This window comes from Somniosus microcephalus, chromosome 7 (assembly GCF_052327205.1).
Source record: "Somniosus microcephalus isolate GS21.2 chromosome 7, FLI_Smic_1.0, whole genome shotgun sequence".
Classification (NCBI taxonomy): Eukaryota; Metazoa; Chordata; class Chondrichthyes; order Squaliformes; family Somniosidae; genus Somniosus; species Somniosus microcephalus.
This window is the reverse complement of record NC_140993.1, coordinates 197,455,390-197,599,568: the sequence shown is the minus strand read 5'-3', so window position 1 is coordinate 197,599,568 and position 144,179 is coordinate 197,455,390. Positions and strand designations below refer to the sequence as shown.

Sequence of the window (144,179 nt, the reverse complement as noted above, 5' to 3'; positions counted from 1 at the left end):
AGCGTTCGGGTGTGCTGTCCAAGGTGGACTGGAGCGAGTGGGCCACACCCATCATTCCTGTAATGAAGAAATCATTGAGCAGCACGCCCGGGGAACCGAAGAAGGTTCGCATCTGTGGGGACTTTAAGGTAACTGTGAACCCAGTCCTTCACACAGTACAATATCCACTTCCGCGGATAGAAGATATTTTCGCCTCACTATCTGGAGGGAAACGCTTTACGAAGATTGATCTGGCCCAAGCGTATCTACAAATGGAGGTAGAAGAAGCATCTAGAAAATACCTCACGATAAACACTCACAAAGGTCTTTACCAGTACAACCGACTGGTATTCGGGGTAGCATCAGCTCCGGCTATTTGGCAGAGGGCGATGGAACAAGTCCTGCAAGGGATCCCGGGGACCCAGTGTTATTTGGACGACATCCTGGTTACGGGCGGAAATGACAGTGAACACCTTGCCAACCTGGAGCAGGTGCTCTCTAGATTACAAGAATATGGGCTACGAGCCAACCGCCCCAAATGCCAGTTTTTCAGGAAACAAATCTCGTATTGTGGCCACGTGATTGATGAAGAGGGGTTACATAAGTCCCCAGACAAGATTGAGGCAGTAGTCAAGGCTCCAGCACCGGAAAATGTGTCACAACTGAGGTCGTTCCTCGGGTTGGTGAACTACTACCATAAGTTCTTGCCAAATTTGTCTACAATTCTGCACCGCTGAATGCCCTGCTGCAAACTGGAGTAGCATGGAAATGGAGTGATGAGTGTAAGCGTGCCTTCCAGAAATATAAATGCCCAATCACTTCAAAAGAGGTATTGGCCCACTACAATCCAACACTACCGATTCGGTTGGCATGTGATGCGTCTCCCTACGGCATTGGAGCGGTGCTGTCGCACAAATTCCTTGCCGGTTCAGAGAGGCCAATAGCCTTTGCGTCACGCTCGTTAACCTCAGCCGAGCGTAACTACACCCAGATTGACAGGGAGGCCCTCAGCCTGGTGTGGGGGGGTGAAGAAGTTCAATCATTATCTGCACGGGCAGAAATTCACCTTACTGACTGATCACCAGCCTCTTGTCTCCATTTTTAACCCAAAGAAGGGCGTTCCGGTGATGACGGCGCAACGGTTGCAAAGATGGTCCCTTTTTCTAGGGGCACATCAATACGACACAGAGTATAAGTGCACGAAACAGCATGGAAACGCTGATGGGCTGTTGCGCCTGCCGCTGCCTACAGTGGAGGATGCACCTACAGTGGACCCTGTTGAGATATTCCATTCGACCATAGTCGAATGTCTACCTGTTACAAACTCAAGTATAGAGAAGGAAACCCGAAATGACCCGACAATTTCTCGGGTCTATGACTTGACGGTGAAGGGATGGCCAGCACATGGCGACTCACTGTTGCCAGCATTCTCGCCAAGGAGAGAACAGCTGTCAGTGTGCTGGGGGACCTTGATGTGTGGATCCCGAGTGGTAATTCCACCCAAGTTGAGAGAAAGAGTGCTCAATGAGCTTCATGAGGGTCATCTGGGAGGGGTAAAAATGAAGAGCCTAGCCAGGGCGTTTGTGTGGTGGCCGGAAATCGATAAAGAAATCGAGGAAATGACCAAGAGGTGCACAGGATGCCAGAAAGTACAAAACGCTCCACCACAGGCCCCGCTACACCCATGGGAGTGGCCCTCATCTCCATGGCAACGGGTACACATTGATTTTGCTGGTCCATTTATGGACTCAATGTTTTTAATCGCCGTGGATGCACATTCGAAATGGCCAGAGGTCATCAAACCACCACGGAGAAAACTATTGCAGTCCTAAGGACCATCTTCGCCAGGAATGGCTTGCCAGAACAGATTTGCTCCAACAATGGACCACAGTTTGTGTCCGAGGATTTCCAGAGGTTTTTGAGGAATAATGGGGTAAAGCATTACACATCCGCCGCATATCATCCAGCCACAAATGGATTGGCTGAGAGGTTTGTTCAAACCTTTAAAAAAGCAATAAAGGCGATGCATAACGACAACATACCACTGCAATACAAGGTGGATAACTTCCTGTTTGCTTACCGGAATGCGACACATGCAGTCACCAACCAAGCTCCAGCCATGATGTTCTTTAACCGCGGGTTAAGATGTCGCCTGGATTTGCTCAAACCAAACATAAGACGAGATGTTGAGAATAAGCAATTCCAGCACATCAATGAAAAGCCAACCAGGAGCTTCAAGATAGGGCCCGCGACTACCAAGCAGAAAAATGGCAGCCAGGAACGATATGCACACGGCAGGGACCACTAATGTACACAGTGGACGTTGGAGAGAGCATCGTGAGACGCCATGCTGACCAGATTCTAGAGTCACAGGAACAAGTCAAACCCATACCACGAGCATGCGCACCTGGTGATGAACCCAAAGTACAGATTGCGTCTACCTCAGAATCAGTGGTATTGGAAGCTGACGAACCAACCAATGACAATGAACCAGAATCGACTCCGCCGCAAGAACAGGATACTCGAGAAAGGCGCTATCCAGACAGGATCAGGAAGCCTCCTCAAAGACTGAATTTATAAATGATTACTTTCAGCTGATGTATATAATTGATGGGCCTTCAATAACCACAAAACTAGAAGTTATAGACTTAAACAAGTTGGCTTTTAATCACTAAGATCAGAGCTAACATCTCAACACGCCGACTGGTTCACAGGAATGAGTCATACAGATCCTGGGATCTTTATGTAAGAGAAGTCAGGGGCGGAGCCAAGAGCCAAGACCTGGAACCTCCCAGGTTAGTCGGGAAAGAGGAAGTGAAACTATACACAGTGGGGGAGGGTAATATACATGAGTGCAAAACGAATACAGGATCAAGACAAACAGATTTCATTACATTCACCCCTTCTATAGATTTAGTCCATCGGGGTGATGTTTCTTAAAAGTTGGTATAAGTGAGTCTGTCAGGAGGTTTTGCAGTTCTCAGTGATCGGCGCAAAGCCGGCTGGGGTGCCTCTAGGGGAGTGGATTCTGGTTCCTCCGCTGTCCGGGCCTCCGCAGTGTCTTCCAGGTTATCTGCAGTGTCCTCCAGGTTAAAGTTGGGTATTGATACCTCTGGGCGTCCTGTCTCTTTGTAGTGTTGGTCTTCATCAGGTAGTCTCCCATCGTTCTCTCCGCTCCCCGAGGGAGCGAGGTCTTTTATGGAAACAGTGTCCTCTCGCCCGTCAGAGTATTCGATATAGGCGTACTGAGGGTTTGCATGGAGGAGCTGTACCTTTTCCACAAGGGGGTCCGTTTTATGGCCTTTCACGTGCTTCCGCAATAGTACTGTCCCCGGAGACGTCAGCCACGCGGGTAGAGATATGCCCGAGGTGGATTTCTGGGGGAAAACGAACATCTTTTCGTGAGGGGTAGCGTTAGTGGCAGTACATAACAGAGACCTTATGGAGTGGAGCACGTCTGGGAGGACTTCCTGCCAGCGGGAGGTCGGAAGGCCTTTTGACTTTAAGGCTAACGTGACAGCCTTCCAAACAGTTGCATTCTCCCTTTCCACTTGCCCATTACCCCGGGGGTTGTAGCTAGTGGTTCTGCTAGTGGCTATCCCCTTCGAGAGCAAGAACTGGCGCAGCTCGTCACTCATGAATGACGTCCCCCTATCGCTGTGTATGTAGTTCGGCATGCCAAACATGCAGAATAGATTACAGAGACACTTGATGACCGTGGCACTGGTCATGTCTGGGCAGGGAATGGCGAAGGGGAAGCGGGAATATTCATCAATGATATTGAGGAAGTATACGTTACGGTCGGCAGAGGGAAGGGGTCCCTTGAAGTCCAGACTTAGGCGCTCGAATGGCCGTGTGGCTTTGATAAGGTGTGCACGGTCAGGCCTGTAGAAACGAGGCTTGCATTCCGCACAGATGCGGCAGGCTCTGGTCATTGCCCTGACCTCCTCGATGGAGTGGGGCAGATTGCGGGACTTTATAAAATGGTATAGTCGGGTGACCCCTGGGTGACAGAGGTCGTTGTGGAGACCCTGTAATTTGTCCGTATGAATGCTGGCACACATTCCCCGCGATAGGGCGTCTGGGGGTTCATTAAGGGCTCCTGGCCTGTACATAATATCATAGTCGAACGTGGATAGTTCGATCCTCCACCTGAGTATTTTGTCATTCTTGATTTTCCCCCTTTGTTTGTTATTAAACATGAAAGCCACCGACCGCTGGTCGGTGAGCAGGGTGAAACGTTTGCCGGCTAGGTAGTGTCTCCAGTGCCGCACTGCCTCCACCATAGCCTGTGCCTCCTTCTCGACAGAAGAGTGCCTGATTTCAGGTCCCTGAAGGGTTCGGGAGAAGAAGGCCACAGGTCTCCCAGCCTGATTGAGGGTCGCAGCTAAGGCAAAGTCTGGCGCATCGCTTTCGACTTGAAAGGGAATGCATTCGTCCACTGCACACACTGCAGCCCTTTCAATGTCCTGTTTAATACTGGTGAAAGCCTCCCGAGCTTCAGCTGATAGTGGGAAGGACGTCGATTTAATGAGGGGTTGGGCCTTATCAGAGTAATTGGGCACCCATTGGGCATAATACAAAAAAAATCCCAGGCATGTTTTTAAAGCTTTGGGATTGTGTGGCAGGGGCAGTTCCTTTAGGGGGCGTAATCGGTCAGGGTCCGGTCCAATTACCCCATCTTCCACCACACAGCTGAGGATACAGAGACGGGTTGTGTTGAAGACACATTTGTCTTCGTTGTAGGTTAGATTCAGATTTAGGGCAGTTTTTAAAAATCTCGCAAGATTTAGACCGTGGTCTTGCTGGTTGTGCCCGCAGATAGTGACATTGTCCAGATAGGGGTAGGTAGCTTGTAGTTTATTCTCGTCAACCATGCGGTCCATCTCACGTTGGAAGACCGAGACCCCATTTGTTACCCCGAAGGGCACTCTGAGAAAATGGTAGAGGCGCCCGTTCGCCTCGAAGGCGGTGTATGGGCGGTCCTCCATTCTAATGGGGAGCTGGTGATACGTGGATTTGAGGTCGATAGTCGAGAAGACTCGGTATTGCGCAATCTGGTTGACCATTTCTGATATGCGGGGTAAAGGGTAGGCGTCCAGCTGGGTATAAATATTAACAGTCTGGCTGTAGTCAATTACCATCCGTTTCTTTTCGCTATTTTTAACTATGACTACTTGGGCACGCCACGGGCTGGTATCACATTCAATAATGCCTTCCCGCAGGAGTCTGTCCACTTCCGCCTTGATAAAGTGTCTGTCTTCCAGACTGTACCGTCTACTTTTTGTCGCTATAGGCCTACAGTTCGGAGCGAGATTAGCGAATAAAGAGGGCGGGCTGATTTTTAAGGTTGATAGGCCACAGACTGTGAGTGGCGGCTGGGACCCGCCATATGCTAGCATGACACTTTCGTGGTGGCACTGGAAGTCCAGGCCCAAGATTACATTAACACAGAGTTCTGGCATCACGAGGAGTTTAAAATCCTTGTAGTCCGTGCCTTTTACAGTCAGTGTTACCACACAGTAGCCCAAAATGTCCGAAGTGTGGGGCTTAGCAGCCATAGCAATTCTGCTCCATGTAGGGGTTGCCGTTAATGAGTGCCGCCGTACCAGGCTAGGGTGGATAAAACTCTCGGTACTCCCACAGTCAATTAAACATTTCGTTAAATTCCCATTTACCTGTATGTCCGTCATGGATTTTGTCAACGGGTGTGGCCTGGATTGATCCACCATGATCGAAGCCACTGTTGGGCCCTGGGCGCCGTTGAGTCGGGAAAAGATGGTGGATCCCAAGATGGCGGCCCACACAGCATGCACGAGGCGGTGACGGAGTTGGAAATCGGATTCCCCCTGCAGACTTTGCTAAAATGCCCCTTTTTCTTACATTTGAAGCATGTAGCATCCTTCGCTGGGCATCGTTGTCTGGGGTGCTTGGCCTGGCCGCAGAAGTAGCATTTCGGGCCTCGAGACATTGCCGCTGTAGTAGGACTCCTGGGTGAACTTCTGTGTGGGGACTCCGGCGGCGTAGAGCTGGTCTGAGACCTGGATGGGGAAGATGGCTGATTCCAAGATGGCGGCCCCCTCGGCGCGCACAAGGCGGTGAGGGCCGCATGGCCGGAAGAATAAGAGTCAGAGTTTCTCTGGGCCACATCCAGCGATCGCGCAGTGGCCACTGCCTTTTTTAAGTCCAGGACCTCCTTCTCCAGCAGTCTCTGCCGGATATAATTCGATTTGAGGCCCGTGATGAAGGAATCGCGGACCAATTTGTCAGAGTACACGTTGGCCGTCACGGCCTTGCAGTTACAGTCCCGGACCAGGTCCTTTAGGCCCTGTAAGAAATCGTCCATTGATTCCTCTGGTCGCTGCCTGCGTGTAGCCAGCAGATGTCTGGCGTACACTTCGTTTACCGGCCTCTGGTATTGGGCCTTCAGGATAGTGATGGCCTCCGTGTAAGAGGTGGCGCCCCGGATGAACGAATAAGTCCGATGACTTAAGCGAGTAGTCAGTAGACTCAGTTTATCTACCTCGCTAGCGGATGAGGCCGCCGCGAAGAGTTCGAAGCATTTGAGCCAGTGTCCAAATTGATTTGATGCTTCAGCAGAATGTGGATCCAAGTCCAGACGCTCTGGTTTTAGGAGTCGATCCATCCTAGTATTCTTTAGTGGTTAAAATTGATGGGCCTTCAATAACCACAAAACTAGAAGTTATAGACTTAAACAAGTTGGCTTTTAATCACTAAGATCAGAGCTAACATCTCAACACGCCGACTGGTTCACAGGAATGAGTCATACAGATCCTGGGATCTTTATGTAAGAGAAGTCAGGGGCGGAGCCAAGAGCCAAGACCTGGAACCTCCCAGGTTAGTCGGGAAAGAGGAAGTGAAACTATACACAGTGGGGGAGGGTAATATACATAAGTGCAAAACGAATACAGGATCAAGACAAACAGATTTCATTACAATAGTACAAAGAAAATTGTAATTGTAATTAGTTATTATTTAATTGTTAAATGAATGTTATGTACTGTTTATCTAAAAGGGGAGGAATTGTTGTGTATGTACCTTTAAGAGAGAACTGCTTTTATACTGTAGTACCGGCAGTGACCACACCTGTATATAAAGCAGTAGCAGGCTTCTGTACTTTCAGTTCCAGCATACCTTCTGTTCAGTAAACACCTGTTATTACCGTTCTCCTGCAGTCCGTGTGTTATTGATACGTGGACACTACACAGGACAGGACAGCTTTGTTAGTGGTTATCAACGTAACAGCTATGCCAGTTATGCCATGCTTTATTTATTCTAGGAGTGTATGGTGAAGGTGTGTTCAGTGGGCTATACCCTGATGTTTCCCCTTTGTAACAGTGTATGGTCAGCAGCCATCATAAGTGAGTCTGTGGACGCACATCATGCAGGAACCTTGAGTTGGCAGCATGCCCGATGTTTGCTATTTGCCACATTTAATGTGACAAATGGCAAATGCATTGTCATGGCATCAATACAAAATACTTTTTAAAACTTGGGCATTACGATGATTCAGACAGTAGAAGAGCAGTTGCTAATGCTGAGCAACCCCCTCTGTGATGCTGCCCCAATTTTACAGGAAAGTGTTGTTAAGATGCACTGTGAGGTAACATTGTAAGATGAAGCAAAATGTGAGCAATAGTTAGCTTGGCAACCTTTCTGAGACCAGCAGATTTCTTAACCTGCTCCCAGGTTTTCATACAGTTGAGAACCCCCACAGAAATTCAGCCCCAAGGTTTTCACATTGAAATACTTGGAGGAGATCGAGTTCTCAACCATGGCACTGTTAGAGGAATGGAGGTTTTATGTACTAACGGTATGTTACCTGAAAGAATATTATTTAGAAGTGCATGATGGTACCATATCCTGTCAAAGGCTTTGGAAATGTTTGAAGCAATGATTCACCAAAGAGCTGAGTTCCAGAGGTGGATACACAGGAAACAAGATCACCAGTGGAATTGTCATGCTAAAACCCATGCTGGCAATTATGGATTAGGCTGAAATTTTCAAGGTGATAGAAAATTTGAGAGGCAGACCTAATGGGCCAGGAATGAATTGCTGCAGATCAGGACAGTTCATGGTGGGCTGGGTTGTGCTGGACTTCTCTTCGCACCAACACTAAGAGGTCATAAGGGGTGATTTTATGAGTGTGGACTCCCAGTTCGAGCATTCTCCCTGCATTTTTCCATCCATTTCACCAAAACTATGCCTGTGATCCCCCAGGGAGAGGATGCATCCATGCTAGCAGCCAGAAGTGCTGGCTGTGCCAAATTTTGTGCATCAGGCATCTCCCTTTCATTTCCCTGTGCTCCTTGTATGTGGAAAATGTGCGCAAGAAGGCAGCTGCATACTGGTTGTTTTGGAATTGACGAGCCAGCTCTTAAACGGCTGCTGATATCCATTAAAGGGGGATTCTCTGCTACTTTGGGCATCACCATGAAAGAATGTAGTAGCTGGTAGGAGGTACGCCATTATTTCGTAGGCAAAATGTGTGCAATGATGGCTGTGGGAAGACTCCCGCATTTAGTACAGATTCAGCGGATATAATATATAGGAGAGCCAGAAAAATGGATATTAGATTGGCTAAGAAGGATAATTAGGGCAATAAAAAAGGCTCTCCAAAGGCACATTAGTAATAAAAAGATAGTCAAAGTAGGGCCTGGGCCACTAAAAATATGACGGCGGCAAACTTCTAGTGGAGTGTAAAGGGAAAGCAGAAATAGTAAATAAGTTATTTACCTCAGTTTTCATAGAGGAGGTGGATATTGAGTTTGTAGAACAGTCAGAGGTGAGTGTAGAACAGTTAGTGAAGGTTATTATTCAAAGTGAAATTAAATTAAAGAGGTTACTTAAACTTAAGGTAGCCAAATCCTGATGATTTTAAATCCTAAGGGAATCTAGGAAAGAAATTTCAGAGACTCCGACTATATTTTTTCTGTCAACATCCAGGGGTCACAATTGACCAGAAGCTTAGCTGGACCAGCCATATCAACACCATAGCTACAAGAGCAGGTCAGAAGCTGGTCTTTTTGCAGCAAGCATCTCACCTACTGTCCCTCCACCATCCACAAGGCACAAGTCAGGCGTGTGATGCAATATTCACCACTTAGCATTTGCAGTGCCAGCTGGTATTCATGAGAACCAAAGTTGATTTCCAAATTGGATTTGAAAAGCCTGTGATTACATCACACTACTAACAATATTAAGTGATTTTAATTCCCAGAACCATATGAAATTAAATATGTTTTTATAAATTGGAGGCAGAGCACTATTATTCAACATCCACTTCTGATTTTCTGCATGTAATTTCTTAGAAATCTTAGGGGTAGATCTTGACTTTGTGCAATAGGTGAAACTGGTGATAGCGAGTCGGGAGCCCATGTTACATCTCTCCCGATTTGTATTTTTATTGTAGTCAATGGAAATAAAAATCGGGAGAGATTAAAACAGGCTGCCGATAAAAGGAGGAGCGAGGCGAGGCACACTAACTCAGCAGCTTGGAGAGAGGTAAAAAGTAATCAGGGTGTGACGTCACCAGGGAGCAGGTAAGTGATTGGTTGGTGAGTATTTCTCTTTTTTAAACTTTAACTCAGTGGTTTATAGTTGCTAAGGTCTTTTCTGGTGTAGCAGGGACTGTTGGTAAACCATACAAGCACCTTAGAGTTTATCTTTAATTGGTGATAGTGAATTAATTTAAATTAATTAAAGGGTAAGTCATGCCAGGCGAGCCCAGCCCCGTGTTATGCTCCTCTTGCTCTATGTGGGAATTCAGGGACACTGCCGGTGTCCCTGATGACCACGTGTGCCAGAAATGCATCCAGCTGCGGCGCTGGAGCTGCGGATGGATGGGTTTTGGAGCATTCACGATGCTGAGAGGGTCGTGGATAACACGTTTGATGAGGTGACCACACCACAGGTAAGGGCTGCAGAAGGGAAATGGGTGACCATCAGGCAGAGCAGTAGAGGCAGGCAGGTAGTGCAGGGGACCCCTGTGGCCATCCCCCTCTCAAACAGGTATACCAATTTGGATACTGCTAAGGGGGATGACTTACCAGAGGAAGGCAGCAGCAGCCAACTTCCCGGCACCAGGGGTGCTTCTGCTGCTCAGGAAGGGAGGAAAAAGAGTGGGAGAGCAATAGTGGTAGGGGATTCTATTGTAAGGGGTACAGATAGGCGTTTCTGTGGCCGTAGACGTGACTCCAGGATGGTTTGTTGCCTCCCTGGTGCCAGGGTCAAGGATGTCACTGAACGGCTGCAGGGCATTCTGAAGGGGGGGGTGAACAGTCAGAGGTCGTGGTTCACATTGGGACCAATGACATGGGTAGGAAGAGGGATGAGGTCCTGCAGCAAGAATTTAGGGAGCTAGATAGCAGATTAAAGAGCAGGACCTCAAAGGTTGTAATCTCTGGATTACTCCCGGTGCCACGTGCTAGTGAGTATAGGAATAGGAGGATAGAGCAGATGAATGCATGGCTAAAGAGTTGGTGCAGGAGGGAGGGCTTTAGTTTCCTGGATCACTGGGCCTGCTTCTGGGGAAGGTGGGACTTGTACAAGTCGGACGGGTTGCACCTGAACCAGAGCGGGACAAATATCCTTGCGGGGAGGTTTGCTAGCACTGTTTGGGGGGGTTTAAACTAAAATGGCAGGGGGTTGGGAACCTGAGCAGGGAGACAGAGGAAAGGGAAACAGGGATAAAAGCAAAAGATAGGAAGGAGAAAAACAAAAGTGGCAGTCAGAGAAATCAACGGTTTAAATCAAACGTGGCCACAGTAAATAATAATTCTAATAGGTCTAAGAGCGTTAAAAAAACAAGCCTGAAGGCTTTGTGTCTTAATGCGAGGAGCATTTGTAATAAGGTGGACGAATTGGCTGCACAAATAGAGGTAAATGAATATGATTTGGTTGGGATTACGGAAACGTGGCTCGAGTATGGCCAAGACTGGGAACTCAACATCCAGGGGTATTCGATATTCAGGAAAGATAGGCAAAAAGGAAAGGGAGGTGGGGTAGCATTACTGGTTAAAGAAGGGATTAATACAATTGTAATGAAGGATATTAGCTCTGATGATGTGGAATCTGTATGGGTAGAATTGAGAAATACTAAGGGGGAAAAAACATTAGTGGGAGTGGTATATAGACCTCCCAACAGTAAGGCGGAGGTTAGGGATGGCATTAAAAGGGAAATTAAAGAAGCATGCAATAAGGGCACAGCAGTCACATTGGGTGACTTTAATCTACATATAGATTGGGCCAACCAAATTAGTAATTATACTGTGGAGGAGGAATTCCTGGAGTGTTTACGGGATGGTTTCCTGGACCAATATGTCGAGGAACCAACCAGAGATCAGGCCATCTTAGACTGGGTATTATGTAACGAGAAAGGATTAATTAGCAATCTTGTTGTACGAGGCCCCTTGGGTCTGAGCGATCATAATATGATCGAATTCTTCATTAAGATGGAGAATGAAGTAGTTGACTCAGAGACTAGGGTCCTCAATTTAAATAAAGGAAACTACGATGGTCTGAGGAGCGAGTTGGGTAGGATTGGTTGGGGAATGGCACTCAAAGGGTTGACGGTGGATAGGCAATGACAAACATTCAAAGACCGAATGGATGAGCTATAGAATTTGTTCATCCCAGTTTGGCATAAAAATAAAACAAAAAAGGTGACTCAACCGTGGCTAACAAGGAAAATTAGGGATAGCATAAGATCCAAGGAGACGACATATAAATTGGCCAGAAAAAGCAATAATCCTGAGGATTGGGAGCAGTTTAGGATTCAACAAAGGAGGACAAAGGGATTAATTAAGAAAGGGAAAATAGAATATGAGAGTAAGCTATCAGGGAACATAAAAACTGACTGTAAAAGCTTTTATAGATATGTGAAGAGAAAAAGATTGGTGAAGTCAAGCGTAGGTCCCTTACAGTCAGAATCAGGGGAATTTATAATGGGAAACAAAGAAATGGCAGACCAACTAAATTCATACTTTGGTTCTGTCTTCACAAAGGAGGACACAAATAACCTCCCAGAGATGCCGGGGAACATAGGGCCTGATGAAAGGGTGGAACTGAAAGAAATCAGTATTTGTAGGGAAATGGTGTTAGGAAAATTGATGAGACTGAAGGCCGATAAATCCCCAGGGCCTGATAATCTACATCCCAGGGTACTTAAGGAAGTGGCCCTAGAAATAGTAGATGCATTGCTGGTCATCTTCCAGAACTCGATAGACTCTGGAACAGTACCCATGGATTGGAGGGTAGCTAATGTTACCCCACTATTCAAAAAAGGTGGTAGAGAAAAAGCGGGGAATTATAAACCGGTAAGCCTGACATCGGTAGTGGGGAAAATGCTAGAATCTATTATAAAAGATGTAATAGCAGAGCACTTGGTAAGCAGTGACAGGATCGGACAAAGTCAACATGGATTTACAAAAGGTAAATCATGCTTGACTAATCTACTAGAATTTTTTGGGGATGTAACTGGTAAAATAGATAAGGGAGAACCAGTGGATGTGGTGTATTTGGACTTTCAGAAGGCTTTCGATAAGGTCCCACATAAGAGATTAGCGTGCAAAATTAAGGCACATGGGATTGGGGGCAAGGTATTGACTTGGATAGAGAACTGGTTGGCGGACAGAAAGCAAAGAGTTGGAATAAACGGGTCGTTTTCCGAGTGGCAGGCAGTGACTAGTGGGGTACCGCAAGGATCAGTCCTAGTACCCCAGCTGTTCACAATATATATTAATGACCTGGACGAGGGAATTGGATGTAATATCTCAAAATTTGCAGACGACACAAAGCTGGGTGGGAGGGTAAGCTGTGAGGAGGGTGTCGTGAAACTCCAGTATGATTTGGACAGGTTGGGTGATTGGGCAGAAACATGGCAAATGCGGATGTGGATAAATGTCAGGTTATCCACTTTGGTGGCAAAAACAGGAAGGCAGATTATTACTTGAATGGCAATAGATTGGGAGAAGGGGAAGTGCAAAGAGACCTGGGTGTTCTTGTGCACCAGTCGCTGAAGGTAAGCATGCAGGTGCAGCAGGCGGTTAAGAAGGCAAATGGTATGTTGGCCTTCGTAGCAAGAGGGTTCGAGTACAGGAACAAGGATGTCTTGCTACAGTTGTACAGGGCCTTGGTGAGACCGCACCTTGAGTATTGTGTGCAGTTTTGGTCGCCTTACCTGAGGAAGGACGTTCTTGCCATGGAAGGAGTGCAGCGAAGATTCACCAGGCTGATACCTGGGATGGCAGGAATGACGTATGAGGAGAGATTGTGTCGATTGGGCTTATACTCACTGGAGTTTAGAAGATTGAGAGGGGATCTCATCAAAACCTATAAAATTCTGTCAGGCCTGGACAGACTAGATGCAGGAAGGATGTTTATGATGGCCGGGGAGTCCAGAACCAGGGGTCATAGTCTAAGGATAAGGGGTAAGCAATTTAGGACTGAAATGAGGAGGAATTTCTTCGCCCAGAGAGTGGTGAACCTGTGGAATTCTCTGCCACAGAGGGCGGTGGAGGCCAGTTCATTAAATATATTCAAAAAAGAGTTGGATATATTTCTTAAGGCTAAATGGATCAAGGGATATGGGGAGAAGGCAGGGACAGGGTACTGAATTTGGATGATCAGCCATGATCTCATTGAATGGCGGAGCAGGCTCGAAGGGCCGAATGGCCTACTCCTGCTCCTATCGTCTATGTTTCTATGTTTCACTATCAACTGTTTTACACTGCCGCACAAAGTCAAGATCTATCCATTAAGGTCCACTTATACTTCCAATTTTGTGTCATTGCAAAGCATTTTTCTAACTTTGGAGAGCGGTGATGGAAGACCCCTGGAGGAGACTGTCTCATGCCACATCAGCTTGACATCACAGAGATTATAACATCCATTATAACCACGTCAAAACTAGTTTAAAAAATGCTCAGCCCCTCCTGGATACTTTGTAAATTGAGGCTGAACTGATCTAAATGTTTAGAGTATGTGTGCACTCCAGCCACCCCCGCCCCACCCCCACTCTCAGTGCTCTTTACCAGCCAGGAGGAAAGCTGTGTGATTTATAGCTACAGTATAGCTGCAGCCTTAAGGTCAGCCCTATTACCTCTCCAAGCACTTACAATTTTCTTTTCCTTTGTTTTGAAACTTCCACCATTCCCTCCTTCTGAGTCAGAAGGTTGTGGGTTCAAGTCCCACTCCAGGGACTAAAGCACATAAATCTAGGCTGACACTCCAATGCAGTACTGAGGGAGTGCTGCACTGTCGGAGAAGCCGTCTTTTGGATGAGACGTTAAACTGAGGCCCCGTCTGCTCTCTCAGGTAGACATGAAAGATCCCATGGCACTATTTTGAAGAAGAGCAGGGGAGTTATCCCTGGTGTCCTGGCCAATATTTATCCCTCAATCAACATAACAAAAACAGATTATCTGGTCAATATCACATTGCTGTTTGTGGGAGCTTGCTGTGTGCAAATTGGCTGCTGGGCATCCCACATTACAACAGTGACTACACTCCAAAAGTACTTCATTGGCTGTAAACTGCTTTGAGACATCTGGTGGTCGTGAATGGCGCTATATAAATGTAAGTCTTTCTTTCTTGTTTCTAAAAAGTGGCTACAATGTTTTCTTTGTCCTCAGTGAGGCAGGATTCATAATTGTATGCATCCTATAAATTGTTTCTAATTTAAAATTCTTTACAACAGTTTGCGTTACTCCACCAAACCCTGAATAAATATTTAGGTGGCAACTGATTGATCCCCAATCTCTTGACAGCCCTCACTTTAGTAGGTCATGTCTGCAAATATGGGGTTTTAAGGCTGCCTGGATCTAGTTTCTCCCTGAGAGTACCAGTCTATGTTCTTTATTCTGGCTGGGCTCCAACAGGTTTACAGGTTGCCCTTTGCAGGTGACTATCAGGAAGAAGAAAAAAAATGAGAAAGTTCCACTTTAAATCTCCCAAAAAGGAGAAGCCTGCGAGAAGAATCAATTTACTGGAAGACAAACATTTATCAGTGGTGTGGTCAATCACCTAGGCTACCAGGCAAACAACGTTCTGAAATGTATTGCTAAATTTAATGGTTGATCTCCCCCACAGAAAACGAATTACCTTCTGTGATCGAGAACAGTGCATAGTATCCAGAAAACGGAATCCCAGCAACCAATAATGCCACATTGTAAAGTAGCCAGATATTATGTATATAAATAGAAGTCTCAAGATATAGACTTTACAATCAGAATTCAGCTTAATTCAAAGAACGTCTGTCTTAAATTTTTCATTTTTAAAAAGACAATGATAGTCTAGTTGGTGTCTGAAGTCCAACAAAAGATTGTTATGAATTTCTTTGTTATTTGATACTTATATAAGAATCAAAGTATTTCAACAAAAAGATAAAAAGAGAAAAAAAACAGCTAATGCTGGAAATCCAAAAAAACCAAAAAATGCTCGAAACACACAGCAGCATCCGAAAAAAGATAGGTTAACATTTCGGGTATAAACTCTTTGTCAAAACTGGAAAGAAATCAACAAAGAAACTGAAAAGAAAACCTTATTCTATTGAAATTATTCTGTAGTATCTTCTAACCCTCTACAGTTCTCACAGAATCTTGTCCTGTAGGACTCCCATCTTGTATTGAATTCACTCATTGTGTTCTGCCCTGCCCTGCTGGAGCCTCAGGGCACTTCTAACACATATAAAAATGATCAATATGAAAACTTTCAACAATCATCAGCAACTCCATTAGATCTACTAACGCACCTGCCTACAAGCCAGCGAGTAGAAAAAGTAATGACTTTTCATTCCCAAATAAACATTTTTCTGCCAAAAATGTGCAGAGTTTCTTCTAAACTCTGATTGCTCTGGCTTATACATGTACCAGACAGTGGGGGAAACAAACTATGTTGTTGATTGTAGTAACATTATTTTCTGAGGATATCACTGTGGTGTATGTGCCTTTAAGAGCAATTATGGTGTATGTGCCTTTAAGAGCCCCAGGTGTGCGTAATGCCGGTAATTGCCACTTGGGCTATATAAGCCTGTGTATTGTGTATATCCTTTAGAAACCCCCCTCCCCAGACTTGCTTAGTAAATACCTATGAACCAACTCCTGTCTTCAGTGTCTTTATTTACACACGGACACTACAGTGGCGACGAAGTGGAAACGGACTTACCTGCAATTCGGCAGCACCTCAAGGACATCGATTCCTCCAGCGTCCAGAAGACTCAAGGAAGTAAGAGAAACTGTGGTTTCACCAGCTGGCCAAGCTGGTGACAGGTACTGCGCTAATCCTTCCTGGGCGTCAGGCTGGAGCTCCAGCGGCGGGCTCTACAGCTGAGACAGGCAGCGAAATCGGAGGCAAGCAATAACGGACTGGGAGGGTGCACTCGAGAGACGGCCGGCGCGGCAAGCAGGTCAGCGTTTAGACCTCCGTCGGGAACGAGTCTCCAACAGTGAATAAATGGAAACCACAGTAAAACAGCGTTGTTATCGGTAGCAGCGGCGGGAAAGCGCGGGAAGCGCCATATCGTTGCTACAGAAAAAAAAAAGCGCGGGAAGCGCCATATCTTTTCTGAAATGCCTAAATCTGGTAATATTGAGGCTTTTGATGGCGAAATAGAAGATTGGACCACATACGTGGAAAGAGTAGAGGTTTATTGCACTGCAAATGGAATAACAGATGAAAAAAAAGCTTCAGTACTTCTGAACTTAATGGGCGCGAAGACATACGGGCTGTTACGAAATTTAATCACTCCAGCCAAACCAAAGGACAAGACTTTTAAAGAAATTGTTGATACCCTGCAGGAGCATTTAAACCCAACACCGCTGCTGATAGCGGAACGATTCAAGTTCTTCAAGAGAAATCAACACAAGAATGAAAGTAACGCTGATTACCTAAACGAATTAAGAAAGCTATCAAAGTACTGCCAATTCGGAGCAGGACTATCGGATTATCTTCGAGACAAATTTGTTTGCGGTCTCTTAAGTGAAGGAACACAAAAAAGACTGCTTTCTGAAAAAGATTTAACATTGGACAAAGCTTTCAGTATGGCTGTATCATACGAAGCAGCAGCAAAAGGAGCTGCAGAGATACAACAAGAGACACAGGACTTCGGCACCCATAAAATGACACAGGAGTTCAGAAGATGTTATCGCTGCGGCAGATCCACCCATAACCAGAGGGACTGCTGGTTCAAGGGCAAAGCATGCAGGCAATGTGGTAAGATTGGACACATTGCACGGGTATGCCAATCTGGACAAAATAAATCCACTGACAGAAAACAAAAAATCAATAAAGAAAAGTACAGGAAGGTACAAATGATGACGGACAATAGCTCCGAAGACCAGAATAGCGATAGCGACTCCGGAAACAAGAGACTAAGCTGTCTCAAATTACATAATGTACTTGCCAAAGAGGATTACCAAACCATTTGGGTTACCCTCACAATAGCAGGGTCCCCAGTTAAAATGGAGCTAGATACAGGATCAGCTCTAACCGTAATAATTCGATAAGATTACGAGAGGCTATTTTCGCATATACCTCTAAAAGACACATCCATTATCTTAAAAACATATACAGGGCAGAAAGTCTACCCCAAAGGAAAAATAAGGGTGCCTGTGGTATACAACGGCAAAGAAATACAAAAGTTGTATTTATACATTTTACAAGATGGTGGTCCACCGTTGTTGGGACGTAAATGGATAAGGAAGATACGTTTAGACTGGCACTCCATTCAGGCACTGACGGTGACCAGTAAGGAAAAAAACAATGATGACATCATACCTGAACGATTAAAAGACATCTTGGCCAACGCCAAAGAAGTGTTTCAAGAGAAACTAGGAACCTTGAAAGGCATCACCGCCTCAATAAAAGTGGAAGATACAGCAATTCCAAAAATTTTTAAGGCAAGACCGGTGCCATACGCAATACGTCCGGCAGTCGAGGCAGAGCTGAAGAATTTGGAAAAGGCAGGCGTATTATCCAAAATAGATTGGAGCGAATGGGCAACACCCATCGTTCCAGTCATGAAAAAAACATTGAAAAATAACTCTGAGGAACAGAAAAAAATTCGCATCTGTGGGGACTTTAAGGTGACTGTAAACCCAGTCCTTCACACGGTACAGTATCCTCTTCCGAGGATAGAAGATATTTTCGCCTCACTATCCGGAGGGAAACGTTTCACCCAAATTGACTTGGCACAGGCATATCTACAGATGGAGGTTGAGGAGACCTCTAAAAAGTATCTCACAATAAACACACACAAAGGCCTGTACCAGTACAATCGACTGGTTTTTGGAATAGCATCAGCTCCAGCTATCTGGCAAAGAGCTATGGAGCAAGTCCTGCAAGGGATTCCGGGGACTCAATGCTACCTAGACGACATCCTTATAACAGGAGAAAACGACAATGAGCACCTTGCCAATTTGGAGCAGGTGCTCACTAGGCTGAAAGAACGGGGCCTACGAGCAAATCGCCCCAAGTGCGAATTTTTCCAAAATCAGATATCATATTGTGGCCACATAATTAATAAGGAAGGGTTGCATAAGTCACCTGAAAAAATTGAAGCAGTTATAAAAGCCCCAGCACCTGAAAATGTTTCACAATTAAGGTCATTCCTGGGATTAATAAATTACTATCATAAATTTTTACCGAACTTATCAACTATTCTACACCCTCTTAATGATCTTCTACAGACAGGAGTGATTTGGAAATGGAACGAAGACTGTAAACGTGCCTTCCATAAATGTAAAGACTTAATCACATCCGAGAAAATTTTGGCTCATTACAACCCATCACTACCAATCAGACTGGCATGCGATGCATCCCCTTACGGCATAGGAGCGGTATTGTCCCATAGATTCCCTGATGGCTCGGAACGGCCGGTAGCTTTTGCGTCACGCTCATTGAACTCAGCTGAGCGTAACTATGCCCAGATAGACAGGGAAGCACTCAGCCTGGTATGGGGAGCGAAGAAATTCAACCATTACCTACACGGACAAAAATTTACCTTGCTGACTGACCATCAACCCCTCATCTCCATATTCAACCCTAAAAAAGGTGTCCCCATTATGACGGCACAAAGACTACAGAGGTGGTCCCTTTTTCTAGGGGCACACCAATACAACATTGAATACAAAGGGTCAAAACAGCATGGGAATGCTGACGGTTTATCACGCCTACCGTTGTCAACGATAGAAGAGGCACCTACGGTAGACCCAGTAGAGATATTCCACTCTACCATAGTGGAATGTCTACCGGTAACAAATTCTGCCATTGAAAGGGAGACAAGAAATGACCCTACTCTCTCACGGATCTACGATTTAACAGTGAAGGGATGGCCAGCACATGGCGAACCACTGTTGCCAGCATTCTCGCAAAGAAGAGAACAGCTGTCAGTGTGCCGAGGAACCTTGATGTGTGGATCCAGAGTGGTGATTCCACCCAAACTCCAGGATAAAGTGCTAAAGGAGCTTCACGAGGGGCATCTGGGTGGAGTGAAAATGAAGAACCTATCTAGGGCGTTTGTATGGTGGCCAGGTATCGATGGAGACATCGAAGACATGACCAAGAGCTGCCTAGGATGCCAGAAGGTCCAAAATGCTCCGCCACAGGCCCCTCTACATCCATGGGAGTGGCCCTCATCTCCCTGGCAAAGGGTGCACATCGACTTTGCTGGTCCATTTATGGACTCAATGTTCTTAATCGCAGTTGATGCACACTCCAAGTGGCCGGAGGTAATAAAGGTGTTCTCCACCACCACGGAAAAAACCATCACAGTATTAAGGACCATATTTGCCAGGAATGGGCTGCCGGAGCAGATATGTTCTGATAATGGACCGCAATTTGTGTCCGAAGAATTCAGAAAGTTCTTAAAGAACAATGGGGTAAAGCACTACACGTCCGCCCCATACCATCCCGCCACCAATGGATTGGCTGAAAGGTTTGTCCAGACCTTCAAGAAGGCCATCAAGGCCATGGGTAATGAAGACATAAAACTTCAGCACAAGGTGGATAACTTCTTATTTGCATATAGGAATGCAACGCATATGGTTACTAACCAAACTCCCGCCATGATGTTCTACAATAGAAACCTAAGATGCCGGCTGGATTTGGTCAAGCCCAACATCCGAAGGGACGTGGAGAACCGGCAGTTTCAGGGCATGAATGAAAGGCCAACTAGGGCCTTCCAGATAGGCCAACCGGTTTTGGCCCGGGACTACCGTACCGAGAAATGGCAGCCTGGAACTATCTGCACACGATTAGGACCACTGATGTATACCGTGGACATCGGAGACAGCATAATAAGGCGCCATGCTGACCAAATCATCAAGTCATCCGAAAAGGGACAACCTACACCACCACTCTATACATCTAACGATGAAGTAGAGATACCCATATCTACCTCCGATCCGGTGATACTGGAGCCCGATGAACCCGACACTGGCCTTCAAGCCGAATCAGCCTTGCCAGAAGAACCTACTACACCACCAGAAACTACTACACCCCCAAGGCGTTATCCGGACTGAGTCAGGAAGCCTCCTGAGAGACTAACTTATAATTAATTAATACAGCAATGTATATTATTTTGCATATAACATGTAATTAATAATTACTTAAAATATGATGTATTAGTTAGCTAGAAGGGGAGGAATTGTGGTGTATGTGCCTTTAAGAGCAATTATGGTGTATGTGCCTTTAAGAGCCCCAGGTGTGCGTAATGCCGGTAATTGCCACTTGGGCTATATAAGCCTGTGTATTGTGTATATCCTTTAGAAACCACCCCCCCCCCCAGACTTGCTTAGTAAATACCTATGAACCAACTCCTGTCTTCAGTGTCTTTATCTACACACGGACACTACAATCACACTATAGAGTATTGTGGCAGCTTTCAGGATAAAGTTGGCCTATTCGCCATGAGTGCCACACAAGAGGTTATTACATAAGATTAGGGCTCATGGGATTGGGGTGATATATTAGCACGGACTGAGGATTGGTTAAGGACAGAAAGCAGACAGTAGGAATAAATGGGTCATTTTCGGGATGGCAGGGTGTAGCTAGTGGAGTGCCGCAAGGATCAGTGCTGGGACCTCAGCTATTTACAATCTATATCAATGGCTTGGATGAGGGGACCGAGTGTAATGTACCCAAGTTTGCTGATGATACAAAGCTAGGTGGGAAAGTAAGCTGTGAGGAGGATGCAAAGAGCCTACAAAGGGATATAGACAGGTTAAGTGATTGGGCAAAAAGGTGGTAGATGGAATATAATGTGGGGAAATGTGAAATTATGCACTTTGGTAGGAAGAATGGAAAAGCAGAATATTCTTTAAAAGGTGAGAGACTAGTAAATATTGGTATTCAGAGGGATTTGCGGGTCCTGCACATGAATCACAGAAAGTTAACATGTCTGTACCAAAAATGCTCCAGTGGCTGGAGTCATACCTGACACAAAGGAAAATGGTTGTGGTTGTGGAAAGTGCATCATCACAACCCCAGTACATTACTACAGGCGTTCCTCAGGGAAGTGGAGCCATCTTCAGCTGCTTCCCTCCTTCCCTCCGTCATAATTTCAGGATTGGAGCTGTTCACTGATGTTTCCAGTATTTAGCTCCATTCACAACTCCCCAAATACTGAAGCAGCCCATGACAGTTTACAGGAGCCATGGTGTGGAGATGCCGGTGTTGGACTGGGGTGGACAAATGTAAGAAATCACACAACACCAGGTTATAGTCCAACAGCTTTATTTGAAATCACAAGCTTTCGGAGCGCTGCTCCTTCGTCAGGTGAAGTGGAGAGATGCATAAAAACACAGCTTATATAGTCAGAGAATAATGTCAGATATTTACAGGTAATCTTTCCAACTGCCATTTATCACACCTCGGCAGAGAGATAATCACAGCAATCAAAGGTGTATAAGGTGTCCAAACAGGTCAGTCAGGAAAAAATTACATCAAAGAACAAAGAGGTGGGGTCACAAGGGGTCAAATGTTGCAGGTGCTGGGGTCTGTATGAAAAACAAAAAAACATTTTTTTTGCTGGAAATCACAGCAGGTCTGGCCGCATCTGTGTGGAGAGATCAAGCCAATGACGACTCGAGTCTGGATGACCCTACGTCAGGTGGGGTTACATGTAGCGTGACATGAACCCAAGATCCCGGTTGAGGCCATCCTCATGGGTGTGGAACTTGGCTATCAGTTTCTGCTCGACGATTTTGCGTTGTCGTGTGTCTTGAAGGCCGCCTTAGAGAATGCTTACCCGAAGATCGGAGGCTGAATGTCCTTGACTGCTGAAGTGTTCCCCGACTGGGAGGGAACACTCCTGCCTGGTGATTGTTGCGCGGTGTCCGTTCATCCGTTGTTGCAGTGTCTGCATGGTCTCGCCGATGTACCATGCTCCGGGGCATCCTTTCCTGCAATGTATGAGGTAGACAACGTTGGCCGAGTCACATGAGTATGTACCATGTACCTGGTGGGTGGTGTCCTCACGTGTGATGATGGTATCTGTGTTGATGATCTGGCATGTCTTGCAGAGGTTGCTGTGGCAGGGTTGTGTGGTGTCGTGGTTGCTGTTCTCCTGAAAGCTGGGTAATTTGCTGCGAACGATGGTCTGTTTGAGGTTAGGCGGCTGTTTGAAGGTGAGTAGTGGAGGCGTGGGGATGGCCTTAGCGAGGTGTTCGTCGTCATCGATGACATGTTGAAGGCTGCGAAGAACATGGCGTAGTTTCTCCACTCCGGGGAAGTACTGGACGACGAAGGGTACTCTGTTGGTTGTGTCCCGTGTTTGTCTTCTGAGGAGGTCTATGCGATTTTTCGCTGTGGCCCGTCGGAACTGTCGATCGACAAGTCGAGCGTCATATCCCGTTCTTACGAGGGCATCTTTCAGCGTCTGTAGGTGTCCATCGCGTTCCTCCTCGTCTGAGCAGATCCTGTGTATTCGCAGGGCTTGTCCATAGGGGATGGCTTCTTTAACGTGGTTAGGGTGGAAGCTGGAGAAGTGGAGCATCGTGAGGTTGTCCGTGGGCTTGCGGTAGAGCGAAGTGCTGAGGTGTCCGTCTTTGATGGAGATTCGTGTGTCCAAGAGTGAAACCGATTCTGAGGAGTAGTCCATGGTGAGTTTGATGGTGGGATGGAACTTGTTGATGTTATTGTGTAGTCTTTTCAGTGATTCTTCGCCATGGGTCCATAGGAAGAAAATGTCATCGATGTATCTGGTGTATAGCGTTGGTTGGAGGTCCTGTGCAACGAAGAAGTCTTGCTCGAACTTGTGCATGAAGATGTTGGTGTATTGGGGTGCGAATTTGGTCCCCATGGCTGTTCCGTGTGTTTGGGTAAAGAACTGTTTGTCGAAGGTGAAGACATTGTGGTCAAGGATGAAGCGGATGAGTTGTACGATGACGTCTGGAGATTGGCTGTTGTTGGTGTTGAGTACTGAGGCTGTCGCAGCGATGCCATCATCATGGGGGATACTGGTGTAGAGTGCCAAGACGTCCATCGTGGCGAGGAGTGTTCCTGGCTCGACTGGTCCATGGGTGCTGAGTTTCTGTAAGAAGTCTGTAGTGTCACGACAGAAGCTGGGGGCTCCCTGTACGATGGGTTTCAGGATGCCCTCGACGTATCCAGAGAGGTTCTCACACAGGGTTCCGTTGCCTGATACAATAGGACGTCCAGGTGTGTTGGCTTTGTGTATCTTTGGGAGGCAGTAGGAGTCTCCCACGCGGGGAGTACGTGGGATGAGAGCACGTAGGATGCTTTGAAGGTCTGGATCAAAGGCCTTGATCAGTCTGTTGAGTTGGCGGGTGTGTTCTTTGGTCGGATCTGCGGGTAACTGTCTGTAGTGTTCCTGGTTGTCCAGTTGTCGGTATGCTTCTTTGCAATAGTCATCAAACCAGCAGACAAAGGAGGAGCCATCGTCATACAGAACAGAACGGACTATTGCAAAGAAGCACAGACCCAATTCACGTATGCACCGGGGTCAAGCAAGGCTGTGTCATCAAACCAACGCTCTCCTCGATCTTCCTTGCTCCAATGCTCCATCTCACCCTCAATAAGCTGGAGTGGAGCTAATTTACAGAACAAACAGGAAACTGTTCAATCTCCGTTGCCTCCAGTCCAGATCCAAGGTCGTCCCATCCTCTGTCATCGAATTACAGTATGCAGATGATGCTTGTGTCTGCGCTCACTCGGAGGTCGAACTCCAAGCCATCGTCAACACCTTCACCGAAGCGTACGAGAGCATGGGCCTTACACTAACCGTCCATAAGACAAAGGTCCTCTACCAACCTGCCCCCGCCACACAGTACTGCCCCCCGATTATCAAAATCCACGACAAGGCCTTGGACAACGTGGACCACATTCCATACCTCAGGAGCCTACTGTCAACAAGGGCAGACCTCGATGACGAAGTCCAACACTGCCTTCAGTGTGCCAGTGCAGCCTTCGGTCACCTGAGGAAGAGAGTGTTTGAAGACCAGGACCTCAAACCCGGCACTAAGATCATGGTCTACAGAGCAGCAGTGATACCCGCCCTGCTGTATGCCTCAGAGACATGGACCATGTACAGTGGGCAGCTCAAAGCACTGGAGAGGTACCACCAACGCTGCCTCCGCAAGATCCTACCAATCCATTGGCAGGATAGGTGCACCAACGTCAGTGTTCTCACACAGGCCAACATCCCCAGCATCGAAGCTTTGACCACGCTCGATCAGCTCCAATGGACAGGTCACATCGTCCGCAAGCCCAATATGAGACTCCCAAAACAAGCGCTCTACTCGGAGCTCCGATACAGCAAGAGAGCCCCAGATCGGCAGAGGAAATGCTTCAAGGACACCCTCAAGGCCTCCTTGAAAAAGTGCAACATCCCCACTGACACCTGGCAATCCCTGGCCAAGGCCACACAAAGTGGAGGAGAAGTATCCGGGAAGGCGCCAAACACCCCGAGTCTCTTCGCTGGAAGCAAGTGGAAGCCAAGCGTAAGCAGCGCAAGGAGCGCACATCAACCCAAGCACCCCACCCGCCCGCCCCTTCAACCACCGTCTGCCCCACCAGTGACAGAGACTGTAGGTCTCGCATTGGACTCTTCAGTCACCTGAGAACTAATTTTTAATGTGGAAGCAAGTCATCCTCGGTTCCGAGGGAATGCCTAAGAGAGAGATAGGAATGAACAGAATACAGTTCCTAGTTAGAGGCACCTGTTTCCTGTTGCTCATTAAAATAATAGATTGCACAAACTTTGCCCCTTTTGTGAGGGTGTCAGTCAGTTCCTTCAGTAACCCCTAGATGGCACCTTCACTTGTTTGTTTCCCTTTGTTAATTGTTACTTGTTTCTCCTGTTTATTACTTAACTGCCTTTTATCAGGTTCATTGGTTTCACCTGGTTTTGCTTGTATTTAAGTTCTGTGGTTTCTTCCCTCTGTGCTCAGTCCTGACAAGGGAGTTAGTCTTGACATGGTGCTCTGTCTTGACTAGGTGCTCAGTCTCGACAAGCCGCTCTGTTTCAGCAAGCCATTTGCCTATGTGGTAGCTTGCCTTGACAAGCCGGTTGCCTTAGTGGTTGCTTGTCTTGAGCTCCTATGTCTATAACTGTTTATCTGTGTTATGTTTTGCTTGTATTAAGTTCTGTGGTTTTTCCCTTTGTTCTCGGTCTTGACAAGGTGCTGACAAGTTGCTCAGTCTTGATAAGGTGCTCAGTTTGGACAAGCTGGTTGCCCTGTGATAGCTTGTCTTGAGCTCAGTTTTGACAAGCCGGTTGCCTCACGGTAGCTTGTCTTGAGTTCCTATCTCGACAAGCCGGTTGCCCTGTGGTAGCTTGTCTTGAGCTCAGTCTTGACAAGCCGGTTGCCTCATGGTAGCTTGTCTTGAGTTCCTATCTTGACTAGCCGTTTGCCTATGTGGTAGCTTGTCTTGAGCTCCTATATTTGTACTGTTTACCTGTGTGATTCTAGTAAAGTACTTTTATTTAAGACTGCATACCTGCTTCTCGCCTCGTCTGTCTACACTTGGGTCCAGAACCTACCTCGCCCGGATAGCACGGTCCCGTATCTACACGGCCCTGTGACAGCAACCCTGACACCTTTAATATGGGTCTACCTAACTTTTCAAATTAGCAATGCTGAACTGACTGGCATGAACTTAGGAAACCACTCTCTCTGACTGTGTAGGACTGAAACTTCTGCAGATTGTATCTTCCAGTTGAGGAAGGAAGTCAAAAGTTTAACATTCATACCTGGATCATACTATCAAGCAGCACTTAGTCACCAATAACCTGCTCACTGATGCCCAGTTTGGGTTCTGCCAGGACAACTCAGCTCCAGACCTCATTACAGCCTTGGCCCAAACATGGACAAAAGAGCTGAATTCAAGAGGTGAGGTGAGAGTGACTTCCCTTGACATTAAGGCAGCATTTGACCGAGTGTGGCATCAAGGAGCCCTAGTAAAACTGAAATCAATGGGAATCAGGGGGAAAACTCTCCACTGGCTGGAGTCATACCTAGCACAAAGGAAGATGGTTGTGGTGATTGGAGGTCAATCATCACAGCCCCAGGACATCGCTACAGGAGTTCCTCGGGGCAGTGTCCTAGGCCCTACTATCTTCAGCTGCTTCATCAATGATCTTCTCTCCATTATAAGTTCAGAAGTGGGGATGTACGCTGATGACTGCACAGTGTTCAGTGCCATTCGCAACTCCTCAAATAATGAAGCAGTGCATGCCCGCATGCAGCAAGACCTGGACGACATTCAGGCTTGGGCTGATAATTGGCAGGTAACATTTGTGCCACACAAATGCCAGACAATGACTATCTCCAACAAGCGAGCGTCTAACCACTGCCCCTTGACATTCAATGGCATTACCATCACCAAATCCTCCACCATCAGTATCCTGGGGGTCACCATTAACAAGAAACTTAACTGGGCCAGCCACATAAATACTGTGGCAACAAGAGCAGGTCAGAGGCTGGGTATTGTGTGGCGAGTGTCTCACCTGCTGACTCCCCAAAGCCTTTACACAATCTACAAGGCACAAGTAAGGAGTGTGATGGAATACTCTCCATTTGCCTGGATGAGTGCAGCTCCAACAGCACTCAAGAAGCTCGACACCATCAAAGACAAAGCAGCCCACTTGATTGGCACCCCATCCACCACCTTAAACATTTACTCCCTCCACCACCGGCGTACCGTGGCTGCAGTGTGTACCATTTACAAGATGCACTGCAGCAACTCACCAAGGCTTCTTCAGCAGCATCTCCCAAACCCACGACCTCTTCCACCTAGAAGGACAAGGGCAGCAGGCGCATGGGAACACCACCACCTCCAAGTTCCCCTCCAAGTCACACACCATCCTGACTTGGAAGTATATCGTCATGGATACGGAGTGGAGTTATAGTAGGGGGTGATGCACAGCCAAATATAGAGGAAAAAACAAGGCAGCCTGGAAGGCAGAGCAAATATGTAACGGCACACGGGAGTATGGCAAGGCTGGATGGCATTTATTTTAATGCAAGGAGTCTTGCGAGTAAGGCAGATGAATTGAAGGTGTTGATGAACACATGGGAGTATGATATTGTTGCTATCACAGAGACATGGTTGAGGGAGGGGCAGGACTGGCAGCTCAATATTCCGGGTTATAGAATCTTCAGACGAGACAGAGGGGGGTGTAAAAGAGGAGGGGGTGTCGCAATATTAATCAAGGAGTCAATTACTGCTGTAAGGAGGGATGATATCTTAGCAGGTTCCTCTAATGAGGCCATATGGGGAGAACTTAAAAACAAAAAGGGGGCAAGCACTTTGCTGGGAGTGTACTATAGGCCCCCAAACAGTCAGGGGGAGATAGAGGAACAGATATGTAGGCAAATCTCAGAAAAGTGTAGAAATAATAGAGTAATAATAGTAGGGGATTTCAACTTCCCCAATATTAACTAGGATAGTCAGAGTGTGAAAGGCTTAGAGGGTGCGGAATTCTTAAATTGCATCCAGGAGAGCTTTTTGAGCCAGAATGTAGAAAGTCTTACAAGAGAGGGGACGGTACTGGACCTAATTCTAGGGAATGTAGCCGGGCAAGTGGTAGATGTGTCAGTAGGAGAGCATTTTGGTGACAGTGACCATAATTCGGTGAGATTTAAGGTAGTCATGGAAAAGGACAAAGTTGGACTGGAAATAAAGGTTCTAAATTGGGGGAAGGCCGATTTTAATATGATAAGGCAGGATCTGGCCAAAATGGACTGGGATCAGCTACTTGTAGGAAAATCCACATCAGAGCAGTGGGAGTCTTTCAGAAAGGAAATAGAGAGAGTACAATGCCAACATGTTCCTGTAAAGGCCAAGGGTAGGACCAACAAGCTCTGGGAACCCTGGATGTCAAGGGATATACAAGAATAGATCAGGAAAAAAAGGGAGGCTTTTGGCAGATACAAAGGACTAAAAACAGTGGAAGCCCTAGAGGAGTATAGAAAGTGCAGGGGGGTAATTAAAGAAGAAATTAGGAAAGCGAAGAGGGGGCATGAAAAAACACTGGCGGGCAAAATAAAGGAAAATCCCAAGGTGTTTTATAAGTATATTAAGGGCAAGAGGATAACCAGGGAAAGAGTAGGGCCCATTAGGGACCAAAGTGGCAATCTGTGTGTAGAGCCGGAAGATGTAGGTGAGGTTTTAAATGAATATTTTGCATCTGTGTTCACTATGGAGAAAGACGATGCAGGCATAGAAATCAGGCAGGGGGATTGTGATATACTTGAACCAATTAATATTGAGAGGGAGGAGGTACTAGCGGTTTTAGCGGGCTTAAAAGTGGATAAATCCCCAGGCCCTGACAGGATGTATCCCAGGCTGCTGTGTGAGGCAAGGGAGGCGATTGCAGGGGCTCTGACATAAATTTTCAGAATCTCTCTGGCCACAGGGGAGGTGCCAGAGGACTGGAGAACAGCTAACATAGTACCATTGTTCAAGAAGGGTAGTAGGGATAAACCAGGGAATTATAGACCAGTGAGCCTAACATCAGTGGTAGGGAAATTATTGGAAAAAATTCTGAGGGACAGAATTAGTCTCCACTTGGAGAGTCAGGGTTTAATCAGGAATAGTCAGCATGGCTTTGTAGGGGGAGACCATGTCTGACCAATTTAATTGAATTTTTCAAGGGGGTGACTAGGTGTGTGGATGAGGGTAGTGCAGTTGATGTATTCTACATGGACTTCAGTAAGGCTTTTTGACAAAGTCCCACATGGGAGACTGGTCAAGAAGGTAAGAGCCCAAGGGTTCCAGGGCAATTTGGCACATTGGATCCAAGATTGGCTTAGTGGCAGGAGGCAGAGGGTGATAGTAGAAAGTTGTTTTTGTGACTGGAAGCCTGTGTCCAGTGGTGTACTGCAGGGATCGGTGCTGGGTCCTTTGCTGTTTGTAGTGTACATTAATGATTTAGATATGAATGTAGGAGGTATGGTCAGTAAGTTAGCAGATGACACGAAAATTGGTGGAGTGGTAAATAGTGAGGAGGGAAGCCTCAGGCTACAGGACGATATAGACAGGATGGTTAGTTGGGCAGAAAAGTGGCAAATGGAATTTAACCCTGAAAAGTGTGAGGTGATGCATTTTGGGAGGACAAACAAGGCAAGGGAATACACAATGAATGGTAGGATCCTAGGAAGGACAGCGGATTAGAGGGACCTTGGTGTGCATGTACATAGGTCCCTGAAGGCAGCAGGACAGGTAGATAAGGTGGTTCAAAAGGCATATGGGACACTTGCCTTCATTAGCCGAGGCATAGAATATAAGAGCAGGGAGGTTATGATGGAGCTGTACAAAACGTTAGTTAGGCTACTGCTGGAATACTGTGCAGTTCTCGTCACCACACTGATTGCATTGGAGAGGGTGCAGAGGAGATTCACCAGGATGTTACCTGGGCTGGAGCGCTTCAGCTATGAAGAAAGACTGGACAGGCTGGGGTTGTTTTCCTTAGAGCAGAGAAGGCTGAGGGGAGACCTGATTGAGGTGTACAAAATTATGAAGGGCATAGATATGGTAGATAGAAAGGAACTTTTCCCCTTAGTAGAGGGATCAATTACCAGGGGGCATAGTTTCAAGGTAAGGGGCAGGAGGTTTAGAGGGGATTTGAGGAAAAACTTTTTCACCCAGAGGGTGGTTGGAATCTGGAACTCACTGCCTGAAAGGGTGGTAGAGGCAGGAACCCTCACAGCATTCAAGAAACATTTAGATGAGCACTTGAAACACCATAGCATACAAGGCTACGGACCAAGTGCTGGTAAATGACATTAGAATAGACAGAGCTTGATGGCCAGCGTGGACACGATGGGCCGAATGGCCTCTTTCTGTGCTGTATAACTCTATGACTCTATGTTCCTTCATTGCCGCTGTGTCAAAATCCTGGAACTCCCTCCCTAACAGCACTGTGGGAGTATTTTCACCACACGGACTGCAGCGGTTGAAGAAGGCGGCTCGCCACTACCTTCTCAAGGGCATTTAGGGATGGGCAATAAATGCTGGCCTTGCCAGCGATGCCCACATCCCATGAATGAATATTAAAAATAATTGTTACCTCCCCCAGCTGGGCTCTGACAAGAATTATCTCACCAAGTTGCCAATCAAAGCTACCACTTTGAATAAGAAACCTCCCCCACCTTGGTGTAGGAACCATGGCGAGCACATAGTCTGCCAAGCTAGGCCCCAATTAGGTCCCTCTGAATGGTAACCATTCCATTCCTAGAGGTGAGAACATCCCTGGAATGCACCAACAATCTCCCCCATTTTCTCAAACTGATATGGTAGTGTGAGAGTGCACAATGTCTATTTTGTCTGTTACTTCAGCTAAAGGTCATAACTGGCATAATGGTTAACTTATGTGTTTCTGGGAATTAACCCCTTGTGAACTTAATTTAACTTCATAGCAACACATTAAATAAATTAACTCAAAATCCCCTCCTAGCCAAATATGCAAAAATCTGGAAACGTTATATGCCTTTGTTTGATCTGTTCTGCTGAAGTCTGCAAATGCTTCACTTACAGTGAGTAACAGACTGAAATGCTTAAATGAAAATTGGCCCAAAAATTATTACAATTATTGATTGCATATTACTAATGAGCATTTCAGAAATATTGAAAACATCTTTAATAAAAAGACAGTACTGTACTAAAGGTACTGTAAGCATTGCAAAACTAAACGTACAAAGCTTGTTTCCATTTAAGAGTTACATCACACATGGAACTTCCTTTGTGCCCACTCAAAATGGGATTTGAAGGTAAAAACCCAAGAAATTGCACAAGGTATTCATTTCAATATTATTGCATGCAATCCAAGGTATTAATGAAGCTATGGCATGAAATATGCTATAGCACTCTAAAAATTAAAGAGACATTAAAAACATTGTGGGTTTTTTTCATTTTCTTTGGACACTTTCATTTATTAGTTAATAAAAAATATTGGAGATGGGGAAAAAAGCTGTTTGCCTGAATGGGGTGGTTGAAAGCAGGAGGTCATGCTCATGATGAGACCTCCAAGAACAGGTCCAATCAGATTTGGCAACCCTATTCAAATATCATCTCAGTTAGGTTATGGAAAGATTTTTCTAATGCATTTTCCTTTTATACCCATATGTCCCTCCTGGGAGATATGACTGTGCCTGGAAATCCTCCATTACTAGCTGATGGTTGGTGTTTCCACTGGCCTCAAATGACTGGTGAATCAGTGAATCCTGGTGTCTGGAGCATCCATGGGCCAAAATCTCCACTGTGGGATCAGACACTGTGCGCTTCTTAGCTTCGAGACCAATATATATGCACGGTTTGTAACATTGTAGCCTGGATTTTGCAATAGAAATAACGGTGAGGCACTCATCATTATTTAAGTGGATATCAGACAGCAACTTCCGCCGACCTCACATGCACAGTTAAACATGGAAATCAGGAAGTTGCTGTCTGAGACGCCATGCTACTCCAAAAGCTGCGCAATAACAGTATCTCATCGTCTGACTCACCATTTAAATACATTCAATGGCATGAAGTTGCTGTACTTACCTCATAAATACGAACTAAACTCACCAGAAAAAGTTAGGGCTTGTCTATTCCAGTGTAAGGAACCTTTTAACGGCTGCTAAGTCTTAATTACTGCCAAACGACCTCTCTGGCACTGAAAATAAACTTCTACAAGTGTGGAATCTGATTCCTTCAGCTTTTAATTATTATTGGAGATTTTAAAAAAATAATTAAAACATTTTTTCACTTTTTCTTTCTTTCTCTTTTATCTCTCTCTTAATCCCTTCTTTGTTTCCTTTCCTTTATTTCTCTTTCTGTATCTGACCTGACATTGAATTAAATATTTTAACTGACACTTCCTGGTTTAGGGCTCGATTTTAATTCCTGAGGCGGGTTGGAGTCAGGTTGCATGGTGGGCAGGTTCGGGAGCCGCTTCCGGCGGGAATAGCTGCAGAGTTGCGATTTTTATTCAAGTACCTTGTTAATTTCATGGAGGCGCGCTGGCCAGTCCAATGAGTGGGATCAGGTCGGCTGGCCGCCTCTGATGATGTCATAATAGCAGTTCATTTTAAAGGTGCCTTCCAGCCTGAGCCTTTCCATTGTGGTTTCCTGCACTTCTTTTCAAAGCTATGACTTCTTCCAGAGGCAAGGCAGCTCCTCAGTTTAATGATGAGTCCCTCCGAGTTCTTGTCGATTCTGTCGGAGGGCGCAAGGAGATACTCTTCCCTCCTGATGGCCGGAGGAAGCCTCCTCAACAGACCAAGGCAGCCTGGCTGCGCATTGCTGAGGAGGTCAGCGCAAGGTACATTTATGCACGGTCATGGATCCAGTGCCGCAAAAGGTTTAATAATCTTGTGAGAACATCAAAAGGGAGTATTCCTTCTCACTTGCCTTCAATCTGCTTCCCTTCTCTTCTCATCACCAGCACTCTGTGTTGTCAGCCTGATCCTCTACATCCCACCTTCTCTTAATTCCCTTGTACCCTTTCCTATCTATCTCTGTCTCTGCACTGAATCACTTCAGCATTCTGCCTATGCATCCTTTAGACTTGCTCTCACTGTCATGCAGTGACAACAACTAACAACGCACAGGGAGCTACCTTCCTCTTGGCACCTTACCCATCTTCGTCTCACTCAAATCTTCTATGGTAGGGATTAATCACACTCACTCCATCACTGTGGATGAAACACCGCTTGTGTCCCTCCTTGCAGGAAAAGATAGCCCACAATAAGAGGGAGAGAGCACTGACTGGAGGAGGAACAGCTTCCCTTTCAACATTGACCAGTGCTGAGCAGGCTGCAAACGAGATTGTTGGAGGTGGCAAGGACCTGGAAGTGAGCGATGGAGAGACGGGCACACTAGAGGGAGCTGGTGACATAATAGATTTTCATCCCTCTCAGAAAGCAATGTAATACGATATTCATAGACAATTGCATTGCATCATCAGCTCAAAAGGATACATCTGCTACATCAATATCAGGGGGGAGAAATTTGGTATCGCCCCATTTGGGATGCAATTATCGGCCAGGCGCAAAGATTAGCGCCTGACGCTAATTATCGCCTTCGACTGCAAACTTGGCTTTTATCGCCCCTGGAGGTGATTGGAGCACTAAATCAGGCGCTACACAACTCTCTTAAGGCACTAAGGCCGAGAAGCGAGGCGCTACCTCAGAGGGCAGGCGCAGCGCTGGTGCTGTCAGTTAGCGATTGAACACAGACACACTGGCGCCGGTCAGTTCTTAAAGGAGAGGGTCGATCTTGCTCTGCAGCCACACCCTGCTCACTGGAGCCTTGAATCTTGGCCTGGGCAGACCTGTGGCTAAATTTAGCAGCCAGACACTATGGAAAGGGCCAGGGAACGAGCACAGCGCTTCTGCGAGCGGGCTTTGGAGGCTTTGGTTCGCGGGGTGGAGCGCAGAAGATCCATTCTGTACCCAAAGAGTGGCAGGAGGCCTTTGCCACGTGAGTACAGAAGAGTGTGGAGGGAGGTGGCTCAAAGCGTTTCCTCAAGCAGCATGGTGCCTAGGACCCATGTGCAATGTAGGAAAAAGTTCAACGACCTCACTCGGGTCGTCAGGGTGAGTGCCTTTTTTTTTCAAAACCTCTTCATCCCTCCATCTCAACCTCACTTTATGGCCAGAGGGTCTTGAAAGCCCCAATGCCCAACACTCATCCAACACCTATGGCCCTTTCATCAAACACACACGCACATTCCACACTTTGCATACAGTAAGGGCTATTCAACTATGGGAGGTACATCAGGCAAGACCATGGCTGCATACAGTAAGGGCTATTCAACTATGGAAGGCATATCAGGCAAGACCATGGCTGCATACAGTAAGGGCTATTCAACTATGGGAGGCATATCAGGCAGTCCATGGCTGCATACAGTAAGGGCTATTCCACTATGGGAGGCACATCAGGCAAGACCATGGCTGCATACAGTAAGGGCTATTCAACTATGGGAGGCACATCAGGCAAGACCATGGCTGTATATTTACTCAGACGCCGTCCTTTATCTTGCAGGCCAAGCTGTCTCATAATAGGAGACAGCAGCAATGCACTGGTGGAGAACGGCCTCAGCTTCAACCCCTCAGCGATCTTGAGGAGCGTGTCCACAGGATTGTGGCAAGCCGGGTGATTGGTCCCATCGCCACTGGAGACGCCGACCCCATTCTGGACAGCAATGGTAAGGTCATCACCTTTTTGTCCTCTCTCCTTCCACTTGTTCCTCACAACAGCAGCCTTTGACACTTTCAATCAATATCACTAAATCGCTGCAATCATGCCTCCCTTGCTGCCACCCTGTCCTCATGCTAAAGCCACTCTTGTACCTCCCTGCTTTCAGATGGTGATTCACCAGGTGAGGAGATGGGCCCTCAGGCTGCCAGTGCGAGTGAGGCTGAAGGCGAGGAGAAAGAGGAAGCCAGACCATCAGCGCCACCCTCTACCGAGGCAGCCCATGCCCATACTGGGGACACACCTTCCCTGGAGTGGAGCAGGGGGGAATGGTCTGATGAGGGTGAAGCTCCAGGATCCAGCAGGCTGCAGCAACGCAATGGGGGTAGGGAAGCTTGGGGACCTTCTCCCCGGAGGGAGAGTATGACCTCGAGTCCTGCTGCACTAGACGCAGATGAGGAGCAGGTCCTCGCTGAAATGAGCACCCAGGCGGAGCAAAGGCACACTGAGCTCATGGCTGCAGTGGCAAGGTTGCCCGAATCCACTGAATCACTGGCAAGGAGTGTGGAGCACTTCGCTGTAGCACAGGCGGCTGCCACACAAATGCTAAGTGCTGCAATGCAGTCAGTGGCTGGTCTCATGCAGACGCAGATTGAGGCCACGCGAGCACTGACTGCTGCCACCCTCGCTGGATCGGGCACATTTCCCCGGGGCTCTCACCGTGCCGCAGCAGGCCAGCCATCTGTGCCCCATCAGATTGCTCCGGATGCTGAAGTGCTGCCCCGTGGGAGTGCCAGTGTGTCGGTCGAGCAGGGAGTTGCTGTCCTCTCTCAAGATGACAGCATTCCTGCTGCCAACACTGTCACGTCTCCACTGCAGTTGCCACCACCTATAGGACAGACTGCTGCCGCCCATGCAGAGTTGGTGCAGTCAGCAGCCGGGCCCTCCAGGCCCAGAGCTGGTCCAGGCCATCCCTCAAGGGCATCTGCAGTCTCATGTTCTGACACTCAGCAGCCTTCCCCCAGCCTTGCTCCAGCCACTGGGGTCCCATTGTGGAGGAGCTGCAGGGTGGGAAGGGGGCAATTTCGCAAGGGAAGCAGATCACCCTCGAAGGGCAAAAAATAGGAGGTGTGGCAAAATGTTTTTCATTGTTTTGTTGAAGGCCGAGGTTCCTGGTCAAATTTTTGTTACTGTTTTGGACATTGTCTCCAGGTTGTGAGAGCCAGTTATGTGAATGACTGCTTTTTTTTGTGTTTCTTTCTATTACTTTGTCATGCGGAAATGAGACACACAGAGTTTGTGAAATAAAGAAGTGTCTGTATTCAAAATGTACATGTTTGGTCTTTGTACTCATTGTTGCCTTGACTGGCTTAGGAGTTGTGGGATGCTTTAATTAAGGTTGTTTGAATAGCAGAAGCCATTCCCTCAGAAGGGACCTAGAAGCGACTTGCTATGAGGCTTTGACGGACGGCCCTTCCACTTTGTGCCTCCCTCCCGCCTTGGTGCTGCTGATGATCATCCTCCTCATCTTCCTCCTTCTCCTCCTCTGGTGGTGCTCCAATGTCTGGTGGCATTGGCTGGATCCTGAGGATAGCAAGGTTAGGCAGCATGCAGCACACAACAACAAAGTGGGAGACTCGCTCAGGCGAGTACTGCAGGGCTCCTCCAGAATGGTCCAGACAGCGGAACCGTTGCTTGAGCACGCCGATTGTGTGCTCAACGATGTTCCTGGTAGCTTGATGGCTCTCGTTGTATCGCAGCTCAGCAGGGGTGCTGGGCGAACGGAGCGGTGTCATCAGCCAGGTGCACAGAGGATATCCCTTGTCCCCGAGAAGCCAACCTCCTGGGTGATGCGGTGCCTGGAAAAGGTCTGCCACAGAAGTCTGGCGCAGGATGAAGGCATCGTGGTTGCTGCCTGGAAAGTGGGCATTGACAGCGAGTATCAGCTGTCTGTGGTCACAGACCAACTGGACGTTTAAGGAATGGAAGCCCTTTCGGTTGCAGAAATCCTCGGCATTCTCTTGCGGCGCCCGCAAAGCCACACGTGTGCAGTCAATGGCGCCCTGCACCATGGGGAAGCCCACTATCCTAGCAAAGCCCTTTGCGCGTTCTTGCTGCTTGTACGGGGTCATGGGGAAAGAGATGTACTCTCGTCTCCTTTTAAAGAGGGCATTTGTTACCTGACGGATGCAGCAATGCACCGCGAACTGGGAGATATTGGCGATGTCCCCAGTAGCTGATTGAAATGAGCTGGTGGCATAAAAGTTGAGAGCCACTGTGACCTTCACTGCCACCGACAGAGACGTCCTGCTCCTCAGTTGAGGCTGCAGGTCTGGCTGAAGCAGGTGGCAGAGCTCAATGGCCACCTCTTTGCTGAATCACAGCCTTCGCAAACAGTGCTCCTCAGACATATTAATGTAGGAGAACTGTTGGCGAAAAACCCTGGGAGGGTAAGGTCTCCTGTACCGAGGCCTGTTGGCCCTCCTCCGTCTGGCCATGATTGCCACTCTCTCTCTGCGTCTCTGTGCCCTCCGAATGTGATGGAGAAGGACGACGTTCCCATCCATTGCAGCCCCCAAAATATCTGGGCAATCAAAGTTATGAAGGTCAAAAAGCAAAATACCTGCAAAGTTATGGTCAGAAGCCAAAACTACCTCAGGCAGCGCTGACTCAATGCAGAAGTCTCTCTTTCTCTCTTTGTCTCTCTGCAAATCTCTCTCTCTCTCTCAGAATGAGTGGTGCAAAAATGGCTACCACACAAAAGCCAGGAAGAGGCCCCCTTTAAATAGCACCCCCCCCAGCCCCACAGCAACTGGGATGCGTTCCAGTCAACCTGTCGTTGGTAGCGCCAGGCGGGAAGGAGGGGGGCACCACTGAATTTTCAGTCCAGGGCGCCCCAAGGGCGTTGCACTCTCGAATGACGTCAAAGATCTGCGTGCGCAGGAGATCGGGCGGTATTGTTTAGTGCCGCCACAAAATGTCCGGTCAATTTCGCGAGAGGCGCAGATATCGCCACGCCCGGGCGCTAGTTGGTTTGCGCCCCACTTAGCGCCCTCTTAAGGCACTAATGGGTGGCGCTACCAACTGAATTTTTCCCCCCAGATGTCTAATTCAAGCCTTTACTATCCCACCCCACGAACCAGGACGAAGACCCGGACATCTCCTCACAGGAACCTGAAGCCTCTGAGGGAGCAGCATCACAAGGACTCAGCGCACCCAGCACCAGCGCAGCAACACACACCTCTGCGTGGCCATCGCGAGTTAGAGTAGTGTTGCCACCTGGTCTAGCACAGCGTACAAGTGAGCATCAGCAGATGGTGGAGACAGCGACAGCAGTGGAGAGTCCTCCTCAGAGGTCACAGGACTCTCCTAGCTCTGCTGAGCTGCATACAGACACCGTGCCTCTGGGGCCATCCAGAAAAAGAGCGGTTCGTGAAATACAGGAACAAGTGCAGGAGTCTCTGGAAGCGTTTGCCTCCAGGGTTAGTGCGAGTGTGGAGAGAATGGAGGAGTCCATCTCTAACATCAGCACTGCCGTGGTGGAGGCAATGGCGCATGAACGCACCACCATGGTTAGGATGGCAACCTCCGTGGAAAGGATGGCCACCTCAGTGGAAAGGATGGCTACGGCCATGGAGAAAATAAACCACCAGAGTCAGGAAAACATGGTGACTGTTCAGAATAGACTGACATCTCTGGAGGAGCGATGGGCAGCTATTGAGCAGAGAGACCAGAGCTTCATGGATGTCCTTGTGATGAGGACTGCCAGTGTAGATGCGGGTCCTCATGGCCCCCCTGAAGTGCAGCAAGGTGCTCTCCTGCCACTTGCCAGCACTGAGGTGCGGCTGACCCATGAGAGGGATGTTGTTGGCAGAACAGAAGGAAGTGTGAGCTCCTCTCAAAGTGCTCGCACGACCATGCCACTGTGGAGCCCTCGGTCAGAGACCCACTTTGCAGAGACAACTAAGATGGCCGTTTCAGCCCCTGCACAGCCGCAGGAAGAGCAGACTGTTGAAGAGCCCGCCCAGGCTCCCAAACCCAGAGGACATCCGCCAAAGGCGTCTAAGCAGGCGCAGCATCCTAATCAGCAAGGTGCCTCTACATCTGCTCAAGCCACAGGGGAAGCACTAAGTAGAAGCACGCGTAAGCACAAGGGGACTCACTTGGGTGATGTTTCTTTTTTTTCTGGCTGTTGGTATATTTTGTCATGTGTTAAAGATAAATTATGGCAAACAGTTGATTGTGTGGCCTATGTGTTCTGGGAAATGGCAAAAGTGCATTGAGGGCTCAGGGCGACTTACATTTGTAATGCTGATGGTAACATTGATAGAAATAAGAGGGTACAGCAGAGATGAAGTATGACGTTGGACAAGTGTCACCTGCAATTACAGAGCCATATGGTGGCCACCTATGGTCGAAGAGTAAGCTTATGTTAGTGTGGCATGGCAGTGTGCATACCCTGGTTGGCAGGCAGCAGTGAACTGGAGGGATGCTGCTTTGGTCTCAACAGGGCATGCAAGGCGCCCCTTGCCCTCCTCCTACTCCTCTTCCCAGGAAGATATGTGGTGAGCCATGCGGCTTCTACTCCCCCGATTATGAGGACCAGGATGAGAGGGCAGAAATGTTTCCCATCCTCTTGCTATAGATTTCATTTGCGGTAACAAGCTTGCAAGCGCACAGTCAATGTTGCCTGAAATTATTCCATTCAGGCCACACTGCAGATGGGTGTCAGCTTGAACAGTCAGAAGGTCAGTAGATGTGCAAAATGTTATCCCAGCCATGTTTCAGGGACGCTTTTAAAGCACTCCACCAATGCATACAAATCAGATCCTCCAGCAACTCGTCTCCTTGAAACCTGGCCTGTTTCTGACTAGTTGGGAAACAGGAGCCAGTAGCCGGAAAATGGGAAGCCACTATCAAAATAGGATTAACTGCCTTAACGGCTTGTCCCACCAGTTAGAGACAGGTCAGTTTGGGAGTGGCTAAACAGACACTCAGGAAAATCGGGTGGGGGCGGGATGGAGGCAGGTTGGGTGTCTGAAGCCATTTTTCCTGATTTTCCCAACAGACCCGCCTCCAAACCCACCTCCTCAGGGCTATTAAAATCGAGCCCTAGGCTCTGCACTGCTCATTAATGATTCTTCAATCTGATTGGTTAAGGAGTTACACAGTTGCTTGCCCTGTTCACTCAGGTCTCAGATGCCCTGTAGAAGGTGCTGCATTTTTTGGCTCTCAAATTTACAGTATGTTCCTTTGCAAAGCCCCATGGAAAGTCTATGGACAAGTGCAAGTGTAATGAACAGCTAGTGCTGTTCGTTCACCGCTGAGAACCAAATCCGGCCAATTGCTCGGGCTCGGAGCACTTCGGGCTCATCTTCGCCATTTCTCTTTGAGATTGCCGACATTCAACAACTATAATTCAGCAGTAATGTCCCTTTACACCAGGCACCCTCCCCAAGGGGTATTCAATGGGACTGAGCAGAGGCACACGAAGCAGAAATTAGACATGGAAACTGCATTCGCCTGGCTAAGGAGAAAATTGGCAAGGTACAGATGGGAATTCTAACAGGGAAACGGCACATTTTCAAATTGAGCTTTTCTTAGCAGTGGTATCCGAATAGCAGTCCAGATACATATATCCTGAGTGAAACAAGAATTCCAGTGTAAAACATTATATTTTCATTCAGAACATGGAGGATGACATGAATCTTGTCATTCATGTGGAAATGACTTATGAAATAATACTGGGCGGCCTGCTGGTGGCACTGTCCAGGGAGAGTATAAATACTCGGGCATGGGCCCAGCTTGCTCAGGACATTCTTTAACAGGAACTAGTGAAGGACACAACTAGATCTCCATGTTGAAAAACAGTTGATTAAAGCCTTGTTTAATACTCAGACCAAGTGCCTAGTAGTTTTCTTACGTCAATTTAATCAACTGCAACCCGCTCCACGCTCTGAGTGATTTGGGAACAGACAGCTACGATTCAAACTGTAGAAGGGAACTCGGACGTAGTAATCAATCCATCATGGAGAAACTACTCAGACCCGCCTGTCTCGACCTGGACCCGAATTCACTTACAGCTGCTAAGGTATGGAAACACTGGTATCGTACCTTCAGCAACTTCCTCGAGGAGCATGGTGAGAATGTTTCTAATAAGTTACGAATGCTTGCCAATTATGTATCCCCTCATGTGTTTGACTATATCGAAGACTGTGTAGACTATGACTCCGTTATCCAAACACTACAGCAACCATGGCCCAGAAATTTGGGTCTCCACGGGTGAGTACACATGGGATACTCACCCGTAAGCCCAATGGAAGTGCCGGTTTCCTGCATGCACTGCGCATGCGCGGGAAATCGGCACTTCCGTTCCCCTGAAAGAAGGGGTTGAAAGGTCGAACGCGTGCGCAGGAGAGGCTGCTTGTGCGCATCGAACTTACGTTTTTTTTGCAGGTTTTCCCGGGAGGGTAGGTCTCCAGAAGTTACACATATAAAAAGCAGTCGCAAGGCCTGCTTTTTACAAGGTAAGTGGTGAATTAATTAAAATTAAAACATTTTTTCCACAGGTTTATTATTTTTAAATACTTTAAAGAAAGGTAAGTTTATTTTTAGCCCCGTTAGAAAATAAAATTATTTTTTTCAAAATTTTAAATTATTGTTTAAAATCGTTATTTCATGTAATTTATAGTTTATTTAAAAAATGTGATTTAAAAAAAAATTATTTGAAGATTTAGTGATGTTTTGGGGCTTATAGTATTTATAAGTTTGACAGCCCTTCCTGTCAAACTTATGAATGAAGCATTCCCTGCTCCGATTGGCTCCCCATGCTCCACGTGATCCCAGGGGATGCATCAAACTAACTGCGCCCCTGAGATACGTAAGCACTGTGCGCCGGCAGTTGGAGCAGGCCCAGGATCAGAATTCCACAGGGGCCCACAGCTCAACGGCTGGCACGCAAGGTAAGTGCAGGTCGGGGGCTTGCACCGGCGGGAAGCCCTCAACCCGAATTTCTGGGCCAATATGTTAAGGCCGCAAACAAAATTTTTGCTCGACACCTACTGACCACAACTCGACAACAACCCGGGGTATCACTTGACGAATTCCTTCAGGAGCTTCACAGGCTCAGCAAAGATTGTAACCTTAAAGCTATCTCAGCTGAGCAGTACTGGGAGGAATTAATTTGTGACTCTTTTATTAACAGAATTGCTTCTCCCCTCATATGCCAGCATCTGTTGGAGAATAAAACCCTCGGGTTACAAGCTGCCTATAACCAGGCATATTCTCTGGACTTAGCTCAAAAATTTCAGATGCCTATTTTTTACCATATGCACAGACTGCTGCTACCACTTTTAGTGACTCCACCGGTAAACATCAGGCGGAAGCCTTCACTGATGACGACCCTACCCTAGTGGCATCCTGGCAATTTAAAAAGAAGTGTTTCTTCTGTGGAGGTGCATTCCATTATAGGAAATTTTGTCCTGCTCGTAATGTAACCTGCAATCAATACAGTAAGAAAGGTCACTTTTCTAAAGTATGCCAGTCAAGAGCCTCTACTAGTGTTGCAGCTGCTATCTATAAAACTGCTCCTCCCCCAAGAGCCACTACTAGTGATACAGCTGCTATCTATAAAACTGCTCCTCCCCCAAGAGCCACTACTAGTGTTACAGCTGTTTTTCCCCAAAGCCTGTCCCATGCAGCCACAAGGGTTTCGGGTGAATGGACACATTTTGAGTGCATTAATCGACTCATATAGCTCTGACAGCTTCATCAGTGAGCAGGCTGTCAGTAAGTTAAAACTGCGTTTTTCCCCCTCAGACAGGGAAATTGCAATGGCTCTGGTGACACTGACCACCAACTCTTCCGGCTTTTGTCTTGCCGACCTTATTCTCAATGGCCGCACTTATTTTTCCACCCGGCTCAGGGTGCTCAAAAACCTATGCAGTGATGTGCTCCTGGGACAGGATTTCCAGAACCAACACAAAAGACTCACTTTCGAGTTTGGAGGGCCAAAGCCGGAGCTTACTATTTCCAAAGTACTGTTTTGTGCGCTTTCGGCAGCTTCGCTCGACGAGCCCTCCTTGTTTGTCAATCTTTCCCCCCGATGTAAGCCCGTAGCCATTAAATCATGACGTTTCAGCCAAGATGATCTATCCTTTATCGAGACAGAAATCTCTCGCCTTCTAGTTGACGGTATCATTGAGCGATGTTCATCTTCCTGGCGGGCTCAAGTCGTCATTGTTAAAAATCATCTGAAGCAACACAAGAAATGTCTTTGCATTGATTACTCGCAAACTATTAGCCAGTATACCGACCTGGATGGCTACCCACTACCACGCATCGATGACATGGTCAATAACCTTGCCAACTACAGGGTATTTTCAACTTTTGACTTAAAGAGCGCATACCATCAAGTACCGTTAAAGGACTCTGACAAAAAGTCTACGGCCTTTGAGGCCAATGGTCAGATTTACCAGTTTTGTTGCCTTCCATTTGGGGTCACCAATAGGGTGATCGTCTTTCAATGGGCAATGGATAGCCTAGTCAAACAGGAGAACTTAACGGACACTTTTCCATATCTAGATAATTTCACCATTGCTGGTCATGACCAGAAGGAGCATGATGCCAACCTCCAGAAATTTCTTGACGTTCTCTGTCATCGCAACTTAATCTTAAATGAGTCCAAATCTGTGAAATCAGTACCATCAGTCAACATCCTTGGCTACTGGGTAGGCAATGGTGTCATCAAACCGGATCCGGAGCGACTTCGTCCGCTTCAGGAGCTCTCTCCTCCTGCGAATCTCGGCTCTCTTCGTCGGGCCCTCAGCATGTTTGCCTATTATGCGAAGTGGATACCCCACTTTTATGACAAGCTCCAGCCCCTGCTTCACGCGAAGTCATTTCCGTTGGAGGCGATGGCTATTTCAACTTTCAACCTCCTCAAGCAACAACTGGAAAAAGCCACACTTCATTCCATCGATGAAAATCTCCCTTTCGTGGTCGAGTGCGATGCATCGGAGGTGGCGATCTCGGCTACCTTGAATCACGGCGGTCGACCCATTGCATTTCTGTCCAGAACTTTGCAGGGTAACGAGCGCCATTATCCTCCTGTTGAGAAGGAGGCTACGGCTATCTTCGAAGCAGTACGTAAATGGAGTCATTTTCTTGCTCGTCGCCATTTCACGTTCATAACTGATCAGCGCTCTGTGGCCTTTATGCTGGATAACCGGAAACGCACTAAGGTCAAGAATAACAAAATACAGCTCTGGAGGATGGAATTGGCTGCCTTTGGCTACACCATACATTATCGACCCGGCAAAGAGAATGTGGCCTCAGATACCCTCACCCGTGCATTCTGCTCTTCCATGTCAACTTCGACTCTTACGGATCTTCATACTGACTTGTGCCATCCTGGCATTACCCATATGTTGCACTTTGTGCGATCTGAATATTTCCCATTTTCTACAGAAGATGTGAAAAGAACGTGCTCCTCCTGTAGAATTTGTGCGGAATTAAAACCACAATTCTTCCGTCCATCGGTTGGCTCGCTCATACACGCTACACAGCCTATGCAGCGATTCAGCATTAACTTTAAAGGGCCATTGCCTTCCTCAACGCGAAACACCTACTTGCTTACTGCGGTGGACGAGTATTCACGCTTTCCCTTTGCTTTCCCCTGTCCCAATATGCTTACTTCCACAGTGATCAAATGCCTCGATCAGGTCTTTTCCCTTTGCGGTATGGCCAATTTCATCCACTCTGATCGGGGACCCTCCTTCATGTCAAGCGAACTCAAAAGTTATCTTTCCCAACGGGGAATCGCCACAAGTAAAACAACACCATATCATCCTATTGGAAACGGACAGGTTGAGAGATACAACGCCATCGTTTGGAATGCGGTTCATCTTGCACTGAGGTCAGACAACCGATCAGACCAGCAGTGGGAAACTATGCTCCCTGACGCATTGCATTCCATCAGGTCTCTTCTTTCTACATCCAACACTACTCCTCACGAACGATTCTTCGGGTTCCAGTGTCGCTCCACTCATGGGACGTCCCTGCCATCATGGTTGGCAGCTCCTGGCCCCGTGCTGCTCCGAAGATTCGTCCGATCCTCTAAGAGTGATCCCCTCATCGACGAAGTGGAACTGACGGATGTCAATCCCCTGTACGCATATGTGCAGTACCCTGATGGCCGGGAATCCACAGTGTCACTTCGGGACCTGGCTCCCTGTCCAACCGGTCCCACGGACCCAATCGATAGTGGGATCAGTATTAATGATGCCTATACCCTGCTCTCCTCTGAGGATGACGCCCTACCCGGGACATCAAGGGATCTACCAGCTATTCCACTGGGTCAACCCGGGAAACAGAACGCGGGATGGCCACCCGAAGCCAGGACACCGGTCAGTCACTGACTACTGAGCAGGGTGAAGCCAGCTCTGCGCCTGTGGGGGCCCACACCCGGAGCCACAATCTCCCCAGTCCCCCTCAGGTCGATCAAGCGACACAGACTCTGCCAGTACAAACCAAGCGACCCAGGGACCAAAACACAGTCCAAGGAGATGTGCTTTCCGGCCTCCAACAGAGATCCAAACGACTGCGTCTATTCTTAGTCCGGGTAGAAGGAAGCCGCAGGACTTCCAATCTTTCAGGCGGGAAGAATGACATGAATCTTGTCATTCATGTGTAAATGACTTATGAAATAATACTGGGTGGCCTGCTGGTGGCTGGAGAGTATAAATACTCGGGCATGGGCCCAGCTTGCTCAGGAAATTCCTTAACAGGAACTAGTGAAGGACACAACTAGATCTCCATTTGGAAACCAGTTGATTAAAGCCTTGTTTAATACTCAGACCAAATGCCTCGTTGTTTTCTTACATCAGAGGATAAAACTTTAATTACTGGAGGACCATAGGAATGTTCTGGCTAAAAAAAAAGTACTCTGAATTTAGCAATATCTTTTGGTTCCACCTGTTGTGTTAAATCTAGTTTGCAAAGTTTGGCATTCAAAGTACAGGGGGTAGCAGTGGGAACTTTATGGGCATTTTGGAGGATATCAAACAGACCAGGCAGGTCCCAAGTTTGATCCCCAAATCTGTGCTGAGTTAGTTGATCTCAGCCAGGCTGGCATTATTTAATTACAGTTGCCCCCAGGCTGTTGAGCTAGAGAGAGGAAAACTGGCTAGGCCTCCTGCTCCTGCTCCTGATTGGTATCCATTAATCCCTTCCAGTTGCTCTATGGTACTTCACCCCTTTCTAATCCAACAATAACCTGCATGTAACCCAGGGCGCTGTTGCCAATTATAACACCCCCACACCTGTCCTGGTTAAGATCAACCAACTCAGATCAAACCTGTGATCTTCCATGTCTTGTATAGCTCAGCTGCTCACTGACTAAACTCGTGGTGCCATTGAGGAGCTAACGCATTAGAAGCTACATTGGTTTTGTTTGGACAATAATGGCCCAAGCCTGTCAAATGTTCTGTGTTGTAGGTAGTGCTGTTTTTATGTCAAAAAGCCTGCTTCAATTTGATAAACTGTTTTACTAAGACAAGCAAAATAACCTGTTTCTTATAGAACAAAAGCAAAATACTGTGGATGCTGGAAATCTGAAATAAAAGCAGAAAATGCTGGAAATACTCAGCAGGTCAGGCAGCACCTGTGGAGAGAGAAACAGAGTTAATGTATCAGGTCGATGACCTTTCCTATAGGCTCCGGTTTGTCATTATTCTCCACCCTTTCTGGCAGAGCACAATAGCTCTTGTTTACTTACATAGATCCATTACCTCATTTCCACTGTTAAGAATAGCAAATTTGAGTAAGTTCAACTATCCTCTGAATTGATGTGTTAACTTATTGCTACAAGCAAGTTGTTATAACTACAACTTGCTTCTATACAGTGTCTCATTACATTGAAATTTCTCAAAAGTACTTCATACTATAAATTACTTTTGAATTACAATGACAGTTGTTATGTAAGCAAATGCAGAATGAATTCTGTGCCAGCAATATCCCACAGACCACAATGAGGTGAATGACCAGCGAATCATATTTTTATAGTGGTGTTGGTTCAGGGAGGAATGTTGGCCAAAACACCAGAAAAACTCCGTGGTCTTCTTCGAATACTACTAATGGAACTTTAATATTCACCTGAAATAGTTATCTGAAGGACAACACCTCTTACACTGCAGCATCTCTCAGTATTGTACTGGAATGTAAAACTAAGACACAAAAAAGCTTGGTCAAAGAGGTAGGTTTTAAGGAGCATTTTAAAGGAGGAGAGAGAGGTAGAGAAGCAAAGAGGGTTAGAGAGGGAATTCCAGAGCTTAGGGCCCAGGCAGCTGAAAGCACGGCCACCAGTGGTGGTGCAATTAAAATTGGGGATGCGCAAGATGCCAGAATTAGAAGAGCACAGAGATATCGAAGGCTTGTAGGGCTGGAGGGTGTTACAGAGATAGGGAGGGGCAAGGCCATGGAGTCATTTGAAAACAAGGATGAGGATTTTAAAATTGAGGCATTGTCAGACCGGGAGCCAGTGTAGGATAGAAAGCACAAAGGTGATGGGTGAATGGGACTTGGTGTGAGTTAAGATATGGGCAGCAGAGTTTTGGATGAGCAAAAGTTTATGGAGGGTGGAAGATGGGAGGCAAGTCAGGAGAGCATTGGAATAGTCAAGTCTAGAGATAACAAAGGCATGGATGAGGGTTTCAGCAGCAGCTGAGGCAGGGGCAGAGATATGCTATGTTATGGAGGTGGAAATAGGCGGTCTTGGTGATAGAGAGAATATGTGGTTGGAAGCTTATCCCAGGATCAAACACACACCAAGTTTGCAAATGGTCTGGTTCAGCCTCAGACTGTTTCTAGGGAAAGGGATGGAAATGGTGATCAGGGGAGGGGAACTTGGAGGAGGTGGTGTTCCCACGCGCCTGCTGCCCTTGTCCTTCTAGGTGGAAGAGGTCGCGGTTTTGGGAGGTGCTGCCAAAGAAGCCTTGGCGAGTTGCTGCAGTGCATCTTGTAGATGGTACACACTGCAGCCCCGGTGGTCTGGTGGTGGAGGGAAGAAATGTTTAAGGTGGTGGATGGGGTGTCAATCAAGTGGGCTGCTTTGTCATGGATGGTGTTGAGCTTTTTGAGGGTTGTTGGAGCTGCACTCATCCAAACATCTTCCTTTGTGGCAGGGACGATGGCTTAGGTCTTCCCATTATTTAGTTGGAAGAAATAAGTTTTCATCCAATACTGCATGTTGGACAAGCAATGTGACAAATCATATAGAGTGGATGGGTCAAGAGAGCTGGTGCCGCCAACACCGCTGCCGCCACCACCCTCTTCATCATTATTGTTGGGATGTCATCATTGTAACTGTAGGGGGTGGTGGGGTTGGCGCGTATGCCCAGTCAGTTATGCCCTGACTGTTTGTGAGTGGTTCGAATCACTCCCATGCCCCTGGGTTCTAGACACCGGACTTAGGTATAGGCGGCGATACAGAAAACTCGAGTAGACAGGTGGTTTGGATATAAGAAAACCAAGATTTTATTATAATAGAAATTAACACAATCTTATGAGAAGTTACTAGTATAAAATTACAGGCAAATACAAAATAACTATACTTATACAGGGAATGGGGAACACACGGCACATCGAGGGAAAACAACTATCTTAACAGTCCCCTTATCCTTATCCCACCCCTTATACCTAACTAGATTAAGCTATGAGGGGCCAGAATTCATGCTCACCAATCCAAAAATCTGCTGAGTTCAAACAGCGGTGGGGCTTGGGGTTCGCTCTTTGTGCTCTCTGGGGCCTGCCGTCATCACGTGGTCTCGGGGCGCTGCAAGGGCGTCATCCAGGTACAAGTACCCCAAGGTTAAAGTCTTTGCTTGGGTACTTTACCTCGCATGGATGATGGTTCCTCTTCCTCGGACGGCAGTTGGAGTTTGCATGAAGATGGTCGAAGGTCAGCTGGATTGAAGGCCCGATTATTTGAAGTGTTCTTCAATCGTCTCCCAATTCATCTCGTCTCACCACCTCGCCTCATCTCGTCCCGCCTTGCCTGGCCTGGTTTGTCCGTGTCCGCCTGGTGCAATACCGGGCGTCCCTGATGGGGTGGGGAAAGGCACGGGCAGTGGCCAGGTGGCAAGCGCGGGAGAGGGAAAGAGCAGCAGCCACGAGGGCGAGGAGCAGGAGCAGGAGCCAAGAGCAAGAGAAGAGAACGTCGGTCATCGGTGGGCCTACAATTATACTCCTTCGGATGGTCTTTATCTGCGCGCCAAATCAGGTTAGTTCATTGTCCCAATCTTGGCGGGCTAGTTTAAATAATTGTAGCAATCTAAACTAACTGTTTTTAGATGGCCGGTGATCGCACCTACTGGCCTGATGTCTGAGCTGTATTGTTATTAATGCATCTTAATCGGCCTGACCAGCCTTGATGGCTTCCTTAAGCTGTTTCCGATTATTTATGCAAACAGCTTGATGGCCTCAAGTATAGGCCTAACTGGTTTTGGTCTGTCTGCGATTTGGCTTAATGCATAATTCAGAGTCCTGCTATCTGCTTTTCAAAATACAAAAAGTCCTTCTTCACAGAAACTGCATTTTAGGTTTTGATTTCCCCAAAAGCTGGTTGTGCCACAGAGTCCAAGCTTTTAAAATCTTGCAGGCTTTCGGTCACAAGCTGCAGACGCCATCTTTGGGTACCCTTTTTAAAATGTCCATGCAGGGTCCCTTTTATTAATAATAACATTGGGGAAATGTGGAAATTTTGCAAATCTTACACTCCCCCCTGTGATACTAAAACTTGCTTGAAGTATCATTCTTACAAGGTGAGCAAAATTTTTCTGACCCTCCATAGTCAACCTTCCCCTGTAATTACCTATCTAATATACCCACGACACATGCACTTCCCATTCCACGAAAATGTAGTGTACATCAGCATACAGAGAGTAAATTACAGACTTTACACACATCCAAGCATGGAGGGGGTCCAACAACCCTGCACCACTTGGTACACATACATCTTTATTAACCGCGTCGCAACAAAACCCAGAAAAACAACAAACACAAAAAAACAACAATCTTTAATCAGAATACAAGGAAAAAGACTTAAACGGGCGTATCTCCCTCCACCTTCACATAATGTTCCTTCCAGATCTTCTGGTTTTGGAATTCTAACAACTGACCTTTTCTCTTACATTGAATGCAACACTATCCCTAACTGACAAACCACGAGAATGTGGGAAGCCAGTCTGAGCCACGAAGGGACCTCTATGTTATTGAAAATGTCCCACCAGGGTGGAATCACAATATCCAATATCTTAGTCCTTATCTCTACTGTTTTCTGCTCTGGAGTGTAAAAATGTTTCTGCGAAACTATAACGGCTTTGAGTATTTTGGTAAGGTGTTCAGGGAGAGGGGGAATTTCATAGCCAAAGTGCGCTACGTACTTTTGCAAATTCGTAAAATTCTCCTTCACAGTGAGGTGAACAGTGGAGGGTTCAGGAATGGGGACAATTCGCTCCTGGGCCACTTGAACTTCTGCCTCGGGTTTAAAACAGAAACTGCTGTCACTGACCAGACACCAGCTATGCTGTCCATGCTGGTAGTGGGAGGCGCCGGTGGTGACACAATATGTCCCACCTCCTATATATGCTACCTGCGGGGGAACATGGCCTTGTGCCATTGCTTCCATGGTACAATTTATAGGCTTCGCGCCAGCAGTTCTGAACCCACACTACGGTTTTGAATAGGCATTCAAGTGCTGGGGACACAGGATTATATGTGCTCCCTGGCTCCGGCACCCTGAGAGGTCAGTACCTGTCATAGCGTGCTCCCACTTTATGACGTAAGGCGGAACTGCTATGAAACGAATGTGTGCACCCCCTTGAATGACTCCAATGTTCTCAACCCTGTATACCGGTGTGGGTCGGGCTGTACTACCCATGACCGGCATCCTAACTACTACTCCCATGATTGTGTGGTTGGACCGCCCACAATCTACGGGGACTGGGTAGGCCTCGGAAGCTAGCCGGAGTTGGCACGGGCTCAATGCATTCTCAAACAGGTGGAGGGCTGCAAGGTGCTTGTTGCTAATCCAGGAGGGGACTAAACCCTGTTTTAAATCCTCCAGATTACTGCAGCCCACGCCCAGCAACCATGCCCCGTGTAGCACGCACATCTCATTCTGCGCCGCCTGGTCAGAAGCATTTCTGTCCTCCCTTATGAGAGCATTTACCATCTTTGCATGCTTTTCCAACTCCGCTATGATTTCTTTTAAATGGACCGTCATGGCCTGGTCCTCATGCAACTCCGAGCCCACTACCTTGTTCTCATCCAGTAATATCTTCTTTACCTGTGTTTTTAAGCCATTTATCTGGGTCTGCAGCTCTATGTCATCTAAACTATTGATGACAGAGGACCCAGTATTAAACGCTGTAAAAACATCATTCCATACTCCCCTTCTTTGTCTCCCTGTGTTACCCAAAAACTCTCGGTGTGTGGTGTACAGTTCGGTTTTGTCCACGTGGGCGAAATCGAACTCATAAAACTTCTTGAACATGTCCTTTAATAGGGCCTGGTATAGCTGCTCTGTTTCTTTGGGACACCACTCCGGTAAATGTACCTCGGTGAGATTTAAAATCACGGAGGCTACCGCGTAGTGTACCCCCTGGAACAACACCTGATCGGTGGGGACTAGTACCAACCCATTTTCTGGTCCCTTGGTGGTGGTGGGGCAACCTTCCCTGTGTAACCTCGCCGCCTGCGCCGCGGGTGGGGCACAAGCTCAGTGGCATTGACTGGGATTGGGGCGTATGGGACCGCACACACCTTCAGGCTAGTATCCCACTTCATCCCCTCCCCGGCGTCTTGCCACTGCCAGTGGAAAACGATGGATATGCCTGCGGGGCAGACTTCCTCTGACCCCCACATACAGATATAAATCCCTTGGTCCGGTTCCCACCACTTGTCCCAACACACACTTAATCCTCCGTGAGTCCCTGTAATCGTCCGGTGGGTGTTGTTCCCCAACCGTTCCCACTCGACTTCGGGGTTCCTCATATCTCTGCTCAGCTTTCTGAGCCACCACCACCTATCCAGAGGAATGTGTCCTTTGCACGTTAAACATATTCGCTTTCCAACGGTGACGCTGACCCTCGTGGTAACGACCCGTACCCTGGGGCACAGGAGGGAGGTCTCCCATACGTGAATCCGGTTTGGCTGGAGTACTGAGACGAATTGGACCCCAGTCACCCTGGCCACCTTCCCTCGTGGACATAGACAGCGGTTTCCACCGCACCCTGTTCACCGCTTCTATCGGTCGCTATAGGCGCCTTGTCTCCCGAGCACCCATAGATGTGGGAATCCTGTACGTCGCGTCGTCTCCCAACGCCCATCCCAATCAGGGCGAATAGGATCTCGATCCCCTTCATCCTGAAAGTCTTTCTGCAAAAAGATACAAAAACATGCAGCCAGGTCCCCAAGAGATTCTCTGGCTTGGTGAAGCATGGTCGGGTCCCGCGACCTCGACCCAAAATACACACTCTTAGCAGATTACTTACTTAAAACTACCCATCACCTTATTTAACTTAAATGAAAGCACCCAAACTTAAGCTAAATAATTAAACTTAACAATAAACAATAACAAAAACTTAAACTACCTAAACTATATACATCCGCCGCCTGTCTCCGGGCAGCCAGGCTAATCCCTGGTTGGACTGCAGCTCACCGCCACCCCCGGCATGACCACGCCGTCCTGCACTGTTGGTCCCTCGCAGCCCGTGGCTGCTGGCTGAGGACCTCTGTCCTTGGACCTCTCCCTGACTCAAGGGGCGGCCCTTGGTAACTGGAGGGCTGGTGACCATGGCTTTCTCAGCTGGGGCGTCTGTGGGGACCTTTTAGGGACTTTGGCGGGTGGGGCTTTCTTGGCCGCTGGGCCTTTAACCCAAACCGCTGCTCCCTCAGGCTTGACCTCTCCCGAACCTAGGCTAGGGGCAGGTAACTCTTCGCAGCCTGCTGCTGCGAGCTGAGAGTCTCCGCCCCCAGGTCCCATGGCTGGGTCCAGGGCGGGGTTTTCGACCTCAGGTCCCTCCCTCTCTACACCTGGGTTAGGGCCGGGGTTTTCACCCTCAGGTCCCTCCCCCTCGTCTGGATCCCAGAAGTGTGGGGGAGTGTCCCAAACGATGGGCAGGATGGTCCCTCCCTTCAGGCAAGCCACAGCGCCTGCCTGTGCAGTCTGTGAACTCGCTCCTGCTGCAGGCTGAGGATCTCTATCCTCAGACCTTACCCCAACTGGCTGTTTTCCCCTTTCAGCTGTAAACAGCTTACACTGGTTGATATGAAACTATTTTGTACACCGGGGCATCTTCACGGCGTATACCATGGGGCTGGCTTTATCTACAATGCTGTAGGGCCCCATGTACAATGGCTCCAAACTCCCTACTCGGGCATAGTTTCTTACCATGACCTGATCTCCTACCTCCCACTCATGGTGCTTTCTCGGTTCGAGCATCAATCGGTTACTCCGATGCTGCCTTCCCATGTTCCCAGCCACCTGCTCGTGGACCTGCTTCAGGTGCTCAAAGAGGTTTCGGGCGAACCTGTCCCGGTTTACCTCCCTGAGCTGACCCTCTGTGAGCACCAGGGCTAGTACATGGGTGGGGTCCGCATAACCCTACCAGTCATTAGCTCGTACGGGGAGTACCCCGTGCTTTTAGGCTGGCTGGCCCGGATCCCCATCAAAACCAATGGTAGGACTTCGGCCCATTTACGGGGCGAGTCCAACGTCTCCTTCCTCAACCTTTCCTTTAGGGTCCGGTTCATACGTTCCACAATCCCAGATGACTGGGGGTTGTGGGCCACGTGCCATTTCCCTTCGATGCCTAACAGCATAAGGGTGTTCTGCATCAGCTGTCCGGTGAAGTGACTCCCTTGGTCGGACTCCACATATTGTGGTAGTCCCCACCTCGAGAACACTTCCCGGACCAGGATCCTGGCAGTACCCAGAGCTGTGGCTGTTCTGCAGGGAAAGGCCTCTACCCATTTGGTAAACACGTCCACCAGGACTAGGCAGTACTTATAGCCTCCCTGGGCGGTGGGCAGGGGCTCGATGTAGTCGACCTGTATCAACTGCCATGGTCCCTCTACCCTCCGTACGTGTCCCATAGGTACCTTCCTTTTGTGGGGGTCGGGGTTATTTGCAGCGCACACAGGACAGCCTGCGCAGAACTCACGGACATCGTCCCTGAGTCCCGGCCACCATCCCGCCTGTTCCGCCCGCTGCCAGGTGGTCTCAGGCCCGGGGTGTCCCGCTCCTGGACCCTCATGGGCCAGTTGAAGGAATTCCCTCTGGTGCTGCTGCGGCACAACCCACTGTTCCCCCCGGAACAGTATACCCTCTTTAATGGAGAGGGTTGCTGTGCTGTACGGACCCTCTACTCCCTTTCCCTCAACTACAGCGCTGAGGACTGCTTTGAGGACGGGGTCTTGGGCTTGGACCGTCTTAAGGTTCGGGGCTAATGCTACCCCTACACTCCCTTGGGTTCCGTCCCTACCCCTGACCGCCGCCATGGGTCTGGACCCAAATGGGTCCCAGAAAGTGCCTGTGCGGGGCACCCTCCTTGGCGAGCAAGTCAGCCTGGTGGTTGCCTTGTCCACGGGGTTCTGTGGAGGAATGGGCTTTCACCTTGTGGATGAAAACCTCCCCTTCCTCCCCCACTGCTGCCAGGATCTTTTCCAGCAGGGGTTTTACTGTGAGGGGTCTCCCGTCGGCAGAGGTGTATCCGCGGCGGGACCAGATGGCCAAGTACTCTGTACATGAATTGCACGTAAACATGCTGTCCGAGCAAATCGTGTAGGGGGTGGGGAAGATTTCGGAGTGTGTAACAACGTACACCACCACAGACAGCTCAGCTTGCTGGGCGCTCATGGTGCTGGGGAGCTTAATCGCCAGGGCAATGTTTGCCGCTGGGTCGTAAACTCCACACCCCGTGAGACGCTCGCCAGCAGATACCATGCTGGAACCTTCTGCATAGATCTCGCGGCCTGTGGGATGCATCCCGGCCCGTAAACCTATGTTTACTTCCCAAACCCCTTCAATGGAACACCGGTGGGCTGTTCCAGGATATACCAGGTTGGCTGCGAACTTTGGCTCACAGAGACCCTTCACCTTCAGATCCATCTGCGAGAGGAGCAAGGTCCAGCAGGCAATGCGGGCACTGCTCACTGTCCCATCCTTGATCCTCCCATCCAGAAGCATCTGGGTGGGTGTGTGATGGGTGAGGAGGGTGATGGGAGAGGTGCCTGTGAAGATCAGTGATCTTTTCACAGCCCAATGTGTGGCCAAAAGATGCCGCTCACAATTGGAATAGCTCCTTTCCACATCTGTGAGTATCCTGGAGGAGTAGACCACCGGCCGCAGCCGGCCGTGCCGCTCTTGGAGCAGCACAGCACTCAGGCCGTCCCCGCTGGCTGCTACCTCCAGGAAAAACTCTTTCCCCCCATCTATGGCCCCTAGAGCTGGTGCGGTCTGCAAGTCTTTCTTGAGCCTGACAAATGCTGCCTGGCAACCCTCATCCCAAAGCCACTCCACTCCCTTGTGTAGGAGTCGGAGCAGAGGGGCTGCGGTGGCTGCATAGTCCTCAATAAAGTCTCTACAGTACCCGGTTAGCCCTAGAAACGACCTCACACCCGTTACTGTGTTAGGGACCGGTAGTTCTTGTACCGCCTCCCTCCTAGCCTTATCTATGGCCCTTTCTCCAGCGTGCATGGTCAGGCCGAGGAATTTCACCTCCTGCTGGCCGATCTGCGCTTTCTTGGGATTCACTTTGAAACCCTTCTGCCCTAGCAGCTCCAGCAGTTCGGCCAATAGCGGGCCATGCTCCTCTTTCGAATTCGTGAACAGGAGCAGTTCATCCACATATTGGACCAACTGCCTGGGCTGGCTAAAATCTTTCAAACTGTTGGCCATGCACTGATAGAAAATGCTGGGGCTGTTGTGGAAGCCCTGAGGCAAACAGTTTCATGTGTACTGTTGCCCTTTAAACGTAAAGGGAAACTTGTACTGATCCTCCCTCCTTACAGGGATGGACCAAAACCCATTGGAAATATCCAGCACCGTGAAAGTGGTCGCGGATGCTGGAATAGTCCCGATGAGGTCGGCAACTGCTGCTACTGTGGGTGCGCAGGCTGGGATGTTACTATTGAGCACCCGATAGTCCACCGTGGCCCTCCAGGAATTGTCCAGCTTTCTAACCGGCCACAATGGAGAATTCACGTGGGTAGCTATCGGTCTCAGCACTCCCTGCTGCACTAACGAGGACATGGCTGCTTCCATGTCTGGCTCTGCTTCCCTGGGGAAGTTATACTGTTTCTGTGGTCGGGCCATGGGGTCCCCGTCTACGCTGACCTCAAACCCTGTGACCCTCCCGCAGTCGTGTTAGTGAGTGGCAAATGTGGCCAGGTGGGCCTGCACAAATGCCTGGAACTCTGGTGGGGTATTGCTGACCATGAGCCCGAGGTTATAATCCTCTTTGGGCTTCATAGTGCAGAGGGTCCCCTTCCCTTCCTTTCCCGGGATTACTACGATCTCTCCGTTCTTTACTTTACCAGCCCCCCAAAGGCAGTGATTCCTCAAATCCACTAGGATCCCGTGGCCTACGATAAAGTCGTCTCCCAGGTCCCCTCCTCCACCCTCCACTTCCCATTTCATCAGGACACAGGTCCACTTGGAGCGGAGTGGTCCTAACCGAATGGCGAGCGGGATGGAAAATGAGCCAGCCTGTTCCCTACCCGTGAACCCCGACAGACTGTATGGGACCCCGCTGGAGAGAGGTGAGGTGATGGGGTTAGCTGAGTAGACCACGGTGCATGATGCCCCCGTGTCTAACAGATAGGTCCTCGTCACCTTCTCCACCTCCATCTCCAAAAGGGGTCTTTTCCACTCATCATACCGGAGAGAACACAGATAAACAGGCTGCGCTGGCTCTAGTCACGGCTGTGGGTTGGATGGGGCTGATGGGGTGAGAGCACTGGTGGCGGCTGCTACTCTCCCCTGGCCAGTCAATAAAGACCTCATGGTGTCCAAAAGTGACTCGACCTCTGCGGAAGGGATCCCTGCCCCCGCCTTTTGGGCTGCGGCTGTGGAATGCTTTCCCTTGTTATCCTTCCAAGGGTTTTTGCACTCCTTCCACCAGTGACCATCCTTCCCACACTAGTAACAATTGGTCTTTGTGTTGGGGGGGTTACTCCCTGCCTGGTGCCACTTTTTCCTACCCGGTCCGGGTTTTACCTCATGCACCGTTCCCTTGGGTGGGTGTGCATCGGCTCCCCTACCGTTTTTGTAAGCCAGAGTGAGCTGCCTAATTACCGTAAGTTCGGTGGTCTGGGGATTTTTGGGGTCGAACCAGGCTTCTGCCTTGGCCCGGACCTGTGGCAAGCTGTTCACCACCAGGCAACGGAGCCAATGGGCCAGGAGATCCCCTTTCAGGAACGCCCGGTCCGGCGTCCCCGGACAGGCCCTCCGGTACACCGGCCACAGCCGGTCCGCAAAAGCCTGCGGGGTTTCCCTTGGGAGCTGGATCGTCTTCTCCACACGGGAGAAAGGACTTCCCTCATTCACCCCCATGGCCTCCAGAGCCGCATCTCTAAGCTCCTCGTACCCGCTCTGCCCCCTTTTACACTCATCAGAGAGGGATTGGAGGAGACTGCTCTCCAGGGAGAATAGCAGCATCTTGGCCTTCTCAGCACCATCGCAGTCGTTGACGCTGGCTGTCTGCTCTACTTCCCTGAAGTGGATTGAGGGGTCTCCCTTTTCGGAGAGCCTCGGGATATGGTTGACCATAGCCCTAAGCTGTTGGGTGTTAAAGGGTAATACGAACTGGTTTTGGAGGGGTCCCTCATTGTCGCCATTGGCGGGTGGGCCGAACCTCCGATGCTGTGCGGGGCACATCGGTCCCGGTTCCGACCTCTCTGGCGGGGGTTTGCTCTACCTCTGCCTCCCCCTCTGGCTCCACCCCTGGTTCCACCCCCCTTGCTGCCAAACCTCGCTGAAACTTGGCGCTACGGGTGGTGGTCGTGAGGTCTCCTCTCTCTCAACCAGGTCGTCCCTAGGCACTACCGGTGACGTTGGAACTGTCCTCCCCTCGTTCCCCATAAAATCTGCCTGGCCTGCCTTTGGGCTTATGAGGCATACCATGCCTTTTGCCTTCCGGAGGACCCGGCTCAGATTTTCTATCCTCTCTTTACAGGGGCCGTAGTCTGCCTCCTCAAACCCCTGTTCGCTCGCTAGCTTGTATGCTGCCTTTACCTCCTATACTTTCTCTTCCTGTTCCCTAATCTGCCTTGCCAAGCGGGCATTCTTCTCCCGCAACCTTAACTCATTTCTCTTGGCCTCGGTGACTTGGCACCGTAGGTATTCCAACTGGGCATTGTGTTCTCCCATTAAATGCACTCTCTCCTGATTCAGGGCCTGCAAAGCTACTAATAATTTCTCCCCTGCCAGAGCTTTATCCTGGATCTCCAGGGCTGACTCCCTTAACTCGACTGCCTGTGCTGCAACGAGCCTGTCCAAAAGCTGGACCTGCTTTTTGAAACACATCAGCCAAATTGCTTTCTCTAAGGACTTCTTGTGTTCCTTTCACTCTGTCCACTTAGCTGCTGCATCTACCGGACGCCCAGCCTTTAACAGAGTGGTGATCCACTTCTTAGTGATATTCACCTTGCTAAACACATAATCAGAAATCCTTTCCTCCATCATGGTTTGCTCTTCCGAACCATTGTCTACTGTATCACAACCCTGTTGCCGGTGTCCTGCCGTGGTCGCCATTTCTGTAGGGGGTGGTGTGGGGTTGGCGCGTGCGCCCAGTCAGTTATGCCCCTGACTGTTTGTGAGCGGTTCGAATTGCTCCCACGCCCCTGGGTTCTAGACACCGGACTTAGGTACAGGCGGCGATACTGAAAAGACTCAAGTAGACAGGTGGTTTGGATGTAAGAAAACCAAGATTTTATTATAATAGAAATTAACACAACCTTACGAGAAGTTACTAGTATAAAATTACAGGCAAATACAAAATAACTATACTTATACAGGGAATGGGGAACACATGGCACATCGAGGGAAAATCCCCTTATCCTTATCCCACCCCTTATACCTAACTAGATTAAGCTATGAGGGGCCAGAATTCATGCTCACCAATCCAAAAATCTGCTGAGTTCAAACAGCGGTGGGGCTTGGGGTTCGCTCTTTGTGCTCTCTGGGGCCTGCTGTCGTCACATGGTCTCGGGGCGCTGTAAGGGCGTCATCCAGGTACAAGTACCCCAAGGTTAAAGTCTTTGCTTGGGTACTTTACCTCGCAGGGATGATGGTTCCTCTTCCTCGGGCGGCAGTTGGAGTTTGCATGAAGATAGTCAAAGGTCGGCTGGATTGAAGGCCCGATTATTCAAAGCGTTCTTCAATCGTCTCCCAATTCATCTCGTCTCACCACCTCGCCTCGTCTCGTCCCGCCTCGCCTGGCCTGGTTTGTCCGTGTCTGCCTGGTGCAATGCTGGGCGTCCCTGATGGGGTGGGGAAAGGCACGGGCAGTGGCCAGGCGGCAAGTGTGGGAGAGGGAAAGAGCAGCAACCACGAGGGCGAGGAGCAGGAGCCAAGAGCAAGAGAAGAGAGCGTCGGTCATCGGTGGGCCTACAATTATACTCCTTCAGATGGCCCTTATCTGCACGCCAAATCAGGTTATTTCATTGTCACAATCTTGGCTGGCTAGTTTAAATAATTGTAGCAATCTAAACTAACTGTTTTTAGATGGCCGGTGATCGCACCTACTGGCGTGAATATCGAGTTGTTTTGTTATTAATGCATCCTAATCAGCCTGACCAGCCTCGATGGCTTCCTTAAGCTGTTTCCGATTATTTATGCAAACAGCTTGATGGCCTCAAGTATAGGCCTAACTGGTTTTGGTCTGTCTGCAATTTGGCTTAATGCATAATTCAGAGTCCTGCTGTCTGCTTTTCAAAATACAAAAGTCCTTCTTCACAGAAACTGCAGCTTAGGTTTCGATTTCCCCAAAAGCTGCTTGTGCCACAGAGTCCAAGCTTTTAAAATCTTGCAGGCTTTCGGTCACGAGGTGCGGATGCCATCTTTGGGCACCCTTTATAAAATGTCCATGCAGGGTCCCTTTTATTAATAACTAGCTGAAGTGCCCAGCAGTGCCGAGGGTCTTTTGAGGGCATGTTGTTGTTGGAAGAGAGAGAGAGAGCATGACTGGGGGGGGGGGGAGAGAGAGAGCGCGACTGGGGGGGAAGAGAGAGAGCGACTGTGGGGGGGGGAAGAGAGAGAGCCTCCCCTCCCCCCACCCTCTCTCTCTCCCCTCACCCCACCCTCTCTCTCTCCCCTCCCCCCACCCTCTCTCTCTCTCCCCTCCCCCCACCCTCCCTCTCTCCCCTCCCCCCACCCTCTCTCTCTCTCCCCTCCCCCCACCCTCTCTCTCTCCCCTCCCCCGATCGCAATGCGCGATTACCCTGCGCCTATTCAATGTAATGCAGGCAGCACACCATCTTCATGCTGCCTGCTCATTATCATGATTGTGTGTGCAGCCAGTGCTAACTGCACTGTTCATTGGCTGCACTCATCAGCAGGGGGCTTAATATCGTTACTTGTGAGCACTACTTAAAGCTAGCCTGCACTGCTTAAAGGGAATGTGCATTGTGGCTGCTGGAGGTGCTGAGTTCATTCAGAATAATGCTGGGCAACAAACAGCAATGGCTGACCATGGCCGAAAGTGTGGGCTGACACTGCACTGGAGGTCTTGCTGGAGGAGGTGGAAAGGAGAAGAGATGTCCTGTATCTTCAGGGGGCAGGAGGCCCTCCAGACACATGATGAGAAGGCATTGGGACCAGATAGCTGCAGAGGTAAATGCAAGGAGTTTAGCCACGAGTACCTAGATCCAGTGCCGCAAGAAGTTTAATGACCTCACACGAGTCGTCAAGGTCAGTGAATAGATCTTCAAATGCCATATCCCACTAACTGCAACACAAGCCTCAGCAACTGATCAATTCACCACATCCCCATCACTCACCTACCACAATCTCGATCAATCAGGACTCATACCTATCGTTCATCTGCTTCTCCTCACCTTCACACATTTAGCACTGTTGCAAGCCTCACACCCACATCTCACAGCTTGCACACACTACCAGCTATTCGACCATGATAGCCACATCACCCAAACAGATTGCACAACACTCACTGACACACTTCCCTCTCTCTCTTGCAGGAGAAGGTGGCGCAGGAACTAACCGGAGAGGGAGATGTGAGACTTCATGGTCCAACCCCCATGATGGAGATGGTGCTGGCCATTACGGGCAGGGCCATTGCTGAGGCACCGGGGTTGAATCCATTTTAGATGACGGTATCCTCATACCTAACCCTCCTTCTCATATCCCATTTCCTCCTCATCCCACAATCTCTTCTGACTTACAAGCTGCTGATGGTGTAAGCACGCACTTCTTATTTTCTCCTCTGCACTCACCGCAACTCCACCCTTGTCCTTTTTCCTTTCAGCCACCCAAGAACTGCAACCTGGCAGAGGAAGAACACCAAGAAGAGAGTGATGATGAAGACACACCATCACTTGATTTCACACTCACAGCCACCAGCTCAGATACTGACACTGCACGTATCTTAGAGGATAGATTAGAGGCGGGATCGGCACCTGGTGAGACACTGGGCACAACTGCAATGCAAACATAACGAGGGGAAAAACTAAAGCAGGTACCAGCTTGCCGGACGGCGAGGTCGCACATGAATTCTGCTGCAAAGGATGAGGACTTCGATGTGCCAGGCTATAGAAGAAGGCATACACAACGAAATGCTTGGTGCATTGGGAAGTCTGCCAGAAAGCTTGCGTTCAATGTTAAGGAACATGGAGGAGTCCGGCACCAACTTGGCACAGGGCTTTGCACAGAGCTTGGAGCCCATCATTTCCAGCATGGAAGTGGTGGTCAACTCCATCAACACACTTGTGGACTCAACCATGATACGTCTGATGGCTGGTGTCACAGCTTCCATTGCAGCACAACCTGCTTCCACCAAAAGTGGAAGCTAAGGCTGCTGTCATGCAAACTCAGACTACTGCCATCATGGCTGCGGTTACCAGTATTGAAAGAGGCTTGCAGGGTGTCACAACAGTCCAGTAATCTGTCCTCCGACTGATTACTAGGATTGCTGAGGCGCCGCCCCAGGGGAGTGGCAGTGGCTCTGTGGAGCACAAACCTGCTATCTTCGCTCAGGATGACAATATTCATCCTCCCACCCCTGTCACTCAGCCAGTGCCCTTGCTGTTGCCTGCCAGCCAGCCAGCACTGACTGTTGCCGCCCATGCCGAGATAGCACACTCTATAGCCAGGCCTTCTAGACCCAGAGCTGCTCGAGGCAATCCTCCAAGGCCATCTGTAGCCTCCTCCACTTAAAGTCAGCTGCCTTCCACCATCCATGCTGCAGCCACTGGGGTAGCACTTCATAGGAGAACTAGGACAGGCAAAGGCACAAAGGAGACAGACGCTAAGGGAATGCACAAGGGTGATTAGTTTAAGTTTGTATGCAATATGACATGATTTAATTTATAAATTTGGTTTGGAATGTGTATTTTGTGTTGGCTTTTATTTTTGCATTGGGGCCAAGAGGACGATGTGATGGTCCGTGACTGAGGGAAGGTAAGGAGTGTGGGACTGTTGGTGAATGGGAAATTGGGGTTGAGGTTATTGCACTTGAATTTGTTCTTCACTTACAACCCGGGCAGAAAAGGATGTCTAGGCTGCAGCCGCCCTTCTTCTTCCTTCTCTTCTGCCTCCTCCTCTTCCTCGTTCTCCTCTTACTCCTCCTTCCTCTTCTAGCAGCTTGTCCTGCTCTGCATGGCCTCTGCTCATTCTCCCAGTCATACTCAATTCCAAGAGGAAGGCCTACTCATGCACCCATGTCTTGGAGCAACTGATTTATACAGAAACCTTGAATTCAGCAAAAAATACTTCAGCGCCTGCCACATCATCCCTGTAGACTTTTGAAACTTGAAACGACTGTGGAAAGCAATGAAAATGTGTAGAGTTGTAGCAACAGCCAGAAGAAATGAGCCAGCAACTAACCTGGAAGTAGTTGATAATAATCCTTATAAATAGCGCTGGTGGGGCATCCTTCATGCTGCTTAACGCATGCTCAGCTATGCGAGGCTAAGAGAGGCTGTCGGCTGGCACATGGAGCTCCAAAATGGCAGCGCTGGTGTCAAATCAGCGTTGCACGCTGATTGACGTCATGATCTGCCTGCTCTGCATGCTCCCAGCAGACGTTAAGTGCGCACACACTAACCCCTTTACCAGGATGGCGTCCGGTGCGCTTTGCCTCAGAAGTGTGCTCGCACCATGGATGCCATTTTGGAGTCTTAAGGGCACTCGTAGTGCCCCAAAAAGGGTGCTACTGAGCCCAATTTCAAAAGGAGTTTCACTTTGCACCAAATGCTGCAGTTACAGTAGCCTGAATCCAGAATCAGTGCTCGACCTGACACCAAACTGGAAGAGATAGGTTTGCTCCACTTTACTTCAGTGTCAGTTTGGGCCTTGACCCCCTGATTTGCACTCCACAAGTTTAGTGTTGGTGTGATTCCGAAATGACTTTGCACCAATGCTAAACTTATAGGGGGTTATTTTGGTTAAAGGGTAAAAACAGGCACTAAATGGGTGCAGTGCTAATAAGACTAGCCTGTTTGAAAGTCTGGTGGCTAGAAGTTTGGGTGTTTAGCACCGGCTGTTAAGGCCCATTTTGAAGAAAAAATGGCGCCGCCTCACTTCTGCCCGCTTCCAGCGGTTCCTGCGGCGGTCGCCATTTTGGGCAGATCGGCAGCATTGCCGTTGCCTGCGCTCACTGCAGAAATGAAAATGAGGCAGATTGTGATGTCAATGTGTATGCAATGCTCACTTGATGCACAATCTGCCATTTTCACCATCACCGATCTACTTACTGCCCTCTCTTAATCACAACCAGCTGACCAAGTGTTCAGCAGCAGGAAGGAGCCTCCAGCAGCGCTATTTAAAAGGATCATCATCAAAAAATTGCAGCTGACATGGTTTCTCAGTTTGACTGGCTCTGTCTAAGTTTCTGCAACTCTTGCAGCTTTCTAAACTTGTTTCAAGTACCTGAAGTGACAGGGAGTGTTGGTACAAGTGGTGAACACCTTCATTCTTATTTAAAGGCTTCTGCTCACACCACTTACTCACATTAATAGGGGTTCTACTTGTAATCCCCCTCACACTTGAGTACTTTGGGAGAGGGAGCGGCAGCAGTGAAGAAGAGGAGAAGATGCTTGCAGAGGGAGGAGGAGGAGGGCTAGGAGGGCACTCCACAGGAGGCTTTACCCACCTAGGGTCTTCCGGGAGCACTTCTCCTACCTTCACTTAAGTGAGGAGCAGTGTATTAGGAGGCTCTGCTTCATCAAGGAGGTGGTCACAGAACTCTGCCCCCTCCTGCAACCAGACCTGCAGCCTGAGAGCAGGGCGACCACGGCTCTCCCAGTGGCAGTCAAGGTCACCGTGGCCCTCAATTTCTTCGCCAGTGGATCCTTCCGGTCTGCAGCAGGAGACATAGCTAAGATCTTCCAGTTCGCCATCCGGGAGGTCGCAGAGGCTCTCTACTTCAGGAGAAGGGACCTCATTGTCTTCTCTCTGAACAGAGAGAAGCAGGATGAGCGCGCATGTGGCTTTGGCAGGATATCGTGCTTCCCTATGGTGCAGGGCGCCATTGGCTGCACCTACGTGGCATTGCAGGCACTGAATACCAATCCTGAGATGTTCTGTAACCGCAAACGCTACCACTCACTTAATGTGCAGTTGTTGTGCGACCACGCCCAGCGCATCATGATGGTGAATGCCCGCTATCCTAGCAGGAGTCATGATGCCTTCATCCTGCGCCAGTCTGGTGTGTCAGTAATCTTCCAGCCACCACGTCAAACCCGAGGATGGCTGCTTGGAAACAAGGGCTATCCGCTCTGCACCTGGCTAATGATTCCCCTCCACAACCCCACCCTTGTGCCCAGCATTCCTATAATGACAGCCATGCTGCCACCAGGAACATCATCGAGCAGACCATCGGTGTGCTGAAGTAATAGTTCCGCTGCCTTGACCATTCGGGAGGAGCCCTCCAAGTACTCACCGGAGTGACTGTCCCATTTCGTGGTGGTCTGCTGCATGCTTCACAACTTGGCCATCATGAAGGTGCAGCTCTTACCACCAGGGATTGTGGGACCACCTCAGGAGGAGGAGGAGGGAGAGGAGGAGGAGGAAGAGGAGGAGGAGGGAGAGGAGGAGGAGGAAGCGGAGGAGGAGGAGGAGGGAGGAGGAGGGAGAGGAGGAGGGAGAGGAGGAGGGAGAGGAGGAGGAGGAAGGAGAGGAGGAGGAGGGAGAGGAGGAGGGAGAGGAGGAGGGAGAGGAGGAGGAGGAAGAGGAGGAGTAGGAGGGAGAGGAGGAGGAGGAAGAGGTGGAGTAGGAGGGAGAGGAGGAGGGAGAGGAGGAGGAGGAAGAGGAGGAGTAGGAGGGAGAGGAGGAGGGAGAGGAGGAGGAGGAAGAGGAGGAGTAGGAGGGAGAGGAGGAGGGAGAGGAGGAGGAGGAAGAGGAGGAGGGAGAGGAGGAGGAGGAAGAGGTGGAGTAGGAGGGAGAGGAGGAGGGAGAGGAGGAGGAGGAAGAGGTGGAGTAGGAGGGAGAGGAGGAGGAGGAAGAGGTGGAGTAGGAGGGAGAGGAGGAGGGAGAGGAGGAGGAGGAAGAGGTGGAGTAGGAGGGAGAGGAGGAGGGAGAGGAGGAGGAGGAAGAGGTGGAGTAGGAGGGAGAGGAGGAGGGAGAGGAGGAGGAGGAAGAGGAGGAGTAGGAGGGAGAGGAGGAGGGAGAGGAGGAGGAGGGAGAGGAGGAGGAGGAAGAGGGAGAGGAGGAGGAGGAAGAGGAAGGGGCTTTTCCAATGTTAAACTTTGCACATGCACAAAACTATGAATGAGCCGCACAGCCCCTTAAAGGGGCCACACAACGAAAACAAACGTAGGGGGAACTTTGGATGTGACAGCCAGGATTTTCCTCTTTCTGGCAGGGTAGTGGCGGGGCAGGATTTCCACTCGCGCATCTGATTTCACCTAACCCAGACCCATTTTCCCAGAAAAAGGTTAATTAGACATACATGGTGAGCTCCCAGTGGGATACCCACCAGCAAAAGGAAGCCTGCCACTGAAACAGAGGGAAATTGTGTGGTGTTGCAGCAGGGACACAGCTGCACCACCAGAAGACCGCGACTGCAGCTTTTGAAAAGGCAGAAGAGTCATGGAGATGAAAATGGCCTCAATTTTTGCAGTGGGTGGAAAGTGCATAGATGGTGGTGGACAAAGTGGGGGCAGGGAAATGGGAATGGAGCTCGGGTGGAGAGGCAGCGATAAGCCTTGCCACCTGATTTTGGGCTGGATCTACAGTGCAACTTTAAATATTTTCAATGAATGAATAAAACGTGCTGGGAGTGAAATTCGATTAGGCCCAAAAACGGGTGTGGGGATCGCGATCCGTGATCTGCCCGTGCCCGTTGAAAGGAGTTCAGGCAGCAGGTATAATTCGTAGCACACAGATTGTAGCACACAGCTCAGCCCTGAACATGTTGCTGCAAAGCTGTGCACTCAGCAGGAGGCCAAAGTTTGCAATGTTCGCGCGATGTCAGCTTTACTCAAAGCTAGCCTGGGCCTCTTAAAGGCAGTCTGCACCTTTTAATGGTGTTCTGCCTTCTGGTGATCAAAAATGGTAAAGCTGCTTTAGCACAAACCAAAATGGCTCAACAGACCAGGGAAAGAAAACCCAGGGTCTTGGACACCGCACTCGAGGCCTTTGTGCAGAGGGTGAACATGCGACGAAAGGACCTCTACCCATGGGGGCCAGGAGGCCCTCCAGAAACACTGTAAGAAGGATGTGGGACCAGAGGTCCAGTGCTACCCCCAGGTCATGGCTCCAGTGCTCAAAGAAGTTTATTGACCTCAGATAAGTGGTAAAGGTCAGTGAATGCATCTTCAAAAGCCGTCTCCTACCAACTACACCACTAGCATCACACACTGCTCCATGCACGACCCCCATCACTCACCTACCAACAATCTCTACCAAACACAAGGCACACCTTACATTCCTAGCTTCACCTCAGCCTCACACACTTACCAATGCTGCAAGCCTCACACCCAAATCTCACGGTTTGAACACACTGTCAGTTATTCAACCATGACAGCCACATCACCCAAATACATTGCACCACATTCACTGACACATAACCCTTTCTCTTGCAGGAAAAGGTGGTGCATAACCGGTGCCAGCAGATCTTAACCGGTGGGAGACAGGCTCACCTGCATTGGTGGAGACGGTGCTGGCCATTCTTGGTGGGGCATGGCTGAGCCCATGGCGAGCAACGGGACTGTAAGAATAGAAAATGCTGGTATCCTCATACTTTATCCTCCTTCTCACATCTCACTTCCCCCTCATCCCACAATCTCCTCTGATTTACAATATCCTCATGGTGTACGCATGTAGCCCCTCCCCTCACCACAAGCCTACCCTTGTGCCTTTCTCATTTCAGACACCCAAGACATCCAACCGAGAGGAGAGAAGAAGAAGAAGGAGGAGGAGGAGGAGGAGGAGGGGAAGAAGGAGAAGAAGAAGAAGAAGAAGTAGAAACACTGTCACTCGATTTCACACTCTCAGCCAGCCCAGACTGCTGCCGGCCATGCCAAGGTAGTGCAGTCTGAAGCTGGGCCTGCTAGGCCCAGAGCTCCTCGAGTTGTCCTGCAAGGCCATCTACAGTGTACCCCACTGAAAGTCAGCAGCTCTCCACCAGCCATGCTGCAGCCACTGGGGTAGCACTTTGTAGGAGCACTGTGACAGGCTAAGGCACACTGAAGACAGTCACTAAGGGAATGCACAAGGACAATTAGTTGATTTTTTGATGTAATATTGGATGTATATATGGATAAAGTTGCATTGGGAAGTTTGCTTTGTGGTGGCTTTTATTTCAACATTGTGGCCAAGAGGACGCTGTGATGGTCAGTGACAGAGGGAAGGTAAGGTGTGTGACAAATGTTGAAAGGGGAATTGGGGTTGTGTTCACTTGTACCGCAGGCAGATGATTCAATCCTGGATATCCCAACCAGAAAGGGAGTGGCTGGGTTGCCTCCTTCCTTCTGCTTCCTCCTCCTCCTCTTCCTCCTCCTCCTTCTCCTCATCCACTTCCTGCTCTTTCGCTCCCTCCTATTCTGCTTCTTCCTCTTCTGCTTCTTCCTTTTCCTCCCTCTGCAAGCAGCTTGTCCCCTTTGCTGCCTCTGCTCCATCTCCATGTTCTACTGCAGCCCAACTGGGACTGCAACTAGAGCCCCAGGACTGGGAGCAAGTGGTGTTCTCAGAGGCCTTCCTTCAAGAGCCAAAGCCTAACAAACGTCCAGCAGCACGCCCTGCACTCCCTGGACACTTTAACAACTTTTTTAAATGTCTTACACCAACTCACTACTCAATTAAAGTGTACAGGAACCAGTACAAGAGCAAAAAGCAACTTACTGCCAAGTTGCATGTGTCCTTTAAAGTAGAGCTGGTGGGGAGTATATCACACAGTTGAACGTACGTTTAGCTGTTTGGGCTTTGGAGAGGACGTAAAGTCGAATGTCTAAAATAGCAGGTCGTGCGTTAAATCAACGTTGCACACATTTTAGGAAACTTAGCTCAGTACTTGTTAAATATGGTTATAGCGTCATTTCATTCATAGTTTTTTTTATTTGTTTATGGGACCTGGGCGTCGCTGGCAAGGCCAGCATTTATTGCCCATCCCTAGTTGTCCTTGAGAAGGTTGTAATGTCCGTGTGCAATTGAGACACGGACTGCAGAAGTTGGTTATAACAGGCGTTTACTGAATGGAGACAAAACTGGAACTACTATACAAAGTTACTACACAGGCTTATATACAGGGGTGGTCACTACTGGTACTGCAGTATACAGGGGCTGCAGAATATAGTTCCTTCTTCAAAGTACATACACTACAATTCCTCCCCTTTTAGCTAAACAGTACATAACATTCGATTAATAATTGAATAACATATTTACAATTACAGTTGCTATATACTTTAGCTGAAGTTAATCAATTATAAATTCAGTCTTTGAGGAGGCTTCCTGATTCTGTCCAGATAACGCCTCTTTGGGGTATCAGGTTCTTCTGGCAAAGTTGATTCGGGATCAACGTCGTTGTTTGGTTCGTCTGCTTCCAATATCACCGATTCTGAGGTAGATGCAATTGGTACTTCGGTTTCATCACCAGGTGTATAGGATCGTGGTGTAGATTTGACGTTTTCCAGTGACTCTAGAATCTGGTCAGCATGGCGTCTTACAATGCTCTCTCCAACGTCCACGGTATACATTAGAGGTCCTTGCCGTGTGCAAATCGTTCCTGGCTGCCATTTCTCTGTACGGTAGTCCCGGGCCAAAACTGGTTGACCTATCTTGAAACTCCTGGTTGGCCTTTCATTCATATTCTGAAACTGCCTGTTCTCCACATCTCTTCTGATGTTTGGCTTAACCAAATCCAAGCGGCATCTTAGTCTTCGATTGAAGAACATCATGGCTGGAGTTTGGTTGGTAACCGCATGTGTCGCATTCCGGTAGGCAAACAAAAAGTTATCCACCTTGTGTTGTAGGGGTATGTCTTCATTACACATTGCCTTGATAGCCTTCTTGAATGTTTGAACGAACCTCTCAGCCAATCCATTGGTGGCTGGATGATATGGGGCGGATGTGTAATGCTTAACACCATTGTTCTTTAAGAACCTCCGGAACTCTTCAGACACAAACTGTGGTCCATTGTCAGAGCAAATCTGTTCAGGCAGCCCATTTCTGGCGAATATGGTTCGTAAGACTGTGATAGTTTTTTCTGTGGTGGTTGAGGACATTTTTATTACCTCTGGCCACTTTGAATGCGCATCCACCGCAATTAAAAACATCGAGTCCATAAATGGACCAGCAAAATCAATGTGTACCCTTTGCCATGGAGATGAGGGCCACTCCCATGGATGTAGAGGGGCTTGTGGTGGGGCATTTTGGACCTTCTGGCATCCTGTACAGCTCTTGGTCATCTCTTCGATTTCTCTATCGATTCCCGGCCACCACACAAACGCTCTGGCTAAGTTCTTCATTTTTACCCCTCCCAGATGACCCTCATAAAGCTCATTGAGCACTCTATCCTTCAATTTGGGTGGAATTACTACTCTGGATCCACACATCAAGGTTCCTCGGCACACTGACAGCTGTTCTCTTCTCGGCGAGAATGCTGGCAACAGTGGTTCGCCATGTGCTGGCCAACCCTTCACCGTTAAATCATAGACCCTGGAGAGTATCGGGTCATTTCGTGTTTCCTTTTCTATGTTTGCATTTGTCACAGGTAGACATTCGACTATGGTCGAGTGGAATATCTCCACAGGATCCACTGCAGGTGCTTCTTCCACCGTCGGCAACGGTAGGCGCGACAATCCATCAGCATTCCCATGCTGTTTAGTTCCTTTGTACTCTATGTCATATTGGTGTGCCCCTAGGAAAAGGGACCACCTCTGTAGCCGTTGTGCTGTCATTATCGGGACGCCCTTCTTAGGGTTGAAAATGGAGACAAGAGGTTGATGATCAGTTAGTAGAGTAAATTTCTGTCCATGCAGGTAGTGATTGAACTTCTTCACCCCCCACACCAGGCTGAGGGCCTCTGTCAATCTGGGCGTAGTTACGCTCGGCTGAAGTTAACGAGCGTGACGCAAAAGCTATCGGCCTCTCTGAACCATCAAGGAATTTATGTGACAGTACCGCTCCAACGCCGTAGGGAGACGCATCACACGCCAGTCTTATCGGTAGTGATGGGTTGTAGTGAGCCAATACTTCTCTTGAAGTGATCAGGCCTTTACACTTCTGAAAGGCCCGCTTACATTCATCGCTCCATTTCCATGCTACTCCAGTTTGTAGCAGGGCGTTCAGTGGGTGCAGAATTGTGGACAAATTCGGCAAAAACTTATGGTAGTAATTCACCAATCCGAGGAATGACCTCAGTTGCGACACATTTTCAGGCGCTGGAGCCTTAACTACCGCTTCAATTTTGTCAGGGGACTTATGTAACCCCTCTTCATCAATCACGTGGCCACAATACGATATTTGTTTCTTAAAAAACTCACACTTGGGGTGATTGGCTCGTAGCCCATGTTCTCTTAGTCTAGTGAGCACCTGCTCTAGGTTGGCAAGGTGTTCACTGTCATTTTCACCTGTCACTAGGATGTCGTCCAAGTAACACTGAGTCCCCGGAATCCCTTGCAGGACTTGTTCCATCGCTCTTTGCCATATAGCCGGAGCTGATGCTACTCTGAATACCAGTCGATTATACTGGTAAAGACCTTTGTGAGTGTTTATCGTGAGATATTTCCTAGAGGATTCTTCAACCTCCATCTGCAAATATGCTTGCGCTAGGTCAATTTTTGTAAAACGTTTCCCTCCCGATAGTGAGGCGAAAATATCTTCTATCCTCAGAAGAGGATACTGTACTGTGTAAAGGACTGGGTTCACAGTCACCTTGAAGTCCCCACAGATGCGAACCTTCCTTGGCTCCTCAGACTTATTGTTTAACGTTTTCTTCATGACAGGAACGATGGGTGTCGCCCACTCGCTCCAGTCTACCTTAGATAACACGCCTGCATTCTCCAGATTCTCCAGCTCTGCCTCGACGGCTGGGCGAATTGCATACGGTACCGGTCTTGCTTTGAAAAACTTGGGAATTGCATTCTCTTCTATTTTTATCGAGGCGGTTATGCCTTTAAGAGTTCCCAGTCCTTGTTGAAATACCTCTTTAGCGTTAGCTAAGATTTTTGATAATCGTCCAGGTGTGACGTCGTCATCCTTTTTACCAGCCACAGTCAGTGCCTGAATGGAGTGCCAGTCTAAACTTATCTTTCTGATCCATTCACGTCCCAATAACGGTGGTCCACCATCTTGCAGTATGTACAGATACAATTTCTGTATTTCCTTGCCGTTGTATTCGACAGGCACCCTTATTTTCCCTCTGGGGTATACTTTCTGCCGCGTATATGTCTTCAAGACAATGGATGTGTCTTTCAAGGGTATGTGTGAGAATAGCCGCTCGTAGTCTCGTCGATTCATGACGGTCAGGGCTGATCCTGTATCCAATTCCATTTTGACTTGGGACCCTGCTATCGTGAGGGTGACCCAAATGGTTCAGTGATCCTCTTTTGCGATTACATTGTGTAGTTTGAGACAGCTTAGTCTCTTGTTCCCGGATTCACTATCGCTCTTCTGGTCTTCGGAACTACTGTCCGTCATCTTTTGTACTTTCCTGTACTTTTCCTTAGTAGTCTTTTTGTTGTCGTTAGTCTTCTTCCCGGACCTGCAAACTCGTGCAATGTGTCCCATCTTTCTGCATTGCCTGCATGTTTTGTCCTTGAACCAGCAGTCCTTCTGGTCATGGGTTGTTCTGCCGCAGCGATAACATTTTTCAAATCCCCGTGTCATTTCATGGGTGCCGTATTCCTGTGGCTTTTGCTGTATTTCCGCAGCTCCCCTTGCTGCTGCTTCGTACGATACTGCCACGCTGAAAGCCTTATCTAGCGTCAGCTCTTTCTCTGAGAGTAACCACTTCTGGGTTCCTTCACTCAGGAGTCCACAGACAAATTTGTCCCGTAGGGTATCTGCCAGTCCTGCTCCGAACTGGCAGTGCTTTGATAGCTTGCGTAGTTCTGTAAGGTAATCAGCATTGCTCTCATCTTTATGCTGATTTCTCTTGTGGAATTTAAATCTTTCTGCTATCAGCAGCGGTGTAGGATTTAGGTGTTCCTGTAGGATATCAACAATTTCGTTAAAACTCTTCTCCATCGGTTTGACTGGAGTGATCAGGTTCTGCAATAGGCCGTACGTTCTTGCGCCCATTAAGTTTAGTAGTACCGATGCCTTTTTCTCATCGGCTACTTCATTTGCCTTGCAATATACTTCGACTCTTTCCACATACGTGGTCCAGTCTTCTATTTCATTATCGAAGGCAGTGATATTGCCAGTCTTCGGCATCTTGGAGATCTAAGATGGTGCCTCCCGCGCTTTGCCTTCTTCCCCAATTGAACAAAATGGCGCCTCCCGCGCTTTGCCTTCTTCCCCGATTGAACAAAATGGCGCCTCCCGCGCTTTTCCTTCTTCCCCGCTGGATTAAGATGGCTCCTCCCGCGCTTTCTGTCTTTTCCGCTGCTGCCAACGCTGTTGCTGGCGTTTTTATGCATTGATGGCAACGCCCTATGGTCTTTGCGCGCTTCCCCCCGCGCTGCTGCCAACGCCGCTCTCCGCGGTCCCCGTGGCAAATTGCAGCTCCTCGCGGCTTTCTGCGCTTCTAATTTCTTTTTCTTTTATTTTAATTACTGTTCCCGTCATCAGAGCAGACCCTATGGGACACTTTTCTCCCTCTTCTCGGGTCTGTACGCTGCCCGGCTTCGTAGCACCAGCCGCGCCCTGTGTGCTCCACCCTCTCTCTCTCTCTCCTCTTCCCGACAACGCTGCTCGGCCCCTTTGAAAAGCCACCCGATCGAGCTCTAGCCCGCCGCAGCCCAGGAAGGATCAGTGTACTACCTGCCACCAGCCCAATTAGCTGGAACACCATAGACTGGAGAACCAAGCCCAGCTCTCGACAGCCTCTCCTGCAAATCTTCAAATTCGATGAATCAGAGGGCGGTTGCCCACAGTCGACGCCCGTTTCTTCTGTTTGTTTGTTTTTTCTTTTTGGATTTCTTCCTTCTGGCTTCGACCTCTAATAACTTTGCTTCAGGGATGGATCCCCGTGAGGTAGTGCAGAACTGTAGGTAAGTTCAGATCTGTTCGTTGCCAATGTAATGTCCGTGTGTAATTGAGACACGGACTGCAGAAGTTGGTTATAACAGGTGTTTACTGAATGGAGACAAAACTGGAACTACTATACAAAGTTACTCCACAGGCTTATATACAGGGGTGGTCACTACTGGTACTGCAGTATACAGGGGCTGCAGAATATAGTTCCTTCTTCAAAGTACATACACTACAAAGGTGGTGGTGAGTTGCCTTCTTGAACCGCTGCAGTCTATGTGGTGAGGGTACTCCCAAAGTGCTGTTAGGGAGGGAGTTCCAGGATTTTGACCCAGTGACGATGAAGGAACGGCGATATACTTCTAATTCAGGATGGTGTGTGACTTGGAGGGGAACTTGGAGGTGATGGTGTTCCCATGCGCCTGCTGCCCCTGTCCTTCTAGGTGGAAGAGGCCGTGGGTTTGGGAGGTGCTACTGAAGAACCCTTGGCGAGTTGCTGCAGTGCATCTAGTAGATGGTACTCACACTGCAGCCACGGTACACTGGTGGTGGAGGGAGTGAATGTTTAAGGTGGTAGATGGGGTGCCAATCAAACGGGTTGCTTTGTCCAGGATGGTGTTGAGCTTCTTGAGTGTTGTTGGAGCTGCACTCATCCAGGCAAGTGGAGAGTATTCCATCATACTCCTGACTTGTGCCTTGTAGATGGTGGAAAGGCTTTGGGGAGTCAGGAGGTGAGACACTCGCCGCAGAATTCCCAGCCTCTGACCTGCTCTTGTTGCCACAGTATTTATATGGCTGGTCCAGTTAAGTTTCTGGTCAATGGTGACCCCCCCAGGATGTTGGTGGTGGTGGATTCAGTGATGGTAATGCCATTGAATGTCAAGGGGAGGTAGTTAGACTCTCGCTTGCTGGAGATAGTCATTGCCTGGCACTTCTGTGGCGCGAATGTTACCTGCCACTTATCAGCCCAAGCCTAAACGTCATCCAGGTGTTGTTGCATGCGGGCATGGACTGCTTCATTATCTGAGGATTTGTGAATGGCACTGAACACTGTGCAGTCATCAGCGAACATCCCCATTTCTGACCTTATGTTGGAAGGAAGGTCATTGATGAAGCAGCTGAAGATGGTTGGGCCTAGGACACTGCCCTGAGGAACTCCTGCAGTGATGTCCTGGGGCTGTGATGATTGGCCTTCAATCACCACAACCATCTTCCTTTGTGCTAGGTATGACTCCAGCCAGTGGAGCATTTTCCCCCTGATTCCCATTGACTTCAGTTTTACTAGGGCTCCTTGATGCCACACTCGGTCAAATGCTGCCTTGATGTCAAAGGCAGTTACTCTCACCTCACCTCTGGCATTCAGCTCCTTTGTCCATTTTCGGACCAAGACTGTAATGAGGTTGGGAGCCGAGTGGTCCTGGTGGATCCCAATCAGTGAATAGGTTATTGGTAAGTGCCGCTTGATAGCACTGTCAATGACACCTTCCATCGCTTTGCCGATGATTGAGTGCATGGAGAGAGTTTGCTCTCAGTGAACACACAAAATGAGCCTCATTTACGACCTTTGATTTTCAATGATCTGGACTAACAGGGTGAGGGAAGGTTACATACATATTCAAAAAGGCTGTCTATTGTTTACTTAGTCACTCAGATGAATAAACATTTGTGAAGTTGGCTTATTTGGTTTGTTTGTAGCTTCTGCTGATAAAACTGTAAACTATTTCAACTTATCATTTTAAAATTTTGAAACGGTGTTGTGATTGCTTCACACTTTTAAGAAGCCTGTTGTCAAAGGCGGCCTAGCCTGGAGCAGCCTCTTATAATTGTCTTTATGTCAAGAAATAAAATGATGGTCCGCTGATTTTTATTTATTCTTACAGGTCATAGAGTTACTGCAGAGGTCATCTTTTCCCTGTTGACAACCCAATCTTCAATGGAAGATTGGCAGAAACCCTGGGGATACAGCTATTTCTGTTCTTTCTCCCTGGTTTCTGCTGAAGGTACAGCAGGAAGACTCCTGTAGAAATTCTACCACAGTGTTTATTAGCAGAAGTGCCATTCATCACGCTATTGTTGGGACTGATGTTTACAGGCAGATGAACTGTCTTTACTAGTAAACTTCATCCCAGGTTTCATTGTGTTAAATGTTTGCACAGGGAACTAGTGTAACTTTGATAGACCACAGTGTGTTATAAGCATTACCTCAGGAATTCATAAAGGAATGTAGAACTTAGTAAGAAGTGCTTATCTGCAGTGATCACTTTTGAATGCTATTTAGTCACAGACAGCTAAAGATTCAGCTCAGTAGCGACTGATTTTTGGCGCTGCGGATGCCATTTTGTGTCAAAAATGGTGTCCGCGCCTCTTGCACACACTTCTGGTGCAGGCCGCGCAGGATGCCATTTTGGTGAGGTGGTAGGGTGGGCATTAAGAGCATGTGCCGGAAGTATGTAGAGTAGGCAGATCATGACGGATTTGTCGACAGTGTTGCCATTTTCGACCTTAACGCTGGAGCTAATGCCCTGACTTAACCTCACCCAGCTGAACATGCATTCATCAGCAACAAGGACCCCCCACTAGCAATATTTAAAGGGATCAGCAACCACTCTCAGGTCAGTTGATGATTAATTTCTACTGGCTCTGTGTAAGTTTGTGGAAGTGTTTGCAGCTCTCTAGAGTTGTTTAAAGTTGGTGAGATGACAGGGAGCTGCAAGTGGAGAAGGCCTTGCTTCTGACTTCAAGGTTCTGATCAGACAGGTCATGCATGCTGTAGTTGTTATGCCCCTTAGCCTGCAACATGACAGGGAGATGAAGCAGAGACAGCACAGAAGAGGACAAGCTCTTTGAGTTCTTTGAGGAGGTAACGAGCAAGGTGGATAAAGGGGAACCAGTAGATGTAGTGTATTTGGATTTCCAAAAGGCACTCGGCAAGGTGCCACATAAAAGATTACTGCATAAGATAAGAGCTCATGGTGTTGGGGTAATATATTAGGTTGGATAGAGGATTGGCTAACTAACAGAAAACAGAGATTCGGGATAAATGGGTCATTTTCAGGATGGCAATCTGTAACTAGTGGGGTGCCACAGGGATCAATGCCGGGGCCTCAATTATTTTCTATATATATTAATGACTTGGATGAAGGAAGCGAGTGTATTGTAGCCAAATTTGCAGACGATACAAAGATAGAAACATAGAAGATAGGAGCAGGAGTAGGCCATCCGGCCCCTCGAGCCTGCTCCGCCATTTAATGAGATCATGGCTGATCATCCAAATTCAGTACCCTGTGTAGGGGGTGGTGTCTACAGTCCGCCTTGCCCCTGACTGTTTTGAGTGGTTCGAATCACTCCCACACCCCTGGGTTCTAGACACCGGACTTAGGTACAGGCGGCGATACAGAATTGGAGTAGACAACTGGTTTGGTGCAAGAAAACTGTATATTATTTAGAGTCACACTTAAAATTCCACACTTAGATTACTGGAGTAGTTACAGGCATTGAAGAGTACACTTAATTAAGAATGGGGAACACACGGCACAATGAGGGAAAATCACATTAATAATCCCCCTACCCTTGTCCCACCCCCAATACCTAACTAAATTGCACTACAAGAGCCAGGGATTATGCTCACCAACAGGGGTTTCTTGACAGTTCGAATCCTGTCAATTAAGCCGGTTGTGTTTTTGGGGTTCGCTCTTTGTGTCCTTTGGGGCCTGCCGTCGCCACATGGTCCCAGTCTTAGAATCTGCGAAGATTCTTCAGTTGGGTGGAGTCCGCAGATGCGGTAAGGGCGTGGTTGTGGATTTGTCTGAGTAAGTACCTTCTTTGCTCCGTTAGAGATAGGGAGTAAAGTCTTTGTTGGGTACTTTAGCTTGTAGAGTGGAAAACTTCAGGTTTTGTTCTTCTGGTGGTGGTCTGGTCGTCGAGTTTCATTGCGGTTGGGGTTCGGTTGGCAGTCTTCAATGTCAGCTCGGTTGCGGTGGCCTAGATCATTACCTGTGCAGTGGTAATGATCTGAAGGTATGGTTTACCTGGCCCTTTGTTACCGCGGTGCTCGTGGTTGGTCTCTGTGTAAGGCTGCGGTTGCGGCCTAGTCGTCTTCGGTCGAGCCTGCCCCACCGTGCCTCCTCGCCGCGATGTTCCATGAGCCTTCCGGTCTGCTTCTTTGAGTTTTGAGTAAGCTGGCCCCGAGCATGTGCCTGCTTGTCCCCAATGCCCCACTGTTTACTGATGGGCCTGCAATTATACTCTTTTTGAGTTTGTTATCTGCGCGCCAAATCAGGGTTAGTTCTTTGTCTGATTTTTGGCGGGCTCGTTAAGGCGATTACAGTCGTTCACCTTTACTGGTTTTTGGGCAGTTGTCCCGTTGTTAAATAGTTTTTAATGTCTTGGTGTTTGTTTATGCATAATGTAAATCGGTGTCTTCCTGGCTTGGTAGCTAGTTTGAACTGTAAGCGATTATATATGCATAGTCTTGATGGCTTTAAGTTTGTGCAAGATTAAGTCGTTTCCTGGGTTGATTTGTTTTAAAGGGAAGAATGCGTGTTCTATCTCCTTTAGCTGTCTGGTTTCAAATCACAAATCAAGCTGTCTCCCACAGGCCCAGGCATGTCAAGTTTTGAGCTTTGAACTTGACATGCTGTTTACAGGGTCCCGCTTTAACCTTGCAGGTCTTGCCATGAAGTCCATAAGCCATTTCCTTTTAGGGTACCCTTGTTAATAACTTGGGAGATGTGGGAATTTTGTGAATCCTACACACCCCACTGTGATACTTCAACTTGCTTCAAGTATCATACTTACGAAGGTTAGCAAAATTCCCGACCCTCCATAGCCAACCTTCCCTATAATTACCTATCTAAAATCTCATGACACACACATTTCCCATTCTTTAAAAATGTAGTGTACATAAGTATACATAGGCAAAATACAATTATTTACACACATCCAAGCATGGAGGGGGTCCAACACCCCTGCACCACTTGGTACACATACATCTTTATTAAAAGTAACAAATCAAAGTCTTTATTAAAAATAACAAACAAAAAAACAACAATCTTTATTCAGAAATATAAAATAAAAAGGTTCAAACAGGTGTATCTCCCTCCACCTTAACATAATGCTCCTTCCAAGTCCTTTGGTTTCAGAATTCTAGTATTTTGCCTTTTCCCTTACACTGAGTGCACAACAGATACAACACTATTCCCAGCTGGCAAACCACGAGGATGTGGGAAGCCATTCTAATCCATGAAGGGACCTCTATGTTTTCAAAAATGTCCCACCAGGGTGGAACTACAATATCCAATATCTTGGCCCTATCTCTACCGTCTTCTGCTACAACATGTAGAAATGTTTTTGTCAGGTGACTACTGCTTTTAGTAACTTGGTAAGATGTTCTGGTAGAGGGGGGGTTTCGTAGCCGAAATGTGCTACATATTTTTGCAGGTTGGTAAAATTTTCTGTTACAGTGAGATGAACAGTGGAGGGTTCAGGAATGGGGACAATCCGTTCCTGGGCCACTTGAACTTCTGCCTCGGGTTTAAAGCAGAAACTGCTGTCACTTACCGGACACCAGTTATGCTGTCCAAGCTGGTAGTGGGGTGCACTTGTGGTGACACAATATGTCCCACCTCCTATATATGCTACCTGTGGGGGAACATGGTCTTGTGCCATTACCTCCATGGTACAGTTTATAGGTCTTGCGCCAGCAGCTTTAAACCCGCACTGTGGTTTAGAGTAGGCGTTCAAGTGCTGGGGACACAGTATTATGGGTGCTCCCCGGCTCCGGCACCCTGAGAGGTCAGTACCTGTCATAGCGTGCTCCCACTTTATTATGACATAAGGTGGGACCGCTGTGAAACGGATGTGTGCACCCCCTTGAATGACTCCAATGTTCTCCACCCTGTATACCGGTGCGGGTCGGGCTGTCCCACTCATGACCGGCATCCTCACTACTATCCCCATGATAGTGTGGTTGGAAGTTTTGAAATCCCTTCTGTAAAGAGACACAAGAGCATATAGCCAGGTCCCGAGAAGATTCTCTGGCTTGGGTAAAGCATAGTCGAGTCTTGCGACCTCGACTCAATACAAACACTCTTAAAACAATAATACTTAAACTACCAATCACCTTATTTAAAATTAAACTAAACATCCAAACTTAACAATAACCAAATTATATTACGGAAACTATGTACATCCGCCGCCCGTCTCCGGGCGGCCAGCCTAATCCCTGTTTGGGCTGCAGCACACTACTCCCTTCGGTGTGGCTGCCCTGTCCTGTTCCTTTGGTCCCTCGCAGCCTGCGGCTGCTGGCTGGGAACCTCTGTCCTCAGACCGATCCCTGACTTGAGAGGCTGCCCGTTTAAACTGGGGAGCCGGTGACCACGGTTTCTTTGGCCGTGGCGTTCGTGGGGACCTTCTAGGGACTTTGGCTGGTGGGGGGTTTCTGGCTGGTGGGTCTTTAACACGAGCCACTGCCCCCTCTTGTGTGGTCTGTGAATTTTCCACTGCCGCTGGCTGGGGATTTTTATCCTCAGGCTTTTCCTCTCCTGAGCCTGTGCTAGGGGCAGGTAACTCTGCGCAGCCTGATGCTGCAGGCTGAGGGTCCTTGCCCTCACACCCCACCTCTCCTGAACCTGGGTTAGGAGCGGGCAACTCTGCGCAGCCGGATGCAGCCGGCTGCGGGTCCTCGCCCTCACATTCCACCTCTCCTAAACCTGGGTTAGGAGCGGGCAACCCTGCGCAGCCTGATGCTGCCGGCTGCGGGTCCTCACCCTCACATTCCACCTCTCCTAAACCTGGGTTAGGAGCGGGCAACCCTGCGCAGCCTGAAGCTGCTGGCTGCGGGTCCTCACCCTCACATTCCACCTCTCCTAAACCTGGGTTAGGAGCGGGCAACTCTGCGCAGCCTGATGCTGCCGGCTGCGGGTCCTCACCCTCACATTCCACCTCTCCTAAACCTGGGTTAGGAGCGGGCAACTCTGCGCAGCCTGATGCTGCTGGCTGCGGGTCCTCACCCTCACATTCCACCTCTCCTAAACCTGGGTTAGGAGCGGGCAACTCTCTGCAGCCTGATGCTGCAGGCTGAGGGTCTCCGGCCCCAGGTCCCACCTCGTCTAAGTCCCAGATGATTGGGGGAGTGTCCCAAACAGTGGGTGGGATGGTCCTCCCTTAAAACAGGCCACTGCACCTGCCTGTGCAGTCTGTGAGTTTGCTCCTGCTGCAGGCTGAGGATTTCTATCCTCAGACTTTGCCCCAACTGGCTGTTCTCTTTTCTTGGGCTTAAACAATTTGCATTGATTAATATGGAACCATTTGACGCGTTGAGGCATCTTTATGGCGTTTACCATGGGGCTTGCCTTGTCTACAATGCTGTAGGGCCCCATGTATAACGGTTCTAGACTTCCTACTTGAGCAAAACTCCAAACCATAACCTGATCCCCTACCTCCCACTCGTGGTGTGTTCGGGGTTCTAGCAGCAATCGGTTACGCTGATGCTGCCTTCCCATGTTCCCAGCCGCCTGCTCATGGACCTGTTTAAGATGCTCAACTAGGTTCCTGGCGAACCTGTCCCGGTTCACCTCCCTGAGCTGACCTTCTGGTGGCACCGGGGCTAGTACATGGGTGGGGGTCCGCATAACTCTGCTAGTCATCAGCTCATGTGGGGAATACCCCGTGCTTTTTGACTGGCTGGCTCGGATCCCCATCAGGACCAACGGTTGGACCTCCACCCATTTTCTAGGTGAGTCTACCATCTCTTTCCTCAGCCTTTCCTTCAAGGTCCTGTTCATCCTCTCCACAATCCCTGAGGACTGTGGGTTGTGTGCAACGTGCCACTTCCCCTCAATGCCGAGCACCATAAGGGTATTCTGCATGACCTGCCCGATAAAGTGACTCCCTTGGTCGGACTCCACATACTGTGGTAGCTCCCATCGCGAGAACACCTCCCTGACCAGGATCCTGGCTGTACCCAGAGCTGTGGCTGTTCGGCAGGGAAGGCTTGTATCCACTTTGTGAACACATCTACCAGGACTAGGCAGTACTTATAGCCTCCCTGGGCGGTGGGTAGGGGCCCGATGTAGTCGACCTGGATCGACTGCCATGGTCCCTCTACCCTCCTGATGTGTCCCATAGGTACCTTCCTTTTGTGGGGATCTGGGTTGTTAGCAGCACACACCAGACAGTTGGCGCAGAACTCGCGGATGTCTTCCCTGAGTCCTGGCCACCATCCCGCCTGTTCCACCCGCTGCCAGGTGGTCTCCGGCCTGGGATGCCCCGCTCCTGGAGCCCCATGGGCCAGTTGAAGGAATTCCCTCCGGTGCTGCTGTGGTACCACCCATTGTTCTCCCCTAAACAGCATGCCTTCTTTCACAGAGAGGGCTGCTGTGCCGTAAGGGCCCTCTATCCTTTTCCCCTCAGTCACTGCACTGAGGACTGCCTTGAGAATGGGGTCTTGGGTTTGGGCTGTCTTAAGGTCCGGGGTTAAAGCTACCCCTGCACTCCCTTGTGTCCCATTCCTACCCCTGACTGCTGCTATAGGACTGGACCCATATGGGTCCCAGAAAGCGCCTGTGCGGGCACCCTCCTTAGCTAGCACATCGGCCTGCTGGTTGCCCTTACTACGGGGTTCTGTGGAGGAATGGGCTTTCACCTTATGCATGAAAACCTCCCCTTCGTCCCTCACTGCTGCTAAGATTTTCTCCAGCAGGGGTTTCACTGTGAGGGGTCTCCTGTCAGCGGAGGTGTATCCGCGGCGGGACCAGCTGGCCAGGTACTCCATACACAAATTGCATGTGAACATGCTGTCCGAGCAAATCGTGTATGGGGTGGGGAAGATTTCGGGGTGTGTGACGACGTACACTACCGCGGACAGTTCAGCCTGCTGGGCACTCATGGTGCTGGGGAGCTTAATTGCCAGGGCAATGTTTGCCGCTGGGTCATAAACTCCACACCCTGTGAGTCGCTCACCAGCAGATACAGTGCTGGAGCCATCCACATAGATTTTGCGGCCTGTGGGGTGTATCCCGGCCCGTAAACCTATGTCTACTTCCCAAACCCCTTCTATGGAACATCGGTGGGCTGTTCCAAGATATACCAAGTTAGCTGCGAGCTTTGGCTCGCAGAGCCCTATTACTTTCAGGTCCATCTGTGAGAGAAGCAGGGCCCAGCGAGCAATGCGGGCACTGCTCACTGTCCCATCCTTGATTCTCCCATCCAGGAGCACCTGGGTGGGCGTGTGATGGGTGAGGAGGGTGATCGGAGAGGTGCCTGTGAAGATCAGCGATCTTTTCACAGCCCAATGTGTGGCCAAGAGGTGCCTCTCACAATTGGAGTAGCTCTTCTCCACATCCGTGAGTATCCTGGAGGAGTAGACCACCGGCCTCAGCCTGCCATGCCGCTCTTGGAGCAACACAGCACTCAGGCTGTCCCCGCTGGCTGCTACCTCCAGGAAGAACTCTTTCCCCCATCTATGGCCCCTAGAGCTGGTGCGGTCTGCAGATCTTCCTTGAGCCTGACAAATGCTGCCTGGCAACCCTCATCCCAAAGCCACTCCACCCCCTTGTGTAGGAGTCGGAGCAGAAGGGCTGCTGTGGCTGCATAGTCCTCAATAAAGTCTCTGCAGTACCCGGTTAGCCCTAGAAAAGATCGCACTCCCGTGACTGTGTTGGGGACTGGTAACTCCTGTACTGCTTCCCTTCCAGCTTTGTCTATGGCCCTTTCCCCAGCACGTACGGTCAGGCCCAGGAATTTCACCTGCTGCTGGCCGATCTGCGCTTTCTTTGGGTTCACTTTAAAACCCTCCTGCCTGAGCAACTCCAGCAGTTCGGCTAGTAGTGCGCCATGCTCCTCTCTCGAATTAGTGAATAGGAGCAGATCATCCACATACTGTACCAGCTGCCTGGGCTGGCTGAAGCCCTTTAGACTGTTTGCCATGCACTGATGGAAAATGCTGGGGCTGTTGTGGAAGACCTGAGGCAAACAGTTCCAGGTGTACTGTTGCCCTTTAAAAGTAAAGGCAAACTTGTACTGATCCTCTCTCCTTAAAGGGATGGACCAAAACCCGTTGGAAATATCCAGCACCGTGAAAGTGGTCGCGGATGCTGGGATACTTCCTATCAGGTCGGCAACTGCTGCTACTGTGGGTGCACAGGCTGGGATGTTACTGTTGAGCACCCGATAGTCCACTGTGGCCCTCCAGGAGTTGTCCAGTTTTCTAACCGGCCACAGTGGAGAGTTCACGTGGGTGGCTATCGGTCTCAGGACCCCCTGTTGCACTAAGGAGGACATGGCTGCTTCCATGTCTGGCTCCGCTTCCCTGGGGAAGTTGTACTGCTTTTGTGGTCTGGCCATGGGGTCCCCATCTACACTGACCTCGAACCCGTTGACCCTCCCACAGTCGTGCTTGTGTGTGGCAAATGTGGCTAGGTGGGCTTGTACAAATGCCTGGAACTCCCTTGCAGTATTACTGACCATGAGCTCGAGGTTATAACCCTCTTTAGGCTTCATGGTGCACAGGGTCCCCTTCCCCTGTTTCCCTGGGATGACCACTACTCTGCCTTCCTTTCCTGTATTTGCCCCCCATAGGCAATGATTCCTTAAATCCACTAGGATCCCGTGGCCTACAATAAAGTCGGCTCCCAGGATCCCTTTTGCACCCTCCACTTCCCACTTCATTAGGATACAGGTCCACTTAGAGCGGAGTGTTCCTAAACGAATGGACAGCGGGATGGAAAACGAGCCTGCCTGTTCCTTACCTGTGAATCCCGACAAACTGTATGGGGCCCCGTTAGATAGAGGCGAGGTGGTGGGGTTAGCTGAATGGATCACAGTGCATGATGCCCCCATGTCCAACAGATAGGTCCCTTTCACCTCTTCTACCTCTATCTCAACGAGGGGTCTCTTCCATAAGTCGTACTTGAGGGAACACAGGTAAACAGGCTGCGCTGGCTCTAGTCAGGGCTGTCGGTTGGATAGGGCTGATGGGGTCAGAGCACCAGTAGTGGCTGCTACCCTCCCTTGACCCATCAATAGGGACCTCATTGCGTCCAAAAATGACTTGACCATGGCAGGAGGGATTCCTGTCTCTGTCTTTTGGGCTGGGGCTGGGGAATTCTTTCCCTTGTTATCCTTCCAGGGATTTCTACACTCCTTTATCCAGTGTCCATCCTTCCCACACCCGTAACAGTTAAGCTTTGTGCTGGAAGGGTTATTCCCTTCCTGATGCCACTCCATCATATCCTGGCCGGGTTTTACCTCATGCACCTTCTCTTTAGGTGGGTGTGCATCGGTCCCTTACCATTCAGGTAAGCTACGGTCAATTGTCTGATCACTGTCAGTTCGGTAGTCAGGGGATGCTTTGGATCAAACCACATTTCTGCCTTGGCCCTGACCTGTGGCAAGCTGTTTGCCACCAGGCAACGGAGCCAGTGGGTCAGCTGATCCTGGTCCAGGTTAGCCCGGTCAGGTGCCCCTGTACAGGCGCTCCGATACACCGACCACAATCTGTCCGCGAAAGCCTGCAGGGTTTCCCCTGCGAGCTGCACTGTTTTCTCCACCCGGGAGAAAGGACTTCCCTGATTCATCCCCATGGCCTCAAGAACTTCCTCCTTGAGTTCCCCATACTCGCACTGTCCCTTCTTACACTGGTCAGAGAGGGACTGGAGGAGCTTACTTTCCAGGGAAAATAGCAGCATTTTGGCCTGTTCAGCATCATCGCACTCGTTGATGCTGGCTGCCTGCTCCACTTCCCTGAAGTGGACCGAGGGGTCCCCATTTCCCGTGAGTTTTGGTATGTGGTTTACCATAGCCCTAAGCTGTTGAGTGCCGTAGGGAACAATGAACTGGTTTTGATGGGGTCCCTCTTCTCCGTCCTCAGCGGGTGGGCCAAACCTTCGCTGCTGGGCCGGGCACATTGGTCCCAGTCCCGGCCTCTCTCGCGGGGCTTTTCCCACCTCAGCTTCTACCCCTAGCTCCACCCCCCTTGCTGCCAGACCTCGCGGAAACCTGGCGCTACGGGTGGTGGTTGTGGGACCTCCTGCTCCTCAACCGGGTCGTCCCTTGGCACTACCAGTGGTGTTTGAACCGTTCTCCCCAGGTTCCGTGTAAATTCGACCTGGGCTGCCTTCGGGCTTATGAGGCACACCATGCCCTTTGCCTTCCTTAGGGCAAGGCTCAGGTTCTCTATCTGTTCTGGGCAGGGGCCATGATCTGCATCTTCAAACCCCTGCTCGCTCGCTAACTTATAGGCTGCCTTTATGTCTTTTACTTTCTCCTCCTGCTCTCTTACTTGTCTCGCTAGGCGGGCATTCTTTTCCCACAACCTAACCCTTTAAGTAACGTTCCCCAATCCATCCTAGCCAACTCGCGCCTCATACCATCGTAGTTTCCTTTATTTAAATTCAGGACCCTAGTCTCTGAGTCAAATACTTCACTCTCCATCTTAATGAAGAATTCGATCATATTATGATCGCTCCGCCCCAAGGGGCCTCGCACAACAAGATTGCTAATTAATCCTTTCTCATTTCATAATACCCAATCTAAGATGGCCTGATCTCTAGTTGGTTCCTTGACATATTGGTCCAGGAAACCATCCCGTATACACACCAGGAATTCCTCCTCCACAGTATTGTTACTAATTTGGTTAGACAAATCTATATGTAGATTAAAGTCACCCATGATAACTGCTGTTCCCTTATTGCACACATCTCTAATTTCCCATTTAATGCCATCCCCAACCTCAGAATTACTGTTTGGGAGTCTGTATACAACTCCCACAAACGTTTTCTGCCCCTTGGTGTTCTTGGCCTCAGTGACCTGACACTGTAAATACTCCTGCCTGGCCTTATGCTCCTGCAGTAACTGCACCCTTTCCTGGTTCAGAGCCTGCAATCCTGCCAGTAACTTTTCCCCTGCTAGAGCCCTTGCTTAGGCTTCCAGGGCTGACTCCCATATCTCAGCTGCCTGTGCTTCAACGAGCCTGTCCAAAAGCTGGATCTGTTTCTTGAAGCACATCAGCCAGACTGCCTTTTCTATGGATTTCTTATGATCCTTCCCTTCTGTCCATTTAGCAGCAGCATCGACCGGACGCCCAGCTTTTAACAGATTAGTGATCCACTTCTTAGTGATATTCAGTTTACTGAAGACATAATTAGAAATCCTCTCTTGCATTACAGTTTGCTCTTCCGAGTCAGTGTCTACTGTATCGCACCCCAGTTGCCGGAGTCCTGCCGCGGTCGCCATTTCTATAGGGGGTGGTGTGTGCAGTCCGCTTTGCCCCTGACTGTTTTGAGCGGTTTGAATCACTCCCACACCCCTGGGGTCTAGACACCAGACTTAGGTACAGGTGGCGATACAGAATTGGAGTAGACAACTGGTTTGGTACAAGAAAACTGTATTTTATTAAGGGCACAATAAAATTACAATACTGAAAATTACTGGAATAGTTACAGGCATACAAAAGTACATTTAATTAGGAATGGGGAACACACGGCACAATGAGGGAAAATCACATTAATAATCCCCTTACCCTTGTCCCACCCCCAATACCTAACTAAATTGTACTACAAGAGCCAGGGATTATGCTCACCAATAAGGGTTTCTTGACAGTTCGAAACCTGTCAATTAAGCCGGTTGCGTTTTTGGGGTTCGCTCTTTGTGTCCTTTGGGGCCTGCCATCGCCACGTGGTCCCAGTCTTAGAATCTGCGAAGATTCTTCAGTTGGGTGGAGTCCGCAGATGCGGTAAGGGCGCGGTTATGGATTGTCTGAGTAAGTACCTTCTTTGCTCCATTAGAGATAGGGAGTAAAGTCTTTGTTGGGTACTTTAGCTTGTAGAGTGGAAAACTTTGGGTTTTGTTCTTCTGGTGGTGGTCTGGTCGTCGAGTTTCGTTGCGGTTGGTGTTTGGTTGGCGGTCTTCGGTGTCGGCTCGGTTGCAGTGGCCTAGATCATTACCTGTGCAGTGGTAATGATCTGAAGGTATGGTTTACCTGGCCCTTTGTTACCGCAGTGCTCATGGTCGGTCTCTGTGTAAGGCTACGGTTACGGCCTAGTCATCTTCGGTCGAGCCTGCCCCACCGTGCCTCCTCGTTGTGATGTTCCATGAGCCTTCCAGTCTGCTTCTTTGAGTTTCGAGTAACCTGGCCCTGAGCGTGTGCCTGCTTGTCCCCAATGCCCCACTGGTTACCGATGGGCCTGCAATTATACTCTTTTTGAGTTTGTTATCTGCGTGCCAAATCAGGGTTAGTTCTTTGTCTGATTTTTGGCAGGCTCGTTAAGGTGATTATAGTCATTCACCTTAACTGGTTTTTGGGCGGTTGTGCCATTGTCAAATGGTTTTTAATGTCTTGGTGTTTGTTTATGCATAATGTAAATCGGTGTCTTCCTGGCTTGGTAGCTAGTTTGAACTGTAAGCGATTATATATGCATAGTCTTGATGGCTTTAAGTTTGTGCAAGATTAAGTCATTTCCTGGGTTGATTTGTTTTAAAGGGAAGAATGCGTGTTCTGTCTCCTTTAGCTGTCTGGTTTCAAATCACAAATCAAGCTGTCTCCCACAGGCCCGGACATGTCGAGTTTTGAGCTTTGAACTTGACATGCTGTTTGCAGGGTCCCGCTTTAACCTTTCAGGTCTTGCCATGAAGTCCAAAAGCCATTTCCTTTTAGGGTACCCTTGTTAATAACTTGGGAGATGTGGGAATTTTGTGAATCCTACACCTGTCCCTCTTTTCTCCCCATATCCCTTGATCCCCTTAGCCTTAAAAAATATATCTAACTCCTTCTTTAATATATTTAATAATGAATTGGCCTCAACTGCCTTTTGTGGTAGAGAATTCCACAGGTTCGCCACTCTCTGGGTGAAGAAATTCCTCCTCATCTCTGTCCTAAATGGCTTACCCTTTAACTTTAAACTGTGACCCCTGGTTCTGGACTCCCCCGCCATCGGGAAAATCCTTCCTGCAACCAGTCTGTCTAGTCCTACTAGAATTTTATAAGTTTCAATGAGATCCCCTCTCAATCTTCTAAACTCCAGTGAGTATAAGCCCAATTGACCCAATCTCTCTTCATACTTCATTCCTGCCATCCCAGGTATCAGTCTGGTGAATCTTCGCTGCACTCCCTCCATGGCAAGAACATCCTTCCTCAGATAAGGTGACCAAAACTGCACACAATACTCAAGGTGTGGTCTCACCAAGGCCCTGTACAACTGCAGCAAGTCATCCTTGCTCCTGTACTCGAACCCTCTCGCTATGAAGGCCAACATACCATTTGCCTTCTTAACCACCTGCTGCACCTGCATGCTTACCTTCAGCGACTGGTGCACAAAGACACCCAGGTCTTGTTGCACTTCCCCTTCTCCCAATCTATTGCCATTCAGATAATAATCTGCCTTCCTGTTTTTGCCACCAAAGTGGATAACCTCGCATTTATCCACAATATACTGCATTTGCCATGCTTTTGCCTAATCACCCAACCTGTCCAAATCATACTGGAGTTTCTCGGCATCCTCCTCACAGCACACACGCCCACCCAGCTTTGTGTCATCTGCAAACTTGGAGATATTACATCTAGTTCCCTCATCTAGATCATTAATATATATTGTGAATAGCTGGGGTCCTAGCACCGATCCCTGCGGTACCCCACTAGTCACTGCCTGCCACTCGGAAAAAGGCCCGTTTATTCCAACTCTTTGCTTTCTGTCTGCCAACCAGTTCTCTATCCAAGTCAGTACCTTACCCCCAATCTCATGTGCTTTAACTTTGCACGCTAATCTCTTATGCGGGACCTTATCGAAAGCCTTCTGAAAGTCCAAATACATCACATCCACTGGTTCTCCCTTATCTATTCTACCAGTTACATCCTCAAAAAATTCCAGATTAGTCAAGCACGATTTACCTTTTGTAAATCCATGTTGACTTTGTCCGATCCTGTCACTGTTTTCCAAGTGCTCTGCTATTACATCTTTTATAATGGACTCTAGCATTTTCCCCACTACCGATGTCAGGCTTACCGGTCTATAATTCTCCGTTTGCTCTCTACCCCATTTTTTGAATAGTGGGGTTACATTAGCTACCCTCCAATCCATGGGAACTGTTCCAGAGTCTATAGAATTTTGGAAGATGACCAGCAATGCATCTACTATTTCTAGGGCCACTTCCTTAAGTACCCTAGGATGTAGATTATCAGGCCCTAGGGATTTATCGGCCTTCAATCCTGTCAATTTCCCTAACACCATTTCCCTACAAATACTGATTTCATTCAGTTCCTCCCTCTCATTAGACCCTATGTTCCCCGACATTTCTGGAAGGTTATTTGTGTCCTCCTTTGTGAAGACAGAACCAAAGTATGTAATTAATTGGTCAGCCATTTCTTTGTTCCCCATTATAAATTCCCCTGATTCTGACTGCAAGGGACCTACGCTTGACTTCACCAATCTTTTTGTCTTCACGTATCTATAGAAGCTTTTACAGTCAGTTTTTATGTTCCCTGCAAGCTTACTCTATTTTCCCCCTCTTAATTAATCCCTTTGTCCTCCTTTGCTGAATCCTAAACTGCTCCCAAACCTCAGGTTTGCTGCTTTTTCTGGCCAATTTATATGTCCTCTCCTTGGATCTTATGCTATCCCTAATTTCCCTTATTAGCCACGGTTGAGTCACGGTTTTTTTATTTTGATGCCAAACATAGATGAACAAATTCTGCAGTTCATCCGTGCGATCTTTAAATGTTTGCCATTGCCTGCCCACCATCAACCCTTTAAGTAACGTTCCCCAATCCATCCTAACCAACTGGCACCTCATTCCATCGTAGTTTCCTTTATTTAAATTCAGGACCCTAGTCTCTGAGTCAAATACTTCACTCTCCATCTTAATGAAGAATTCGATCATATTATGATCACTCCACCCCAAGGGGCCTCACAGAACAAGACTGCTAATTAATCCTTTCTCATTACATAATACCCAATCTAAGATAGCCTGATCTCTAGTTGGTTCCTCGACATATTGGTCCAGGAAACCATCCCGTATACACACCAGGAATTCCTCCTCCACAGTATTGTTACTAATTTGGTTAGACAAATCTATATGTAGATTAAAGTCACCCATGATAACTGCTGTTCCATTATTGCACGCATCTCTAATTTCCTGTTTAATGCCATCCCCAACTTCAGCATTACTGTTTGGGGGTCTGTATACAATTCCCACAAACATTTTCTGCCCCTTGGTATTTCTCAACTCTACCCATACAGATTCCACATCATCAGAACTAATATCCTTCCTTACTATTGTCTTAATCTCCTCTTTAACCAGCAATGCTACCCCACCTCCTTTTCCTTTTTGCCTGTCTTTCCTGAATATTGAATACCCCTGCATGTTGAATTCCCAGCCTTGGTCACCCTGAAGCCATGTCTCCATAATCCCAATTATACCATATCCGTTTACATCTATTTGCACAGCTAATTCATTCACCTTATTACGAAGGCTCCTCGCATTAAGACACAAAGCCTTCAGGCTTGTTTTTTTAACACTCTTAGACCTTTTAGAATTATTATTTACTGTGGCCATGTTTGATTTAAACCCTTGATTTCTCTGACTGCCACATTTGCTTTTCTCCTTCCTTTCTTTTGCTTCTATCCTTGCTTCCCTTTCCTCTGTCTCCCTGCACAGGTTCCCAACCCCCTGCCATTTTAGTTTAAACCCTCCCCAACAGCACTAGCAAACACTCCCCCTAGGACATCAGTCCTGGTCCTGCCCAGGTGCAAACCGTCCAGTTTGTACTGGTCCCACCTCCCCCAGAACCAGTTCCAATGTCCCAGGAATTTGAATCCCTCCCCCTTGCACCATTCCTCTAGCCACGTATTAATCTGAAATATCCTTCTATTTCTACTCTGACTAGCACGCGGCATTGGTAGCAATCCTGAGATTACTACCTTTGAGGTCCTATTTTTTAATTTACCTCCTAACTCCCTATATTCAGCTTTTAGGACCTCATCCCAGTTTTTACCTATATCGTTGGTACCTATATGCTCCACAACAACTGGCTGTTCACCCTCCTCCTCCAGAATGCCCTGCAGCTGCTCCGAGACATCCTTGATGCTTGCACCAGGGAGGCAACATACCATCCTGGAGTCTCGTTTGCGGCCGCAGAAACGCCTATCTATTCCCCTTACAATAGAATCCCCTATCACTATAGCTCTCCCGTTCTTTTTCCTCCCGTCCTGTGCAGCAGAATCACCCATGGTGCAAGGAAGTTGGCTGCTGCTGCCTTCCCCCGATAAGCCATCTCCCTCAACAATATCCAAATTGGTATATCTGTTTGAGAGGGGGATGGCCACAGGGGACCCCTGCACTACCTGCCTGCGCCTACTACTCTGCCTGGCAGTTACCCATTCCCTTCCTGCTTGTGCAGCCTTTACCTGTGGTATGACCAACTGATTAAATGTGATATCCACGACGTCCTCAGCATTGCGAATGCTCCAGTATGTATCCATTTGCAGCTCCAGCGCCGCAATGCAGCCTGCCAGTAGGTGCAGCATGCCATGGGGCCGAGCTGTGCTGTCATGACTTACCCTTCAATTAATCTAAATTAAATTAAATCCAAACCACCAATTACACTACAATTAAATGATATACTCAAGGGCCCTTGGTTACTAGCACTCCCCGATACACAACAGAGACCTTAGAAACTATAACCACAAAAAATTAAGACCTTCTAAACTTTATAAACTATTAACCATAACTGTCAAACTATAGAGTAGTAAAAATACTCACCTGGCCGTACTCACCCAATCAGCTGCTTCCTCTTGCCCGTGTCATTTTTTGAATCATGGCATGGCTCTGGAATGCTGCCGCCAGTCTGCGAGATTGACTGGCCTTTGAGAAAAAGCCCGTGAAAGTGAGTTTAAATACTCACTACTCTCCTGCTGCTCCCGACAACGACATCTTCCTACAGGGTAAAAATTTAGGAAAAACAAAGGCGAAGCAAGGAAGCTCCTCCTTCCACTCCTCACCTAACTCCAACTCACCCAACTTGCAGCACTCTGTTGATATCACGCTCAGTGCAAGATCATACTTCAAAGCCTGTTTTATAGGCCCTGAAACAAGATGGGAAAGCAAGTTATGAGGAGGACATAAAGAGTTTGCAATGGGTTATAGATAGGTTAAGTGAGTGGGCAAGAATTTTGCAGATGGAGTATAATGTGGGAAAATGTGAAGTTATCCACTTTGGTAGGAAGAATAGAAAAGAAAAATATTATTTAAATGGAGAAAGAATACAGAATGCGGCGGCACAGAGGGATTTGGGTATCCTCGTACATGAAACACTAAAAGTTAACATCCAGGTGCAGCAAGTAATTCGGAAGGCAAATGGAATGTTGGCCTTTATTTCAAGGGGGATAGAGTATAAAAGTGGGGAAGTCTTGCTATAACTGTACAGGGCGCTGGTGAGACCACACCTAGAGTACTGCGTACAGTTTTGGTCCCCTTATTTAAGGAGGGATATACTTGCATTGGAGGCAGTTCAGAGAAGGTTCACTAGGTTGATTTTTGGGATGGAAGGATTGTCTTATGAAGAAAGGTTGAGCAGGTTGGGCCTATACTCATTGGAGTTTAGAAGAATGAGAAGTGATCTTATTGAAATATAAAAGATTCTGAGGGGATTGGACAGGGTAGATGCTGAGAGGATGTTTCCCCTCGTCAGGGAATCTAGAACAAGGGGGCATAGCCTCAGAATAAGGGATCGCCTATTTAAGGCGGAGATGAGGAGGAATTTCTTCTCTTAGAGGGTCGTGAATCTTTGGAATTCTTTACCCCAGAGAGCTGTGGAAGCTGAGTCATTGAATATATTCAAGGCTGAGATAGACAGATGGGCAGGAAAGTGGAGTTGAGGCCAAAATCAGATCAGCCATGATCTCATTAAATGGCGGCGCAGGCTCGAAGGGCCGAATGGCCTGCTCCTGCTCCTATTTCTTATGTTCTTAAGCTGCTCACAGAGGGAGAAGTAGGGAGAGAAGGGCTCTCAGCAGGAGGCCTTACCCACCTGGGGTCTTCCGAGAGCAATTTTCTTACCTCAGCCTGAGCCAGGAGCAGTGTGTGAGGCATCTGTGCTTTACGAAGGAGATGCTCATAGAACTCTGCCACCTCTTGCAACCAGACCTGCAGCCGCACACCAGGGCAAGCACAGTGCTGCCAGTGGCTGTGAAGATGATGGTGGCCCCAAATTTCTTCGCATCGGGATCCTTCCAGGCTGGAGCAGGGAACATGAGTAACATCTCCCAGTTTGCCATCCATTGCTGCATAAGAGAGGTGACAGATGCTCTTTATGCCAAGGGAGGGGAGTTCATTGTCTTCTCTCTAGCCAGAGAGCAGCAGGCGGAGTGTGTATGTGGCTTTGCCAGGATAGCGGGCTTCCCCATGGTGCAGGGTCCCATCAACTGCACGCATGTGGCTTATTGGGCACCGCATCTAAATGCTGAGATGTACCACAACCGCAAAAGTTACCACTCGCTGAATGTGCAGTTGGTGTGCGGCCATGCTCAGCACATCATAGGGCTGAATGCCTGGTATCCCGTCAGCAGTCATGATGCTTTTATTCTGTGCCAGTCCGCTGTCCCCTCAGTCTTTGAGCCACCACGACAAACCAGAGGGTGGCTACTGGGTGACAAGGGCTATCCTTCTCTTCTTCTTAGTCAGTCCCTCGGAACCAAGGATGACTTGCTTCCAGATTAAAAATGAGTTCGCAGGTGACTGATGAGTCCAATGTGGAACCTACAGTCTCTGTCACAGGTGGGGCAGATGGTGGTTGTAGGGGCAGGTGGATGGGGTGCTTGGGTTGACTTGCGCTCCGTGTGCTGCCTGCGCTTGGCTTCCACTTGCTCCCGGCGAAGAGACTCGAGGTGTTCGGCGCCTTCCCGAATGCTTCTCTTCCACTTTGTGCGGTCTTGGGCCAGGGATTTCCAGGTGTCGGTGGGGATGTTACACTTTTTCAAGGAGGCTTTGAGGGTGTCCTTGAAGCATTTCCTCTGCCCACCTGGGGCTCTCTTGCCGTGCCGGAGCTCAGAGTAGAGCACTCATTTTAGGAGTCTCGTATCGGGCATGTGGACAATGTGGCCCGTCCATCGGAGCTGACTGAGCGTGGTCAAAGCTTCAATGCTGGGGATGTTGGCCTGAGCAAGAACACCAACGTTGGTGCGCCTATCCTGCCAATGGATTTGCAGGATCTTGCGGAGGCAGCGTTGGTGGTACCTCTCCAGTGCTTTGAGGTGCCTGCTGTACATGGTCCATGTCTCTGAGGCATACAGCAGGGCAGGTATCACTGCTGCTCTGTAGACCATGAGCTTAGTGCCGGGTTTGAGGTCCTGGTCTTCAAACACTCTCTTCCAGGCTATCCACTGACCACCTGGCTCATGGCTCCGCTGCGCAACCCACGCACACATGAGCAGCATGCATATAATGAAAGCCATACTGCCACACAGAATCTGATAGAGCAGACCATTGGTGTCCTTAAAGAACGCATCCGCTGCTTGGACCGCTCTGGAGGAGCCCGGCAGTACTCACCAGTGCACTCAAGAATATTCGTGGTCTGGTGCAACCTCGCCATCATGAGGGCACAGCCCTTGCCACCAGGCATACAGCGGCCAGCTAAGGAGGAGGAGGAGGGCACGGAAAAGGAGGAAGAGGAGAAAGAGGGAGAGGAGGTGGAGGAGGAAGCGAAAGAGGAGGAAGCGGAAGAGGAGGAAGCAGAAGGGAGGAGGCAACCCAGATTGCTCCTTTCTGCCCGGGCTGTCTGTGATCGACTCATCTGACTGCGGTACAAGTGACTGCAACCCCAATTCCCCTTTCAACAATAGTCCCACACCTTACCTTCCCTCTGTTACTGACCTTCACAGCATACTCTTGGCCACAATGCTGAAATAAAAGCCACCACGAAAGAAACATTCCAATCCAATTTTATATGTCAATCCATCCAATATAACCGAACAAAGTCAACTAATCACCCTTGTACATTCCCTTAGTGCCTGTCTTCAGTGTGCCTTAGCCTGTCTCGTGCTCCTACAAAGTGCTACCCCAGTAGCTGCAGCATGGCTGGTGGAAGGCTGCTGACTTTCAGTGGGGGACACAGTAGATGGCCTTGCAGGACAACCTCAAGCAGCACTGGGCATAGAAGGTCCAGCTTTAGACTACACCACCTCGGCATGGGCGGCAGCAGTCTGGGCTGGCTGGTTGACAGGCAACAGCAAGGGCACTGGCAGAATGGCAGGGGTGGGAGGACGAATGCTGTCATCCTGAGAGAGGACAGCAGATCGTGCTCCACGGAGCCACTGCCACTCCCCCAGGGCGGTGCCTCAGCAATCCTAGTAATCTGCTGGAGGACCAATTGCTGGACTGCTGTGACACCCTGCAAGCCCCTTTCAACACTGGTAAACCCAACCATGATGGCAGCAGTCTGGGCTTCCATGACTTCAGTCTGAGCTTCCACTGCAACACCCAGACATTGGGTGGCTGCTGCTTGTGCTGCAGTGGAAGCTGAGACATCTGCCATCAGAAGCTGCATCATGGTTGTGTCCACAAGTGCGCTAATGGATCTGCCCACCCTTTCCATGCTGGATAGGATAGCCACCAAGCTCTGCGCAAAGCCTTGAGCAAGTTTGGTGCTGGACTCCTCCATGCTCCTTGACAATGCATTCAGGCTTTCTGACGGGCCTGCGAATGCACCAAGCATTTCACTGTTCATACCGATCAGCCTTTTTCTGTAGGCCGGCACATCGAAGTCCTCAGCTGAGTCCTCTGCAGTAGAACTTGAGTGCGACCTCGCCCTCCGGGAGGTGGCACTTGCACTACCCTTTCCCCCTGTCCTGGCTGCAGGCCATTCATGCCCGGTGTCTCACCATGTGCAGATCTCGCGTCTAACTTATCCTCTAAAGTGCGCAGAGTGTCAGTATCAGAGCTGGTGGCTGGGAGTGTGAAATCGAGTGATGGTGCTGTGTCTTTATCATCAGTGTCTTGGTGCTCCTCTATTTTGTGCTCCTCCATCAGTGCCTGGTTAGGTGGCAGTTATTGGCTATCTGAAAGGAGAAAGGCACAAGGATAAAGTTGTGGTGAGGGGAGGGGAGAAAAAGCAAGAAGTACATGCTTACACCATGTGCAGATTGTAAATCAGAAACATAGAAACATAGAAACATAGAAGATAGGAGCAGGAGTAGGCCATTCGGCCCTTCGAGCCTGCTCCGCCATTCAACGAGATCATGGCTGATCATCCAAACCCTAGCACCCAGTCCCTACACCGACAGCCATCCCACCCAAGCCCTATACCCGTAACCCCACGTATTTAATCCCCCCTAACACTAAAGGCCAATTTTTTTATCATGGCCAATCAACCTAACCCGCACATCTTTGGACTGTGGGCGGAAACCGGAGCACCCGGAGAAAACCCACGCAAACACGGGGAGAATGTGCAAACTCCACACAGACAGTCACCCGAGGCCGGATTTGTACCCGGGTCCCTGGCGCTGTGAGGCAACAGTGCTAACCACTATGCCACCGTGCAAAAGATTGTGGGAAGAGGGGGAACTGGGATGTGAGAAGGAGGATTACGAATGAGGATACCAGCATCTTGTATTCTTTCAGCCCTGCCGCTTACCACAGTCTCAGTGATGGCCCTCCTAATAATGGCCTCCATTGCGGTCAGGTTATGTAGGCATGCCTGTTCCCCGCCAGTTAGGTCCTGCTGGCACCGGTTGTGAGCCTCTTTGTCCTGCAAGAGAAATGGAAGTGTATCAGTGAGTGTGGTGCAATGTGTTTGGGTGATATGTGTGTCATGGTTGAATAGCTGACAGTGTGTACAAGCTGTGAGATGTGGGTCTGAGGCTTGCAGCTGTGGTAAGTGTCTGAGGGTGAGATGAAGCTATGAATGTGAGGTGTGAGTTGTTTTTGGTAGAGATTGTTGGTAGGTGAGTAATGGGGATGTGGTACATTGAGCAGTGTTTTAGGTTAGTGGTGCAGCTGGTGGGATATGGAATTTGAAGATGAATTCACTGACCTTGACCACTCGTGTGAGGTCATTAAACTTTTTCCTGCATTGTGTCCAGGTCCTCGGGGCTACACTGCTGCCTATCACCACGACGGCTATCTGCTCCCAATGCCATTTGTGCATTTACCTGGCAGGTCTCCTGTCCCCCTGTGGAAAGAGAGCTTCTCTCCTTGTGTTCACCTCATGCACCAAGACCGCCAATGAAGCATCAGAGAATGTTGGAGTACGCTCTCTCTCCCCTGTTGTGACATCGGTAGATTTTTTTGCTGCACTGATTCTCTTTCCCAGCCAATTGAATCACCTGCTGCAGACAGAATGAAACTCTCCTTTAAGAGGTGCAGACTGCCTTTAAGAAGTGCAGGCTAGCTTTAATCAGCGCCAGCCTCGCACAAACTCATACATAATCCTCCTTCTCACAACCCACTTCCCCCTCATCCCTGCCACTCAGCAGCAAGCACGAAGTTAGCATGCTGGGACCAGTGTCCTGGCGAACCGAATAACTAGGGCAGTAGTCAGGGCTTTAAACTAATGAAGGGGAGGCGGGAGGAATCAGGAAAGAGTAAATTTAAAAGCAGCGAGAGAAATGTCAAGGCTCTAGAGCAGAGTAGAGTTTTGGGTAAAAATAAGCAGAGTGAGTCAGGAAGGGACAGAGAGAGTAACAAGGGTAATAAGGCATCAGTGACTAAGGTGACATCAGGGAAAAAGAAATAAGTCAAAGCTAAAGGCACTATATCTGAATGCGCGAAGCATTCGCAACAAAACAGATGAATTAATAGCGCAGATAGAAAATAACAGGTTTGATCTAATAGCCATAACAGAGACGTGGTTGCAAAGTAGCCAAGGTTTGGAACTAAATATTCCAGGATATATAACTTTTAGGCAAAATGGAATAGGAGGAGGGGTAGCCCTGATAATAAAGGATGGGATAAAGACAGTAGAGAGAAAGGATCTTAGCTCTGAAAATCAAGAGGTAGAATCAGTTTGGGTGGAGCTAAGAAACAGCAAAGGGCAGAAAACATTGGTGGGAGTTGTTTATAGGCCCCCAAACAGTAGTTGTAATGTAGGGCAGAGTATAAATCAGGAAATTAGAGGTGCATGTAACAAGGGTAATATAGTAATCATGGGGGACTTTAATCTACATATAGACTAGGCAAACCAAATTTGCAGTAATAGTGTGGAGAACGAACTCATGGAATGTATGCAAGATAGTTTTATAGATCATTATGTTGAGGAACCAACTAGGGAACAGGTTATTTTAGATCTAGTATTGTGTAGTAAAGGGGCCTTTAGGGAAGAGTGACCATAATATGATAGAATTTTATATTGAGTTTGAAAGTGACTTAGTTAAATCTGAAACTAGGGTCCTAAATCTAAACAAAGCAAACTACATAGGTATGAGGGGTGAGTTGGCTAAGGTAGATTGGGAAACTACATTAAAAGGTTTGACAGTGGACGAACAACGTCTAGCATTTAAAGAATTAATACATAATTTACAACAAATATACATTCCTTTAAGACACAAAAACCCCACAGGAAAAGTGGTCCAACCATGGCTAACAAGAGAAGTTAAAGAAAGTATTAGATCAAAGGAAGAGGCTTATAATGCGGCCGAAAAGAGTAGTAAGCCTGAGGATTGGGAGGATTTAAAATTCAGCAAAGGAGGATCAAGAAATTGATAAAGAAATGGAAAATAGAATATGAGACTAAACTAGCGAGAGACATAAAAACAGACTGTAAAAGCTTCTATAGGTATGTAAAAAGGAAAAGATTAGCGACAGTAAATGCGGGTCCCTTACAGACTGAGACAGGAGAAATTATAATGGCGAATAAGGAAATGGCAGAGAAATTAAACAAACACTTTCTGTCTGTCTTCACGGAAGAAGGCGCAAAAATCTTCCTGGAAATAATGGACAACCAAGGGTCTAGCGAGAATGAGGAACTGAAAAATATTAGTATTAGTAAAATAGTAGTACTGGAGAAATTAATGGGACTGAAAGCCGATAAATCCCCTGGACCTGATGGCCTACATCCTAGCGTTTTGAAAGAGTTGGCTATAGAGATAGTGGATGCATTGGTTGTCATTTTCCAAAATTCCATAGATTCTAGAATGGTTCCTGCGGATTGGAAGGCTAGCAAATGTAATTTAAGAAAGGAAGGAGAGAGAAAACGGGGAACTACAGACCAGTTAGCCTGACATCAGTAGTAGGGAAAATATTAGAATCTACTATTAAGGATGTGGTAACAGGGCACTTAGAAAATAATAATAATAGGATTGGGCAGAGTCAACACGGATTTATGAAAGGGAAATTGTGTTTAACAAATCTGTTAGAATTTTTTGAGGTTGCAACTAGCAGAATCGGTAAGGGGGAACCAGTGGATGTGGTGTATTTGGATTTTCAGAAGGCATTCGATAAGGTGCCACACAAGAGGTTATTAAACAAAATTAGGGCTCATGGGATTGGGGGTAATATACTAGCATGGATTGAGGATTGATTAACAGATTGAAAACAGAGAGTAGGAATAAATGGGTCATTTTCAGGTTGGCAGGTTTTAACTAGTGGGGTACCGCAAGGATCAGTGCTTGGGCCTCAGCTATTCACAATCTACATCAATGATTTGAATGAGGGGACCAAATGTAATATATTCAAGTTTGCTGATGATACAAAGCTGGGTGGGAATGTAAGTTGTGAAGAGGATGCATTGAGGCTTCAAGGGGGACATAGACAGGCTAAGTGAATGGCAAATGGAATATAATGTGGAGAAATGTGAAGTTATCCACTTTAGTAGGAAAAATAGAAAAGCAGAGTATTTTTTAAATGGTGAGAGATTGGGAAATGTTGGTGTTCAGAGGGACCTGGGTGTCCTTGTACACGAATCACTGGAAGTTAACATGCAGGTACAGCAAGCGATTAGGAAAGCAAATGGTATGTTGGCCTTTATTACAAGAGGATTTGAGTATAAAGGTAAAGACATCTTACTGCAATTATATAGGGCCTTGGTGAGACCACACCTGGAGCATTGTGTACAGTTTTGGTCTCCTTACCTAAGGAAGGATATACTTGCCACAGAGGGAGTGCAACAAAGGTTCATCAGACTGGTTCCTGGGATGGGGGGATTGTCCTACGAGTTAGGTTGATTGGCTATGATAAATTGACCCTTAGTGTTAGGGGGATTAAATACATGGGGTTACGGGGATAGGGTGGGATATGTGTTGGTGTAGGGGTTACAGGGATCGGGTGGGATATGTGTTGGTGCAGGCTCGATGGGCCGAAATGGCCTCTATCTGCATTGTGGGGTTTCTGTGATTTCTGTGATTTCTGTGACAGATTGAGTAGACTAGGCCTATATTCTCTAGAGTTTAGAAGAATGAGAGGTGATCTCATTGAAACATATAAAATTCTTACAGGGCTTGACAGGGTAGATGCATTGAGGGTGTTTCCCCTGGCTGGGGAGTCTAGAACCAGGGGTCACAGTCTCAGAATAAGGGGTCGGCCATTTAGGACTGAGATGAGGAGAAATTTAATCTCTCAGAGGGTGTTGAATCTTTGGAATTCTCTACCCCAGAGGGCTGAGGAGGCTCAGTCGTTGAGTATATTCAAGACAGAGATCAATAGATTTTTGTATATTCAGGGAATCAAGGGATATGGGGATAGTTCAGGAAAGTGGAGAAGATCAGCCATCTTATTGAATGGCAGAGCAGGCTCGAAAGGCCTACTCCTGCTCCTATTTCTTATGTTCTTATGCTCTGCCTGTATTAATTAAAATGGGCACGGGTTGATCCCATATTGCGATCCCCGCACCCATTTTCGAGTGCAAACTAATTTCTAGCCGAGAATGTTACAGCACAGAAATAGATTGCCTGACCCCTCAAATTTGCAACTGGACCTGTTTGAAAATAAACAAATCCAAGTCATGGTGGAACAGGAAAGCTGAGACACAGGCTCGATTTCCAAATCTGCTGAGTTCCTGATCTCCACAATGGGAAGGCACTGAGCAAGACCAAATACTTTCCATGGGAAAAGAGAAAATGAGAGAATCATTGCTGGTACACACCAGCTAGCAGCTGGCTCAAGAGCAGCATTGGTGGATGCCTAGGAGGAGTGGGTCATGTGTTGACCTGAGATACATGACCTGAGTAGCGGTTAAAAATTCAGGGGTTTAGCGCCACCCGTTACCACCAGATTCGGGGGGTAAAATGGTGGCCACCGCTCTTCCACCTGCAGCTGGTGGGTCCCACGGCGGCCGTCATTTTCGGATGGCCGCTGTCGATGTCTGTGCTCACTAGGGATATGTAGATTATACAGACCGTGACGTCAGTGAGTGTGCAACACTCACTTGATGCCAGATCTGCGAGTTTCGACTTCGCCACTCCATTTACCAGCATGCCTTAAGTGCAATGAGCTGAGCAAACATTGACAAACAGGAAAGAGGCTCCGGCAGCGGTATTTAAAGGGATCATCAGCAACAACTTGTTTCTGCAGTTTGACTGGCTCTGTGCAACTTTCTGCAACTCCACCAGCTTTACTAACCTCTTTCAAAGTTCTGCGGTAACAGGGAGTGTTGTTGCAAGTGGAGAATGCCTTCATTATTATTTAAAGGCTTCTGCTCACAACACTTGTGCACAATCATGGGGATTCTACTGGCAGTCCTCCTCATGCTTGAGTATCTTCAGGAGAGGGAGCAGAGGCAGCGCAGAAGATGCAAAAATGTGGAGGATGTGGAGGGACTGGAGGGCTCTCAACAGGAGGCCTTACAAGGCTAGGGTCTTCAGAGAGCACTTCTCTTATCTCCGCATAAGCAAGAAGCAGTGTATTAGGAAGCTCCACTTCACCAAGGAGGTGGTCACAGAACTCTACCATCTCCTGCAACCAGACCTGCAGCCTGAGGGCAGGGCGAACACAGCACTCCCAGTGGCCCTCAAGGTCACTGTGGCCCTCAATTTCTTCACCAGCTGATCCTTGCACTCTGCAGCAGGAAACAGAGTTGACATCTCCCAGTTCGCCGTCCATCGTTGCATTCGGGAGGTCACAGAGGCTCTCTGCACCAGGAGAAGGGACTATGTTTTCTTCTCTCTGAGCAGAGAGAAGCAGGATGAGCACGTTTGTAGCTTTGCCAGGATAGTAGGATGGCTTCCCCATGGTGCAGAGCCCCATTGACTGCACCCATATGGCTTTGCGGGTGCTGCAAACAATCCTGAGAGCTTCCTTAACCACAAAAGCTACCGCTCACTTAATGTGCAATTGGTGCAACCACGCCCAGCACATTCTGATGGTTTATGCCTGTTATCCTGGCAGCAGCCACGATGCCTTCATCCTGCGCCAGTCTGGTGTGACAGCAATCTTCCAGCCACCACATGAAACTCGAGGTTGGCTGCTCGGAGACAAGGGCTATCCGCTCTTCACCTGGCTGATGACTCCCCTCCGCAACCCCACCACTCCTGCGCAGCACTCATATAATGAGGGCCATGCTTCCATCAGAAAAATCATCGAGCAGACCATTAGGCTACTGAAGCAATGGCTCCACTGCCTTGACCACTTGGGAGGAGCCCTCCGTTACTTGGCGGAGCAGGTGTCCTATTTTGTGGTGGTCTGCTGCATGCTTCACAACTTGGCCATCATGAGGGCTCAGCCCTTTCCACCAGGGATTGCGGGACCACTTCAGGAGGAGAACGAAGCAGAGTAGGATGAAGAGAAGGAGAAGGAATAGGAAGATGAGCAAAAGGAAGAGGACAAGGAGGAAGGGAGGTGGCAGGCAGCCAATCCCCCTTCCAGACGGACTGTTCATGAACACCTCATCAGACTCCAATTCCAATGAATGAAACCCCAGATCCCCGTTGCTCACCACATCCCCATCATACCATCCCTCTGTCATGGAATATCACAGTGTCCTCCTGGGCACAAAGCTGAAATGAGAACCACCACAAAAGATTCCAAACAAAATTTATAAATTTATCAATAATCAATTGACACATATTTACAGCAAAAGTATGAACTAATCACCCTTGTGCAATCCCTTAGTGCCTGTCGTTCAGGTGCCCTTTCCTGATCTAGTGCTCCTACAAAGTGCTCCCCCAGTGGCTGCAGCAGGGCTGGTGGAAGGATGCTCAGTGTCCATGGGGGAGACTTCAGATGGCCTTGCAGGACAACCTCGAGCAGCTCTGGCCCTAGAGGGCTCAGCTGTTGACTGTACCACCTCAGCATGGACGGCAGCGGTCTGGGATGGCTGGATGACAGCAGAACTCACATGCAAACTCACCCTCCTGCATCGCCTCAGAGATAGTCTGCTCGGGTGCTTGGTCTTGATTAGCTGAAAGCAGAAAGGCACAAGAGTCGGGTTATGGTGAGGGGAGTGGGGCGGGGGAAGTAAGATATCCATGCATACAGCATCAGCAGCTTGAAACTGAGAAGAGATTGTGGGATGAGGGGCAAGTGGGATGTGAGAAGAAGGATTAGGAATGAGCATACTGCTGCTGTCCCCCAAGGGCTTCAACTCCTCCGGATGCCACGGCCTCCATGATCTGTTGTCCAACACTCTCTCCTCCAGATCTCCAGCACTCTCTCCTCCAGGTCGGTGAGGTCCTCGATGGCAGCTTGCCCCCACCTGCCTGTCTGCCGCTGCTCCCTCCTGTTATGCGTGACCTTGGCCTGCAAGAGAAAGGGAAGTGTGTGAGTAAGTGTGGTGCAATGAGTTTGGGTGATATGCCTGTCATAGTTGAATTGCTGTCAGCGTGTGCAAGGAGTGAGATGTGTGTCTGAGTGTTACAGCAGTGGTAAGGTTGTGATACAAGGGCAGATGTCGATGACGAAGTCCAACACTGCCTTCACTGTGCCAGTGCAGCCTTCAGTCACCTGAGGAAGAGAGTGTTTGAAGACCAGGACCTCAAACCCAGCACCAAACTCATAGTCTACAGAGCAGTAGTGATACCTGCCCTCCTGTATGCTTCAGAGACATGGACCATGTACAGCAGACACCTCAAAGCACTGGAGAGGTACCACCAATGGTGCCTCCGCAAGATCCTGCAAATCCATTGGCAGGATAGACGCACCAACGTCAGTGTTCTCGCTCAGGCCAACATCTCCAGCATCAAAGCTTTGACCACGCTCAATCAGCTCTGATGGACGGGCCACATCATCCGCATGCCCGATACGAGACTCCCAAAGCAAGCACTCTACTCGGAGCCCCAGGTGGGCATAGGAAATGCTTCAAGGGCACCCTCAAAGCCTTCTTGAAAAAGTGCAACATCCCCATCAACACCTGGGAATCCCTGGCCCAAGACCGCACAAAGTGGAGGAGAAGCATCTGGGAAGGCGCCGAACACCTCGGGTCTCTTCGCCGGGAGCAAGCGAAAGCCAAGCGCAAACAGCGGAAGTAGCACATGTCAACCCAAGAACCCCACCCACCCGTCCCTTCAACCACTGTCTGCCGCACCTGTGATAGAGACTGTAGGTCCCGCATTGGACTCATCAGTTGCCTGAGAACTCATTTTTAGTGTGGAAGCAAGTCATCCTCAGTTCCGAGGGACTGCCTAAGAAGAAGAAGATTGTGATGGTGAAGTGAAGCTATGATTGTGAGGTATGAGTGGTGATTGTTGTTGATTGTTGGTAGGTGAGTGATGGGGGTGTGGTGCATTAGGCAGCGTGTGAGGCTTGTGGTGCAGATGGTGGGATATGGCATTTGCTGAAGCCTTCACTCACCTTGACCTGCCTGTGAGGTCATTAAACTTATTTCGGCACTGGATGGCCAACCTTGGGACCACAGTGCTGGCCGTCTCATAGGCAGCTATCTCATGCCAGAGCCTTCGCGATGTCTGTGGCGAGGGCTTCCTGCCAGTCTGGAGGAAGAGGACAGCCTGCCTCCTCTCCATGGCCACCACCAGTGCCTCAAGAGCAGCATCGGAGAATCTGCGGACTGTGGTCCCTGTGCTGAGCCTCAGCCATATGTTTCCACTGCCATCTTCTTCCAGATGAAGTTGTAAGTGGATTGACAATGAGGTGCTGTAGCATCAATGCACCTCCCCTTTAAGTACTCTTGGCAGAAGGGTCAAGAACCAAAGGACACAAATTTAAGGTGTTTGGCAGAAGAACCAAAGGCGCTATGAGGAAAAGCTTTTTTATGCAGCGAGTGGCTAGCATCTGGAATGCACTGCCTGAAAAGTTGGTGGAGGCAGACTCAATCGTGACTTTCCAAAATAATTGGATAAGTACCTGAAGGAAAAGAATTTGCAGGGCTACGGGGAAAGGGGGAGTGAGACTAGCTGAAGTTCTCTTGCAGAGAGCTGTCACGAGCTCAACGGGCTGAATGGCCTCCTTCTGTGCGGTAACCATTCTATGATTCTATTCTATGATTCTTTGATACTAAATAAAGCCTGTGGCAAACATGACTGGGAATTAGACTGGACCCGATATTGGCCCACCTGTTGAGCGGTAAGCTAATGAGTGGCAGTTTAGCACTGAGATCAAGACTACAATCATGTTAATGAGGACTGAACATGAATTGTGCGTGCTACCTAGACCATTTTGACCTGGCATAGCTAAACATCGTTGGGCCATGACCCTGCCCGTTTTGTGGCCATATCCAATTTCTAGGCAATTGAGTATTAAAAGAATCTTGAACCCTGAACAAAAAGGAAAATGATCATTGTCAGTTGTTTAGCCAGGGAGATTGGCAGGATTTTTTTTTAATTGAGTTTGTATAAACAGATCCTAATTAGACTTGAAAGCAAAATTTCAAACAAATATTTCCAACTATTCTACGGAGGACTGGATGAGTGATAGTATTGAAATGACCTTTGAGAGCGTGTGTTGACTGAAGCACAATATAATGTCAATGAAGGGATGGAAATGGTAAATGTACAGCTGATTACAAACTCAGCTAGTGCACTCTATAAACAAATTGCTACAACATTGGTTATTTATCTTAGACCTGTGGCAATTTATTCAATCAATAATGGAAAAGGCCATGCATCCTACTCAAGCTTGTTTACTTCACTGATTTATAAACACTGTGATTTATTCCCTCTGCAATTGAATCTGAACCCTTGGACTTAAACTACTTTCATTTGTCACACTCAGTATTTTATGTGGATCTCTATCATCATAAACTGTCCTGGTAATTTAAAGCCAATTTAGGCCGCCTGCTTCGCCGGGGACCGGGGTGGGTGGGGCAATCGTGGCCGGCAAGAGTACTGTGAAGCCGGGAGAAGTCGGGAGTGCTGCTCCTGGCTCCACATTTTAAGTAAAACAAAAATATTTTACACCTTTTCAGTGGTGGCCGCATGCTAGGCTGCATGCATGCCTGGAAGACCTGAATGGAGGAATTGTTTGTTTATTAATAGCCCATTCCTACGCTGATGCATAAAAACAGGTCAAAGGTTGACTTGGCTCCATATCTGAAGCAACCATGACAGTGTTCCCTCTTCAAGCTTAAGGACCCTTCAAGGCTGTTTTGTTAGCTGCCCTAAACCTTCAAAAAAAATGCTTCAAGTGAACAATGGAAGTCAGAAAGAATTTTTAAAAATTAAGTCAAAAGCAAAATACTGCAGATGCTGGAAATCTGAAATAAAAACAGAAAATGCTGGAAATACTCAACATTTTAGCTCGATGTCCTTTCGTCAGAACTGGAAAAAGTTAGAGCTGTAACAGATTTTAAGCAAGTACAGGGCAGGGGAAGGGAGGAGGGGAGGAAAGAACAAAAGGGAAGGTCTGTGATAGGGTGGAAGGCCGGAGAGATTAAATGACAAAAGGTATGATTGTACAAAGCAAAAGGAGATGGTAATGGGACAAGTAAAGAAACAAAAGATGAGCCTAGAAGAGGTGTAAATGGGAATGGCAGAATCATCAACAGTTGCCATCTGAAAAAATAGGGGCCGAGGTTATGGTCTGAAATTGTTGAGCTCGATGTTGAGTCCAGAAGGCTGTAAAGTGCCAAATCGAAAGATGAGGTGCTGTTCCTCGAGCTTCCATTGAGCTTCGTTGGAACAGTGTAAGAGGTCAAGGTCAGAGTGGGAGTGGAGCGGAGAATTAAAGTGACAGGCGGCTGGAAGCTCGGGGTCACACTTACGGACTGAATGGAGGTGTTCCGCAAAGCGGTCACCCAATCTGCGTTTGGTCACTGTAGAGCAGACTGCATCATTAGCAGCGAATACAGTATACTGATTTGCAAGAAGTACAAGTAAATCGCTGTTTCACCTGGAACGAATGTTTGGGGCCCTGGACAATGGGAAGGGAGGAGATAAAAGGGCAGGTGTTGCATCTCCTGCACTTGCATGGGAAGGTGCCATGGGAAGGGGAGGGGGTGTTGGGGGTGATTGAGGAGTGGACCAGGGTGTTGCGGAATAGAGTCCTTACAGGAAGCGGGGTGGAAAATGGTGGAGGATGATCCGTTGAATGTGGAGGCTGGTGGGGTGAAAGGTGAGGACAAGGGAAACCCTATCATGGTTCTGGGGGGTGGGGAGAGGAAGGGGTGAGAGCAGAAGTGCGGGAAATGGAACGGACGCAGTTGAGGGCTATGTCAACCACGGTAGAGGGGAATCCTCGTTTGAGGGAAAAGGAAGTCATATCTGAAGCACTAGTATGGAAGGTGGCATCGTCAGAACAAATGCGACGGAGTCTGAGAAACTGGGAGATGGAATAGAGTCCTTACAGGAAGTGGGGTGGGAGGAAGTGTAGTCCAGGTAGCTGTGGTAGCCTATCCCCAGAAATGGAGACAGAGAAGTCGAGGAAGAGAAGGGAAGAGTCAGGGATGGACCATGTGAAGATGAGGGAAGGGTGGAAATTGGAAGCAAAGTGAATGAAATTTTCTAGTTCAGGGCGAGAGCAGGAAACGGCACTGATACAGTCATCAATGTACTGGAAAAAGAAGTGAGGGGGGGGACCTGAGTAGGATTGGAACAAAGAATGTTCCACATAGCCCATGAAAAGGCAGGCATAGCTCCAAGGACCCATGCAGTTTCCCATAGCAAACCTTTAATTTGGAGGAAGTGAATAGAGTCAAAGGAAATGTTGTTCAATGTGAGAACCAGTTCAGTCAGGCAGAGGAGGGTGGTGGTGAATGGGGACTGGTTGGTCCTCTGTTCAAGGAAGAAGCGGAGCGCCCTCAGGCTGTCCTGGTGGGGGATGGAGGTGTAGAGGGATTGGACGTCCATAGTGAAAAGGAGACAGTTGGGGCCAGGAAACTTGAAACTGTTAAAGTGGTGTTGGGCATCGGAAAAGTCAGGGATGTAGGTGGGAAGAGACTGGACAAGGGGCGAAAAAATAGAGTCGAGACAGGAAAAAATCACTTCCATGGGGCAAGAACAGGCTGAAACGATGGGTCTACCAGGGCAGTCCTGTTTGTGGATCTTAGGAAGGAGGTAGAAGCGGGCTGTGTGGGTTTGGGGAACTATGAGGTTGGTGGACATGGGGGGAAGATCTCCAGAGGAGATGAGGTCAGTGACGGTCTTGGAAACGGTGGCTTGATGTTCGGTAATGGGGTCATGGTCCAGGGGGAGGTGGGGGGAGGTGTCAGAGAGTTGGCATTCAACCTCCACAAGGTAGTGGTCACTTCGCCAAATAGCAACAGTGCCACCCTTGTTAGCAGGTTTAATGACAATGTTGGGGTTGGATCTGAGAGAACGGAGTGCTGCAAATTCAGAGGGAGGTAGGTTGGAGCGAATGAGGGAAGCAGAGAAATTGAGATGGCTGATGTCACACCAGCAGTTCGCAATGTAAAGATCTAGAGAGGGTAAGAGGCCAGAGGGAGGGGTCCAGGTAGAACAAGAATTCCGAAAACGGGAGAAAGGATCAACTGTGCGGGGGGAAGACTCCTGGCCAAAGAAGTAGGCATGGAGAAGAGGGCGACAGAAAAAGAGCTCAGCGTCATGCCGAGCTCAAAATTCATTGAGGTGGGGGCATAAGGGGATGAAGCTCATGCCTTTGCTGAGGACTGATCGTTCAGGGTCAGAGAGGGGAAGGTCGGAGGGGATAGTGAAAACATGGCAGGGAGTGAGATTGGAAGAAGGAATGGGGTCAGAGGAAAGTGAAAGGGAAGAAGATTCCGGTGGGGCGTTGATGTCCAAGTATTGTTGAAGCTTGCGATGCTTGACACCTGAAAGGAAGAGAATTGGCACTACAGCATTGTAGCCCTATTTCTGACCTGGGTCCCTGCTGGGAGTACGAGATTATTGAATTTACCCTTAGATTTCTGCATTACGTTTTATGTCAAAAAGAAAATTAAAGTTGAGGCATAGTGATAATAGGCAGTTCCCGGTGTAGAACTGACCCACACTGTCCAGGAGGTCCCAGGTTTGATTCTGTATTGACTTAGTTGACTTCATCTGGGGCAGCTGTTTAACCACTGCAGCACTTCTGGGAAAGGAAGGGCAAAAGAAATCAACCAGTGTTTTTGTTCTCAATCATTATGTAGTTACCCCTATTGGAAAGTACACATGTACGGATAATGGGTGAGGAGGATATGATTAGGCTTGACTGCGATTCCTTTCGCAGGCAGTAACAGTTAGGGGTCGACTTTCACTGCTTCGCCTGGCATTAACTGAGCGGTAATGGCCTTGAAATGTGGCCTGTAACTATTACTGCCCCGTTAACCCATATAGTGCGGCTGGTTCTATTTTCAAAGGGACCTACTGCTACTTGGCCAAAGTGCCTGCCTGTTTCAGATGGTAGGCCCCTTTTAATTTACAAGCTGAAGTCCTATGATGCAAATAGGACCACAATTGCCATTTTAGGTTTGAACTGGTCGGAGTATGCGTCGTGCAGACTCCAATCCGTTCCATTGGCGATGGAGCCGAAGAGGCCCAGCAAAGATAAGTTTGGAATTATTTTTTTGGGACTGGAGGAGAACTCCTGCTCTTCCAGATCCCGCTAAAATAATCTGGGCCACTGGTGATGAGAAGTTCATTCAGAAGTCAACATCAACCCCTCAGTTTCTCGGCTCACACATGAAGAATTGCCACTTCAGTAAAGTAATGGAGGGTTATCGCCATCCATGGAGTAATAAAATCATGAGGGCCAGTTTTCATTCCCCTGGGGATTCAGTTCACTGAGTGTCTACCCCTGTTACAGGCCCCAGAGATTTTCAGGGATCTCCTGACTCTGTAATTGCAGTAGGTGCAGGCGATCAGAAGCAACGCTCCCTGTCTCCTGCCTCATTTTCCAATATGAATATTTGCTGGGTACTGCCACGAAGGAGTAACCAGAAAACATGGCAATGTGGCCTGCCCCTAAGCGCCCCCATCCCCGACCACAGGGTTCCTGGGGGCAAATCAAAGAGTTTAAGGTTTTAGTGTTGATGTGCCAAAAAAGGGCAGAACTTTGGCTCAAAGCAATAAAAGGCAAAGTGGCAGAAAAGAAAATGGTGGAGTTGTGGGTGCACACAGAAAGTCTCAGCATGTGTGTGCCTGATGACCATGAGTTCCTGGTTTCAAATGTTGATGTGAAATATGCTTGATTAGTTTATGAAAGATACCATCCCAGCACATACTGACCTACTTTGAGTGTTGCCAGAAACCAGGCTCCTACAGCTTAAGAAGTTCATCAATTATGTCTATTCTGTATTTCCAAGTTTCCAGTTTTATATTCATAGCAGCTTCACAAAATTTGCATGTATTTTCAGGAATAAAGAATCTTTTGTCAGCGACTTCAACTACTTCTCAAATTCTTCTTTACAAATGGAAATACATTCTTTCTACCAATTGCTGATCAAACAATTAATGGAGCTTCATGCTGGTATCCAGGAGCTCAAAGTAGAATGCAGCAACTTCAATGACGCAGACTCAGAACGTGACTTGTTAATGGACAGCTTCCTCTTAAACTCCCGTGATCACTTCACCAATTCTTTCTCATCCACTGCATCCTTCTGTCACACATCAGCAAACAGAGCATCCTCGAGAAGGAATGCTATACTTTAAACATGTCATTGACAAAGGAGCCTAGGCATGCTTTTTAGTGACTATGAACAGATTAAATCACTTGCAATATCACTGTAAGGTAATTAGTCAAAGGTTAGTTAATAATAGTTAATAGTTACTTTTAAGGGATACTTTGCAACCTGTTCTGTGTGGATGCCCATTCAATAGTCATTCAGGTATGTGCCGATGCTGACCTCTCAGATTCAGTGACTGAATGCAAGATAATATCGAAGCAAAGCCTGCATGTTTTAGCTAGTCTGTATTAACTAGGAGACATTAATTAGATTCAAGGCATGTGGACAAACGACTGCTGCTCTGTATTCAGTGTGTAGCACAGCCCAGGCTGATTGGTTCTGAGGTTCACAAAGCAACTCAGAAATCTTGTACTTTTCCTGTAACTGAACCACCCCAAAACACTGCTGTAGAACACGAGGAAGGAAATGTTTCCACAAGATCTTTCATTTCACTTTGCTTGCGTTAGATGTTACTATACAACAATGTAAAAAGAATAGTCATGGGAAACTGTTGCAAAAAGTGTAGAAAAAAGTTATTTGTTTTTCTTATGTAAGTACCAGCTACAAGACAATTCATATTAAATAGTTTGCAGCTTCCAATGTAAACCAGCAATTTTTGGTCACCAATTCAGCTTCAAGACACACTCTTGTCAATCAGTTCTCAGTAGCTTGAAGATTTGCCAATGCAAGACTTGAGTCAATGGGCTGGATTTTCATTCAGGGGTGGGTTGGTGTCATGAAATCCGCATTTCGTGTTATCCACACGAATATAAATCAATGTGGGAGATTGATGCTATTTTAAATTAATTGTCCAATTGAGTTCCAGCGTGTGGGAACCCTTGGCAAATGAGTTTTTCCAGTCAGAAAGTCGCATCTTATGACATCATCATTGCTGCTGCATTTAAGGTCTGCAACAAGCCTTGCTTCTTCTGCAGGCTGCCAACCTTTTGGCATTTACTGTTAGAGGAACCTGGAGTCACAATGGCCAGTGACAGACCTAGGGCTGCTCCCAGGTTCGATGACGTTGCCCTGCGGGCTCTGGTTAAGGGAGCTAGATCTCATAAGGAGGTGCTCTTCCCTTCATCAGGGAGGAAGAAGCCACCCCAGCAGACCAAGGCTGTGTGGCTGCAAGTGGCAGATGAGGTCAACTCCTTAACGGTTACCCGCAGAACCTGGATACAGTTCAGGAAGAGATTTCATGACCTTGTGCATACTGGAAAAGTGAGTATGCACACATCACCCTCAATCTGATCCCCATTGCCTTTCCTCACCAGCACTCAGCTTTTGCAATCTCTTCCTCCACATCCCACTTGACACTGACATCCATGCACCCTTACCCATTCCCTTTCTCTCTATGCTCACATTCACCTAACTATTCGACTATGTTGCCCTCACACTCCCTATCACTGTGATGCTATGAAAACAACTGACAACACACAGGGCCCTTGGTCTTGCCACCTCACTCCATCTTTGTCTCCTTCTAATTATCTATGCTATGGAATCTCTACACTCACTCCTTCATTCTCACTCAAACTCCACTTGTCTCCCTCATTGCAGGAAAAGAGAGCTCACAATAAAAGGGAAAGAGCCAGGACAGGAAGAGGGCCACCATCAGTAGCCCAGCTCACCCCCTGGGAGGAGGCGGTCCTGGAAATCGTCGGAGTGGAAGATGATGCACGGAGTGGATGAGTGGACTTATGATCATCTGCAATATGCAATGTGCATGTAACCTTGACCTCACATCTCTAACTCTTTCCTTTACTCCCCCACAGGACCATCAAGAGCCCCCATCCCCACTAGCCAGGAGGAAGAGCCTGAGCTTCCAGACTCCTCAGAGGAAGCTGCAACCTCTGAGGGTGCAGCATCAGCAGAATTCACCACACCCAGCACCAGCACAGACACTCACATCTTGGTGGAGCCTTTGGGACGTAGAGTAGTGTTGTCACCTGGTGTATCACAGCTCACAAGTGAGCATCAGCAGATTGTGGAGACAGGGACAGCAGTGGAGAGTCCTAGTTGGAGGCTGAGCAGGACTCTGCCAGCTCGGCTCAGCTGCATGTCGAACCTCTGCCTCTGGGTCCATCCACAAGATCAGCGGTGCTGGAACTCCAGGAACAGATGCAGGAGTCTCTGGCAGGTTTTGTCTCCAGGGTCGCTGCAAGTGTGGAGCGAATGGAGAAGTCCATAGCGAACATGAGCAGAGCCTTTGTGGAGTCATTGGCGCATGAACGCATCACCATGGAAAGGATGGCAACCACCATGGAGGTGATGTCGCCAGAGTGCAGAAAACATGGTGAGTGCTCAGAATAGAATGACATCTCTGGAGGAGCGATGGGCATCTATTGAGCAGAGAAACCAGACCTTCATGGAAGTTCTTCTGGAGTGCAGATACGGGTCCCCATGGCCCCCCTGATGTGCAGCAAGGTGCTCTCAAGCCACTTGCAAGCGCTGAGGGGGACCTGACCCATGAGAGGGAAGTTGGTGGCAGACATCAAGGAAGTGGGGGCTCCTCTCCAAGCGGTCACACTTCCATGCCACTGCAGAGCCCTCGGTCAGAGCCCCACCAGAGTCCACACCCAGCTGAGATCGACGTCTCAACCCCTGCACAGCTGCAGTAGCAGCAGACTGTTGACGTGCCCTCACAGGTTCGCAACCCCAGAGGACGCCCGGCAAAGGTGGCGAGACAGGAGCAGCAGGAAAGTGAGCAAGGGGCCTCCACATCTGCTGAAGCCACAGGGGAAGCACCATGTAGGAGCACGCGCAAGAGAAAGATACTGCACAAATAGTCACAAGGGTAGTCACTTGGGTGAAATTTGATGTTTTATGTGAAAAAGCCATCAGATCAATAATGTTAATAAAAAACCTGATGGCTACTGCTGTAGTTGTGGCGTGTGTCATTTCGCAAATGGGACTTTCACATTGAGGGCTTAGGATTACTTGGAATTGTCATTATGATGGTGAAATTGCTAGGAGTCAGCTGGTTCTTGGCCATTGTCAATGCTCAGGTAAGAAGGTGCGAGGCAAAAGTCCTTGAGTGGCTAGGCTAAGCAAATCTGGCAAAGATGAGTGCGTTCCTTGCATCTCAGGCAGCTATGTTCTCGCGTACTGCTGCCGCTGGTTGATGGGCCTCTGCAAGATGTTCGTTTTCGCTCTCCTCCTCCTCCTCCACCTCCTCATCTGAGGAGGATAAGTGAGGAGCCACTTGGTCCTCAGGAATCTGCAAGCCACAACGCTGTGCCATGTTGTGAAGTGCACAGCAAACCATGAACCATGACGATTCTGGAGACCCTGGCTGCTGAGTACTGCAGGGCTCCACCTGATCTATCCAGGCATCTGAAGCGATGAGTTTCATATTGACTGGAAAAATCAAATTGGGCAGGGCAGCCTTGAGGAAGAGTTCATAGAGTGCATTAGGGACGGGTTCCTTGAGCAGTATGTTACTGAACCAACCAGTGGGCAGGCAATCTTAGATCTGGTCCTGTGTAATGAGACAGGATTAATAAAAAATGTCCTAGTAAAGGATCCCCTTGCAATGAGTGACCATAACATGGTTGAATTCCAAATTCAGTTGGAGGGTGAGAGAGTTGGATCTCAAACCAGCGTACTGTACTAAGCTTAAATAAAGGAGACTATGAAAGTATGAGAGCAGAGTTGACTAAAGTGGACTGGGAAAATAGATTAAGGTGTAAGACGATACATGAGCAGTGGTGTACATTCAAAGAGATATTTCACAACTTTCAAGAAAAATATATTCCACTGAGGAAAAAGGGACGTAAAAGAAAAGACAGCCATCCGTGGCTTAGTAAAGTAATAAAGGATAGTATCCGACTGAAAACAAGTGCATATAAAGTAGCCAAATCTAGTGGGAGGATAGAAGATTGGGAAGCATTTAAAAGCCAGCAAAGAATAACTAAAAAATTAATTAAGAAAGGGAAGATAGATTATGAAAGTAAACTAGCAAAAAATATTAAAACAGATAGCAAAAGTTTCTACAGTTATATAAAAAGAAAAAGGGTGGCTAAAGTGAATGTTGGTCCCTCAGAGGACGAGACCGGGAAATTAGTGGTGGGGAACGTGGAGTTGGCAGAAACGCTGAACAAATATTTTGTATCAGTCTTTACAGTAGAGGACACTAAAAATATCCCAACACTGGACAAACAGGGGGCTATGGGGGGAGGAGCTAAACACGATTAAAATCACTAAGGAGATGGTACTCGGTAAGATAATGGGACTTAAGGCGGATAAATCCCCTGGATCTGATGGCTTACATCCTAGGGCTTTGAGAGAAGTAGCGGTAGGGATTGCGGATGCATTGGTGGTAATTTTCCAAAACTCCCTGGATTCAGGAAAGGTCCCAGCAGATTGGAAAACTGCTAATGTAACGCCCTTATTTAAAAAGGGAGGTAGACAAAAGGCTGGAAACTATAGACCAGTTAGCCTAACATCTGTGGTTAGTAAAATGTTGGAGTCCATTATTAAGGAAGCAGTAACAGGACATTTGGATAAGCATAATTCAATCGGACAGAGTCAGCATGGTTTTATGAAGGGGAAGTCATGTTTGACAAATTTGCTCGAATTCTTTGAGGATGTAACAAACAGGGTGGATAAAGGGGAACCAGTGGATGTGGTGTATTTGAACCTCCAAAAGGCATTTGACAAGGTGCCACACAAAAGATTACTGCACAAGATAAAAAATCACGGGATTGGGGGTAATATACTGGCATGGGTGGAAGATTGGCTATCTAACAGAAAACAGAGAGTTGGGATAAATGGTTCATTCTCGGGTTGGCAATCAGTGACTAGTGGTGTTCCGCAGGTGTCAGTGCTGGGACCCCAACTCTTTACAATCTATATTAACGATTTGGAGGAGGGGACCAAGTGCAACGTATCCAAGTTTGCCGACGATACAAAGATGGGAGGGAAAGCAGTGAGTGAGGAGGACATAAAAAACCTGCAAAAGGACATAGACAGGCTAAGTGAGTGGGCAGAAATTTGACAGATGGAATATAATGTTGGAAAGTGTGAGGTTATGCACTTTGGCAGAAAAAGTAAAAGAGCAAGTTATTATCTAAATGGAGAGAAACTGCAAAGTGCTACAGTACAAAGGGATCTGGGGGTCCTGGTGCATGAAACACAGAAGGTTAGTATGCAGGTACAGCAGGTGATCAGGAAGGCCAATGGAATCTTGGCTTTTATTGCAAAGGGGATGGAGTATAAAAGCAGGGAAGTCTTGCTTCAGTTATACAGGGTACTGGTGAGGCCACACCTGGAATATTGCGTGCAGTTTTGGTTTCCATATTTAAGAAAAGATATACTTGCTCTCGAGGCAGTTCAGAGAAGGTTCACTCGGTTGATTCCGGAGATGAGGGGGTTGATTTATGAGGATAGGTTGAGTAGGTTGGGCCTCTACTCATTGGAATTCAGAAGAATGAGAGGCGATCTTATCGAAACATATAAGATTGTGAGGGGGCTTGATCGGGTGGATGCGGGGAGGATGTTTCCACTGATGGATGAGACTAGAACTAGGGGGCATAATCTTTCAAAACTGAGATGAGGAGAAACTTCTTCACTCAGAGGGTAGTAAATCTATGGAATTTGCTACCTCAGAGAGCTGTGGAAGCTGCGACATTAAATAAATTTAAAACGGAGATAGACAGTTTCCTAGCTGATAAGGGAATTAGGGGTTACGGGGAGTGGGCAGGGAAGTGGACGTGAGTCTAGGTTCGGATCAGCCATGATCCTATTGAATGGCGGAGCAGGCCCGAGGGGTCGTATGGCCTACTCCTACTTCTTATGTTCTTATGTTCTTATCGTCAGCAAACCGATGGTTTGCTCGATAATGGATTTGGTGGACATGTGGCTGGAGTTGTAGCACTCCTCAGCTTCGTTGGCTGGCCTCCTCAATGGCGTCATTAGCCACATCCTCAGGGGATAGCCCTTGTCTCCAAGTAGCCATCCATTAAGTTGATCTAGCGGACTAAAGAGCGGAGGCACACTAGACTGGCACAGTATGAAGGAGTCATGGCAACTGCCAGGGTACTTGACACAAACATGCAAAATTTCCTTCTGGTGGTCACACACCAGCTGAACGTTAAGGGAGTGGAAGCCCTTGCAGTTGACAAAAATACCTGGATTGCGATGGGGTGCCTTAAGGCTCACATGTGTGCAGTCAACGACGCCCTGCACCATTAGAAAGCCTGCCTGATTAGCTAATCCAACCGCACGCACCGTGACACTTGCTTGATCCTTGGTGAAATGGATGTGATTGTGCACGATTGCAAAGAGGGCATCGGTTACCTGCGTGATGCAAGTGTGTGCGGCCGCCTGGGAGATGCCACTGATGTCTGTTGCTGATCCCTGGAATGAGCCTGAGGCGGTGACTTTGACGGCCACTGGTAAGGGTTATCCACCTGGTCCTCTGGGCTGCAGGTCTTGTTGCAGCATTGTACAGATGTTACCCACTATCTCTCGTGAAAGTTGGAGCTGCCTTTGGCACTGCTGCTCAGACATGTTGATGTAGCTGACTCTGTGTCTATAGACCCTGTTTGGGTGGTATCTCCTGCGCCGACGGGCTTCCATACGCTGGCCCCTTCTGGCCTGTGCAGCTTCAGGTGGGTGAGCAGCAGCTTGGCGCTCCTGTTGGTGCTGCTGTTGTTGGTGCTGCTATTGTTCCTGGTTCTGCTGGTGCCACAGCTGGTCTTCTTCCTCATCTAATGCCCAGAAGGGAAGGAAATAAATGGCTCCCATGCTTCTGGTATATGCCTCAGTTGAGGAAGCACTGAGTGAAGGTGGCGAGAGGGGTTTCCCAGGAGGTCACACTGAAAATTGGTGTCCAGCTCCAAACTTCCACAGCTGTGGTTATGCCTTCTAAAAGATCCCCCAGACCTGAGACAACTAAGTCCTGCCACCTGCAAATGATGGATGATCAAATCTCCTCTTTAATGTTTGAGCTGCAGCTGATAGTCAGCAATTCAATTGTGCTCTCGCCAGGTTTCACCGTCGTGTTTCAGAACAGGCATGTTTCACGTGGGAAAAGGGTTAAACTCGCAAAGGCCTTTTAAAATGGTGTTATAGAGGCAATTTAGTGGTTGTTAAGGGCCTTAACGGCCTATCCCGCCTCTTGGAGATGGGACGGAGACGGGACCACTAGACACAAATTATTTAAAATTGCTTGGAGGCGGGATGGAGGCGGGCTTGGGCCCGCCCGCCAGTTTATGCAATTTTAACTTCCCACACGCCTCCAATCCTGCCTCCACGGCCCAATGAAAATCCTGCCCAATAAATCTAATTTCAGACTGTATTTTGTCAGTCACAGATTAAGGAAAGGAAGTGGTGATGTGTCATTCTTAAGCTAGCTTAAAAAGATGTAGCCAATTTATTGTAAGATGCAGTTATGCTGATCTCAGATCAATAGCCCCAGTATTCATTTGCGACCAGCAGTACCTTGCTTACATTGCCTGCTGCAATCGAGACTCTCCGATCAGATCAGATCCATATGTGCTCATATATTGCACAGAGCTCTGCTCCCAGCCATTAAAATGTAAGTGTATCAAGAGTAAGGGTGGTAGCATCCAGTCAGTACATTTAAATGACTTCTGCATAAGTTTATATAGTGTCCAGGAGGGCCAGGAGATAAGAAAATAAAAATAAAGAAATAAGAGCAGGAGTAGGCCATACAGCCCCTCGAGCCTGCTCCGCCATTCAATAAGATCATAGCTCAGCATTTTGCAAATCTGGTCTGACATCGCACTGGAGTTATATTCCACAAGGTATGAAGCCCAAATGTTCTCTCTGGAGGCAGGCCAAGATCCAAATCTTTAGCATTGTTACAAGGCAGAAACCACTTTTCAGAAATGCTAAAGTCTAGCATAAATGTTCCAAAAGACAAAAGGGAAATATTTGTTCCTCAAAGCATTTAATGGAGTATAGTTAGTCCTATAGAAAGCTAACACCTGGGAGGGCTGGGCTAAATGAAAACACAGCAACCAGCTGCACTGTGGAACTGCCATATGTGCCACTAGGCAGCCTAGGGAAAAAGCATGGGAAGAGTCATTTGAAGCAGGCTATATTTGTGTTTTTCAGTCAGTTTATATCTTCTGCTTAAAAAAATATTTTTTCTCAAGGAAGTGGGCTCTACCCAGTGAGTCAGAAGTCCATATGCTGGAGCTATAGGGATAGATATTTGTTTGCATCTGAATGGGTAGGCCTGAGGTGCACCCAATATTGGACCTAGGGCCTCATTTAAATTACACTGGGCGTCCCTAGGCAGCTCGCTGGTGAAGAGGCTTCTAATAGGTCACATTCAGGGCAACCCAATTTTGCACATGAAGGCCACAAACTGGCGTTAGGACCCTTATTTGCATATGCAAAGGACCTAATGCCTTTTCAGGCGTGGGCTCTGGACACCCATTTGTTTGCCTATAGCAATATGGCGGGCTCGACACTTCCAGCTCATAATGAGCGTGTGCTTCCTGCCTGCCATATTGGAGGCTTAGGTGCCCGTTTAGCAACTGAAAAACGGGCACAGCGCTATCAAGTTTCTAGGCCAACGTTTTCCAGGGCAAGTTTAAAAATTGCAACAATCAAATCTTTAAAGGAAGCATGAGCAGCATTGGTAGCTAGAATTGCATTAATTTTTATGTTCAGTTCTGCTGTGCACAGATCATCAAATGGCAGTTACAGGATCCGAAAGATAATTTTCTCAATTAATTATATATTTTTCTTTTTTTGGCATCTGCTCTGAAATCGCCAACTTCACTCCTAACTCTGACCTCCGGACCCTCCCCAATCTCCCCCCGGCCCCGAACTCCTAACTCACCCCCCCCCCACCCCAACAACACTCCCGACCCCCCAACAATACTCCAGACCCCCGCAATCTTCGTCCTCAACCCCCCCCAGCCCTCCGATCAAACTCCGAGGCCCAGCTGTTCCTCCTCCAGACCCCCGCAATCTTCGTCCTCAACCCCCCCCAGCCCTCCGACGGACTCCAAGGCTCAGCCATTCCTCCTCCAGACCCCCGCAATCTTCATCCTCGACCCCCTCAGCCCTCCGACGGACTCCAAGGCCCAGCCATTCCTCCTCCAGACCCCCGCAATCTTCCTTCCCGACCCCTGATAGCCCTCCAATCGGATCCGAGGCCCAGCTGTTTCTCCTTCAGACCCCCATGATCCAACCTAATCACTGACTTAAAATTGACACACGAACCAGTGCGGGCTCCTACCGCTGTTCCATCTACATGATAACAAGGTCCAAGGACCAAAACCCCTCTGACCTCCCATTTGAGCGCGGGCTGTTAGCACTCTGCAGGTAAGGCGCCCAAAAATGGATGCTACCGAATTTCTAGGCCTATGTGTCTCTACCTATTCGTAACAAAGACAGAAAATGCTGGAAACACACAGCAGGTCGGTCAGCATCTGTGGAGAGAACATTTTGAGGCAGACTCTTCTTCAGAAGTGAACAATGAAAGATGAACAAGCTTTAAAAATGAGCAAGAGTCAGGCAAAATACAAGAGGTGGGAGGGAAAAATCTAATTGATATGCCAAGGACAGAGATCAGTTGAATGGCTTGGAGCCTGCTTAAGAGAAAAACAAGAAATTGTTAGATGATGTGAAAGTTTCACTCAGACAATAGAAATAAGCATTAACAAACAAAGCTATGAAAGAAACAAAGAAGGTGAGTAGCTAAGGCACTGAGTGGTGCCCCCAGGGATGAAGGTGAGAAAATGGTAGAAATCGAAATACAAAAGGCCTACTGGTCTGGTTTGAAATTGAAACAAAAAATGCTGGCAAAACACAGTGGGCCAGTCCCAAAAAGAGGGAAGGAAAAGTAGCCCAGTACCAAGGGCGCAGCACCCGCTCCTCCACACCCCCACCCCACTAGCACTGCATTTTAACAAAGTACCTCCACCCCAAACATTCACCTGCCTCTCCAACCCCCCCCCCCACCCCCCGCCCCCGCCACCCACCCACCCTCGCCATGGATTATTTTCAGTGAGGACATTCAGGAGTTAATTCTCCATTAACCAAATATCTTTCTTGTACATGCCAGCTTTTGAAATGCACCCGTGCAGCATGTGCTGAAAGGGTTACATGTTCGCAAATAAAGAGGTAGCTTGTTAATGTGTATGAATGGGATAATTCTTACAGGAATAATATTCATCTCGAGCAAGTGTGTGTGAAAAAGATGGCAAGGAGCCAGCCTAGTTGTTCTTTTCATGTGCACTAGTGTGAAAGATTATGCTGTCACTTCTCCAAGAAATCGTGTTTACATTTGTGTAAACATATTTTGAATCAAATGAATAATTTAAATTAGAGAAGGCCACTTCACAGAAGGGAGCCAAGAAGAGAGAGATTAGACAATAATTTTTTTTAATTAAATAAAATCTACGGTGGTTTCTCTCCTGTGATGACTCCAACAGTGAGTAGCTGAGCTATACAGGAAGGGAAGATTGCAGGTCTGTGCAGAATTAGCTGGTCCTTGTATCACTCTCTACCTGCATCCCCCTTCCCTCTCCCAACCCTACTTCCTTTTCTGTCTGCCCCGGGAAAAAACTCTTCCCAATTCACTTACAACTGGGCTTTCAAAATTCCAACTGTCTACTTTTGGCCCTCCATCCGCCAGGACATTTTTGCAGTTACCACACGCTCACCTCCACTTTGGATGCCCTTGCCCCCATTAACACCATTACTCTCTCTCACCCTGGTCGTTACCCCTGGTCCAGCCCTCATCTTCACTCCCTTAAGTCCAAGGGATGCAGACTTGAATGTGTATGGTGGACACTAGTTTAGCCATTCATGGAATGCAAAGATAATCCCTGGCTTCCTTCCTCTACTGCAAACTGTCTTCTTAACCCCTTCTCCCCTGCCTCTTCCACTCCCACCTCCAACAACAAGTGCGAGGAGCTCATGGGCTTCTTTGTCACAAAGATTGAGACCATCCGTTCAGCTGCCTCTGCCGCTTCCCTCACTTCCCTAGCCCACCAGGCCAAACATCCTCTAAGGTTTCCCCCTGCCCTAGCCTTGAACTAGCACCTTCCTATCTCCCCTCGTGCCTTCTCTGAGCTCATCTTGTCCATAAGACTCACCTCCTGCTCCCTCGACCCTATTCCCACTAAATTGCTGACCTTCAAACTTCCCTTCCTGGCCCCCATGTTAGCTAATATTGTTACTGGTTCTCTCTCCCCAGGTACTGTCTCCCACCCCTTCAAATCTGTGGTCATGATACCTCTCCTCAAAAAACCAACCATTGACCCCTCCGTCCTTGCAAACTCCCGCCCCATCTCCAACATCCCTTTCCTCTCCAAAGTCCTTGAACGTGTTGTCGCCTCTCAAATTCGTACCCATCTTGCCCGGAACTCCATGTTTGAATCCCTCCAATCAGGTTTCCGCCCCTGCCACAGTACCGAAATGGCTCTTATCAAAGTCACAAGTAACATCCTATGTGACTGTGACCATGGGTAAACTATCCCTCCTCATGCTTCGCAACCTGTCTGCAGCCTTTGACACGGTTGACCACACCATCCTCCTCCAATGCCTCTCCTCCGTTGTCCAGCTGGGTGGGACTGTTCTCACCTGGTTCCATTCTTATCTATCCAGTCATAGCCAGAGACTCACCTGCAATGGCTTCCTTTCCTGCTCCCACACCGTTACCTCTGGTTACCCCCAAGGATCTATCCTTGGCCTCCTCCTATTTCTCATCTACATGCTGTCCCTCGATGACATCATCCAAAAAAACATCAGGTTCCACGTGTAGACTGACTACACCCAGCTCTACCTCACCACCACCTCTCTCGACCCCTCCACTGTCTCAAGATTGTCAGACTGCTTGTCCGACATCCAGTACTGGATGAGCAGAAATATCCTCCAACTAAATATTGGGAAGACCGAAGCCATTGTCATCGGTCCCCGCCACAAGCTCTTTTCCCTAGCCATTGACTCCATCCCTCTCCCTGGCAATTGTCTGGGGCTAAGCCACACTGCTCACAACGTTGGTGTCATATGTGACCCCAAGATGACCTTCCGACTGTAATGTATTGTCACATGGTTTGTCACATGGTTTAGTATGAGCATGCTCAGTTCGCTCTGGACTAGTAAACAAGCACATAGACTAGCAACTCATCATGTGACCTTCATTTGTTCTACCCACATATATTACATTTTGGCAATGAGGATGGGATCCAAAGCCATTTTTAGGGATCATGGAAGGACACAGTGTTCAACCTTTGAGTGGAAAAGTTTAAGGTGAATTTGTGACACCTAAACTGATTTTTTGGGGATGTTTTACTGTCAATGCTGATGCAGAATTGTCTGTGCTTCGCCTTCACGTCTATGTATACACAGCAACAGCGGCGTTGATTCTCACAGGTACACAGGCAGTGTGCTGAGTCACTGTTCAATGGGATCGGGACAATCATGGCTGTGCCTACGGGATTCATCGGAAGCCTTGGCATGTTCTTCTTCTCTTCTTCTTCTTAGGCAGTCCCTCGGAACCGAGGATGACTTGCTTCCACATTCAAAATGAGTTCTCAGGTGACTGATGAGTCTAATGTGGGACCTACAGTCTCTGTCACAGGTGGGGCAGACGGTGGTTGAAGGGGTGGGTGGGTTGGGTGCTTGGGTTGACATGCGCTCCTTCCGCTGTTTGCGCTTGGCTTCCACTTGCTCCCGGCGAAGAGACTCGAGGTGTTCGGCACCTTTTCAGATGCTTCTCCTCCACTTTGTGCAGTCTTGGGCCAGGGATTCCCAGGTGTCGGTGAGGATGTTGCACTTTTTCAAGGAGGCTTTGAGGGTGTCCTTGAAGCATTTCCCCTGCCCACCTGGGGCTCTCTTGCCGTGTCGGAGCTCCGAGTAGAGCGCTTGCTTTGGAAGTCTCGTATCGGGCATGTGGACAATGTGACCCGTCCATTGGAGCTGATCGAGCGTGGTCAAAGCTTCGATGCTGGGGATGTTGGCCTGAGCGAGAACACTGACGTTGGTGCACCTATCCTGCCAATGATTTGCAGGATCTTGCGGAGGCAGCATTGGTGATACCTCTCCAGTGCTTTGAGGTGCCTGCTGTACATGGTCCATGCCTCTGAAGCATACAGGAGGGCGCGTATCACTGTAGACCATGAGCTTGGTGCTGGGTTTGAGGTCCTGGTCTTCAAACACTCTCTTCCTCAGGTGACCGAAGGCTGCACTGGCACACTGAAGGCAGTGTTGGACTTCATCATTGATGTCTGCCCTTGTTGACAGTAGGCTCCCGAGGTATGGAAAGTGGTCCACGTTGTCCAAGGCCTTGTCATGGATTTTGATAATCGGAGAGCAGTACTGTGTGGCAGGGGCAGGTTGGTAGAGGACCTTTGTTTTACGGATGTTTAGTGTAAGGCCCATGCTCTTGTATGCTTCGGTGAAGGTGTTGACGATGGTTTAGAGTTCGACTTCCGAGTGTGCGCAAATGCAAGCATCATCTGCATACTGTAATACGATGACAGAGAATGGGACAACCTTGGATCTGGACTGGAGGCGACGGAGGTGGAACAGTTTCCCGTTTGTTCTGTAGATTAGCTCCACTCTAGCGGGGAGTTTACTGAGGGTGAGATGGAGCATTGCAGCCAGGAAGATCGAGAAGAGCATTGGTGCGATGACTCAGTCTTGCTTGACCCTTGTCCGTATGTGAATTGTGTCTGTGGTGGATCCATTTGTCAGGATCACGACTTGTCTGTCGTTGTGAAGCAGGCGGAAGATGGTGACAAACTTATGAGGGCAGCCAAATTTGAGGAGGACACTCCATAATCCCTCACGGTTGATGGTGTTGAAGGCCTTTCTGAGGTCAAAGAAGGCCATGAACAGCGGTTGGTGCTGTTCCCTGCATTTCTCTTGTAGTTGACGCACGATGAAGATCATGTCCATTGTGCCCCTTAGAGGGCAGAATCCGCATTGTGACTCTGGGAGGAGCTCTTCAGCCACTGGTAGAAGGCGATTGAGGAGGATTCTTGCGATGACTTTCCCTGTGGCAGACAGCAGGTAGACTCCTCTGTAATTACCGCAATCGGACTTGTCACCTTTCTTGAAGATGGTCATGATTACGGCATCTCTGAGATCCCCTGGCAAGCTCTCCTCCTTCCAAATAAGAGAAATTAGTTCATGTATTTGCACCAATAGTGCTTCTGCGCCATGTTTTAGTGCCTCGGCGGGGATTCAATCTGCTCCTGAGGCCTTGTTGTTCTTCAGTTGTCGGGTGGCCTTTTCAACCTCATGCCAGGCTTGGGTTGTGCTGAGGTGGTGGCGGGTAGCATGCTGCGGGATAGAGTTGAAGACACTTGCGTCGAAGACAGAGTCTCGGTTAAGGAGATCTTCGAAGTGCTCCTTCCTGCGGCCACTGAATGCCTCTCTGTCCTTGAACGTCAGTGTTCTTGCTCAAGCCAACATCCCCAGCATCGAAGCTTTGACCACGCTCGATCAGCTCCGATGGACGGGTCACATTGTCCGCATGCCCGATACGAGACTCCCAAAACAAGCGCTCTACTTGGAGCTCCGGCACGGCAAGAGAGCCCCAGGTGGGCAGAGGAAACGCTTCAAGGACACCCTCAAAGCCTCCTTGAAAAAGTGTAACATCCCCTCCGACACCTGGGAATCCTTTACCCAAGACCGCACAAAGTGAAGGAGAAGCATCTGGGAAGGCGCCGAACACCTCGAGTCTCTTCGCTGGGAGCAAGCAGAAGCCAAGCGCAGACAGCGGAAGGAGCACAAGTCAACGCAAGCACCCCACCCACTCGTCCCTTCAACCACCGTCTGCCCCACCTGTGACAGAGACTGCAGGTCCCGCATTGGACTCATCAGTCACCTGCAAACTCATTTTTAATATGGAAGCAAGTCATCCTCGGTTCTAAGGGACTGCCTAAGAAGAAGTCCTTGATGAGTACCTCTCTGTCCTTGGCCCACAATGGGGTAAGTCCTTGGGTCCTTGGGCCGTAGGTGGTCTTGACTGCGCTAAAGAATCCACGCGCATCGTGATTGTCGGCTAGCTGCTGGATCTCCTGCGCTTTCTCCACCCACCATCTGTTCTTTAGGTCATGAGTTTTTTGTTGGGCCTTGGCCTTCAGGTGTCTGTAGAGCTGCTTTCATGCTCTTGAGTTCTGTTGCTGTTTCCAGATCAGGAATGCCTTGCGCTTGTGGATTATTAGCTCCTGGATCTCCTGGTCATTCTCGTCGAACCAGTCTTGGTGTTTCCTGGTTGAGTGACTGAGCATCTCTTCACAGGTGCTGATTATGGAGACCTTGAGTGCAGACCAGGCGCTGTGGACACTCTGGGGGAAAAATTTGGTTGGCTTGCACCTCCTGTTAGCGCCTTAAGAGGGCGCTAATGGGGTGCAAAGCAACTAGTGCCCGAGCACGGCGATGTTTGCGGCGCTCACAAAATTAACTAGACATTTTGCGGCAGTGCTAAACACTACCGCCACGATCTCCTGCGCCGGCAGATCGTGACGTCAGTCGAGTGCGCAATGCCCCGGTGGCGCCCCAGACCAGATATTGAGTGGCGCCCCGTCTTACCGCCTGCCGCTAGCAATGACAGGTTGAGGGGAGCGTTTTGCAGTCAGGAAGGGACTAGGGGAGCACTATTTAAAGGCGACCGCTTCCTGCCTTTTTTTGTCGGCGAAATTTTTGCACCACGCATTCTGTGAGAGAGAGAGAGACTACAGGAGATATTCAAAGCTGTGTTGAGGAGTTTTGGGTACTGAGCAGCACTTTGCAGGTTCTTTCTGATTTGATCTTCCTTGCATCGATTTAAAAGAGAATATGTGGGCTGCACTCTGCACTCTTTCCCTGGGTCTCTCCATTGTTCTTTCCAACAGATTTGATGTACAGGTTTCTCCAGGCCGAGATTCAAGGCTGCGATGAGCAGGGTGTGGATGGAGAGCAAGATCAACCCTCCCCTTTAAGAACTGGCTGGCGCCAGTGTGTCTGTGTTCCATTGCTGACTGACATTACATGAGCTTCGCCAGTGCTCTGAGGTAGCGCCTCGCTCCTCGGCCTTTGCGCCTTAAGAGAGGTGTGTAGCGTCTGATTTAGCGCTCCAATCACCTCCAGAGGCGATTAAAGCCAAGTTTGCAGTCGGAGGCGATAATTAGCGCCAGGCGTTAATCTTTGCGCCCAGCCGATAATTGCGCCCCAAATGGGGCGATACTGAATTTCTCCCCCTCTGTGTCTCTGAATTACTGGGAGTCGTCAGGTTGGTTGTGAGGCGCAGGCTGAATAGGTCTTTCTTAGCAGGGTCTTTGAGTGCTCCAGCATTGATTTTCCTGCGGCATTGCTTCTGTTGTCGCTGCTGTTTGGGGCTACGATGATGGAGATGACAGAGCGGATTAGGCGGTGGTCTGTCCAGCAGTCGTCAGCTCCTGTCATGGCGCGGGTGTTGCGGTCCCTCGTTCGGATGACGATGTAGTCCAGCAGATGCCAGTGCTTGGAGCGAAGGTGTTGCCATAAAGCCTTGTACTTGTCTCTCTGACAGAACAAGGTATTGGTTATGACAAGGCCATGTTCTAAACATTTCGTCAGGAGGAGGGTGCCATTGGAGTTGGCTTTCCCTACCCTCTCTCTGTCGATCACACCTCCCCAGAGGTCTGTGTCCTTTCCAACTCCAAGGAGGCTGGAGTAGAATTCCTCTTTGGTCTCGCCTGTGGCTTCCAGTGTTGGGGCGTACGCACTGATGACTGTAGCGCACTGGTTCCGGGCTAGGGTGAGCTGCAGAGTCATGAGGCATTTGTTTATTCCACAAGGGGAGTCTCTGAGATGTTCAACTAGCTCATTTTTTATGGCGAAGCCTACCCCATGGAGGCGGCATTCTTCTTCAGGTTTGCCTTTCCAGAAGAAGGTGTAACCACCGCCTTGCTCTTTGAGCTGGCCTTCCCCTGCCCACCAGGTCTAGCTTAGGGCAGCGATCGTGCCACACAGCACCATGGAGAGTGTCCTCAGTGTGAAGACGGGACTTCCTCTCCACGAGGACTGTGCAGTGATCACTCCTACCAATACTATCATGGACAGATGCATCTGCGACAGGTAGATTGGTGAGGACAAGGTTAAGTAGGTTTTTCCCTCGTATTGGTTCTCTCACCATCTGCCGCAGGCCCAGTCTGGCAGCTATGTCCTCAGGACTTGGCCAGCTCGGCCAGTAGTGGTGCTACCGAACCACTCTTGGTGATGGACATTGAAGTCCCCCACCCAGAGTACAATCTGTGCCCTTGCTACCCGCAGTGCTTCTTCCAGGTGGTGTTCAACATGGAGGAGTACTGATTCGTCAGCTGAGGGGGGGCAGTAGGTGGTAATCAGCAGGAGGTTTCCTTGCCCCTGTTTGACCTGATGCCATGAGACTTCATGGGGTCCAGAGTCAATGTTGAGGACTCCCAGGGCCACTCCCTCCCGACTGTATACCACTGTGCCACCACTTCTGGTGGGTCTGTCCTGCCAGTGGGACAGCATATACCCAGGGATGATGATGGAGGAGTCTGGGACATTGGCTGAAATGTATGCTTCTGTGAGTATGGCTGTTACTTGAATAGTCTGTGGGACAGCTCTCCCAATTTTGGCACAAGTCTTCCAATTTTGGCACAAATACCCTCGAATTTTTTTTGGGCCCCTTTAACGGGCTGCGTGCCCCGTTCAAATTTCCGCGCATGTGCGTTTTTTCCATTTAAAAGCTGGTGAACCGTCTGCACGTAACCTCCAGACCGCAGCTTAACAGGAACATTGGTCCCAAGATGTTGATGAGGAGGACTTTGTAGGGTCAACTGGGCTTGGTGTGCCTTTGTCGTGTCCTAATCCGGTGCCTAGGTTGATGCCGGGTGGTCCGTCCGGTTTTATTCTTATTATAGTTTTTCGTAACAGGACTGTACCTCAAAAGGACAGGGCAAGTGAGCATTGGCACAGAAATTGTAATAATGATTGACGGTCAGCCTGCTGCTCTCAGTTGTCTGATACTGTGCTGGTAGAGTCTATTTTACTATTTGCTCAGCTTCAGCTAATGTATTAACTGCTACCTTGGTATCCTGGTCCTTTGTTGCTTAAAAACAACACTGCTCAGGCTGATATAGAAGAGAACTCTATATTTGTACTGACACACTGAAAGGGGCAATTGAATGACATTCCATCACAAGTTACAGCAGCTAGTTATGGTATCCTCAATTGGGTCTCATTCGCCTTAACTCTGTATAAAATTCAGCCAATTAGGAAGGGTGCATGTGTGTGAATATATTCATTCTGATTAATATTTGAGAAAATGCTGGAATGATTGAATAATGTAGCCAATTTACTTTTGTTCTTATATCAGAAGCAAATCACTAACATTGTTTTGCTTTAAGTTTGTGCATGACAGACTGCTTGCTTTTTAACTATTAATACAGTCAGATATATTTGATGCTAAAAACTCAGATTTAAAAGCATTAGGGGAACCAAAAAAGCAAACCAGAATTGTGCAGTGATTTTACACAAATCATGTTGTGGAGGGACGAGGGAAAAGATGTAAAATTGATCTGAGAGTACAAAAGGAAGAATCTTTATTTGTTGAATAGAGAGGTTCTTCTGTAAAGTTGTGGAATATTTGCTAATTTTGTTATTTATGGTCTTCAGTGTGATTGGTTGTGTACAAAACCTACAGTGTGATGGTTTAGGCACAATGTCTGAAGTCTGTTTGGTTGTGTATTTTTGCTGTGACCTTAGGGTTGAAGACAACACTCTGAAGATGTATTATTGAATATCAGTTTGATTTCAGATTGTGATATTCACAACAAAATGTAAAGGAATTAAATAAGTTAGCTAAAGTATATTTAATTATTTTTGTAAGAATAAACAAATACATAATTGACTATATTTCTACTTTTAGTAATGGAGGTGGCCGGAAATTCTGATTTTTTTTCTGGTGCAAGGGGACTAGAATTTGGGGTGTAAGTCAGATATGCCAGAGTTACATCTACTCTAAAATATACTGTAGATTCTAGTGGAAGTCGCTGCTGGCAACATATATACCCACTCCCAAAGTGGTGCATGTTTGCACATGGCAAGATAATAAGAGAAAAGACTGCTGTCCCAGAAATTCTGCCATTTACACCAGAATTGCATCTGACATGTTAAGTAGAGAAGAGGGTTAAGTTACCTACATGACTTGTCAGACCAGGAAGTGGCTTGAGTTCACAGGCTTTGAATGTCCACAGTCTTTGTCACAAATATTAGCTTTGAATGAAGCGATTAGAAAAATCTTTTCTCAGCTACACTTCTGTGAATGGATTCTGAAAACCACTTTTCAGCAGTTTCAGACAGGGAAATATTTTGCTTCCCACCCTTCTGTCATGGAGCCCTTACCATGAAGTTCACAATGGGCATTCCTGTATATATCCCGTTTATACACTTTTCAAAGCCTATTTTCTTATGGGACAGGAAGTCATATATGATGGAAAGTTCAAGATTCAGATTATGGATTTATGAATAAATGTTTAGTAGCATGACATACATTTTGTCATTGTTTCTATTTTTCTAGAGAAAATTACCATTTAATTAAGGACAAGGTGGTGGACACTCCCATCTCCTGTGTCTCATGCAGGCCTTCACTGTGCTTGTAGCCATCCCTCTGCAGTACTCCTTTAAGCAGAGCATCTACAAAGAGGGCCAACCCCAAAATCCTACTCGACTACTATTTTATTTTATATGTTTGATTTATTAATTCCCCTGTTTTTCCTGCCCGCTCACATCACTTAGTGTGCCTGTTTCATTTTGTTTTCTTATGTGGTACAGCAGATCTCTTTTATCATTACAATGTGTATTCATTTTTTAATTATTTCATAGCCTACTTTCAGTCTTAGAATTGCATCATTTCTCGCTATTCCAACTTTTTATTTTTGAGCTCATCTGTTATTTTGATCCCCTTTAGCTCCTTTGCCTCTCTTCTCGCAGAGTTAGAGTTCCAGTACAAGTCCCCCTTATCAAAGCAAAGGACAAGCACCGGCTCCATTCACTTAAAGATGAGGCATCACAATCACATAAAAACAGACACCACAACAACATTTGGGATTACTTCTATTAACTTAATCCTCAATTAGTGAAAACGTTCTTACTATCTTGCTTCAGGCAGCTAGAGTTGCAGACATCAGTTCTTTGTAGCACTTCCCTCAGATAGTGTGGGCTGGATTTTCATTGAGGAGGCGGGTAGGAGGCGGGACTACAACTTTCTGGGTTGTAGTCCCGCCTCCATCAAGTTCTAGCCAGCCCACGCGATTTTGACTTGATTAACCTTGTTGAGCCCGCCCAGCGGGCTCAGCAGGCCAATTAAGGGCCACCCGGCAACAGGTGACATCACAGATTGATATTTCATCTGTCAAGACCTTTTGACAGATGAAATATCAGCGTTTCACAGCTGTTTGAAGCTGTCAAACACTGACAATCTGTACTCCAAGTTAATTCCTTCCTCTCAGGATGAATTAGAGATCTCCCCGGAACAGAAAGCTGAATGCTGCAATTTTTGACAGATCGCGGCCATTCTGCTTTCTGTGCCGGTGAGATGAGGGACTCCCGAGACCTGAAGGAATGAAGGCTGTAAAGGTAAGTAAAACTTCTTTAAACACTTTAAACACACCAAACACACTTACCTCTGCACTCATGCATCCATCACTCACCTGAACACTGACATCTCGAACCCTCCAAGTCCTTCAGCTCGACGGCCCACCTCGCTAACTTGGCGTGGTTTGGAGCCATCGAGAATCCCACACTTCAGGGATAAAAATAAGGATTAGGCTAAAAACTGCCTGTTAACTACCTGTTAACAGGCAGTTAATTGGCACTAATCCCCTTCCCGCCTCGGGGAGGCGGGTCCCAGTACAGGTCGGGTACCCACCTCCTTTGAAACTGGCATGGAGACGGGTTGGGGGCGGGATGGGTTCGTGCCCCCCCCCCCCCGATTTTGGGATTTTAACCCCTCACACGCATCCAATCCCCCCTCCATGGCCCAATGAAAATCCTGCCCTATATTTTAGTTGCACACAGGATTTTAGGAATCTGGTAGCTGCTCGACCCTTTCTAGGCACCTGAGCATTCACTTGAGCTATTTCAATATTTTGGTGACTCATCATCAAACTAACTCTAATTCTGTAAATGAACAGAAAACTCCCTCATCATTCTCCCACAAAGCTCACTAACAAGGCTTTAAGAAGCAAGATTACTTTTTTTCTGTTAGTATGCACTTTTAAGAATGGGTGGAAAATTCAGAATAGTAGTAATAACAGCATAAATTGCCATTACCACTTTCTACCCACTTTCCTATTATTGTTTATACTCTCAATGGTTGTCACACATTATTTCCACTGGAAAATATGGTCACACGTAATTAGTAAACAAGTGAGAAGTTTTATAGATCATTAAGTGAATGGCATTTGTTGCGATACAGAATACCATAGCTGCACATTTATTATACAAGTGTAGCAATTATTAAGCTAATATCTCACCTTCCATTTTGTGTGTCAGTTCTTAAAATTGCCCTGTGACCTTGAAACAGAAATATTAATTCCCAAAAATTCAATCTGGATATTTATACAAGTTCAGAAATACATTATATTGGGCATATTTAACCTACCCAGTTATATTTGTAATGCCTTCAACATTGTATCAAATTTCTGCAAAGTATGACTCTTTATTAAAAAATGGTTGAATTAAAAGTCCTCTCCTCAGAGGTCTAAAAACAATATCCATTAAATGTCAAAGAAAATCAAGGAGTGAGCTTCACTGATGTTCAGTTATTATTACCTGTGTGTGGTATTGACCCAGACTAGGAAGACCCCATGTTTCATCTGTATTGATTTAGCTGATCTTTGCTGGGATAGAGGTGGGACACTACAATTAGCCTGAGTGTCCCTTGCCTAAGGAGGGGGGAAATCAGCCACGGTTGATGCTTCTGATTATTGCTCACTGACTATTACACTGTGTGAATGTTAGGTGAGGACAGAATTGGGGTTGGCTTTGAATAATTGCAAAGAAAACTGGTAAATTGTGGCATAATATTCTGGAGAACCAAACTCCATGTCACAGAATGGTAGGCTGCATTTTTTTAACCTTCCTGCTTTTTAACAATTTTCTCTTCTTCCAATTTCCTCCTCTCCTGAAACCATTACCTCCTTGCTGACATACAATTCCATGGATGCTGTCTGTCCTCCAGCAACTCACCCATTGCCATTCTACATAAGTGAGTCTAGCCAGTGATTTCCAGCAGGCTATTTTACCACAATGAACATCACAGCTGAGCCTGATCCTGTCCTTATCTGAGATCCACATGAGCATTTCCAGCAAGCCTTTCTCAATAGCAAGACTCTTGCTCAATTTCCCCTCCCTTACCTAAGGTTGCTGAGGCCAATTGTAAACCCTCTACCAACATCCTAAAATCAGCTAAACCCCTCCTTTTTACTGACTCTTTTAAAACAATAAAGTGCTTGCTCAGATTGCACTGAAACATCAGCCAAAATGATGTGCTCAAGTCTGTACTGAGGATTGAGCTCACAGCCTTCTGACTTATTGGTAAGAGTGCTACCAACTGAACCAAGCTGATCTAGAAATCATTTTCCATACATTGATTCATTCCCAGCATCATATACAGCATTTTTGGAGTTGAATTATTCTCAGCAATAGCTTTCTGTACTCTGTGAGACTTCAGGAACTACAACACCCAGAGGTATTGTTCAATTGCAAATATTTCTGGCATAACTTTGACAATCTGTTATAAGACATTTGTAGCTTCAGGATTAGCACTGTTGTGTGAAATGGAAAGTGACAGCAAGACGCTGTAGAAAATTCCATAATATAACATTAAAAGCATGAAGATCCCTCGTTTTATTTCTAAAATGCTGTAACATAGAAGAATTTGATTCTGTTTTTCACTCAGTAGACTGCAACATTAAAGGGAAGTTCTGACCTGAAACGTTAACTCTGTTTCTCCCTCCACAGATGCTGCCTGACCTGCTGAGTATTTCCAGCGTTTTCGGTTTTTATTATTAAAGGGAAGTTGATGTAGGACAAAGTGATCAGACTAAGGCTTATATCTGTGAGTAATTGTCATTCCTTCTGTCACCAGGGGAAGTCACGTCGTAAAGAACCATTACTTATTCACCACAAGGAGGAAAGGGAATATGAGAACAGGTCATTTCACATACCTGCCAGTGGTGGGATTGAGTGACATTGGTAGAAATCTGGTCAGACATGTTGCCTGCCCTGTCGATTGAGAAATGTTGCATGGTGAAGAGCAAACAAGATAATGTGGGGGAAAATAAATAAATGAGTGGGTAAAAGAGAAATTGAAACCTAGCTCATTTCACCAACATTCTCAAATATTTCTTTCACAAGGTCACAAGATACTTACAGATGAGAAAGGCCATTCAGCCCATCTTAATTACTACATCCAGGGACTTCTTAATGAAGCATCCAATTGTTTCTTAAATGATTCCAGGGCTTTTGCCTCCACTGGAAGTTTATTCCACACATTGATCACTCTTTTGGGATAGTTTTCACATTTAAGGCTGGGTGAAAAACGGTATCAAATTCTTCTATGTTACAGCATTTTAGAAATAAAACGAGGCATCTCCATGCTTTGAATTTTATATTATGAATAGTGAATCGACAGCCTGTTTTACACCTTGGCTGGTTTTCTTTTCCATTGATATCAACAGAAAAGACACTGGGCTAGATTTTCAGTATAGACAGTTTTGGGGCGCTAACCTTAGCGCCCGCCCGAAGTTAGCGCCCGCCCCAAAGTAGCGCCCCGTTGCCGGAAATTCAGTGGCTTCGCCCTAAGAGGTTGGTGGAGCGCTAAAAGAGGCGTTCCACTACTATCTTTAGGCGCTAAGCCGGCGGTCCAGAGGGATAGCGCCCAGGCGGGGCGCAGCGCGGGTGCGGTCATTTTTGGACTGACAGCAGACCCCGTGGCGCCGACCAGCTCTTAAAGGGGGAAGGGACGAATTGGTCTGCTGCCACGCCCTGCACACTGCAGCCTTGCAAAGAGGCCTCAACACTGCTGCTCAGCCCCAGGGAGTCATGGCAACGCCAGAGAAGGCCCGTCAGCGTGCCCTGCGCTTCTCAGAGGGTGATCTGGACATAATGGTCACAGCTCTGGAGGTGAGGCGCAAGATCTTGTTCCCAGAGAGTGGGAGGAATCCAACCCACCACGATTACACCAGAGCCTGGAAGCAGATCGCCCACAGGGTGACGTTCACCGGCGATGCCCCCAGGACCCACAAACAATGTCGTAAAAAATACAACGATCTGACCAGGATTGTGAAGGTGAGTAGCCTTTCCAGTCTCCTCCTCATTCTTGCATGTACACCTGACATGATGGGCAAAGGGAGCTGAAAGTCCTATTGGCCAGCCCTCAGTCAGCAGCATTGGGACAGTCATGAGCATCACATGGCCATTCGGCACTCTACACTTTGTCCAAGCTATTCCACCATGGGAGGCAGTGCACACTACATCAGGGCTTCACTCTGTCCAAGCTATTCCACCATGGGAGGCAGTGCACACTACATCAGGGCTTCACTCTGTCCAAGCTATTCCACCATGGGAGGCAGTGCACACTACATCAGGGCTTCACTCTGTCCACGCTATTCCACCATGGGAGGCAGTGCACACTACATCAGGGCTTCACTCTGTCCACGCTATTCCACCATGGGAGGCAGTGCACACTACATCAGGGCTTCACTGCGCACTTACAGCCCGTCCTTTCTCTTGCAGGCTAAAGTAGCGGTTAATCGCCAGGCGCGTGCTAGGGGTGGCCGCGCCAAGCTGCAGAAGCTCACTCGGCTGGAGGAGCGCGTGTGTGTGCTCATGGGAGCCCGTGTGATTGTCCCCACAGCGTGCGGAGTATCCGACCCTCCACTGCCCGGCAATGGTAAGGACCTCGCCTTTTGGCCCTCTCGCGTCGCACTGGCCCATCCGAGCTACCTCCTTTGCCACTGTCCCACCAATGCGCTGAATGCCACCAGTCCTAACTCCCTCGCTGACGCCGTCTCCTCACTCTGAAGCTACTCTTGTGCATTCCTGCTTTCAGCTGGTGACGACCAGGACCCTGAAGCTGCCAGTGACAGCACCTCCGACCAGGAGGAGGAGGAGGAGCAAGCCGGACCTTCGGGGGAACAGTCACGTCCCGCAGGAGAGGAGGAAATGCTTGACACCTCCTCACTGGACGAGTGCCTGGAGGAACTGTCGCAGGGCAATGCAGCTTCTGGGACCAGTGGCGTCCAGCCACCCAGGAGCCGTGGGCGTGGCCCGCGGCCTTCCCCCCAAAGGGGGGAAGGATCAGAGGGGAGTGCTGCTGTTCGGCACACTCGCCGCCACCAACGCGGCAAGGGTCCCCTAGTTCGGCCCCCTCCTCCCCAGCGGGAGAGTCGCGACTCCAGTCTGGACACCTTCACCTCGGAGGAGGTGCGGAAGCTGGATAAGATGGCCGAGGATTCGGACCGGCGCCACACGGAGCTCATGAGCGTGGTGGGGCGCATGCCTGAGGCCATCGAGTCGCTGGCGCCCAGTGTGCGCGAGTTCGGGGCAGCAACTGCTGCGAGTGGCCGCATGCTGACTGATGCCGTCAAGAACCTGGCGGCTGTGATGCGCGCGCACACCAGGACCACAGGGGCACTCACTGCTGCCACACGCGCTGTCTCAGGCAGGCATCGCCAGGGCAGCCGCCGCGCTGGACCATCCCAGCAAGCCGCCCCTCGGCTGATTGTTGCGGATCCTGCAGTGCGGGCCCGGTCGAGTGCCACTGCGCCACAGCACCAGCCAGCGCATCCCACACGCCAGCTGGCCCACATTGCGCCATCCGTCGCCGCCATTCCCCCACTGGGGCGTCAAGGGCAAGCGGCTGCAGCTGATGGTGGCCAGGCTCAGGTGCGCCACTCAGCAGACGGCCCCTCGAGGCCCAAACGCCGTGTAGGCCGCCCCCCAGCGGCATCTGGCGGAAGGGCATCTGAGCCTCAGGCACCTTCCCCCAGCCTCGCAGCAGCCACTGGGCAGAGCTTGCGAAGGAGCAGCAGGCCGGGCAGGGGAGGCAAAAGGCTGGGCAAGGTCTCGCCCTCGCGGGCCACTCAGTAGAGGGTGTGGGCAGCTTTCCTTTTATATGGCGGTGGCCATCTTTATTTTGCCCATGGTTGTGTTGTTGGAGGGCTTATTTTTTGCGTTAGGCCGACGTTGAGGCCCGGTTTGAAGAAAGGTGGAGTGACTCCTCCCCAGTTTGTGGGAGTGAGTCGTTTGTTGGGCTTTTTGTGGGGCCCGTTTATTGTTTTTGGGGATTCATGTGGGAAGGGCTTTCCATTTTTGTGTAATAAAAAATTATCTTTATTCATGCAGTCTCCATGGTTGTTCTTCTTAGTGTTTGTTGGCTTCGCCGGCTGACGGAGCGGCTGCATTCATCTTCCCTCATGGCCCCTGGCCATTCCCTGACAGGGGGCTTAGAAGTACCATGTAATAAGGTGGCGTCATGCGGCCCTTGGCCCTGGTCGCTCCCTCCTGGGAACGTACTCCTGCTCCTCCTCCTCCTCCTCCTCATGCTCCTCCTGCTCCTCCTCCTGAGGTGCTGGTCCAACGTCAGGTGGCAGTGCCTGAGTCCTGCGGATAGCCAGGTTGTGTAGCATGCAGCAAACCACCACAAATTGGGAGACCCGGTCCGGCGAATACTGGAGAGCTCCTCCGGAGCAATCAAGGCAGCGGAACCGCTGCTTGAGGACCCCAATAGTTAGCTCGATGATGTTACGGGTGGTTTGATGGCTCTCGTTGTAGGCCTCTTCAGCAGCGGTCCTGGGCGCGCGGAGCGGGGTCATGAGCCAGGTGCACAAAGGATAGCCTTTGTCCCCGAGTAGCCATCCCCTTGGGGGAGGCTGTGCCTGGAACATGTCATGCACAGTACTCTGCCGCAGGATAAAGGCATCGTGGCTGCTGCCTGGGAAGCTGGCATTGACTGCCATGATGCGCTGCTTGTGGTCACAGACCAGCTGCACATTCAGAGAATGGTAGCCCTTCCTGTTGCGATACTGCTCGCCATGCTCCAGAGGGGCCCGCAAAGCCACATGCATACAGTCAATGGCGCCCTGCACCAAGGGGAATTCCCCGAGTCTGGAAAATCCCAATGCGCGCTGATGCTGGCTCTCCAGGGCCATGGGGAAGGAGATGAATTGGCTTCTCCTTCTGAACAGTGCTTCGGTCACCTGGCGGATGCAGCAATGCGCGCCGTACTGGGAAATGTTTGCTATGTCCCCAGCAGCGTATTGGAAGGAGCCGGTGGCATAGAAGTTCAATGCCACCGTCACCTTCACTTCCACCGACAGAGACGTCCTGCACCTGAGCTTTGGCCGCAGATCTCGGCGAAGCAGGTGGCAGATCTCTGCAATCACCTCCTTTCGGAATCGGAGCCTTTTAACACATCGCGCAGCACTCATGTTTAGGTAGGAGCGCTGCTGGCGGTATAGCCTGACTGGGTAAGGCCTACGTGGCCGACGCCTGTAGCCCCCTCTGCCTCTAGCCAGGGCTGCCCCTCTCACAATGCGTCTGCGAGCCCTACGGACATGGAGCTGCAGCTCCACGTTGGCACCCCATGCAACCCCCATCAAATCCTGGCAAACACTCTAATTTCCAAAAGGCCGCTTGCAGCGCTCTGGCCTGAGTCCAAAAATACCTGGCTCTTGCTGCTTGAAACCAGGTAGCTATCCTCCTTGTTGTGTCTCCAGAAATGCATTGCACAAGAGTGTTTTCTGAAAAAAGGCTGGCCTTTATACTGGAGAGCACGTCCCCTTTAATTTGCGCCCCCCGGGGCCCGCGCTGGTTGTGTTGCGTTCCTTTTTCCAAACGCTCCGGCCGCCAGCCGCACAATGGGGCGGTCCGACTGAAGTTTGGAATCGGGGCGCACAAAGGGCGTTGCACGAGGATGTGACGTCATTTTCTGCGCGCGCATCCGGGCGGGCGCTAAACTTTGCGCCGGCGCTAACGGGCAACTTAATTTGGGGTGGGGCGCAAACTGCGCTGCGCCCGGGCGCTACACGCATAGCGCCCGAAAAACACTTCTCTTAAGGCGCTAACTGCTGGCGCAAGCGACTGAAAATCTAGCCCACTGGGTGTAAAACAGACTGCCAATTCGCTATCACTACCTTGTGATATTCAGAGAATCATCACAGGTAAATGGAGTAAGAAAATGCTGACATTTTTAAATTGGAATTCCCTTTGGAAATGTTTACATAAGAGGTTCCAATAGAGCGTGCAACATACTCAAGATTTTTAGTAATACACAAGTTGAGCTCCCATGGCATTGCACATGAGACTAGACCAAGTCAATAGCAAAATACTGCGGATACTGGAAATCCGAAATAACAACAGAAAACGCTGGAAAAACTCAGCAGGCCAGGCAGCATCCGTGGAGAGAGACCAAGTGTAGTGGTAGTGCAGCAGCACCTCCATTGAAGGGAGCGTGTAATTACAGTGTGGCAAGTTTACATAGGCAGTTTCCATTATAAACACAGGCATAGGAATTTATAATGGAGAGTTAACAGTAAGTGTAAGGTTTTTACAGATAGATACTTTTGTCATTGGCTCAACACTCAAGAGCATGACACCAGTATCAAAAGTACAGCAGAATGGATTATGTACATTGCTGAACTATTTCCTGCAGTGCTTCTGTGCTAGCTCCCAGATGGTTCCATTTATAGGCAGGCGCCAAGATGGGAACAGGTGACCCAAAAAAATGTGGTTGCTCCCGAGCATGCGCTGTTTTTCTTACTTAAGTTTTCGCTCCTATTTTCTTTAGTACGGGTTCCTTCACGAACTGTGCATAAAAGTGAATGGCAGCAAAATCACTTTGCTGCAAAATCCTGAACGCAGGCAAGTTTCTGTTCTCCTCTGCCACTTCTGCCAGTGCTGCTGAGAGTTGGCATTGGTGACAAGGACAGCAGTGCCTTCTGTAAACAATGCCGCGGCTGTGCGCTGCCTCCAACAGTGGCAGTTCTTGTTATTATTTGCTGAATGGATATGGCAACATATGAACAGGTGCAAATTCAGCGAACCTGGCAGGCTGACGCTGGGGTTACCGAAAGCCGCACCAGATCTGCACAGGATGCAACTGACGCCGTCATTTCCCATTCTGTCTGGGAAGGTCCGTGCAGGCTCGCAACGTTAAACATCTGCGAGCTCAGCCTGCCCAAGCCTGTGTAACAAGGCAAAGTATGCGAGCAAGAGCGAGAAAATCGGAAAGTAAATCGGTGCTGGGGTAGATTTTTGCATTTTGTTTAACCTAGTTATTGCATCGCTTACCTTCTTTTGTGCTGAACATATGATACATTTGCAATGCCACAAACATAATGTATTAAAGTTATTTAATTCGACCTAACGTGTTTATATTAGTCACAATATCACCTTCCACTACAACTCGTCTATTAATAAGGCAAAGTCCGACCGTATTGTTGGGTTTTCATCACATTGGTCTTTGTGACATGCGATTGATTCTGACTGTGAAAGACTCCTCAACTTTAAACCAGTTTTCTTTCTGCTCTTCTGACGACAGAACCTTCCGACTCTGCTCCCTTGTCTTGTTGCCCAGAGGTTTGAAGTTCACGATCCTGGACCCCGGCTGGTGACCTGCTGCCCGAATTCTTGGACAATTCGTGTTCACTCCTTAGCTTTTGAATTTCGCTGTTTAACTCCAACAAGGTTTTGGCGAGCTGCCGATCCTGGGACCGCATCTCCAACTGCAAATCAAAGAGGGGAGACAGCCACTTCTGAAAAATTTGCATATGCTAACCATTAATATTCAAATGATTGGACTTTTCCTTGGGACAGACAGGCATTACATCTATTCGAGGTGTCTCTTTACTGTGAATTTTGTTTGAAAAATCACAAAATTATCACCCTCATCATCAGCCTCGCTCGCCCACCCCCATTAACACCAGTCTGCATCTACAATTTCTTTCCCCAAATCACCAGTCACACAACTAGCTCAACAAAACCCATTCATCCAGTTAGAGAAAAGGTGACTATTTTGAACAAAAGAAGCCGGGGAAAGGCTCTGCTTTAATTAAAAGAATTCTAGAGGAAAGTTGCAGGAAGCTAGTTGTTCAGCTTCCTTGCAGTTAATACAGGAGTCGGTGGCTAGCGGGCTGGGTACGCGCACTTGCCCCTGTTTGTTTGTCAGGCTCCCCAACAGTTGGTAAATCTCCAGAGGGAGGGGGTAAGGGGTGGGGGCACCAACACGAGCAGTGGGATCCCAGCACGGCAATACAGGGAGCGGCGAAACCGTGACCACAGGGAGCTGGGGTTCAATTCGAGTCATCGTTTGGGGAAGAGTTGAGGGTTAAAAGGTTGCAGCTTTTTCTCACCAGTTCGGTTCGGAGCCAAGTGATGGCCCCGTCGATCTTGGCTCTGCGGAGCTCCTGGTCGGCTCGGGGATTCCTGCTCAGAGTCCAGGACTCGGGCTTCTCGCACGGTGCCGAGGGGCCCCGGAAGGCGCTCCGTAGCCTGTGCTTGATATTCTCCAACACCATGCTGGAGACAGTGTCCTCGTACTGGCTGTCATTGCTCATCCTTGATAGACTGGCGGGCGTGGACTCTTCACAGTACTGCTCATGCACAACGGTGGGAGCTTCTAAACAGATAGCTTTACAGCCCAGTCAAGGAATAAATGCCCACCGCTTCTAGATGCAGCATTGTATTTGACTCGATTTGCAAGTCTCTGCGGGGTATTCCCCGATGCCAAGATTGTTCAGTCCCAGCTTTTAACTCTTGGTAGCCCCCGGTAAGAGCAGCGGGTTTGCACCCAGAGAGGGGAAGCTGGGCTCGTTCCGCTCCACTGTACCAATCCGCTTTGTAATTGGGACTATGGAAAGCTCCGAGGGAGAGAGGGGGTCAAAGCCTATTGTTGTACTCGCCGCCGAGATGGTCCGCTGCACTCGCCAAAGAAAAAAGTTGGCAGGTTCAAATAGAGAGAGAGAGGGGGGGAGGGAGGAGAGAGTGGGCTTGCCGCCGCTCCAGCGAATGCGAGCGCATGTCAATGATCAGGCAACGCTTGCACATAATTGAGAGTGAGAAGACATCGCATCCCCCATTCTAGTTACTGCTGCTCCCGACCAGAAGACACAAGAGCCCATTGTAGCTGTAAACTATGCATTGGGAAACACTGAGAAGTGTGTCACGGATCCGTTCGAGTAACACCGTACATCACAAATACAGCCGCCCTCTAGATCAAACCATCAATGGAATTATCCAGCGAAACATTAAAGTCTCAGAGCGGCAGCATGGCGAGTTTCGAGACGATCCTGTTCCTGGGAGAGGCAACTTAGTGGTTCTAATTCAAAGCAGGGTTTAGTTAAAGTGTTTTTACTTGAGTGTTGCTATTTGAGCTGGTAGTTCAATTTTAGAAATTGTTTCTAGCTCTTGATTGTTTTCTCTCCAGTAACGGTGAGAAAGTCTGGCACACCCCAGTGAAATGTCCAGCTCGCTTTGCTTGGTGCTGTTAATCCTTAGTCAGTCGCTGATGCGCACAGACAGGCGTGCAGAGTGTAACCGACAGGGAATAGAAACTGCCTGTCCCCGGGGTGTACCAAAAGCGTGTGCCAGTTCAGTCTGGGAACAATATCCTTATTTCATCTGCACAACAAAGGAATCCACTGCACTCCTCGCCGTTTTCCCACAGATTTCACTGCTGGCGTTTAATGAGAGGTTACTACTTCGTTTCCTCGTCTGCTTTTACACTGATATTATTTGCTGCCCGTTGTTGCACTGAATAAACGTTCAATTGTTTAAATCTTGCCCGTCCTTTGTGTTTGTGTTACCACGGGAATCATTCCAGGGGAAAATGGTTCCAGACTTCCTGATCCACCTCCAGTCTGCTGGTGGAACTTGGGGGGGGGGGGGGGGGGGGAGGAGCGCTGTGAGGACTGGGGGGGGGGGGGGTTAATTGTCCAAACACCTGAGCTGCTCTCCGGCCGCTGGCACCGTGCCCTGCTCTGGGAGGTCACCACCCATGGGTCCACGGACATGCGGCTTGGGTTCGGTTCCAAGGGCAACGTGTCTGTAATTGAAGGGTGAATCCATCCTGCTGTGTGCCGCAGACCACTACACTCTCTGCCACTTTATCAGGGGCACACTATAAGACAACCCCCAACCCCCCCCCCCCCAACCTGTTCAGGCACCAGAAGAGTGCTTTAAGCACCCGATGGTCGGGCCGTGGCGTGTCCACAGTTATATCTCACATGGGTGGCCAATTGCTTCCTTGGTGAAGCGCAGTCTACACACACAGCTCCTCTTACAGTGCCTCAAATGACATTCGTTCCCTGAGCACTCTCGGGGGTGGGGTAGTAGCTAGATTGGTTCAAATTCCGACCATGGTGTCTAAAGTGACGCGCCTGCACCTTCTGCCCCTCCTTCAGGTTGTCCATGCTAGTCAAGAACAGGGAATGCCCAGTGGATGGGACATTTCAGTGCTTTCACCTTCCTTACACACACGTAGAAAAAGCTGGCAGTCCTGAAATGAATTGCCTTCAGACACTCAGGACTCTGGATGGCAAAACTGGCCAAAAAAGAGCACCAACTCGAGTTAATTAGAAAAAGTAAACTCTGAGAACAATTTCCAGACTGCTGGGGTGAGGCTCCACAGTTCCAATGGTGCCTTTGTTGTCCTCCCAGACTGAAAGTCATGTGAGGGCCATAAATCACATCAATACCCACGCTGTTAGTTTTTAGTCTAAGTGGCTGCGGCACAAATTGCTG

At 48.5% G+C, this 144,179-nt stretch overlaps 1 protein-coding gene and 1 pseudogene across 1 annotated transcript; both read right to left on the bottom strand.

Moving 5' to 3' along the window:
• Window positions 1-31,559: 31,559 nt before the first annotated feature.
• Window positions 31,560-109,712, bottom strand: LOC147115059 (uncharacterized; annotated as a pseudogene).
• Window positions 109,713-140,774: 31,062 nt separating this feature from the next.
• Window positions 140,775-142,835, bottom strand: LOC147115058 (alanine and arginine rich domain containing protein). Its single transcript, XM_085992125.1, has 2 exons — window positions 141,791-142,835; window positions 140,775-141,163 (listed from the first exon to the last, which is right to left on the bottom strand). Exons 1-2 carry the CDS (start codon window positions 141,992-141,994, stop codon window positions 140,945-140,947), a joined length of 423 nt encoding a protein of 140 aa, XP_085848251.1. The 5' UTR covers window positions 141,995-142,835; the 3' UTR covers window positions 140,775-140,944.
• Between the last annotated feature and the right edge of the window lie 1,344 nt (window positions 142,836-144,179).

Excerpts from the sequence above, each read along its gene's own strand:
- LOC147115058 (XM_085992125.1), bottom strand. The coding sequence starts at position 141,994 with ATGAGCAATGACAGCCAGTACGAGGACACTGTCTCCAGCATGGTGTTG. Across the intron at positions 141,164-141,790 it reads CTTGGCTCCGAACCGAACTG|TTGGAGATGCGGTCCCAGGA; the intron begins GTGAGAAAAAGC and ends TTTGATTTGCAG.